We start from the raw sequence: 144,179 nt of genomic DNA on the forward strand, positions 1-144,179 counted from the left end.
CAATGATAAAATTTTCAACCTATATAACTCAAAAGCACTAACTAGTAGAGTTGTGTGTCCTTGTGATAGATAAAATCGATAGACGTGAACCTTTAACTACAAAAAACTAGGTCCACTCTTTCTCAGTAATGACCTTGTCAATGAAGCTTTATTATGGGTCATTTGCACGAAAAGCAAAACCGTTTAAAAATTTTTCCTGACTTTTTAAAAATCTCTTGAAAGAGAGGAATCAAACATTTGTAGTGAGCAATCACTGAAATAAAATATTGCTTCTAAGATTACAAAATTCCTCTGTCGTAAAGAAAATTTAATCATCTTTTTACAGGTTTGAAAATTTACTATCCAATGGATTACGCAATACGGGCTTCGTACAATCGGCCCCAGTTTTGAAAGTTGTGTTAACTCTCACCTTATTAATTACTGGTGGAAGCTCGCCATGAATTCTCAACTATGCTTAAGACCTTATTCCAAAGCCATCATCAGAGAATACATATAATATATTAATCTTAACACGGTTTTAATATGCACATGAAAAACATGTGACTTGGACGAGACTTGAAGTCCCACCTTCGGGATACTTGTCCGCCGCTCTACCTGTTGAGCTACCAAGCCCGCAGGGATAGGAGATGAGTCAAATCTCTTAAAAATGCGTATGGACGAAAGACCTTACACTAACAACAAAATATCACAATTTATTTTTTAAAGCAGAGCGTTTTAAGAGCTCGTATTTCCCGACAATAGTTTTATATAAATAGCATATTTAATTTTGAATGACGACGAGAAACATGCTTCAATTCACCTGATCGACAACTTGAAATTGCAGCGTTTGTTCGAGGTCATCAGAAGTCCAGTCTCTCAAGCTACCATCATCGGAGCAAGTCGCAAAGAATTTGTCATCAGGACCGCTGGCCACCAGTGAATTTATCTAAAACAATCACGTGGTTGAAGATGGTTTAAAATCCAATATTTTCACATGGAGATTAACACGGTAAGTTTCCTTGTCTGTATGACTGCTGACAAGACGAATAGACGTCCTCTCTGTCCAGTTAATGTACCATAACGTACTTCCAACTGTACCAACAATACCCTAAAATACACACCACACACCTGGAGGCAAGCAATTCACAGGGAAAGCATATTTTAGAAAATATCGAAAACCTAGTTTTCAAAATAAACAGATTCTTCAATTTCTTCCCTTTTATTCGCCATTCTTTAATCTTCCCACTGACGAAGTCTTACCATTCCAAGGATGTGTCGAATGAAGCAGAAATCACTCCAGCGTCCAAAGACATTTCGTCTTCGATGACCAAACCATTTTGATTCAATCTGATAAAATATGGGATCAACTTTCGCAAAAAATGAAATCTAGAACGCGCTTTCTCGTGAGATCAAAAACTTCATTAACCCCGCTAACGCAAAGTTATCACAACACAATTGAACTATTTCGGCAATTCTAAGTTGAAAACTTTCCCCTTAGTGTCTGGGTGATAATTATCATTAAAAAAAAAAACTGAAACGAAACATACACATCATTCTCTCCGAGCAATCTCATCTCTCCAACGCCTACAAAAGACCAAAGACGAAGATGCCTTGATGAGCTTCCGGTAATCAGCGAGCCACGATGACAAACAATTACATCTACGAAGAAAGCAAATAACGAATGTAGAACATAAATACAAAATGAATTTCATAAAATTTATATCAGCATGACAAACTGAGTTGAAACCATGAATAATATGACAAAGAAAACAGATAATATAAATACATTTTCTTACCGATTTCAGAATCGTCAGAAAACCAGTGCATAAAACAATTGTTTTGTCTTGTATCCCAAGCGAATATAATTCCTAGAAAATCAAAAAAATTAGAAAAAAGAAAAATGATTTTCAAAACAGAGACACGTAAAGTCAACAAATATTTTCAATCATTAAAAACATGATCGTCTACTTCATGTAATATTAATGAAATACAATAGTGAGTTTTGGCAAAGATTGGTGCGAGTTACCACACAATACACAATCAAAAAGAAACAAAACCTCCTGTGATTTTGTATTAACATTTTAGTCAAGCTAAAAGAACAAGGAAAATCTTTGGTAGCTACAGACTTTTATAGTCTCCTTAAGAACAAAACATCAAAACCAAAGTATAAGCCATTTCACGCGTGAAAACAAATCTATTGGGTCCATAGAAGATGGAATGGACTGGAAATTTGCAATAAATCAAACCATTATCGTTTCAAACATACAAGACTTATTGCCTATATATAGCACATTATCACCAGCATAGCGGACACTTGTAAAATTTACCATGGAGTCATTCTGTCGACGAAAAAACAGCAAAATATCACAAGACTCAGAAATTATAACGAAGCAAATTTCAGATAAAAAGCGAAAAAAACCTGCTTTGAAGTGTATAAGAAATCTTGGGGAACTTTCCCTTCGCAAACCTAAAAAACGAAGGGTCATCCTTCATAAATCTGAATAAAAAATGCGGAGTCCTAAATCTGAAGATCAAATTATGAAATCATTAAAGTATTTTCGAAAATCTGGAGTCTTGAAATTTAGTACTAAAATCCTAAATCTTAACTGTAATGTAGAAAACGCATATCAAAAATTATAATCATTCAAACTTTTATAAATTGAAACGTCAATTGATAAATTACATATAAATATACGTACCAAGACATACACTATCCACCCTATGTTACCTCATGAGTACTCACATTCAAGTTGAAAGATCCACGAGATTCTTCCAGTAACCAAAACAGCACGTGACCATCTTTTCCGACCAACGCAAACTCGTTCATCGTATTTGGATCCCATGCAATGTCATGGATTGGAGTTTTAGTATAGGACGATGTGAGTACATTGTGGTCCTTAGTACCCCATATTACCACGAAACATTCCCTGTAATCTCCAATTGAGATCAGAAAACGATCATCTCTTGAGAAATAAAGGACAACAATCTCATAGGAGTGATGTGTCAGCATCTGAATATAAATATAAATGCTGTGATTTATGTCTCAATTTAAAGATTAGAGACCAACAGATCGTTTAAAAGAAATTGACAGGTCGTTTGATTTAAGGTAGTCCGAAGAAATCTGAAGATGTGTCTGATTTCGTTAATCTCTACAGATTTAGAATATTTTTCATCTACGGCAGTAAAAATCTGCATGTAAAAAAAAACGACACCACGAACTTCATCGAAAATTACAAGAGTCCAGATCTTACAAACAACTCCATCCCAACACAAACGAATTTGTCTCGTACGTAGCCGACATGGAATCCGCTTTAAAGTACAACAACTTAACAGACCAAACGAAAGAAGACATTCGTCACAAAATCACAAATAACCTCTGCCACAAACCACCTGTCACCCTAAACTACGAAGAACTACGAGTAATTAAAAACCTACAAAACGACGACCAAATAATCATATTACGAGCTGACAAAGGACGCAAAACAGTTATCATGGACAGATCAGAATACATCGACAAAGCCAAAACCCTCCTACAAGACACCACCACCTACGAACTTCTCCACACAGACCCCAGCAAAACGACCACCAACCGCATCAACCAGAAACTGAAACAACTAAAAGACAAAAAGAAACTAAACGAAAACGACTACAGAAGAATCCGACCCAATGACGCATCCACCGCCAAATTCTACTAACTGACAAAAATCCATAAAGAAAACAACCCACTTCGACCTATCGTATCGCTTCCAGGATCACCTACGTATGACCTTTCAAAATATCTTTATAACATTCTGTATCCATTAGTCAAAAAATTCACCTCACACCATCAGAAATGCCACCACTTTCCTCGCCAGTATTGAAAACATTAAACTACGACCAGACGAAATCATGATATCCTACGACGTGACATCACTCTTCACATCCATACCACTAGTCATTGCCAAACAAATTACAAACGAACTACTCACAAACGACAAAACTTGGCAAGCTACAACACAACTAGAGAAAAATGACATCTTGACTTACTCAACCTTTGCCTCTCCACTGAATTCACCTTCCAAAACACATACTACAGACAAATTTCAGGCACACCGATGGGATCACCACTATCCACCTTCCTCGCAGAAGCTGTCATGCAACACCTCGAAACACAATCAGTCACAAACAACACAAACATCAACACAAACACAATAAGCTTTTTCGTTAGACAACGAATTATAACGTCAAAACTTTAAGTTACGCAGAGCTTTTACAGTTGTGCAATCATCGAAAAAAAATCACAGCCACAGAGTAAAAATAAAAAATTTCCATTTTTTTGTCTACAAGACTTAATGTTAGACGAAAGCCTGTTCGGATGTCAGAAATAGAAAAAGAAATATAGGATACATAGTCATTTGTAGAGGAAAATTAATTTTTCGTTTTTTGTTTTTTTTTGATAAGGCTTTGACTATTAGAAATGTTTAAAGCAAGACTTTTTTAAGTTTTTTTGATACACTCTTTATAACTTAATAACATCGTAATAAAGTGAATGTTTAATCTCTGGAGTTATATGTTTTGACAGTCAACGCAAACACCAACAGTCCTTCTCTGATCTCCACATACCCGAACGATCTACAACTGCAATTATTTATAAACATCAATACTTTGTATTTTTGTAATTGTCAATAAAGTTTTACCATTGTTAATCGATGTTTTATGACGAAACTCGTTGATGAGACAATTATTTGAAATCTACGGAATATTGCAAGTTGTCCTTGTCTACTACACTCACGTTCTAAAAAGTCTTATAATGAAGCATTCCTTTCGAACTAATGTTAGAGAGAGCAGATCCCTTTTCTTCCTTTAAACAAAAATTGCAGCTCAAAATGATTGATAAAATAAAATTAAACATTAGAAAAGAAATATTACATTTCTGTTAATGAATTAATCATATATACACTACGCTTTCGTTGACAAACGACGAGTTACAACGTAAAAAATTAATTTATACGCAGTACTCAAAGCAGTTGTTCAATCATCGAAATGAAAACTACAACTCAAAGAATAAAGATGACAAGTTTGAAATTTTTTGTCTACAAGACTATTAAAGGAAAGTCTTTTATGATGCGACAACTAAGAGAGAAATATAGGAAATAGGGACATTAGAAAGAAAAATTATTTTTTCTTCCCATCTTTTCTTTCATTATGCTATATGACTATTAGAAAGTAGTAAAGCAAGCTTTGTTTTAGAATTTTGTTTGAAATAATCTTGATGACATTATAAATACCGCAATTAAGTGAATGGCTTGAATTATCATTACACGTTTGACAGTGAACACTAACACCAACAGTCTTTCTCATATCTTCACGAACATGGCGATTGTTTTGAACACTGGAGTTTTATCGTTGCATATTTTGACAGTCAACACCAACACCAATAGTCTATCTCTGATCCCCACTAACATAAAGTATGTAGAAATGCAATTATTTATAAACATCAAAATATGATATTTTGCCATAGTATAACGGGACTTTTATGTGAAATTGACCTATCTGGTCGGCACTAGAACATGGTGACTTTACGTACACATTTGCTTCTGAACTAGAAACCATTAACGGTAGTTATAAATATAAAGTTTAGGTTAAACAATGGTTAAATAGCCCGGGAATATCAACATTGCTCAAAATATAAAGTTCAGAAATGGCTTCTTTGGTGAAAAGCAATGTTGGCAATGTCACTTGATGTGCTTTGCGAGACGAAATGCTTGAAAATTTCGAAGAATATAAAAGAACTGCGCAAAGCAGATGTAGAGGTTAAGAGAGTTTGAGGAACGAAAATCAAAGCTGAGTAGAATCTTTTGGTGATGCTAAGTGACAAAACTCGTGAGCGTGCCCCTTAGTACAAATCTACCTACGCACAAAACCATAAAATTTCCATAAAAGCAACTATTAAAACAAAAGATATACTTAAAAGAAAAGTTGTCATTTCAAAACTTAGTGATTGAGTCAATTTCAAAAAAAGCCAGAAATAAATTAAACATTAAACTAAGAAATGAAACATAAGATAAATTTTTCAAAAAGATTGCTGACCTTGTATCTAAATCTAAAGAGGCATGGAAGAGTATAATTAGTTTATTAGGAAGGCAAAACAAGCAAACTAAGAAAAGTGAACCAATTCTTGGTAGAAAAAATTTAACTGTATTAAGGCCAAATCATGCCCTAATTTTTTATGAGAACTACTAAAATTTGTTCTCGTCTTAGAAATAACTTTATCATAGGATGCTTTGTAGTAACTTCAGCATGGAAACTCAAATTCTGATCTACTTTGAAGAAGTACATGGTTTATGATAATTTATACAAAGTTTTGTCGAAAAATTGTCCTGCTCACTTATGTTTGATCGTCAAAGCAATAAAATTTTAAAGGAGAAAAAGTAAAAAAAAATTAAGTAATGAAATAGCATTATATTTGTTTCACAATGGTTGGTTTATTTCGCACGATATTAGAGTTCAAACACTTCCGGTACAATCATTTTCAATGACACGTTGTAGCCTCGACGTGACAGAGACCAGTCTAAATTGTCTAACTTGTCTTGCGTTATGAATGACTTGCCTGTGAACAAGTAGCAAGGCTTCACGTGCCGTCCCTGATTTCGACTGATTGCTACAACACGCGCAACACTTCCAAACTTCCAGCCCGAGTTTGGATCGCCCTGGCGCGAAAAGATACGATGATGATGAATGACTTGCCTTGTTCATATTTTTCTGACAGATAGATAAATCCCAATGGAGGTTAACCATTATCGCTTGTTTTGTTTAAAACCACTCGACCAAATCTACCTGCCAGATAAACGTGAACAAGGAAAGCCATTTATTTAGTATTCATGTTCAGAAATCATTAAGAGCGTATAAAGGGTGAGTTCACATAGGCCCGGGAGCTGGGATTCAGCGAAGCATTAAATCTTTTTGGTAAATGGAAAAGATGAAATACTTTACAACAAAAAAACTTATCTGAGCAATTTCTTTATGCTCTGAATTTCCAAGTTCACCAACCCCTTAAAATGAACCTTAGTGAAATCAGAAACCTTAATGAACTGTTTCCACTAAAAATAAATATATACAATAATGCCAAACATATAACTGTTTTTGTGGGAAATTATCTAAATCAAGATGTATTTCTCTCGGGCATGTGTTCAATAATTATCGATCAAATTTCATGCGTTTAATAAACATCTCCAAATTCCTTTAGCCCCTGAAGCTGGATTTAAACAATTTTATATTTAACAGCATTTCATCAGGAAGTAAAGCGGTATTTCTACCAGTACATTCCAATGAGCTAAAACCATTGCAAAAAGTTTCTGACTATAATTTTCTGATTTCCTTTATTTAAGTGTAAGTTTGGTGTATATAAATTAGCTTGAATGAAGTAACTCACACATGTAAATGAAGTAAATACGAACACATGATAGGGATATACAATAAATGCACTTCGTGTGCAATTGGCTGCTGTATATTTAATTAGATTACTGGCTGCCTTTAGTAATTTCATCATTCCTATTGGTCAAAAAAAGCAATTGATTGGCTGCCATCATGGTAATTACATGCGTAATAAGATATGAGTGGCAGGAAAAAAATCAATGGAGTGGCTCTACTGTATATTCTCTATACTATGAGACAAATGTTTTGCTCATCATCGTCAAAACAAATTTAATGGTGTGTCGTTGACTTACCGTAATTCATGATCAGAAATCATTAAAAGAGCACCCTTATTCACTCAAGTAAACAAAAGCTCAAAATCTGGATTTGGCCCCCATATTTCTGACCTACAATTCAGCCATGTTGGTGGTCTGATACAAACGAATGTTTCATCACTAATATATTGGCACCAGCCGCATGGGCGAGAAACATTGTTTGGTAAATCTCAAGAGAATGGTTGCAAATCAAGAATTTTAAATAATATTTTATCAATGTTAATGTGGGCACCAACGGACGTGGGCAAAGGACATTGTTTGTAAATCTGCATGGAATGATCGCAAGTCAAAAATAGGCTGAATTAATTAGATCGATGACGAGAGCGTCAATCAGTAGTCAATTTTACCAAGCAGTGGTCCTAGACTCGATAAACTCAATATATACTCATGCGTGTAGCTACATATGCATTCCTAATCTGAAACCTTTGAAATCCTCCGAAGTTTAAAAATTATAAACTTGAATTGAAGCTCATGGAAGGATTAAAACAAAGTGCAATTTTGCGCTTTGTGCAGTTTAATAGTTTATTACATAAAAGGTTTAAATATAACTGATTTAAAATTGAACTTTAAGCCCGTTTTAAACGTCAAACCAAACACATTTAAGACAAAAATGAATGAGATGAAATTCCTAATTATTTTTTGTTTTAAATGCACTCGGCTCGTTAAAAGTTCAACGTTTGAAATGGGCATAAATCTCTCAAGATTTGTACATCTGCTTACTTCTGAGTCAATGTAGACAAATTTTTATACAGCCACTTTGAAAATGAATATTAAAGCAAATAACAACGCCATGCTAATCATGACGAAAAAAGGTGCCAAGGATCTCCTGATTACTTCTGATGTCTAAACTTGGCAAAGACTCTTGAAGATGATGGGAGAAGTCCTAGATATACAAATGGTTTCAGTTTCTAAGTCGGCCGAGAAATAAGTGAAAGGATAACGATGAAAGTCGTAGAATGCTTCCTATTGGCGCTCCAATGGAGATGGGAGACCTCGTAGGTCTTTTAACATCTACTACAACTCGATCTCAATTAAATAATCCATGAACCAACATGGAAGAGATCCAGTTTAGCCATGCCAAGCACTTTTCAATTAAGAATCGCATAGTGAACGGAGTCATAGGCCTTTGAAAAGTTGAGGTACATGATCTCTGAGAAATATGAAGGAGAGATAATGACATGAGCATTGTGAAGAAACAAAATTTGGAAGAGCTAAAGAGGTTAGTTGTATAATCATGAAATCATGATAAGACGGAGCAATGAAAAATGGGTCTATTTTTCTCTGCTGGTTCCCATGAATCGTTATTGTGGATGGAAGTCACATATTCTGATTTCTCCATGGAGAGAACGCTAGTGAGTGATTCAAGATTATTTGTTGACTATTCAATGTGTATGTAAAGTACCTGCTGTATATGTTATATCTGAAAGTAGTTCTTAACTGGGTGGTGTTGAAAATTGATGGTTGTTGTAAAGTGGTTGTTAAGAATGCTAAGGTTGTTTTGGTAGTATTTGACTACAAACGACTCGAACGATAATAAAAAATTTGAAAAAAAATTCATGATCCCTTGCACCTTGATACCTTTGCTTTTCATGTTTTTTTTAATCCTCTGTATTGTTGATGAGCTATTTAATTGTATTTCGTCACTGTTTACAACACCAAAGATTGCTGTGGGGTGGGGGTGGGGTAAGGTAATAAAGCAGCCTATTGTCTGTGTGGAGGATCTTGGTGAGGATGTTGACCAACGCATTTAACCCTGTAATTGAACAAAATACCTAATTTCCAGTGGAATATCTAAGTCTGAATTTACACAATTTCATAGCTTGTTAATGAAAGTGTTACTGCATATCGACATTGCCAAATGATGAAACCCTCTTATAACTTTCACTGTCGTGTGCAGATATTTTAATAATGGCTTATAAAATGACTAAAAAAACTTATAACCTCCTTTTTTATAAACTATTTACGTGTAAAGTTGCAAGATTTAAAGAGCTTATACTTAGAAATCAAAATGAAAACTTTTTAACGGAAAACAATACAATTACCCAGCACCTTACTCACATAAGGGAGCTTGTTACAAGATTACACAAAATATGATACCACCATGAAACTTTTGGAAAATAGGTTATTTATAAGGCTGAACATGGTAAGATATGGAAAGAAGCTGGAAACATCCCTTTTCAGCAATTTTGTGGCTGGTTGTCAGAACTCAGGCTTCTTTGACCTATCTTGCTTGAAACTGAATACAAATTGTAAATGGTACACTCTACATGTGATTAGCTACTATAAAAGGCAGGAAGATAACTGCCCTTGTTTGTATTTAATTTACACTTTTCGAGATTACTTTTAAGACAACTTCATCCCAATTTTTTATTGAACCTTCCAACTTCACATTCAAAGATGTTTTGGCTGGCTATAAAATATAATTGTATTTAAAAGAAGCTGTTAAATGACGGAATGTAACAGTGGTATTTCATTGAACTGCACCATGTCAGTGTGATAGGTCCGTTTCTTAAGTTGAAAATTTGGCTATACCTGTAAAAACTTGGAATTCATAACATAAGCGTTCAAGCAAGAACTTGCACACTCTGTGTGTGTCTGCAGATCCATACACTCATAGCTTCCAATTCCACTATGTGATATGTTCATGTTAAAATCCGTTAAAACAATATATTTGAAAAGACTTTATCCTTTGAAGTCAGCCCTTTTCAGATTGACTTTTCTTGGCTTTGGGATTGTGCCTTATATGTCGCCGTGGCCAATGGCCAATCATGCTTAAAAGAATATTTCGTCATCTCAAAAAATATGATCAAAATTTTTATATTGTGTAAACGACATTGTCCTTTATGACTTTTATAGCAATGTACTAGTTCAATACTAGGAAATATATATAAAGAATAGCTAGTAGCAACACTAGCCCACACATTTACTCCTACAATGTAAACTTTCAGTAAAATTAAAAGTCAATTCTTAAGAAAATTCATGCTTTCTTTAATTTCCCAGTGACTAACCTTACAAGTATTTCCATTGTAGGAGACAAAACGGACTTGCTTTGCTATTGAGTACTGCAAAGACATGACATGAAGCAATTTAGCGAGAAATCGTAAAACTAATCAATATGTTGATACTATAACTAAAATGTTTTTATTGTGTTGATACGATTATATAAATTTGTTCACATAGCTACATATTGTGCAATACACGGTGCTAATTTTACTATGAACTTAGTCTCTCAATGTTCTCATTAAAACATTTGAGTTTTTACACTTAAAAGAAAAATCTTCACTTGCACTGCAGCTTTTTAAACTCGTAATTCTCAATGGAATCAGCCAAATAAAGTTCGTTCATGCTTTTTAAGGTTTCCACAAGTTTGCTCCGAAATCCAGTTTTCCACTTGTTGGACAGTATTGACAGAATCTTCTCTGCCTTTATTTGTTCATTTCCATAATTCGTGTTTAATTGCACGTTCTCAATTTCATAACTTTCCAAATTCATGAAGGCAGCCATTTTATACCAGCTACTTGCTATACGTCGACTCAGTTGAAATACTTCAAGTGTAGTTAAAACATCGTCATTTCTGCTATTCTATAAAATGTTTGAATGGAAAGGATTGCAAATTTTCATATACTATTCTGACTTAGTTCGTATTTTAGCTACTGAATTAAAATGACGAGTCGCGGATAAAACAAGTTCAAAAACGTACATTTATAGAACACTTGCAAGCTGGAATGTTTTGGTACATAGGACAGTTGAGTATGTAAAATACCAGACCACAATACTCGCAAAGGCAAACACAAAAATGACAATTATCGTACGATAATTTTTAGTTCTTAGCCTGAAAATTTCTCTTTAAACAGAAAGAATGCTAAATTGAAGTAAAATCACTTTCGTACAATCGCACAACGGCTTAGTTTGGCAAGAGGTCGAACTATCGAACAGACTATGAATCAACTGTTAAAAGTATGTCAACAATAAAACTACAGTGAAAGCGGAAGTTGCGTTATAAAAAATTCCGGTCAATTCTTTATTTCATAACTCGTTTTAGCTACAATCTAGCTACTGCATTATAAGTTTTATGACTATAAAAGTAAGTGTGGAGAAATTCTTGGCAAAAAACAAGATGTATGTTCCGAAATATTGAAAAAATACCTGTTTTGTGAGAGACAAAATTTCATCCAAATCAAGATTTATTTCTCCAAGATATTTCTTCAATAAATGTCGATCGAAATTTGTTCGTTCATTAAAGATCTCCAGAATCTTTTTAGCCTTTGCGGAGGAATTTGGATAACTATTGTGGTTAACAGTAATTTCATCACGTAGTTTAAAAGGTATTTCAAAAAGACCACCCAGTTCATTCCAATCAGTTGCAACTTTCTGACTAATTTTTTCAATTTCCTCTGATGATAGTTTAGTGTAACGAAGATCAACTGAAATGGATCAACAATCAACATACATATATAAACACAAACCTTTTACATATTATCACCACAAAAACTTAAGCGTAGAGTTGTATGTAATAAGATGCATAGTTAATCTTGCAACAACAAAAATTTGGAATTGCAAATGTGAACTTAACACCTAGAAGCAACACCTACAACTAATAAAATATTAAATATTGCTGGCATATTCTCAATCCTTAAATGGCTAAAAATTCCAATCATTTTAAACGTTATTTTGTCATGTGTTATATCATATGTTACAAAACATTAATATCATATGTCAAAAACTTCTACAGACTAATAATGTCTTATTAATGAACAAAACTCTACGAAAGTTCTAAACCGTGTCACTCAAAAATTGATTATTTCTCTTTTCTCATACCTTTATTAGGTTTTTTACCAGAAAAGCATGTTGAACATTATGTTACATTGTGTTAGGAACAAAAAATGAAATCTCTTTTACCTTTTAAATTCCCAATCTGCTGGCCTTCATGAACCTGAAGAGTCCATAGTATTTTATCATTACCACAGAGTAGTTCATCAGCTTCAGTTATTTTCATCCATCCATTGGCTGGGTATGGTATTTTACATCCCATAAAATGATGAATTACGTGACCTTCGTTGTCAAGATCTTTCTCGTTAAATTCAATCCTAAAAGGTGAGAACTTTTTAGGAAAATCTCCGAAAAATTCCAAATTTAAATTATGTTTTCGATCTGTCTTAATAATCTCCAAATTTCCTTCGACTCCTTTAGTGTAGCCCCCTTCCAAATGATCAGTAAACTGTCTATCGTTTCTCGTGTATTCACTGATGAATACGACAGATAGATCAAATACTTTGTTTTCTAACTGTGGCAACCTTCGATGAAATACAAAAACACGGCACTTGAAAGAATGATTCAAATGACTGAGGACTCGATGTTCGTCCAAAGACTTTCCAGTAAGGTAAATGTAGAGAGCACTTTCTGGAATATTTATGATGATCAAGTTTCTTACGACATCAAAGTTGACATCACTTGTTATGTTCCAAGTAATGGACTCTACCTCGTCCATGTACGAGCCACAAAAAACGTAAGTTTTCTCCACAACCAATGCGGTCTCATGAACACGTACGCTCAAAATAGCAGGACTGTGAAATATTATGCCCTTTGGAAGACATTTCAGAGAACAAAGAACTTTCAGGTATTTTTCGTTGTTCAAATGCAGCGGCATATTCCAGAAAGAAACACCACCTTTCTCTTTAATCAACTTTATCATCGTTGGTTCAGCTACACAATTTGTATCAATAGTCAGCTCAATGTCATCCAATTGTACAACACCACCATCTGCAGTTATAAATTTCTCCACAGCATTTCTACGAAAGCTACTTAGATCACCTAAAAATCAGAAAATACATACTAATTCTGTAAAACAATCACAAATAATATAAAAAAAGCAATTTGAAATATTAAATTCTCACAAACAAGTACCAGCTGTGTCGTGAGTAATGAACCACATGAATTATTTACAAAACTACTTTTCTTGTAACAGTTTGAGAACTCTGGTTACTCTACAATGCAGTTCCAAAACTGTATAACCGTATGCGACTTGTTCTCACAAATTGAAACAAGTCAATGCGAACCAAACAGAGTCAAGAACACTACAACACTCAAAGAATTTTGTCTTACCTTGCTTTAGCTTATCCACATCCTTATGTGAAATATCAAAAACAAACTTGTTTTGCTCTGAGAAATTTGCCGTTTCATTCCCCTTTGTTTTACTTTCGTCGTTATGATGGTTATTATTATCTACAATTTTTAAAACTGGACTGTGAAATATTGCTAAAATTGTAAAAGATAGACTATTTTCAAGATACCGAACATTTCGCAAATCAATAACGTTAAAAAATACGCTAAATATTTTGTCACACTAAATTGTACATTTCAATTTAAATCCAAAAAATCATCCGCTAATTTTATAAGTTAAAAATATTTCAGAATTGAAAGACAGTTACAGTTTTAAATGTTTTCAGTTTGTTTGTAGCTATTATAAATTTATTACACAATGTCCGTGTTGAAACTGTCCTTCGTTATAGCTATTTATTGTTCAAACTCTCTGTAGAAAAAGAAAAAATGGTAAATATTAAAAATGTAAGTTGCTATCACAAAAAATTAGAACATAAGCCCTTTAACTTTTTCTTTACCGTTACAAAATCAAATACGCGAAAGGGGATAACATTAAAAGTGAAGACAAAAAAACGTGGAAAGTATGAAAACTTCGCACTTTTGCAAGAAGTCAATCAATTCGAAGTAAATCGTTATGTAACAAAAAAATTGAAGGAATCTTCCATTAAGAGAAAGTCTAGGCATTTGAACTCTGCAGAATGCAAATCCAAATGCAAGTTTTGCAGCTAATTCATACAAGAAGGAAATTGTCCAGCTTTTATAAAACTTTGCAGAAAATAAAATTGCTAAAGTAATGTCGTTGCTATCTGTTCCCAGAAATCTGCGAAGCATTGGTTTATAACCAGGGGCGAAACTAGCACCTTTTTAATGGGGGGGGCTGGGGATGAAATTTCCTGCAAGGACACAAGATGCTCTGCAGATCATATGGGACAGTACTTACACTACATATTTTTTAGCGTACTATTAAATCTTTAATGGCAGTTTTCGCATCTTTGCAGTTGCCCAATTTTTTAAAATAATATTTAAGTCAACATTGTCCGTAAGATCTTTTTCACATGCAGGAACGATTAAGTCATTTAATCGCGTATCTTTCATTGTGGATCTCAGGCAGTTTTTGACAACTTAAGCTTGCTGAAACACATTTCATCAATTGCCACGGACACTGGAGCGGTCAGCAATAGTTGATACGCCTTGCACACCGTTGGAAAGACGTTTTTGTGTTTTAAAATAAATAACGCAACGTCTTGAAGGGATTTGGGTTCTGATTTAAGTTGTGATGACACAATAATATTGAAAATTTCCAACACAGACAGCAGTATTTCTGCATCAACATCTTTTACCGCCGGTGGAAAAAGACGACACATTTCATTAACTGTTTCAGCCATCGACCTTTCTAGCGGCAGCTGTAAGCTCTCTCCAAGAGGTTTTATTTTGTGGATGCAATCTTTAATGTTATTGGTATACTCGGTAATAAGTGAGTCTAGAACCAAGTACATTTCCTTTCGGTAGAAATCTTTAAATGATATTTCTGCTGTTATTTCGGAATGCTCGCCATTTCGTTTGGGTGGCTCTCTTGATCGATGATGACGAGTGTATTCTGCCATTACGTCTATTCCTACTTTGGCTCCAAATGCAACCATTGCCTCTATCTCCTAGTCTAATCTGTTCTCGTCACTTTGAGTTTGTCTAAGGTTTTTTACTGTAGCATCAATCAGGTTAAGTGCATCTATTATATTTAGCTCCTCCTCCTGCAGTTGTTTGGTTAGGATTTTGGTTTTTGTCATTATGATTCGCATGAACATAAGAGCAAAAAGTAGAAACTAAGAAATTTCTTTTTATTCCATCGCCTTTAGCTTTTACTTTTGATTCTACATCTCGAGCATTAATAACTTTCACAATAGCATTTGGTATTACCTCATAACTTCTCCAGACAGCATTAATGGACTCAGAATTGTAAACCCATCTCGTCATTAACAAGTTTCGAAACTTTAAATTGTTTTCAAAATCTTTGCAACTTTCTTCTTTAATTTTATTTCTTTTTGTGCTTTTGCTAAAAAACATATATACGTCTTCTAGAACGTCGTGCATTGATGTAATTATTGAGCTATGTTTTCAACAATGCTCGTTGAATGTATTAGACCGATGTCCTTGGCAAGGGATGTAAGGCACTTGTCGTTTTAAAATTTCTTGCAACACTTTTTCAGCACCATTTAGTCGTCCAGACATTGATGTTGTGAAATCGTATGTTTGAAATGCAAGCATATCTATATCGATTTCATTTCCATTAAAGATTTTATGATATCTTTAGCCGTTTCAGCACCAGTTTTATCAAGGGTCTCTTTCATTTGAACCAGTCTCTCGCATGGAATGCTCATCTGGTTGACATATCTTACAGCAACGATAAGCTTGTTTTGATTCGATGTATCAGGTGTAGTGTCTGTATACACCGGCTGACTTAATTTCAGTTCGAATTTCATCCCTCACAGATTGAGCCAGCAAATGAAGCATCTCATTTTGTGCCTCTGAGCTTGTATATGTTCTACTGTATGGCCTGAGGTGCTGATCATCCAGCCACAGCTTGAGAACAGGACAATGTCTTGAGAGAAGATTTACAATCTGAATGAAATTTCCGTCCTTTTCATCGCTTCCTCCTCTGAATGCCAATGACTGCCTTGCCAGAGTGCGAGCCACATCAAGTAGAATCAACATAGTTTCCTTGTTCTTTCCTTCATCTGCTTTCTCTTGATCAATACTTCCTTCATTTTCGCATTCATCATCACATCAATATGGCCAGATGTTATTTAGAAACGAACAAAATCAGCCAGAGCAGCTTCATGGGACTTGCTACTGAAGTGTTTATGAAGTTTTTCTTTCTTGTTTGCACCAACGCTCCTCATTTTCTTCCATGATCTTACACCATTTATCTATGCTGGATCACTTTTTTCTCGTCCTGGCCAACTTGGAAATAATGAGCATACAAAGCAATATGCTTTATTTTCCTTCTGGCTGTACTCAAGATGAGGGAAAGAGTCGTACCAGGATGCATTAAATTTGTTAGTTTTATTTTTGGCTTTTGTTTGATACAGGAAAAGACTTCAATCTAGGTTGACAGGGTCCTTGTTGCATGAGAAACTTTCTTTGATCGTAATTCATATCTCGTGGCCTTTCGCTTGGATCACGAGAAGTAATTTTGTGCTTTCCTCTAAAACTAGGCAACCAATTTCAATTTCATCTCGCTGTGCTTTGTTGATGACAATTGAACAATTTTTTACCAGTTTCACAGACAAATCTTCTATTTTTGCTATGTGCTTCACTTTTTCTAAAAAGCACTTCGCGTTTACGTGTCTATCATCATCTATTATCACTTCATTAAGAATATTCTCACACTGATGAAAAAGTTGTGATAGAACTCTTAACTGTCCTGCACAAGTGATCCATGTAATATCTTCTTGGTTATCTGAATCACAGTTTGATGACTTTTCACTTTGTGCAGCCTAAACGTATAAAGACATTGTAAAAAGGACACATCCAGTAAATTAAATACAAAAATCTGCTTTTAACAGATGAATAAATGACAATTGAAAGATTCGTATTAAAAAAGATTTGTATTTTTTATTCTGAACAATCAAAAGTCCAATGAAATAAGTATTACATGATTTAATCTTAACGTCTACCTCTTCATTTGAACTATCATCACTCAGCAAACAACTATTTTCTACTGCTCCACATCTCGCTGCGTGAATGTTAACAGAAATGTCGTCGTCAACAAATAATGGCTCTTCAATAGCCACACAAAGTTCAACTTCTTCGTTTATATTATTATCTACCATTGCCTCAAATTCTGCTATTTCATGTGTACCAGACGACTTGTCTTCAATAGTAAACGGATTTTCTGAAACAGCACATAACTCCAACTCCTCTTTGTTTTTTTCTTCATACACAACGACAGCTGTTTCATTTATCTCGTTAAGGCTGGTGCTGCTTGACTCTAAAGACGTCGTACTTTTCTAAACATTATTTTAAAACAAACTTTATAAAACAAGTCCTTTGTTACTGTACTTTTATGAATTTCAAAACAAATTTTAACTTACATTGCACGACGCAAATGCGAGTCTTTTTTGTGACGGATCAACGATGTTGATAATTTTGCCCTTTCCTTTGCAAGTGGAATTATTATGTTTAGAAAAATTATAATTGAACATTTCTTTATTACATGCAGAACACTTAATTTTTTACCGATACGGCCGTTTTCTCTTGTTCTTAATAACTTTAGAATTTTCTGTTATAATCACAATAAATACCTATCACATTTACACATTTGTTGATTTCGGGTTTTTTGTTTAAATAATTGCTATTACTTACCATTCATCCTTGACTTTCCTTGTTCGTAAAATAAACTATACAAACATTAACTACTAAAAAGCTTCAATCAATTTAAATCAACAAAAGTTTACCTTAGTGTTTGTGTTTACTGATGTAAAAATATAGTATAGTGTTTACACTTAAGATATAAAAACTTCAATAATATTACTTACAAACACTTCTTAAAAGCAAACAAAAGAGCGATGGTAATTCACTACACTTGGTAATTTTTGGAGCAACAAGCTGTAAAAGTTCTTCGAATTGCGATACGGACAACCTGAAGTATTTGATATAGTATTCCCTGTCTATTAGTCTCGTTTCTTCTACAAGAAGGTATAACTCTCCTTTTTACTTTGTTTCCTGCTTTTGCGGTTGCATTCGTCTCAACAGCAAAAGCATCATTAATGTTTTTGTTCTAAGTTTAGGGATGATGATGCATATCTGCTTTTAAAATGTCCGCCAAAACAAGAGGAAATTTATAAACGGAAAGTTTCCTTGATGCGCACCGTTTACCGTTTACCGTTTTCCGTTCTTACCCATGAAGTGCAAATCCAGCTTAAATAAAACTGAACTATATTTTCAAATTATGTGGATAACTGTTCGCACGTATCCTAGTGTTTAGTTTTGTAATTAGCCCTGCAAATTCAATCGTTGCCCTGCAACGTTAACATTTTGGGGTTAGTTCCCCATAAATTTCGTCCCTGTTTATATCGAACTCAAAAGACTAAAAAGTAAATATACTATTATAAAAACTAAAAATACGGCTATGATTTTAAACACACTTCAGGCAAAACCAGGGACATCTGAAATAAAATCAGAAGGGCTTACTTCAGAAATATATCGACAAAAATTGACTTTTTGATCTGTCATCACATGTTCAGCGCACGATGACAAGCTCGCCAAAAATACCCAGTGTCTATGGTAATACTACCAAGCTATTTAGGAGAAGCTATTTAGTCAAATATTCAGTTCTGTTCGCCTGGTTTATTTTGAAAGCGATTGTATATTTTTGAAAGAAATAAGTCGGGCAGAGCTGAAAATATGAATGTTCACCTTCGCAGCCAGAAAAAAATGCGATCGTGTTGTGTTACAACTCGTTGTAAAAAAAGCACATTTCAAAAGTCATATTTAAGGAGATGCCTTAGAATCAGGAATGCATTACCAAACTACTTAAGAGGCAACAATATGAGCCTTAGTCAGTTCAAGAAAACTCCTTGGCAATATTATGAATTATCATTAGAAACGATTTTTATGAAATTTATAATCAAAGAACATGGTAGTGTATAAGTCTGTCTTGTAACAAGTCACGTGAACTGTCTAGTGAAATGTCGTGTTGTTTTAAATTTTTGTAACATTAAGGTTTCAGAAATCGACGAAAGCTGTAGCATTTCGCCTGTCATTGAATATATATGTTCCTTGGCATTTACAGTATAGCAAACACTTAAGATCGTACGAAAAAATTTTGTTCTCACCTTCTCTTGCTTCATCCGCATCCATATGTGAAACATCAAAAGCAGACGCTTTTGTTCTGACAAATCTGACGTTTCATTTCCTTTCTTTTACTGTTTTTTGTCATCATCATCCTTATCTATAATAATTAACACTTGAGCGTGTAATTGTAATTAAAAATTTAGGATGTATTCCTAATGAAAAGCATCTAGCAGTATTAGATATATAACAAATACAAGTCAAGTTTTTAATTTTTATTTGAAATTTGAATTTTCTACCAATGTAGATTGCGAACCCGTCATCAGAAAATCAGTACATAAATTCTGACGCGGTTATACGTACATAAAAAACATGTGATCACACGAGATTTAAGCTTGCACCATTGGGAGCTGTATTTTTGGAAGGCTAACTATGCTGCCTTCTTTATGAAAGCAAAAAGCGAAGCCGAAAGAAAAAGTGTTGCAAAACATTGTTTTTCTCAGTGTTCAGGACAAAAATTCACTCAACATATGAATTGTGAAAACTTTTCCATGAACATAACACAAACGTGTTTTATATTAACAAAATTAGGCTTTATAGCTGCCAAATCGGCTTTATTCAATCATATGGCTTTTGTATTAGAGCTATCATTCCAATTTTTTTATAATATTCACTGGCTCGACTTTTTGTGCTACCAAGGACACAGGGATTGGAGACAAGTCAAATCTCTTATAAACTGCATATGGACAAGACACTCTTGCCACAATATCCGTCTCTTAATGGCAACGTATTTCGTCTTTATAATAAAGCTATTTGTAAAGTTTGATTGAACACAAAAATAATAAATCCAGAAATGTCAGATTACAAGTTGTACATGGCCATATGAAAACTTTTAGTGCATGCAAGGGCTTATTAAGTGCACGGAGAAGACAAATATTATACAAGACAAGTTCTCATACCGTTATTAATCATCGATTCAGTTGAGTTCTTTTCTTCGACATTCAGTTTCCACTTCAAAACTTTTTCTCTTTTTTGGGAGTCAAGTTCAGTCACGTCCAAATATCCTTTAGCAGGAAAATTTACTTGAATTCCACTAAAGTGATCAACAACAAAACCATCGTTATCAAGCTTTGAAATATCTATTTTAAAAGTGTATGAGCCAAGCTCCTTTCCATCAAATTTTAGCTGTATTTTATAATATCGATCAGTGTTGATTTTATTCGTGTTTTTATCATAATCATTATTTTCATGGAAGTCTTCACAATCATTGGCCAATTTCAACACTGGAAATCCCACAAACTTTTTACGCACGAAAGAGCTGACAAAGACTACTTTAATATCTAATTTTCCAGTTTTTGATGATCTTCGATGGAGTACATAGGCATAGACTTGAAAAAAATGGTTGAGATGACATAAAATACGAGGAATACGTGAAAGAGAAGCGGTAATGAAGCTGTACCAAGAAAACTTGTAAATGTTCAACAAAATCCTTGATTTATTCAAATCAATGTCTTCCACCTGTTGCCATTCAACTTTTTGCTTATCATTCGAATAGGATCCATAAAGAGCAACAACCTTTTCCAACGCTAATTCTGAGAATCCTCTCTCCCCATTGATATTAAGTTGCAATTGAGCAGGTTTTAAGAAACGTAGGCCGTTAGGAAAACATTGCAGATGACATATGTTACTTTGAAAAAGTTCCAAGTCGAGCAAGCTTTTGATGTAGCTTGGATTGCTAACCTTGACCAACTTAATCATTGTACTGTCTTCCAAACAGCCAGGACCAATATCAAAGATAACGTCCTCCATCATTAAATTGCCACCACCAGAAGTGACCAGTTTTTCCAGTTCACAGGACACTGCCTTTGTATCTAAAAAATTTATAACACTAACATTCTTCAACTCCTTCGATTCCATTTCACTGTTTCCAGAATATGCTCACCTTTACGCAGTAGGCTTAAATTCAATGAATGCGCTTTTTGACTCACTTGCTTTTTTAGTTCAGTGAAGTTACATTTTACGAAATGGCCGGGTCACACATAAACACACATATCTCAATACAATAAAATATCAATTGTTGTTTCGTTAGCTGCAATAAATGCGGGTGGGAATGTCAGCACATATTCACGTATGAATGCCATAATTCGCATAAAACAAATTATTTCATAGGATATAAACACAACAAAGCATGCATACATGAATATCGCCGCAGTAAATTACTGCGCTAGTGGTGACACTAAAACTCTTATGTACCATAACTTTTTATAGATTTTAAAAATTTTATTAAGCCCACATGATTTTTTACCACTGTAGAAATGAGAACCACTATTTTAATTACCATTAATTCCGCTTTTTTAATGAATAAAACAGTGTGCTTTCTATCATGTTTTATGCATGTCAAGCACAGACTTTTACTATACGTGAGGTTAGCAAAGGACATAACGTTATAAGCAACAATAATTGTTAATTTCATACCTTTATTCAAAGATGAAAATGACTTTATTCTTTTAAAAGCTTGACTTTTACCATCAAACTAAAACATCGATCATTGAAATGTAGCTACATTCACAATTCACCAGATAAATGAAATAAATTTATAACTAATACTAACTTTATTAATATCAAACTACTACTAAGTAAATTTCTTACTACTATACTAACACGTGAGGTGTTGATATTCAACACGTGAGGTGTTGATATTCACGTGAGGTGATGAACTTCCAGTGAGGTGTTGATATTTTTAATGTCGCGCCGTTTAAATTGCCTTAAAGAAACAACGTTTTCCGTGCATACATTATCTGGAATACATTATCTGATCATAACTATTTTTCAAGTTCGTACGTGTCTGAATCAGATTTTAGGAGCGTATTTTTAACTGTTTGAAGAACGTTGATTGCTTTGACTGCTGTGTAGGAGCTTTATCCTTTTTTTTGGTGTCCTATTTTATCCAGATTGAGCTTGTTTCTATTTTTTCGAGGTAATATAAGTTGTTAGCAGTATATGCTGCTCGCTACTCAACACATTTCATGGAATTGCCTTCCGTTATGTTTGAGAAAAATTTTAATGATATTAACAATGAAACTCAAAAGCATTGTACAAGTATGCATAGTGATTGTCATATCTGCTCCAAATGAAAATCATATGATCATAATGCAACCAATCAGAGGGTACAAACGATGATAGCCACATAATGGATATTAAAATAGATATTTAAAAATGTAGACTACTTAACTTCCAACTTATATTATATTACCACATCTGAATTTGCGTGTAATTTTTAAAATTGCGAATTTGGTAACATTTTTCGTTTAAGTAGTCTACTATTTTATTGTTGACCATCCCAAATTAAGAAAAATTCAATGAAAAGTTTTTAGAAATTCTTTAGCATAACCGTTTCACGGTTCTCGAGTTCATACTCACTAAACTTCCGTTGTTTTCGAGAAAATCTTTCTAAAAGTCTACTGTTAGAAGTACAGTAGACTTAAGACAGATTTTCCAGAAAAGAACGGTAACTGGTCTAAAAACAAGAAGCGAGTAAATAAATAATATTAATTAAATATACCTGATTGGTGGGAGACAAAATTTCATCCAAATCAAGCTTTATTTCTTTAAGGCATATCTTCAATACATATCGATCAAATTTCTTTCCTTCATTAAAAATGACTAAAATCGCTTTAGCTCTTGCGGAGGGATTTGGATAAATTGTGTCGTCAACAGTAATTTCATCACGTTGCTCAAAAGGTATTTCTAGAAGACCACCCAGTATATTCCAATCAGTTCCAACTTTCTGACCAATTTTCTCGATTTCCTCTGTTGTTAGTTCCGTGTATCTAAGATCAGCTAAATGTAGTAAAAAACATGTAAAGAAACACCGATTTAGTACACATCATCAGAAGAAAAATGCAAACGTAAAGTCAATACACATCGCACCGGACGAGGATGCAGGGAGTGATACAGAGCCTGGGAAACTCTTACCCTATATAAATATTTTACGATAACACAGACCGTATGATTTTTGCAATGTTTTCATTGGTAGAAATGAGCTCTTTCTCACGAAAAACGCGAAGTCTCGTCATCAATTATGATCAAACCGTAATAACATCTTGGCTGTGGAAAATTACCCAACAATCAAAAAGTAACCCCACGAGAGAAGTAAGCGATTTAAATTCTTATCATATCTTTTAGTCTATTTGATAAAATTCTTGTCTGTTTTCGAAACATGTAAAAGAAATCATGATGTTGTAGCGTTAAAGTATACTATATTGACAAGATAAGCAACACGAAAGATGCAAGCAATTGATCGAATTTCTGGCTTCAAATGCTGTAACATCGTTTTTGTATTTGGATGCATTTTATATATGATGCAGAACGTTTTAATTATCTTTGGCTACCACAATCACCTTTTAATGATTTAAACAACTTTCTTGTACAATACAAGGCTCCTTTGGAGCTCTATTATAAATAGAACTAAAGAGAGGAATTGAGCAAATCATTTTCATGCTTTCACATAAAATTTTCAGATTAATTTTATATCTATCTATCTGCCTGTCTATTTATTGATCAATTTGTCTATTTGAATTATGTTTAATGTAGACTACGTTGCCTTTACAAGGAATCAGTCGACCACAACTGAAGATATAAAAACACCCCTCCTCCACCCAACTAAGCGTTATAGTTTCGGCCCTCTGTACAGTGGTCAGTGCTACAATATCTGAGAAAACATGATACAGCTATTGAGTTCTGTAAGCGATATTTCAGTAGCGGCGTTATTAAACACCCCTCCCCCACCCCACGAAAAGTTTTAGTTTCGGCCCTCACTTCAGGGTCCGTGCTAAAATCTCTTAGAAAGCATGATACAGCCATTGAGTACTGTAAGTGATATTTCAGCAGCAGCGTTAATGAACACCCCCTCCCCCACCTCACTAAAAGTTCTAGTTTCGGACCTCTATTTAGTGGTCCGTGCTACAATATCTGAGAAAACATGATACAGCCATTGAGTACTGTAAGCGATATTTCAGCAGCAGCGTTAATGAACACCTTCCCCCCAACCCCACTAAAAGTTCAAGTTTCGGCCATCTATTCAGTGGTCCGTGCTACAATATCTGAGAAAGCAAGATACAGCCGTTGAGTTCTGTAAGCGATATTTCAGCAGCAGCGTTATTGAACACCCCCTCCCCCACCCCAATAAAAGTTCTAGTTTCGGACCTCTATTCAGTGGTCCGTGCTATAATATCTGAGAAAGCATGATACAGCCATTGAATACTGTAAGCGATATTTCAGTAGCAGCGTGATTGAACACCCCCTCCCCCACCCTACTAAAAGTTCTAGTTTCGGCCCTCTATTCAGTGGTCCGTGCTACAATATCTGAGAAAGCATGATACAGCCATTGAGTTCTGTAAGCGATATTTCAGTACCAGCGTTATTGAACACCCCCTCCCCCACCAAACTAAAAGTTCTAGTTTCGGCCCTCTATACATTGGTCCGTGCTACAATATCTGAGAAAGCATGATACAGCCATTGAGTTCTGTAAGCGATATTTCAGTACCAGCGTTATTGAACACCCTCCCCCACCAAACTAAAAGTTCTAGTTTCGGCCCTCTATACATTGGTCCGTGCTACAATATCTGAGAAAACATGATACAGCCATAGAGTTATGTAAGCGATATTTTAGCAGCAGCGTTATTCTTGCTCAATCTGGTGGCTTAAGTCGTAAGTGGCTCGAACTGATTCACGTGCACTTTTTAATGAAGGTCATCAAGCCATTTGACAATAATCAATTAAGACACAGTTTGACTCATAAATGAGATTTTTGGACTCACTTGGTCTTCTAATATAGTTCTTCAAGTAATTACACTTATTTATTTAAGATCAGTGGGAGTAATTTATTGAAATCAATGAATAAAGTCGTTGTTTTATGTTTTGCCATTTTGGTAAATTTTCTCGTAGAAAAAACAGATATACAAACTTTTATGCTCCATGCAACTTTCAACAATTCTAAGTAAAAAGTATTCAAAATTTAATTCTAAGCGAGAAAATGATCTTTGTGGACATTTGAACGGTGTTTACACTGAAGAGTTAATCTCCAGTATACTTAGCAAGGAGAGAGCTCAAAAAAAATTGTAATTTTCTCTAAATTTAGAATGTAGAAGATCGTTTAATAAATGTGAAATTTAATGCTACATTTGTTATAATGAAAACTGTAAATAGCCTTCTTTTTTATTGTGGAACTTTGAGAATTCGCATCGTTAAATTTGCTAATTTTCTATATGATTTTGAGGTATTTTACTTACAATGAACAGGAATTCTTATTTATTGAAGTGTATTGAGAAAGTCGATTTGATGGTGGCCGTTTTTGCATAATTTTCAATGTCATTAGCTAGGTAGTTTATGCATGTTGGTGCAAACGTGAAGCATGACAATATATCAAAAGGATAGTTTGCTGAGAAGTTTTTATGATTAAACAACCAGAATACAAATAAAGGTTACTTTAAAAAAAATAGATTGCATGATGTCATTATCACCTCATGTCTCATCTTAATTTCAACTGACTGATAATGTGCTTCAAGTAAAAATTGTGAAGTGAAAAGATTAACTGTCATCGTTAAAACAGATTAAACCAGCAGCAAATGTTACCATTAAGTGTTGCTTAGACATGTGTAGAAAAAAACTCATATATGTCATAACATTTGTTAATATAAAAGGTTGATTGAAGACTGTATTTGAAGGAAACTTTTATCAGAACTAGGACTTGGTGATGTTTTTTAATTGTGTCAACTTGCTGTAAGCCAGGAGCAAAAAACATAAGTTATAACTAGAAAAAAGTTATACTCAGACTAATCTCCTGTACTCTAACAAAGAAAATAGTAATTAATGTAATCAAACACGAGCAATTTTAAAACAGATGGTCTAACCTGGACAGGGTCTGATCTGTATGGTGTACATTATGTCAACATTTGTTTAAAAGGTTTTAGTTAATTTATTATAATCCTTTTTCTTCAATGGAACTTATGAAATGTAGTCAATTTAAGTACTTTATAAAAAGAGTGGCGCCACTTTGCTGTTACGCAGGATTTATTGAGATTAATAAAGACTTGTCAAGTTGTGCTGAGCACTGCCGCCTGGTATACAGTACATTTAAATCATTTGTCGTTCGCAAAAGGAAAATTTAAGTCACTGATACAGTATTGAACATACGTAACAAACGAACGTTTAGAGTCCGAAAGTGCAACACTGTATAACTACATCTTGCATATTATGAAATAATGTAAATCTTCATAAAAACACATAAATATCAATCAAATGACTTGAATTGTGATACAATACAAAAAAATATGCTTAGGTTATGCAATATATATAAAATAAAATCGAATTGAAAGGCATACCTTGTTTTGCATTTTCAACACCAGGAGAATCTTTAGCATTAGCATCATCACCACTTGTGACTTCTACGAACAATATTTTAAACAGCGTTATCCACAAAAGCTGAGTATTTCTATTTTGACAACAAGTAAAAATGAATATACAGCTAGCACTCGAAAAGAAATAACACAAATAAATTGGAAAGTTTTGGAAAGTAGCTTTTTAAATCTATAAATTTCATTTAGTTTTGCTCCAAAGTGTCATATACATATAGCTAATTGACTTTTTATTAACCTCGCCTGCTCGGTCTTTATTGAGAAATCTCGGACCTCTGTTTTTAACACAAACCTCGCCTTAAGGGTCTTGGTCAGTACAAATAACTTCAGTCCGATATTTCTCCGTAAAGACCTCACATTTGGTTAAGGGCGTTGTAATGAATTCAGATATTGATAAGTGTTAACGAACTATTGTCGCCAATCTCTGTCGAGTATCTTAGAAATTATAAGAAAAAGCTGTTAAAGTCCGTTGCTGTTGACTGTCTGTTTTGAGGACAAAGAAACTATTACAACATTATGCAATTTTATACAACCTGTCAATAAACGAAATTAACACATTTTTTAGCGTTGTTGTTTAATTACTGGTGGAGTTAAAAGAAAAGTTTGGAATTATTTTAATCATACATTATCGTCATACACAGTATTTATATATATTCAAAAGTTTTCTAAAGAATATGCAAGCACCCAAAAGCATAGAAAATCGAATTCCTAAACAGAGCAAATGAATGGTTGCTTAAGTTAATAGCTACTTCGAAGTTCGAATTCATTTCTCGCTGACGATTCTTTCCTTTAATGTATATGAAATCTTTGCCGAATCACTCAATTTGTGGAGAAGGCTGCCTTTCCATGCGGAGTCGAGGCAATTAAGAAAGATCGGTCAAACATAGAAATTTTATCGCGATATGTGTCTTGTTTACTTCTATCTCGGGCTATATATTCATTAAACAATCAACTCGTCGTCGTAAGTTTTTCAGTTATGAAATAATGAGCGCGAGGAATAAAAAGAAGTGATCGCTATAATATTTTGAATTAGTAAAAACAAATGCAAATGATGAATTGAAAATCATGCAACACCTTTATAAAGTTAGGGAAAAATCCTGCAGGAAACATAATGACTGGAATTGCTATAATAATGTTTGGTATCAATGTCAGTCACGCTATGTCAATGTAGTTTCAATAATTTATTAGTAGCAAAATAGCAAATAAATATTTCATACAGACCACGATTTGACAATATGTAGACACATGTTTTGCCGAGCTTTTGTTATCTTTATGGCTTAAACCATATATTTATGCTTTATACTAAGCAAACTTGATAAAACTAGATCTCAGCAAACAAATACATTATAGGTCGAATTTTAACTTGTAATAAAATTTCTACTTTCACTCCTGTAATATAATATCTGCGAGATGTATAAATGACATAATATTTTCTTACTGTAAAGAGTAATACACTGAAAATGGCATAAGCATGCTGAAATATGTCTGTTTTAAAATCATCCTAATTTATTTCCATCTCACTGTTCTTTAGAGTGGGTTTTATGTATATGTTTTAAGTTTATATGTAGATTTTTGAATTATTCTTTTGGTTGATTAATGTAAATATGAATCCCAACTGCGTTTTGATTATTGCTTTGGCTCTTTTGTTTGTCTACAACCAAAATGAATAACCCAGTCCTCACATGAAACAATTTGTATGTCAATGAACCACTTAACTCTGGGATTTAAATTTATAGCAACGTGTCGAAAGCTCAATAAAAATCACTTAAATCCGGAGAAACTTTTATCTTTTATGTATCATGAAATTTGTATATATTCTTACCTAAAGATTGTTTTTGATTTTCCAGAACTTTTTCGTGAAGCTCTTTAGCTTTGTCGTAGTTTCCAGTTTTTTCAAGCACATTACCAACATTGTTTAAAGACGCAGCGACATAAACATTATTTGGACCTAGCGATTGTTTTCGAATTTCTAGAGCTTTTCTGTGAACCTCTTTAGCTTTGTCGTAGTTTCCAATTTTATTAAACACCAAACCAAGATTGTTTAAAGACTGAGCAACAGCGACATGATTTGGACCTAACAATTGTTTTCGAATTTCTAGAGCTTTTTCGTGAACCTCTATAGCTTTGTCGTAGTTTCCAGTTTTATAAAACATCAAACCAAGATTGTTTAAAGAATTAGCAACATCAACATGATTTGGACCTAACGATTGTTTTCGAATTTCTAGAGCTTTTCTGTGAACCTCTTTAGCTTTGTCGTAGTTTCCAATTTTATAAAACACCAAACCAAGATTGTTTAAAGACTGAGCAACAGCGACATGATTTGGACCTAACAATTGTTTTCGAATTTCTAGAGCTTTTTCGTGAGCCTCTATAGCTTTGTCGTAGTTTCCAGTTTTATAAAACACCAAACCAAGATTGTTTAAAGACTCAGCGACATCAACATGATTTGGACCTAACGATTGTTTTCGAATTTCTAAAGATTTTTCGTGAACCTCTTTAGCTTTGTCGTAGTTTCCAGTCTTATAAAACACCAAACCAACATTGTTTAAAGACTCGGCAACAAAATAATTATTTGGACCTAACGATTGTTTTCGAATTTCTAGAGCTTTTTCGTGAACCTCTATAGCTTTGACGTAGTTTCCAGTTTTTTCAAACACCAAACCAAGATTGTTTAAAGAATTAGCAACATAAACATGATTAGGACCTAACGATTGTTTTTGAATTTCTAGAACTTTTTCCTGAACCTCTATAGCTTTGTCATAGTTTCCAGTTATTTCAAACACCAAACCAAGATTGTTTAAAGACGAAGCGACATGAGCATGATTTGGACCTAACGATTGTTTTCGAATTTCTAGAGCTTTTTCGTGAACCTCTATAGCTTTGTCGTAGTTTCCAGTTTTATAAAACACCAAACCAAGATTGTTTAAAGACTCAGCGACATCAACATGATTTGGACCTAACCATTGTTTTCGAATTTCTAAAGATTTTTCGTGAACCTCTTTAGCTTTGTCGTAGTTTCCAGTCTTATAAAACACCAAACCAAGATTGTTTAAAGACTCGGCAACAAAATAATTATTTGGACCTAACGATTGTTTTCGAATTTCTAGAGCTTTTTCGTGAACCTCTATAGCTTTGTCGTAGTTTCCAGTTTTTTCAAACATCAAACCAAGATTGTTCAAAGAATTAGCAACATAAACATGATTTGGACCTAACGATTGTTTTCGACTTTCTAGAGCTTTTTCCTGAACCTCTATAGCTTTGTTGTAGTTTCCAGTTTTTTCAAGCATGTTACCAAGATTGTTTAAAGAAACAACAACATCAACATTATTTGCACCTAACGATTCTTTTCGAATTTCTAGAGCTTTTTCGTAAAACTTTATAGCTTTGCCGTAGTTTCCAGTTTTTTCAAGCATGTTACCAAGATTGTTTAAAGAAACAGCAACATCAACATGATTTGCACCTAACGATTGTTTTCGAATTTCTAGAGCTTTTTCGTAAAACTTTATAGCTTTGTCGTAGTTTCCAATATTATGATACACATTACCAAGATTGTATAAAGACGAAGCGACATGGACATGATTTGGACCTAACGATTGTTTTCGAATTTCTAGAGCTTTTTCGTGAACCTCTATAGCTTTGTCGTAGTTTCCAGTTTCATAAAACAAATCACCAAGATTGTTTAAAGACTGAGCGACATCAACATGATTTGGACCTAACGATAGTTTTCGAATTTCTAGAGCTTTTCCGTGAACCTCTTTAGCTTTGTCGTAGTTTCCAATTTTATAAAACACCAAACCAAGATTGTTTAAAGACTGAGCAACAGCGACATGATTTGGATCTAACGACTGTTTTCGAATTTCTAGAGCTTTTTCGTGAACCTCTAAAGCTTTGTCGTAGTTTCCAGTTTTTTCAAACACCAAGCCAAGATTGTTTAAAGACTGAGCGACATCAACATAATTTGGACCTAACGATTGTTTTCGAATTTCTAGAGCTTTTCCGTGAACCTCTTTAGCTTTGTCGTAGTTTCCAATTTTATAAAACACCAAACCAAGATTGTTTAAAGACTGAGCAACAGCGACATGATTTGGACCTAACGATTGTTTTCGAAATTCTAGAGCTTTTTCGTGAACCTCTAAAGCTTTGTCGTAGTTTCCAGTTATTTCAAACACCAAACCAAGATTGTTTAAAGAATCAGCAACATAAACATGATTTGGACCTAACAAATGTTTTTGAATTTACAGTGCTTTTTTGTGAACTAAAGACTTAAAAAGGATCATACTGTTATTGACATGCAACAATATTCGTTCATTTCTTACCTTTATATGAATATTCAGATGACTTTATTCTTGAAAAAGGTGGACTTTTACGATCAAACTAAAACATTATTGAAATGTACATTCTACTAGCGATAAAACAAATTAATATTATCACAACAAGTACAATTAATTAAAATCATAAACTTCGTGCGTTGTTACATTTATAAACATTCATCTTTTTCTACGCCTTAATACACATCATCTCAAAATAAATAAATAAACTACGGCTGTCGTACATATTTTTATCAGTGCTTTTCACGTCATTGCTATTGAAGTGCTGGTGCTAGTCAAAATTGTGCATGTCCGTATAAGACTTTCTGATGGTACTTCTTTTTTTGGTTTTAAAAAGTAAATTTCCTTTCACTGTTAGGACCTTTCTTTCACTTTTGCCGTGCTAACACAAGACGTAAGGAATATGCTTCTCAGCACTTAGTACTTACTTTTAAATTGCTTTTCCCAAACTCAAAAATCTGGTACAAGTATACACGCAAATTGTAATGGCATAGGTCTAAAATTCCGCTGGAGTTTCAAAACTACATACCATGTACGCGACTTTTAGCCTAGCTATAGCACTACAAAACTGATTTCATATATTGATTTTATATATTATCGGTTTGGTAGCATCAGTGATTTAGTTTTGGAATGCATTAATCTGTTTCTTTGTTTCTTATATCAAATTGACAAAAAAATGAAAGAAACTTAAGAAGCTTTTACGGTTTTCAAATCCGTATCTTGACAATTCAGCCTACTGTTATTTTATTTGAGATATTTTTTTATAATCTACCGAGTATGACACGTAACTACATGCAGGTGCGTAGCCAGAACTCTGATACATTTTTTTAGGGGGGGGGGGTATGGCAAACTGCAAACATAATTAATAATAGATCGCATTCCTTATGTGAGAAATTTATGATTTGTTTATTATAAAAAAGGGTTTCTATCATTAACGACTTTTTAAAGGAGTTAACAGACACTCAAGCTTATTAAATTAAAAACATTTATTTTAGAAATTTCACATAAGTCCTGAACTGGTCAAGAATGCCAGAGTTTTTTCAATAAATTGCAAATTTAATTGCTATTTTTGTATGTTTAGCTAAGTTTTTGTATGTGTCGTTCTGCTATAACTGTATATAAACAGCAAGTAGCAGCCTGGTAAATCTACATCCATTTGGCATAATTGCTAAATCTTAAAGAGACTTTCTTAATTTATGGTAAGAATTTATGGGTTAGTCGTCCTAAAGATTTCAAAATAACATGTTGAGTATATTAAGTGTCTACTGCAATTTAAATGAAGTTTTTAATAACACTCGCCCCTGAGAACATATTAGAATTATTCACAGGATGTATACTTAAAAGAAAGTATGTAAATAAATACCTAATGGTTACCTGTTTTGGTGGAGACAAAATTTTATCCAAATCAAGATATATTTTTTCAAGGCAATTATTCAATACATGTCGATCGAAGTTCGTTTGCTCATTAAAGATCTCCAAAATCTTTTTAGACTTTGCGGAGGGATCTGGATACTTTACGTGGTTTGAAGAAATTTCTTTAAATTGGACTGGAGGTATTTCTAGAAGTAAACCTAGTTCAATCCATTCAGTTGCAACTTCCTGACTAACTTTTTCGATTTCCTCTGGTGTAAATTTGGTGTATCTAAGATCATCTAAAGTGGAGTAACAAAAACATGTAACACCAATTTTGTTACACCACATGAGAACATAAACTTGGCGTCAGAATAGGAAAAGAAGAAGTGCAATTACCCACCGTAGCATGGAAACATTTGTCCTATGGTTAATTTACACTAACCTAAACCACATGATAAGATAGTGTTTGTAAGAAAATTGCTAAAAATGAGCACTTTCCTAACTAAAGCTAAGACTTCGTCATTCACGATGATAAACAAGTAGAGGTTCCTCTTGTCTTCCTTCAGAGTATTCATACACCTCCTATTTTTTGTTTTTTCTCTACACTTCTTACGGTGTACATAACTGATCATTGCCTTTACCCTGTCTACGTAGAATGACAAGAATGACATTCTTGTAATCATAAAAAAACAGATAGGATTTTTAGATTTGTCTATTTGTAAAAAATACTACACATCGATCAATTTGTGATCAATGTGAGATGACACACCGAAAACTGTAGTTTAGTACATCAATTTTCGGAGCATAGTTGAGACCAAGTAATTGTTAAGTGTCAGTCGTCTGAATTAAAAATAAAGTTGTTCGTAAAGAGGTAGATTCAAAACTAGAGGATGTACAATAGATCGCTAGATGCAATCGAAGCTACTGACTTTCAAGAAAAAACCATTAAAATGCCTTTTAAATACATCACATTCCCATTCAATGTAAACAATTTATTCAAATCGTATCTACCCATATTGTTTCATCCTTTGTAACACTAATCATTTCGTACTGAAGATGCCATTTTATTAATGCAGAAGCATGTTCGATTATAAAAAATCATCGTTTTTATAATTGTTTTTTAAACTTACTGCTAGTCAGAAATTCTGGTTAAAGTTTCATACTTATGCCATTGCATCCATTTCGTATAAAAACAGTTTAAAATTCGATATTTCATTATTAACATTATTGTCTGACTTCCGTTGTCATGTATGCTCATTGCTCCATGTCATTTTCAAATTTGAAAGCTATACGTAAAAAATATATAATATGAAACAAAATGTTTTCTAGTGTGGACACATTGCTTCTATAACAAGCAAGAAATACAAATGCTTTATTTCTTAAATCATGCATTTTTTAGTCCCAATGTTTAAAAGCCAATAGTCAAATAACCATTTCTATTTCTCATAAAAATGCAGAATATACGACTTCCTCGCACACAAGCGTAAAATTTCAACAGTAAATGTTTACATGTTTCTCTTTCTGTTGCTTTGCCGTAAATCATCTCGAGAAAATATGCAACAACACATCAAAGCATAAAGGTTCCACTTGTCCTCTTTCAGTGCATCTCCTTGGTTTTCCTCTGTACACATCACTCACTGATACCTCCCTCTGCCTTCTACTAACATACTCTACTTTACCTTCACTTATGCATCAGTATGTTGTGTCATAGCAGTTAAACACTCGTCATTTTTGCTTATATTGAATAGTTTACACAAGGTTTGCATTTAATTACTTATGATTTGTAAGTAACAAGGCATGAGTTTTACTTGCCGTCAATATTAGGTTTGCGACGCTCTTTCCTGTCTTCACTTGTTCCTTCATAAAGTCTTGAAGAAGACGATTCCACTTTATGCAAAATCTGTCAATCAAAAAATGGCAAATAAAGAAACAATAAATATTAAAATATCGCTTGTCAAGCGTCAAAGACCTTGTGAAAATTTTCTCGAATTTTGCATGATAGTAAAAGCTGTTTCACGTGAATCACATTCAATGATTTGTTATATAAATATGAGCATGCACCACTCTTATTGACCTTCAAAATCACGTTTTTTACCGTCACTATAGTCTTTTTCGTCACTGGTTATCCACAGTTTCAACTGCAATTCTTTGAAGGACATTAAGTCAGTACATTTAGTGATGAGTTAAATTAAAACAATTAAATTCATAAGACTTGCTCCGATTTCCCCAATGTACAATGAGTTTCGATAGTAAATATGAATCTTGGACGAAAAGGCGAGCAACAAAAATTAATGAATTAAAATTTTACTCATTTATACAAACATATCTGATACGATTAGAGGCAAGCTGACCTGAAGTTAATCAAAAGTTCTGCTTATTGTGAGCTGTGTATAAAACCTTTCATGTATGATTTGAGTGTATTAAAGTTAAAGTTTTCAGAAAATATTTCTATTGTCTAAATTATTTTTTGTTTTATAGCGAAAGATAAAGTAGGTGCCATTGGTGTAAGTCCAGTTCAGAAATACAATGTCATTGTTAAGTGTCAAAGAAGGTGTTTATTTGAATTTACTATAAACGCATAAAATATTTTACATAATGTAATCAACACCTAAATATTCATCATAATGTAATCAACAAATGATTTTTAGAACAATTTGTAGAACAATATTTAAGAAAGCGGATGAATATCATGAAGTTGCTTTCCTTGTCACAAGATGTCACTAAAGTTTTAAAACGAGTGAAGAAAAAACCAGTTAGACCACGAAGATTTTAGACAACTTTGCCAGTGAAATAGTCGTACCCGAGGAATCGAGGAAGAACTTTAGAATGAGCAGAGAATCGCTAAACTCTTTGGCGGAAGATTTAATTTCATACATTGAAGGGAAAAACACTATAATGAGGAAAGCAGTCGACGTTGTGAAGCAAGTAGCCGTCAAATTATATTATTTGAGCGACGAGGGTTGTATGCGGAAAACAGCTAACGCTTTTGGACTGTCACGGCAATCTGTGTCAAAAGTCGTCCGGAAAGTTTGTAAAGCCATAACAATTTATTTTGGTCCAAACTATATTAAACTTCCAAGGACAGAGGAAGAAGTAAATTGTCTGGTAAAATAGTTCCATTGAGCGCACGGTTTCCCTCAATGTTCGGGAGCAATTGACGGAACCGACATAAAAAACAGGCAGCCGAATACAAACTTAACAGATTACATCAATCGTAAGGGTCATTATAGCCTTAATGTTAAGGCTGCTTGTGATTATAATTATTTTTTCGTGGATGTTGTTGTCAAATGACCTGGGAGTGTGCATGATGCTAGAGTATTTTCAAACTCTAGGAGAAGAGAAGGATTCCTTCGCCATTGATTACAATAGAGAGTTTCAACCAGCTGTTATTGCTAACAAGTTCAATACTGATTGCAATGAAAGTGATGGTAAAAAAACAAGAAGGATTTTGAAAAAGTACTTTGATCCTTGAGAATCTGATGTGTTTGAAAAATGTAGAACAATTTGCACAAAAACTTCCTTCTAAATGTACTTATAATACATTGAACATGATAGCTTTTCCAAGATTGACCTTGACACAACATTGATATATTGATTTTTAATTTAATTATGTAGGAAAAGTTTTATTTGAACATAACATCAATCTACTTCGGGTAGTAAAAATTGATGCCCAACATAAAGTTCTGTTTAGAGCCATAGAAAAAGACCAAAAAACAAATTGTAAAATTAAATTTATTGTAACGTTTAGTCTTTAGTCAAGACATCTTCAGACAAATAAAAATAGGATGTTAAGACAAGAAATTATATTTACAAAACGGTGTTAAATTGCTACTAAAGGAGGCGGTGTCAGATGGAAATATGATAAGGAAGTTAAGAAGTAAAATAAAGAGAAATTAAAAAAGCTGTAGACGGAAGTGGTGAATTTTCCATTAGTGCGAGAGATATCAATGTCAAGAAATGAGAGCTTTCTGTTTTGTTCGACTTCAGCTGTGAATGTGATGTTAGGGTGTTGTCGGTTCAGATAGTCAAGAAAGAGAGGGACGTGATCGGAGGAATGAGAAAGTAAAAAACAGAAGTCAACGTAGCGTCGGTAAAGTAGAGGTTTGAATGAAGAAGGACATTTATTAAGCCAGGATTGTTCGTGAAAGGACATGAATATATCAGCAAAGAGAGGGCCAATGGACTGCCCAAAGCCACACCATCAATTTGCTGGTACATTTTCCCGTTAAAAATAAAGTGACAGTTCTTAACAGATAGAGAGAGTAGTTTTTCAAATTCTGTTGCAGTGAGTCCGTTGAAGTACTGGTGGTTGTTAAAAATGCTTTGGATACTATGCGGATGGTTTCGTCAACAGGTATGTTAGTAAATAGGCCTCCTTTAGTAGTAATTTAACACCTTTTTGTAAATATAATATCATGTCTTAACATCCTATTTATTATTTGTCTGAAGATGTCTTGAGTAAAGATGAAGCGTTACAATAGATTTAATTTTACAATTTGTTTTTTGGTCTATTTCTATGGCTCTAATCAGAACTTTATGCTTGGCATTATATTTTATTACACGAATTCGATTTCCGCTCGGCAAGTCTCTCGCTACTATTAATCTACTTAATTATAGGGTTGACTTAATGCTATACATTGTTTCAGATTGTGCTATTAATGCTGTCTTTATGAAAAATAAACTGTGCAAATAGATTTTTGTTCTTTTTATGAATAATTGGATAACACACCTGATTGATCAGGGTATCTTGGCTGTAAAGTGGTCAAGTTGTATTTATCATGACCACTAACTGCGACTTGTGTGCATTGTGCATAACTATTTGAATGTGGATGTGTAAAAGGTAAAGAATTATGTTGAGGGACATATTGTATTGCAAATGAAATATGCTGCATCATTGAATTCAGCATTGCAAATCCGTCAGCAATAAACCCTGTCAGCTGCTCTATGCTGGTAGGTAGTCGTGCCAAGTGTTGTGAATGCTCATGATCCATTTCATCAATTTTTTTTAACATTCTTTTCTTCATTTGCACCTCTTCTCGTGCCAATATTATAAGTTCATTTTCTGATCAGATTTTTCTTTTTAATTTTTCTTGTTTGTAGCCCCTCAGCTTTGCATCAAGCAAATTTTCTTTTCTTTATTTCAGACTCCTGCAGTTCATTAGATGTCTCCATTTTGTCTGTTTCTTGTGAGACATCGCTCTCAAGGATTGTTGATGATATAGGACTCAAAGAAGTTGAAGATGAATTTATTGAGTCAACTGTTATGTCTGCAGACTCAAATCCAGCATTTATTTTGGATGTAGCAAGGGATCCTCCCCATAGCGCTTCACAAACTTCGAAATACAAAAGAACTACCCTTCCATGTCCATTTTTCTTTCCATTATCGACGGCTGCTCTGAATTTGGACTGTATTGCCTTGAGTTTGGTGGTTATTAATACTTTGGTAATATCTTCTTTCTTGTGTGGGAAAATCCTTTCCGATATCCTTGGCGTTTTGTGCGGATGGATATTGCGATTTAAATAAATCAAGTATATCAGAGTACTTGCTCTGACAAGATTCCCAGTCGATGTTCTCAGGGTTTGTTTAACCTTGTACTCCTCCGTAAATATAAGGAGAAGCTCGATATCACCATCCGTCCAAATATAACAATCGACTTTACCTTCTCCTTTTGGTGAAGCCTTTATTTGACTTGGCCATTCTAAATTTTTATTCAAACTCACGAAATCAAACAAACAGAGAGCCCCACGATGCCAAAGGTAAACAGATGTTGCTAAATAGCGCCAAAATTTGGATGCTGCAACAGCTTTATGAATCTCTTGTTACAAGTAAATGCGCATGCTCGGTGCTTATTTTCCTCTGTTTATGCGTATACGTGTGGACAGGTGCAGTATGAAAATTATTGACTAAAACAACTAAAGCTAAGTTTTTCTGGATGCAATGAGGACAACCAATTAAAATTGAATTATAGAAAGCTATTACCAAAATGGAATTAGTTGTTATAAAGCATTATACTTGTTTGTCAGTAGCGTAGCTAGCCCGCATGTTTTAGTCATGCTATGTAAATTTTAGAATAGTAACATTATTTTCATTTCTTTAGAAATCTATTGTTTTTCAGTAAGTGAACACAGAAAAATTAACTTAGCAGGAGCAAAGTTGCGGGCTGGCAACTGTTGTTTATACAATTTTTGTTTTGTCGAAAAAAGCGTTTGATAATGGTTGCAACCACTTTTACTTTAAGCCAGTATTAATCTCAACATGAACATGTTCAATTTCTCACTTAGGTCCACGACCATGCTATTCTTACAACCTAACAACATTCATACTCCTGATCTTGGCAATACACCTCTAGAAAACCTAATTTTAAACCATTCTCACATACCACATGCTATTAAAATTACAAATTACAACGCGCTTGCCCTTCCATAGTCTTATACAAATCTAAAAAGTCTTGACAAGTAAAAAAAGTAATCTTGATAGTTAACATATTCGAAACTTGCGAAATGCTCCTGTAATTAACTAAGAACGTTGACGACAAATGTAAACTAAATTCATATACCGGAAGACTGGGATCACGATAAATAAACATTAAAACAAGGCTGTTCAAGTCTAGAGATTATTGTATGCGACATATATGTACAAAATCAGTATTTCTTTATTTTCAAAAAATCTATTTAGACCATATCATCCCATAGTTTTCAAACTAGATTGGACGCTTTGAAAATATGATTTCTGAATATTGAATGAAGGGGTGTGTAAGGGGTGGGTTAATTGTCTCAAAGCTTTTAAAATAACATGTTGAGTATGTTAAATGTCTATTGCATCGTGTTTTATGTGTAAACGTTAAGTCAATCAGTATTGTTATTAACTCTTGCGAGAAAAATTTAACTGCAATTTAGATGAAGTTCTTCGCTAACACTCATGGCACTCACCCCTGAGAACATATTAAAATTATTTACAGGATGTATCCTTCAAAAAAGTATGTAAATAAATACCTAATGGTTACCTGTTTTGGTGAAGACAAAATTTTATCCAAATCAAGATGTAGTTGTTTAAGGCAATTATTCAATATACGTCGATCGAATTTCTTTTGCTCATTGTTGATCTCCAAAATCTTTTTAGACTTTGCGAAGGGATCTGGATATTTTACGTGGTTTAAATAAATTTCTTTCAATTGGACTGAAGGTATTTCTAGAAGAAAACCAAGTCGAATCCATTCAGTTGCAATTTTCTGACTAATTTTTTCGATTTCCTCAGGTGTAAGTTTGGTGTATCTAGGATCATCTAAAGTGGAGAAACAAAAACATGTAACACCAATTTTGTTACACCACATGAGAACAAAAACTTGGCGTAAGAATGGGAAAAGAAGAGGTGCAATTACCCACCGTTGTATGGAAACATTTGTCCTATGGTTAATTTACACTAAGCCAAACCGTATGAATAGATAGTGTTTGTAAGAAAATTGCTAAAAATGAGCACTTTCCTAACCAAAGCTAAGACTTCGTCATTCATGACAAGGCAGTAGAGGTTCCCCTTGTCTTCCTTCAGTGTATTCATACACCTCCTATTTTTGGTTTTTCTCTACGCTTTTTACCATGTACATAACTGATAATTGACTTCACTCTGTCTACGAAGGCCCTGTTTACATAAGACCGGAAAGAAGTCAAACCGGAATGAAAATTAGAATTTGTTGCATGTTTACATGAGACCGGCACGAAACCTCGAAAAATCCTCATTCGCGGAATGCCATTTTGCAGGCTAATTTTACGCTTGCTAGCCATTTTTACTTTTGTAATTTTCTTTTGTGCGCATGCGTTGATGCCGTTTCAGACCAGTGTGAACATTAATTTGAGTTTACATTGATGCCGGTTCCAATTCATACCGTTCTCAACTCAGTCGGATCAGATTAGCAGGCTTTACTACTTCAGACTGCTCTGAGTCATTTTCGTAACGCTCCCATTTAAACATTTACTATAAATAATATTATGAAAGAGACACGAGCTGGTACCCCGATTTGACTTCGATCCGGTCTTATATAAACAGGGCCATACTCTATTCTATGTCTACCTCTTATTCTTGAAACGTGCTCCTCTTGTGTCTTTTTTATTTACATACATACATGCATTCTGCAAATAATATTCATTCCTTATTTCTATGGATCAATGTCAACAACATTTAAGACAATCTTGCTGCAAATTACAAGGAAGTTCTGCTTAGAAAACACGAGTAATATTTTGCATGTCACGTGGTACCTAAAAACTGTGAACATTGCCTGCATAATCACAGCCACAGTGTAGTGAATATACAGTAGAGCGACTCCATTGATTTTTTTCGTGCAACGCATATCTTATTACGCATGTGATTACAATAGTGGCAGCCAGTCAATTGCTTTTTATGACCAATAGGAATGATAAAATGGCTAACAGCAGCCAATAATATAAATAAATATACAGCAGCAAGTTGCACACGGTAAGCACCTACTGTATATTCCCTATACTGTTCACAGCTCTATCATTTATTTTCACACGGCAAAGACTGTTTTGACTTCAGCAATTTTCGACTATTGATGTGTTCTTAGGGCAGTTTCGTCACACAACTATCTTTTTCAGCCGCTTAGAAATAACAGTCAAAAGGTAAATGATAAAAATTGCTTCTAGTTAATGATCTTGGGGTCACATAAAAAGAATTGGGTAAGCTAAGGCGTAGCTAATTTAAACATTCAATATGACATAAAGTTGAATATGGTGCAAAATTTCACTTCTACTGTGCACGAACCTTTAAAAATATACTTTACTACCAGTTTCATTTTTTTTCATCAATTTTGTATGGCGAGAATTGTTGTTAGAAATACAAAAAGCACATAACGTTTTAAAGATCGTTTCCAACCACACTATTCAGTATTCACATTTTCTAAAGTCGATTGTGATTGACTATAGAAGCTAGCTACTATATAACTAACAGAACCACTGCCATTTATAACATAATTAAAAAAGATATTTGTACCATAAAATTGCCAAAAGAATACTTTAAATTTTTCAAGATAAAACAGTCAACGCTGTATAAGAACATATGATAGAGCTGTCACAATGTACGCAATCTTTACAGTTCGTACCACGTGTCATACGAAAATATAAGTTGCGAAAGTGGTGGATTCCAATCAAACCCATAAAAAACATGTAATATAGATTGCAAAAATACCCTTTGAGATACTTCTCGATTGTAATTAGTCGATTGCAGTGCAGTTTATCTGTAATGATAATATAACAGATTGGATTTTTAGATTTGTCTATATGTAAATAATACTACACATCGATCAATTTGTGATCAAGCTGAGACGACACACAGAAAATTGTAGTTTTGTAGATCAATTTTTGCAGCATAGTTGAGACCAAGTAATTTTAATTAAATGTCAGTTGTCTGAATTAAGAATGAAGTTGCTCGAAAGGAGTTAGATTCAAAACTAGAGGATGTACAACAGATTGCTACATGCAATGGAAGCTGTCGACTTTCAAGATAAAACCATTAAAACGCCTTTTATTTATATCACATTCCCATTTAGTGTGAACAACTTATTCATACCGTATATTTTTATACTGTATCATATTTCGCAATATGAATAATTTCGTACTGAAGATAGCATTTTGTAAATGAAGAAACATGTTTGCTTATAAAAAATCATCATTTTTTTAAATGTACTTTAAACTTGCTGCTACTCAGAAACTATAGTAAAAGTTTCATAAGTATGCCATTGCATAAATTTCGTACAAAAACAGTTTAAAACTCGATATTTCATTATTGTTATTGTTGTCTGACCTCTGTTGTGATGTATGCTCATTGCTCCACTTTATTTTCAAATTTGAAAACTGTGCGTAAAATGTACATAATATAAAACAAAATGTCTTTCTAGTTTGGAAACATTACTTTTATAACAAGCAACAAATACAAATACTTTAATTTATAAATCGTGCATTTTCTTTAGTCCGAATGTTTAAAAGCCATTTGTCATATAGCCATATCTATTTCTCATAAAAATGCAGAATATATGACTTCCTCACACACAAGCGTAAAATTTCAAAAGTAAGTGATTACATGTTTCTCTTTCTGTTGCTTTGCCATAAATCATCTCGAGAAAATAGGCAACAACACATCAAAGCATTAAGTTTTCACTTGTCCTCTTCCAGTGCATCTCCTTGGTTTTTTCCCTGTACACATCACTCACTGACACCTCCCTCTGCCCTCAATTAACATACTCTGCTCTACCTTCACCTATGCATCTGTATATTGTGTTTTGTCATATAACTCAAAAACTAGTCATTTTGCTTATGTTGAATAGTTTACCCGAGGTTTGCATTGAATTAATTGTGATTTAAGAGTAACAAGGCATGAGTTTTACTTGCCTTTAATAAAAGGGTTGCGACGTATATTCCTGGCGGCTCTACTTTCTCTTAGATATAATTCTGAAGGTAAAGGTTTCCATATGGTAATTTTGGTGTCACTATTATCATCTAAAATAGAGTAACAAAAACATGTAAAACCAATTTTGTTACACCACATGAGAACAAAAATTTGGTGTCAGAATGGGAAAAGAAGAGGTACAATTACCCACCGTTGTATGGAAACATTTGGCCTATGGTTAATTTACACTAACCCAAACCGTATGAAAAGATAGTGTTAGTAAGAAAATTGCTAAAAATGAGCACTTTCCTAACTAAAGCTAAGACTTCGTCATTCAAGATGATAAACAAGTTGAGATTCCCCTTGTCTTCCTCAGTGTATTCATACACCTCTTATTTTTGGTTTTTCTCTACGCTTTTTACCATGTACATAACTGATAATTGACTTCACTCTGTCTACGAAGGCACTGTTTACATAAGACCGGAAAGAAGTCAAACCGGAATGAAAATTAGAATTTGTTGCATGTTTACATGGGACCGGCACGAAACCTCGAAAAATCCTCATTCGCGGAATGCCATTTTGCAGGCTAATTTTACGCTTGCTAGCCATTTTTGCTTTTGTAATTTTCTTTTGTGCGCATGCGTTGATGCCGTTTCAGACCAGTGTGAACATTAATTTGAGTTTACATTGATGCCGGTTCCAATTCATACCGTTCTCAACTCAGTCGGATCAGATTAGCAGGCTTTACTACTTCAGACTGCTCTGAGTCATTTTCGTAACGCTCCCATTTAAACATTTACTATAAATAATATTATGAAAGAGACACGAGCTGGTACCCCGATTTGACTTCGATCCGGTCTTATATAAACAGGGCCATACTCTATTCTATGTCTACCTCTTATTCTTGAAACGTGCTCCTCTTGTGTCTTTTTTATTTACATACATACATGCATTCTGCAAATAATATTCATTCCTTATTTCTATGGATCAATGTCAACAACATTTAAGACAATCTTGTTGCAAATTACAAGGAAGTTCTGCTTAGAAAACACGAGTAATATTTTGCATGTCACGTGGTACCTAAAAACTGTGAACATTGCCTGCATAATCACAGCCACAGTGTAGTGAATATACAGTAGAGCGACTCCATTGATTTTTTTCGTGCAACGCATATCTTATTACGCATGTGATTACAATAGTGGCAGCCAGTCAATTGCTTTTTATGACCAATAGGAATGATAAAATGGCTAACAGCAGCCAATAATATAAATAAATATACAGCAGCAAGTTGCACACGGTAAGCACCTACTGTATATTCCCTATACTGTTCACAGCTCTATCATTTATTTTCACACGGCAAAGACTGTTTTGACTTCAGCAATTTTCGACTATTGATGTGTTCTTAGGGCAGTTTCGTCAAACAACTATCTTTTTCAGCCGCTTAGAAATAACAGTCAAAAGGTAAATGATAAAAATTGCTTCTAGTTAATGATCTTGGGGTCACATAAAAAGAATTGGGTAAGCTAAGGCGTAGCTAATTTAAACATTCAATATGACATAAAGTTGAATATGGTGCAAAATTTCACTTCTACTGTGCACGAACCTTTAAAAATATACTTTACTACCAGTTTCATTTTTTTTCATCAATTTTGTATGGCGAGAATTGTTGTTAGAAATACAAAAAGCACATAACGTTTTAAAGATCGTTTCCAACCACACTATTCAGTATTCACATTTTCTAAAGTCGATTGTGATTGACTATAGAAGCTAGCTACTATATAACTAACAGAACCACTGCCATTTATAACATAATTAAAAAAGATATTTGTACCATAAAATTGCCAAAAGAATACTTTAAATTTTTCAAGATAAAACAGTCAACGCTGTATAAGAACATATGATAGAGCTGTCACAATGTACGCAATCTTTACAGTTCGTACCACGTGTCATACGAAAATATAAGTTGCGAAAGTGGTGGATTCCAATCAAACCCATAAAAAACATGTAATATAGATTGCAAAAATACCCTTTGAGATACTTCTCGATTGTAATTAGTCGATTGCAGTGCAGTTTATCTGTAATGATAATATAACAGATTGGATTTTTAGATTTGTCTATATGTAAATAATACTACACATCGATCAATTTGTGATCAAGCTGAGACGACACACAGAAAATTGTAGTTTTGTAGATCAATTTTTGCAGCATAGTTGAGACCAAGTAATTTTAATTAAATGTCAGTTGTCTGAATTAAGAATGAAGTTGCTCGAAAGGAGTTAGATTCAAAACTAGAGGATGTACAACAGATTGCTACATGCAATGGAAGCTGTCGACTTTCAAGATAAAACCATTAAAACGCCTTTTATTTATATCACATTCCCATTTAGTGTGAACAACTTATTCATACCGTATATTTTTATACTGTATCATATTTCGCAATATGAATAATTTCGTACTGAAGATAGCATTTTGTAAATGAAGAAACATGTTTGCTTATAAAAAATCATCATTTTTTTAAATGTACTTTAAACTTGCTGCTACTCAGAAACTATAGTAAAAGTTTCATAAGTATGCCATTGCATAAATTTCGTACAAAAACAGTTTAAAACTCGATATTTCATTATTGTTATTGTTGTCTGACCTCTGTTGTGATGTATGCTCATTGCTCCACTTTATTTTCAAATTTGAAAACTGTGCGTAAAATGTACATAATATAAAACAAAATGTCTTTCTAGTTTGGAAACATTACTTTTATAACAAGCAACAAATACAAATACTTTAATTTATAAATCGTGCATTTTCTTTAGTCCGAATGTTTAAAAGCCATTTGTCATATAGCCATATCTATTTCTCATAAAAATGCAGAATATATGACTTCCTCACACACAAGCGTAAAATTTCAAAAGTAAGTGATTACATGTTTCTCTTTCTGTTGCTTTGCCATAAATCATCTCGAGAAAATAGGCAACAACACATCAAAGCATTAAGTTTTCACTTGTCCTCTTCCAGTGCATCTCCTTGGTTTTTTCCCTGTACACATCACTCACTGACACCTCCCTCTGCCCTCAATTAACATACTCTGCTCTACCTTCACCTATGCATCTGTATATTGTGTTTTGTCATATAACTCAAAAACTAGTCATTTTGCTTATGTTGAATAGTTTACCCGAGGTTTGCATTGAATTAATTGTGATTTAAGAGTAACAAGGCATGAGTTTTACTTGCCTTTAATAAAAGGGTTGCGACGTATATTCCTGGCGGCTCTACTTTCTCTTAGATATAATTCTGAAGGTAAAGGTTTCCATATGGTAATTTTGGTGTCACTATTATCATCTAAAATAGAGTAACAAAAACATGTAAAACCAATTTTGTTACACCACATGAGAACAAAAATTTGGTGTCAGAATGGGAAAAGAAGAGGTACAATTACCCACCGTTGTATGGAAACATTTGGCCTATGGTTAATTTACACTAACCCAAACCGTATGAAAAGATAGTGTTAGTAAGAAAATTGCTAAAAATGAGCACTTTCCTAACTAAAGCTAAGACTTCGTCATTCAAGATGATAAACAAGTTGAGATTCCCCTTGTCTTCCTCAGTGTATTCATACACCTCTTATTTTTGGTTTTTCTCTACGCTTTTTACCATGTACATAACTGATAATTGACTTCACTCTGTCTACGAAGGCACTGTTTACATAAGACCGGAAAGAAGTCAAACCGGAATGAAAATTAGAATTTGTTGCATGTTTACATGGGACCGGCACGAAACCTCGAAAAATCCTCATTCGCGGAATGCCATTTTGCAGGCTAATTTTACGCTTGCTAGCCATTTTTGCTTTTGTAATTTTCTTTTGTGCGCATGCGTTGATGCCGTTTCAGACCAGTGTGAACATTAATTTGAGTTTACATTGATGCCGGTTCCAATTCATACCGTTCTCAACTCAGTCGGATCAGATTAGCAGGCGGTACGACTTCAGACTGCTCTGAGTCATTTTCGTAACGCTCCCATGTAAACGTTTACTATAAATAATATTATGAAAAAGACACGAGCTGGTACCCCGATTTGACTTCGTTCCGGTCTTATATAAACAGGGCCATACTCTATTCTATGTCTACCTCTTATTCTTGAAACGTGCTCTTCTTGTGTCTTTTTTATTTACATACATACATGCATTCTGCAAATAATATTCATTCCTTATTTCTATGGATCAATGTCAACAACATTTAAGACAATCTTGTTGCAAATTACAAGGAAGTTCTGCTTAGAAAACACGAGTAATATTTTGCATGTCACGTGGTACCTAAAAACTGTGAACATTGCCTGCATAGTCACAGCCACAGTGTAGTGAATATACAGTAGAGCGACTCCATTGATTTTTTTCGTGCAACGCATATCTTATTACGCATGTGATTACAATAGTGGCAGCCAGTCAATTGCTTTTTATGACCAATAGGAATGATAAAATGGTTAACAGCAGCCAATAATATAAATATATATACAGCAGCAAGTTGCACACGGTAAGCACCTACTGTATATTCCCTATACTGTTCACAGCTCTATCATTTATTTTCACACGGCAACGACTGTTTTGACTTCAGCAATTTTCGACTATTGATGTGTTCTTAGGGCAGTTTCGTCAAACAACTATCTTTTTCAGCCGCTTAGAAATAACAGTCAAAAGGTAAATGATAAAAATTGCTTCTAGTTAATGATCTTGGGGTCACATAAAAAGAATTGGGTAAGCTAAGGCGTAGCTAATTTAAACATTCAATAAGACATAAAGTTGAAAATGGTGCAAAATTTCACTTCTACTGTGCACGAACCTTTAAAAAATATACTTTACTACCAGTTTCATTTTTTTTCATCAATTTTGTATGGCGAGAATCGTTGTTAGAAATACAAAAAGCACATAACGTTTTAAAGATCGTTTCCAACCACACTATTCAGTATTCACATTTTCTAAAGTCGATTGTGATTGACTATAGAAGCTAGCTACTATATAACTAACAGAACCACTGCCATTTATAACATAATTAAAAAAGATATTTGTACCATAAAATTGCCAAAAGAATACTTTAAATTTTTCAAGATAAAACAGTCAACGCTGTATAAGAACATATGATAGAGCTGTCACAATGTACGCAATCTTTACAGTTCGTACCGCGTGACATACGAAAATATAAGTTGCGAAAGTGGTGGATTCCAATCAAACCCATAAAAAAACATGTAATATAGATTGCAAAAATACCCTTTGAGATACTTCTCGATTGTAATTAGTCGATTGCAGTGCAGTTTATCTGTATTGATAATATAACAGATTGGATTTTTAGATTTGTCTATATGTAAATAATACTACACATCGATCAATTTGTGATCAAGCTGAGACGACACACAGAAAATTGTAGTTTTGTAGATCAAATTTTTTGCAGCATAGTTGAGACCAAGTAATTTTAATTAAATGTCAGTTGTCTAAATTAAGAATGAAGTTGCTCGAAAGGAGTTAGATTCAAAACTAGAGGATGTACAACAGATTGCTACATGCAATGGAAGCTGTCGACTTTCAAGATAAAACCATTAAAACGCCTTTTATTTATATCACATTCCCATTTAGTGTGAACAACTTATTCATACCGTATATTTTTATACTGTATCATATTTCGCAATATGAATAATTTCGTACTGAAGATGGCATTTTGTAAATGAAGAAACATGTTTGCTTATAAAAAATCATCATTTTTAAATGTACTTTAAACTTGCTGCTACTCAGAAACTATAGTAAAAGTTTCATAAGTATGCCATTGCATAAATTTCGTACAAAAACAGTTTAAAACTCGATATTTCATTATTGTTATTGTTGTCTGACCTCTGTTGTGATGTATGCTCATTGCTCCACTTCATTTTCAAATTTGAAAACTGTGCGTAAAATGTACATAATATAAAACAAAATGCCTTTCTAGTGTGGAAACATTGCTTTTATAACAAGCAACAAAAAGAAATACTTTAATTCTTAAATCGTGCATTTTTTTAGTCCGAATGTTTAAAAGCCGTTTGTCATATAGCCATATCTATTTGTCATAAAAATGCAGAATATATGACTTCCTCGCACACAAGCGTAAAATTTCAAAAGTAGATGATTACATGTTTCTCTTTCTGTTGCTTTGCAATAAATCATCTCGAGAAAATACGCAACAACACATCAAAGCATTAAGGTTTACTTGTCCTCTTTTAGTGCATCTTCTTGGTTTTTCTCTGTACACATCACTCACTGCCACCTCCCTTAACCCTCTATTAACATACTCTACTTTAGCTTCACCTATGAATCAGTATGTTGTGTTTTTTTTATACCACTCAAACTCTCGTCATTTGGCTTATGTTGAATAGTTTACCTGAAGTTTGCATTCAATTACTTATTATTTGTGAGTAACATGAGTTTTACTTGCCGTCAATATTAGGGTTGCGACGTTCCTTCCTGGCTTCAATTTTTCCTTCATAAAGTCTTGCAGAAGACGCTTCCAATGGCTTCAAGATCTGTCAAATCAAAAAATGGTAAATAAAGCAATAATAAATATTAAAATATCACTTGTCAAGCGTCAAAGACCTTGTGAAAATTTTTGTGACTTATGCATGATACGAAAAAGCTGTTTCACGTGAATCACATTCAATGATTTGTTAGCACCACTCTTATTGACCTTAAAAATCAGGTTTTTCACCGTCTCTAAAGTCACTGTTTATCCCCAGTTTCAACTGCAATTCTTTGATAGACATAAAGTCAGTACATTTAGGAATGAGTTAAACTAAAACAATTGAGTGCATAAGAGTTGCTCCGATTTCCCTAATGTAGAATGAATTTCGATAGTAAATGTGCATTTTGGACGAAAAGGAGAGTAACAAAAATTAATGAATTATGATTTTACTCATTTATCCAAACATATCTGATAAAATTAGAGGCAAGCTGACCTGTATTTAATCAAAAATTCTGCTTATTGTTAGCTGTGTATAAAGTCTTGTACGCATGATTTGAGCGTATTAAAGTTAAAGTTTTGAGAAAATATTTCTCTTGTCCAATTAAATTATTTTTTATTTTATAGCGAAAGATTTAGTAGGTTCCATTGGTATAAGTCCAGTTCAGAAATACAATGTCATTTTTAAGTTTCAAAGAAGGCGTCAATTGATTTCACTATAGATGCATAAAAATTTTATATAACCTCATCAACATCTAAGTATTCATCATAATGTAATCAACAAATGATTTTTAGAACAATTTGTAGAACAATATTTAAGAAAGCGGATGAATATCATGAAGTTGCTTTCCGTGTTTTAAGATGTCACTAAAGTGTTAAAACGAGTGAAGAAAAAACCAGTTAGACCACGAAGATTTTGGACAACTTTGCCAGTGAAATAGTCATACCAGAGGAATCGAGGGAGAACTTTGGGATGAGCAGAGAATCGCTAAACTCTTTGGCGGAAGAATTAAGAAGGGAAAAACACTATAATGAGGAAAGCAGTCGACGTTGTGAAGCAAGTAGCCGTCACATTATATTATTTGAGCGACGAGGGTTGTATGCGGAAAACAGCTAACGCTTTTGGACTTTCACGGCAATCTGTGTCAAATGTCGTCCGGAAAGTGTGTAAAGCCATAACAATTTATCTCGGTTCAAACTATATTAAACTTCCAAGGACAGAGGAAGAAGTGAATTGTCTGGTAAAAAAATACCATTGAGCGCACGGTTTCCCTCAATGTTTGGGAGCAATTGACGGAGCCCACATAAAAAATAGGCAGCCGAATGCAAACTTAACAGATTACATCAATCGTAAGGGTCGTTATAGCCTTAATGTTCAATAATCTGCTTGTGATTATAATTATTGTTTCGTGGATGTTGTTGTCAAATGGCCTGGGAGTGTGGAAGATACTAGAGTATTTTCAAACTCTAGGAGAAGAGAAGTATTCCTTCGCCATTGATTACGATAGAGAGTTTCAACCAGCTGTTGTTGCTAACAATTTCACCACTGATTGCAATGAAAGTGATGGTAAAAAAACAAGAAGGATTTTGACCAAGCAAAGAGAAATTAAAAGAGGTTAAGTGGAATGGCGTTTCCTTGCACATTAAGTGATGGCTTGTACTTATTGATTAGAAGGCTTTCATGAATGGAGAGTTCATAAGAATCGTTAGAAGAGGAGATTATTTTAAAGTCGTCTAAGTTGGGGGTGTGTCCAGTTGCGTTAATGTGAGCAAAAATGCTTGATAACACATGGTGGGAAACTTGGTTGCCCGTAAGGGGGGATATATTCCCAAGTGCTCCGAAAATCTGGTGTGTAGATGACGTGTGATTTGACCCACATACGAGGCGTTGCAGCTTCGACACCTGAATAAATAGACTACACCAGATCTCAGAGGTTTGGGAATTTTGTCTTTAAAGGGGAAGTAAGAAGAGATACGTTGGGTAAGGGCGGAAAACAAATTTAATAGATATATGTGGGAAAGCTGCAGCACAAAGGCTATTGATTTGTGTGCGAATTTGGAGGGAGTGTATGCCGGTGAAAGGAACACAAAAATGGATGGGTATTTTGTGAGCAGTCAAGACAGGTGTTTTAGGGGAAAGGTGTTGTTAAGGAAGCGACGTGTGATTTGGTCAATTATACGTGAAGGAAAACCGTTTTTGGTCAGTGACTTTCTGGTAAATTCGAGTTGTGTATGAAAATTTTCGTAAGTAGAACAAAGGTTGAAAATGCGGTGAAGTAAGCACGAGACTAGTGCAAGTTTGTAAGTAAGTGGGATGAAGCTGTGGAAGTTGGTGAAGAGGCCAGTGAAAGTAGGTTTGCGGTAGACGGAAGTGGTAAATTTTCCATAAGTGCGAGACATATCAATGTCAAGAAATGAGAACTTTCTGTTTTGTTTGACTTCAGCTGTGAATGTGATGTTAGGGTGTTGTCGGTTCAGATAGTCAAGAAAGAGAGGGACGTGATCAGAAGAATGAAAAAGTAAAAGACAGTCGTCAACGTAGCGTCGGTAAAGTAGTGGTTTGAATGAAGAAGGGGATTTATTAAGCCAGGATTGTTTGTGAAAGGACATGAATATATGAGCAAAGAGAAGGCCCAATGGACTGCTCAAAGCCACACCATCAATTTGCTGGTACATTTTCCCGTTAAAGATAAAGTGACAGTTCTTAACAGTTAGAGAGAGTAGTTTTTCAAATTCTGTTGCAGTGAGTCCGTTGAAGTACTGGTGGTTGTTAAAAATGTTTTAGGATATTATGCGGATGATTTCGTCAACAGGTATGTTAGTAAATAGGGATACATCACAACTAGCAAGGACAACATTACTGAAGTTGATATCGCAATTTAGGATTTCTTCAACAAAAGAGAAAGAGTCTTTGATGATGAGGTTGCTTGTAGTAAAGGGTTTTAGGAGTGGGATGAAAAACTTTGCTAGTTTATACGAATAGTGATTAATGGAGGAAAGAATGGGCCTGATAGAGATGTTATATTTATGTATTTTAGGAAGATCATACAATATACCTATTCGTGAACCAGTGTGGGTAAAGTTCTTTGTAAGTTTCTTTGCCGAAAGATTTAGCATCTTTCAACATTTCTTAATAAAGACTTCACTTGATGTTCTCGTTGTAAAGTGACTTTAACTGGATCTCCATTAAGAGGTTGAAACTTTGTAGTGTCAAATAAGAGTGTGTGCATTTTCTTTATGTAGTCGTCTTTGTTAAGTATAACGATGCCATTTCCTTTGTCAGGTTTAGTGATGAGGATACTTCTATCGTTTTTTAAATTATTTAAAATGTTGAAGTCTTATTGTGAATATAGGAAAGGTGGTGGGCTGTATCTTCGGAAACCTGAGTGGGCAATGTCTTTTAATTTGCATTTGAAATTCAAGAAAACAAACGCAACATCAACATATCCAAGATCTCAAACTTTTCCGTCTCACATCCAAACATGACAACAACATCCCAATCGACCCTGATAAAGTGGTGTTCAACTTCTCAAACCGCCTCATTACTGACAGAGAGAAAGAAATCCTTTCAAAAGGCTTAAACCTTTTCATCCCACTGAAAAAGTTAAACATTTGCACCTTGCTTACGCCCTTTGAAAAACTCTACAACCGTCTCAAACGAGAACCTGTTAATGAATCATCCGGATTTTTTCCTCTCTTTGCTGATATATTCATGTCCTTTCACGAACAATCCTGGCTTAATAAATGTCCTTCTTCATTCAAATCACAACTTTACCGACGCTACGTTGACGACTGTTATTTTTACTTTTTCATTCGTCCGATCACGTCCCTCTCTTTCTTGACTATTTGAACCGACAACACCCTAACATCACATTCACAGCTGAAGTCAAACAAAACAGTAAGTTCTCATTTTTTGACATTGATATGTCTCGCACTTATATTCCACTTCCGTCTACCGCAAACCTACTTTCACTGGCCTCTTCATCCACCTTCCACAAACTTTCACTTCTCTTCACATCTTCAACCTTTGTTCTACTTACGAAAATTTTCATACACAACTCGAATTTACCAGAAAGTCACTGACCAAAAACGGTTTTCCTTCACGTATAATTGACCAAATCACACGTCGCTTCCTTAACAACACCTTCGCCCCCAAACCACCTGTCTTGACTGCTCACAAAATGCCCATCTATTTTTGTGTTCCTTTCACCGGCATACACTCCCTCCAAATTCGCACACAAATCAATAGCCTTTGTGCTGCAGCTTTCCCACATATATCTATTACATTTGTTTTCCGCCCTTCCCAACGTATCTCTTCTTTTTTCCCCTTTAAGGACAAAATTCCCAAACCTCTGAGATCTGGTGTAGTCTATTTATTCAGGTGTCGAAGCTGCAACGCCTCGTATGTGGGTCAAATCACACGTCATCTACACACCAGATTTTCGGAGCACTTGGGAATATCCCCCCATACAGGCAACTAAGTTTCTCATCATGTGTTATCAAGCATTTTTGCTAACATTAACGCAACTGGACACACCCCCAACTTAGACGACTTTAAAATAATCTCCTCTTCTAACGATTCTTACGAACTCTCCATTCATGAAAGCCTTCTAATCAATAAATGCAAGCCTTCACTTAATGTGCAAGGAAACTCCGTTCCACTTAATCTCTTTTAATTTCTCTTTATTTTACTTTCTAACTTCCTTATCATATATTCATCTGTCACGGCCTCCTTTAGTAGTAATTTAACACCTTTTTGTAAATATAATATCATGTCTTAACGTCCTATTTATATTTGTCTGAAGATGTCTTGAGTAAAGACGAAACGTTACAATAAATTTAATTTCACAATTTGTTTTTTGGTCTATTTCTATGGCTCTAATCAGAACTTTATGTTGGGCATTCACTTTTATTACACGAATTCGATTTTCGCTCGGCAAGTCTCTCGCTACTATTAATCTACTTAATTATGGGGTTGATTTAATGATATACATTGTTTCAAATTGTGCTATTAATGCTGTCTTTATGAAAAATAAACTGTGCAAATAGATTTTTGTTCTTTTTATTAATAATTGGGGAACACACCAGATTGTTCGGGGTATCTTGGCTGTAAAGTTTTCAAGTTGTATTTATCATGACCACTAACTCTGGCTTGTGTGCATTGTGCATAACTATTTGAATGTGGATGTGTAAAAGGTAAAGAATTATGTTGAGAGACATGTTGTATTGGAAATGAAGTACGCTGCATCATTGACTTCAGCATTGCTAATCCGTTAGCAATAAAGCCTGTCAGCTGCTCTATGCTGGTAGGTAGTCGTGCCAAGTGTTGTGAATGCTCCTGATCCATTTCATCAATTTTTCTAGCATTCTTTTCTTCATTTGCACCTCTTCTCGTGCCAATATTATTAGTTTTGCATAAAGCAAATTTTCTTTTCTTTAGTTCAGACTCCTGCACTTCTTTAGAGGTCTCCATTTTGTCTCTTTCTTGTGAGATATCGCTCTCAAAGATTGTTGATGATATACAACTCAAATAAGTGAAGATGAATTTATTGAGTCAACTGTTATGCTTGCAGACTCAAATCCAGCATTTATTGTGGATGTGGCAGGGGATCTTCCCCACAGAGCTTCACAAACTTTGAAATACAAAAGAACTACCCTTCCATGTCCATTTTTCGTTCCAATATCGATGGCTGCTCTGAATTTGGACTGTATTGCCTTGAGTTTGGTGGTTATTATTACTCTGGTAATATCTTCTTTGTTGTGTGGAAAATCCTTTCCGATATCCTTGGCGTTTTCTTCAGATGGATATTGCGATTTAAATAAATAAAGTATATCAGAGTACTTGCTCTGACAAGATTCCCAGTCGATGTTCTCAGGGTTTGTTTAACCTTGTACTCCTCCGTAAATTTAAGGAGAAGCTCGACCTCATCATCAGTCCAATTATAACATTCGACTTTACCTTTTCCTTTGGTGGAGCATTTATTTGACTTGGCAATTCTAATTTTTATTCAAACTCACGAAATCAAACAAACAGAGAGCCCCACGATGCCAAAGGTAAACAGATGTTTCTAAATAGCGCCAAAATTTGGATGCTGCAAAAGCTTGATGAATCTATTGTTACAAGTAAATGCGCATGCTCGGTGCTTATTTTCCTCCGTTTTTGCGTATACGTGTGGACAGGTGCAGTATGAAAATTACTGACTAAAACAACTAAAGCTAAGTTTTTCTGGATGCAATGAGGACAACCAAATAAAATTGAATTATTGAAAGGTATTACCAAAATGGGATTAGTTGTTATAAAACATTATACTTGTTTATCAGTAGCGTAGCTAGCCCGCATGTTTTGGTCCGCTATGTAAATTTTAGAATATTAACATTATATTAATTTATTTAGAAATCAACTGTTTTTACAGTAAGTGAACACAGAAAAATTAACATAGCAGGACCAAATTTGCGAGCTGGCAACAATCTTTTTAGACCATATCTTCCCTTAGTTTTCAAATTAGATTGGACGCTTTGAAAATATGATTTCTGAATAATGAATGAAGGGGTGTGTGTGTGTGTGTAGGGAGGGAGGGGGGGTTAATCGTCTCAAAGCTTTTAAAATAACATGTTAAATATGTTAAGTGTCTATTGCATCGTGTTTTATGTGTAAACGTTAAGTCAATCAGTATTGTTATTAACTCCTGCAAGAACAATTCAACTGCAATTTAGATGAAGTTCTTCCCTAACACTCATGGCACTCGCCCCTGACAACATATTAGAATTATTCACAGGGTGTATCCTTAAAAAGTGTATGTAAATAAATACCTAATGGTTACCTGTTTTGGTGGAGACAAAATTTTATCCAAATCAAGATATAGTTTTTTAAGGCATTTATTCAATAGATGTCGATCGAAGTTCGTTTGCTCATTGAAGATCTCCAAAATCTTTTTAGACTTTGCGAAGGGATCTGGATATTTTACGTGGTTTGAAGAAATTTTTTTTAATTCGAATGAAGGTATTTCTAGAAGACAACCCAGTCCATTCCATTCAGTTGCAACTTTCTGACTAATTTTTTCGATTTCCTCAGGTGTAAGTTTGGTGTATCTATGCTCATCTAAAGTGGAGTAACAAAAACATGTAACACCAATTTTGTTACACCACATGAGAACAAAAATTTGGCGTCAGAATGAGAAAAGAAAAGGTGCAATAACCCACCGTTGCATGGAAACGTTTGCCCTATGGTTAATTTACACTAACCCAAACCGTATGAATAGATAGTGTTTGTAAGAAAATTGCTAAAACTGAGCACTTTCCTAACTAAAGCTAAGACTTCGTCATTCATAATGATAAACAAGTAGATGTTTCCCTTGTCTTCCTTCAGTGTTTTCATACACCTCCTATTCTTTAGTTTTTCTCAACGCTTCTTACTATGTACATAACTGATAGTTGCCTTAACCCTATCTACGTAGGCCCTGTTAAAATGAGATAGGAACGAAGTCAAACCGGGATAAAATTCAGAATTTGTTGCATGTTTCCATGGGACCGTCACGAAATCACGAAAAATCCTCATTCGCGTTAATGCCTCCTTTGCAGGCTAATTTTACGCTTGCTAGCCATTTTGCTTTAGTAATTTGCTTTTGTGCGCATGCGTTTAGGCCATTTCAGACCGGTCAAACATTAATTTGAGTATACATTGATGCCGGTTTCAATTCATACCGTTCTGAACTCAGTTGGATCGGTTCAGCAGGCGGTACGACTTCAGACAGCTCAGAGTCATTTTCGTAACGGTCCCATGTAAACATCTACTATAAATAATACTATGACAAACACAAGGAGGTACCGCGGTTTGACGTCGTTCCGGTCTCATGTAAACAGGGCCTTACTCTATGCTATGTCTACCTTTTATTTTTGAAACTTGTTCTTCTTGTGTGTTTTTCATTTACATACATACATGCATTCTGTGAATAATATTCACTCCTTATTTCTATGGAGCAATGTCAACAGCATTTAAGACAATCTTGCTGCTTAGAAAACACGAGTAATATTTTGCATATCACGTGGTATCTAGAAACTATGAACATTGTGTACATAGTCACAGCCACAGTGTGGTAGATATACAGTAGAGCCACTCCATTGATTTTTCGTGCAACGCATATCTTATCACGCATGTGATTACCATAGTGGCAGCCAATCAATTGCTTTTTTTGACCAATAGGAATGATAAAATGGCTAACAGCAGCAAATAATCTAATTAAATATACAGCAGCAAGTTGCACACGGTATGAAACTACTGTATATTCCCCATACTGTTCACATCTCTATCATATATTTTCATACGGCAATGACTGTTTTGACTTCAAAAATTTTCGAGTATTGATGTGTTTTTAGGGCAGTTTCGTCACACGACTATCTTTTTAAGTCGCTTAGAAATAACAGTCAATAGGTAAATGATAAAAGTTACTTCTAGTTAATGATTTTGGAGTCACTTAAAAAGAATTGGCTTAGCTATATCACGGGGTAGCTAATTTAAACATTCAATCAGATACAAAGTTGAATATGGTGCGAAATTTCACTTTTATTGTGCACGAATCTTGAAAAAATACACTTTGTTACCAGTTTCATTATTTTTCATCAACTTTGTATAGCGAGAATCGTTGTTAGAAATACACAAAGAACATAACGTTTTAATGATTGTTTCATCCACATTATTCAGTATTCACATTTTCTAAAGTCGATTATAATTGGCTATAGAAGCTAGCAACTATGTAACTAACAGAACCACTCCCATTTATAACAAAATGAAAAAAGATATTTTATCATAAAATTGCCAAAAGTATACTCGAAATTTTTCAGGCAAAAACAGTCAACGCTATATAAGAATATATAATAGAGCTTTGACAATGTACGCATTGTTTACAGTTTGTGCCGCATGACATACGAAAATATAACTGGCGAAGGTGGTGGATTCTAATCAAATTCATAAAAACCATGTATTATAGATTGTAAAAATACACTTTGAGATACTTCTCGATTGTAATTAGTCGTTTGCAGTGCACTTTATCTATGATCATAAAATAACAGATAGGATTTTTAGATTTGTCTATATGTAAGTAATGCTACATATCGATCAATTTGTGATCAAGCTGAGACGACACAAAGAAAATTGTAGTTTTGTAGATCAATTTTCGGAGCATAGTCGAGACCAAGTAGTTGTTAAGTGTCAGTCATCTGAATTAAGAATAAAGTTGCTCAAAAGAAGTTAGCTTCAAAACTAGAGGATGTACAACAGATCGCTATATGCAATGGAAGCTAGCGACTTTCAAGAAAAAACCATTAAAACGCCTTTTAATTATATCACATTCCCATTCAATGTAAACAAATTATTCATATCGTACCTTCCTATATTGTATCATATTTCGTAACACTAATCATTTCGTACTTAAGACAGCATTTTCTTAATGTAGAAACATGTTTGCTTATAAAAAATCATCATTTTTTTCAAATGTTTTTAAAATTTGCTGCTACTCAGAAACTTTGGTAAAAGTTTCATACTTATGCTATTGCATACATTTTGTACAAAAACAGTTTAAAATTCGATATTTCATTATTGACATTATTGTCTGTCCTCTGTTCTGTTGTATGCTCATTGCTCCACGTCATTTTCAAATTTGAAAACTATGTGTAAAATGTATGTAATATCAAACGAAATGTCTTTCTAGTGTGGAAACATTGCTTCTATAAAAAACTTTTCTGCTAGATGCTTCATCCAGTCTTAATTTGAGATCAGTGCATGAAACCCACACAAAGAAAATTACAGTAACATAGTGGTTAGCCACAAATGCGCAGCAGCTACCCACAAAACCCATTTTGCATTCTGAGTTTCAGACATTGCACCGCATGCAGGATAAGTACAAACATTTATGTTGCCACGCAATATTACTGTGATTTTATTTGAATCAAAACTGTAAATCATGCAATTATTGTAATGAAACTAACATTGATACAAATAAAGAAAGACTTAGAAAGGATCATACTGTTATTGACATGCAATGATATTTGTTGATTTCTTACCTTTATATAAATATTCAGATGACTTTAATTTTGAAAAAGGTGGGCTTTCACGATCAAACTAAAACATTATTGAAATGTACATTCTACTATCGATAAAACAAATTAATATTATCATAACAAGTACAAGTATTTAAAATCATAAACTTCGTGTGTTGTTACATTTATAAACATTCATCAATTTTAACGCCTTAACTTTAAATCATCTGAAAATAAAGAAATAAACTACGGCTGTCGTACATCTTTTTATCAGTGCTTTTCACGTCAATGCTATTTAAGTGCTGGTGCTAGTTAAAATTGTGCATTTTCAAATTAGACTTACTCATGGTACTTCTTTTTTGGTTTTAAAAAGTTAATTTTTCTTTCACCGTTAGGAAGTTTCTTTCATTTTTGCTGTGATAACACAAGACGTTATACGTAAGGAGTATACTTAGTACTTATTTCCAATAGCTTTTCGCAAATTCAAAAGTTTTGGTACAAAAATTCAGACAAATTGTAATGGTAAAGGTCTGAAAATTCCGCTGGATTTTTAAAACTATATACCATGTACGCGACTTTTAGCCTAGCTATATAACACTACAAAACTGAGTTCATATATTGATTTTATATATTATCGAATTGGTGGCATCGGTGATTTAGTTTCGGAATGCATTAATCTGTTTCTTTGTTTCTTATATCAAATTGACAAAAACCATTCTCACATTTCACGAATAAAACAAGTTCAAAACGTATATTTATAGAACACTTGCAAGTTGGAATGTTTTGCTACATAGATCGGTTGAGTATGTGAAATACTATACCACAATACTCGCATTAAGGCAAACACAGAAATGACAATTATCGTACGATAATTTGTAGTTCTTTGCCTGAAAATTTCTCTTTAAACAGAAACAATGCTAAGTTGAAGTAAAATCACTATTTTACAATCGCATGACGGCTTAGTTTGGCAAGATGTCGAAATATCGAACAATCTATGAATCAACCGTTACAAGTACGTCAACTATAAAACTACAGTGAAAGCGGAAGTTGCGTCAAAGAACATTCCGATAGATTTTTTCTTTCATAACTTATTTTAGTTACAATCTAGCTACTGCATTATACGTTTTATGACGATAAATGCAAGTGTGGAGAAATTTTTGGCAAAAAAAACAAGATATATGTTCCCAAATGTTAAATAAATACCTGTTTTGTGGGAGCCAAAATTTCATCCAAATCAAGATATATTTCTCCAAGGTATTTCTTTAATAAATGTCGATCGAAATCTGTTCGTTCATTAAAGATCTTCAAAATCCTTTGAGCCTTTGCGGAGGGATTTGGAAAACTTTTGTGGTTAACAAAAATTTCATGACGTTGTTCTAAAGGTATTTCTAGAAGACGACCCAGTGTAGTCCAATCAGTTGCAACTTTCTGACTAATTTTTTCAATTTCCTCTGATGAAAGTTTAGTGTAACGAAGATCAACTGAAACGGATCAACAAACAACATATATAAACACAAACCTTTTACACATTATCACCACAAAAATTTAAACGTAGAGTTGTAAGTAATAAGATGCATAGTTAATCTTCCAACAGCAAAAATTTGAATTGCAAATGTGAACTTAACACCTAGAAGCAACACCTTCAATTAATAAAATCAGTAGAAGTAAAGAAGTAAAAGTTTCAATCATTTTAAACGTTATTTCGTCATGTGTTATATCATATGTTACAAAACATTAATATCATATGTTAAAACTTCTACAGATTAATGTTTTACTAATATACAAAACTCTACAAAAGTTCGAGAAATTTTGTTTCTCGTCTACACAAATGTCAATGCAAGCTAGCTAATGATCTTGTGGTCACCTACAAGAATTGGGTAAGCTATGTGACGGCGTAGCTAATTTAAACATTCAATCAGACATAAAGTTGAATATGGTGCAAAATTTCACTTTTATTGCGCAGGAATCTTTAAAAAATATACTATGTTACCAGTTTCATTATTTTTCATCAACTTTGTAGGGCGAGAATCGTTGTTAGAAATACACAAAGCACATAACGTTTCAACGATCTTTTCCGTCAACACTATTCAGTATTCACATTTTCTAAAGTCGATTATGATTGACTATAGAAGCTAGCAACTATATAGCTAAGAGAACCACTGCCATTTATTACAAAATGAAAAAAGATATTCGTATCATAAAATTGCCAAAAGAATACTCGAAATTTTTTAAGCAAAAACAGTCAACACTATATAAGAATATATGATAGAACTGTGACAATGTATGCAATGTTTACAGTTTGTACCACGTGACATACGAAAATATAAGTGGCGAAAGTGGTGGACTGTGTAATATAGATTGTAAAAATACAGTTTCAGATATTCCTCGATTGTAATTAGTCGATTGCAGTGCAGTTTATCTGTAATCATAAAATAACAGATAGGATCTTTAGAATTGTCTGTATGTAATAAGTACTACACATGGATCAATTTGTCAGTAAGCTAAGATGACACATGAAAGAATGTTATATGCAGTGCGGTGATTGAAATTAAATGAAGATATGATTTTCGTACTTTACTGGACAATTTAAGCAATTTTCTAAAAAAATTCAGGTGACTCAAATTCAAATTAATTTCAAATTAATTTCAAACACCGCACTGATATAACATTCTTTGATATGACATTCCTTTCACGGGAAAACATCAGCCCAACAAATTGACCTGCTCTCCACTGTGTGACTTCATAGATCAGTTGGTTAGAGCACTGTACCGGCATCGCAGTGGTCATGGGCTCGAATCCCGTTGAATTGTTTTAGGATTATGAGACAATTGCTTAAATTGTCTAGCAAAGTGCGAAGATCATATCTTCATTTAACTAAGATGACACAGTGAAAATTTTAGTTTTGTAGATCAATTTTCGGAGCAGAGTCGAGACCAAGTAATTGTTAAGTGTCAGTCTTCTGAATTAAGAATAAAGTTGCTCGTAAAGAGGTAGATTCAAAACTAGAGGATTAAAACAAATTGCTAGATGCAATGGAAGCTACCGCCTTTCAAGATAAAACCATTTAAAATTTAAAACCATTTAAAACCATTTAAAATTATATCACATTCCCAGTCAATGTAAACAATTTATTCTACGTACTTTCCTATACTGCATCATATTTCGTAACACTAATCATTTCGTACTGAAGATGGCATTTTTTTCATGTAGAAACATGTTTGCTTATAAAAAATCATCGTTTTCTTAAATGATTTTTAAACTTGCTGCTACTCAGAAACTATTGTAAAAGTTTCATACCTATGCCATTGCATACAGTTAGTACAAAAAAGTTTAAAATTCGATATTTCATTATTGACATTATTGTCTGTCCTCTGTTCTGTTGTATGCTCATTGCTCCACGTCATTTTCAAATTTGAAAACTATGTGTAAAATGTATGTAATATCAAACGAAATGTCTTTCTAGTGTGGAAACATTGCTTCTATAAAAAACTTTTCTGCTAGATGCTTGATCCAGTCTTAATTTGAGATCAGTGCATGAAACCCACACAAAGAATATTACAGTAACATAGTGGTTAGCCACAAATGCGCAGCAGCTACCCACAAAACCCATTTTGCATTCTGAGTTTCAGACATTGCACCGCATGCAGGATAAGTACAAACATTTATGTTGCCACGCAATATTACTGTGATTTTATTTGAATCAAAACTGTAAATCATGCAATTATTGTAATGAAACTAACATTGATACAAATAAAGAAAGACTTAGAAAGGATCATACTGTTATTGACATGCAATGATATTTGTTGATTTCTTACCTTTATATGAATATTCAGATGACTTTAATTTTGAAAAAGGTGGGCTTTCACGATCAAACTAAAACAATATTGAAATGTACGTTCTACTATCGATAAAACAAATTAATATTATCATAACAAGTACAAGTATTTAAAATCATAAACTTCGTGTGTTGTTACATTTATAAACATGCATCTTTTTTTACGTCTTGCCATTAAACCATCTCAAAATAAAGAAATAAACTACGGCTGTCGTACATCTTTTTATCAGTGCTTTTCACGTCAATACTAGTTAAGTGCTGGTGCTAGTTAAAATTGTGCATTTTCAAATTAGACTTACTCATGGTACTTCTTTTTTTGGTTTTAAAAATTTAATTTTTCTTTCACCGTTAGGAAGTTTCTTTCATTTTTGCTGTGATAACACAAGACGTTATACGTAAGGAGTATACTTAGTACTTATTTCCAATAGCTTTTCAAATTCAAAAGTTTTGGTACAAAATTCAGACAAATTGTAATGGTAAAGGTCTGAAAATTCCGCTGGATTTTTAAAACTATATACCATGTAAGCGACTTTTAGCCTAGCTATATAACACTACAAAACTGAGTTCATATATTGATTTTATATATTATCGAATTGGTGGCATCGGTGATTTAGTTTCGGAATGCATTAATCTGTTTCTTTGTTTCTTATATCAAATTGACAAAAACCATTCTCACATTTCACGAATAAAACAAGTTCAAAACGTATATTTATAGAACACTTGCAAGTTGGAATGTTTTGCTACATAGATCGGTTGAGTATGTGAAATACTATACCACAATACTCGCATTAAGGCAAACACAGAAATGACAATTATCGTACGATAATTTGTAGTTCTTTGCCTGAAAATTTCTCTTTAAACAGAAACAATGCTAAGTTGAAGTAAAATCACTATTTTACAATCGCATGACGGCTTAGTTTGGCAAGATGTCGAAATATCGAACAATCTATGAATCAACCGTTAAAAGTACGTCAACTATAAAACTACAGTGAAAGCGGAAGTTGCGTCACAGAACATTCCGATCGATTTTTTCTTTCATAACTTATTTTAGCTACAATCTAGCTACTGCATTATACGTTTTATGACGATAAATGCAAGTGTGGAGAAATTTTTGGCAAAAAAAACAAGATATATGTTCCCAAATATGAAATAAATACCAGTTTTGTGGGAGCCAAAATTTCATCCAAATCAAGATATATTTCTCCAAGGTATTTCTTTAATAAATGTCGATCGAAATCTGTTCGTTCATTAAAGATCTTCAAAATCCTTTTAGCCTTTGCGGAGGGATTTCGAAAACTTTTGTGGTTAACAAAAATTTCATGACGTTGTTCAAAAGGTATTTCTAGAAGAGCACCCAGTGTATTCCAATCAGTTGCAACTTTCTGACTAATTTTTTCAATTTCCTCTGATGAAAGTTTAGTGTAACGAAGATCAACTGAAACGGATCAACAAACAACATATATAAACACAAACCTTTTACACATTATCACCACAAAAATTTAAACGTAGAGTTGTAAGTAATAAGATGCATAGTTAATCTTCCAACAGCAAAAATTTGAATTGCAAATGTGAACTTAACACCTAGAAGCAACACCTTCAATTAATAAAATCAGTAGAAGTAAAGAAGTAAAAGTTTCAATCATTTTAAACGTTATTTCGTCATGTGTTATATCATATGTTACAAAACATTAATATCATATGTTAAAAACTTCTACAGATTAATGTTTTACTAATATACAAAACTCTACAAAAGTTCGAGAAATTTTGTTTCTCGTCTACACAAATGTCAATGCAAGCTAGCTAATGATCTTGTGGTCACCTACAAGAATTGGGTAAGCTATGTGACGGCGTAGCTAATTTAAACATTCAATCAGACATAAAGTTGAATATGGTGCAAAATTTCACTTTTATTGCGCAGGAATCTTTAAAAAATATACTATGTTACCAGTTTCATTATTTTTCATCAACTTTGTAGGGCGAGAATCGTTGTTAGAAATACACAAAGCACATAACGTTTCAACGATCTTTTCCGTCAACACTATTCAGTATTCACATTTTCTAAAGTCGATTATGATTGACTATAGAAGCTAGCAACTATATAGCTAAGAGAACCACTGCCATTTATTACAAAATGAAAAAAGATATTCGTATCATAAAATTGCCAAAAGAATACTCGAAATTTTTAAGCAAAACAGTCAACACTATATAAGAATATATGATAGAACTGTGACAATGTATGCAATGTTTACAGTTTGTACCACGTGACATACGAAAATATAAGTGGCGAAAGTGGTGGACTGTGTAATATAGATTGTAAAAATACAGTTTCAGATATTCCTCGATTGTAATTAGTCGATTGCAGTGCAGTTTATCTGTAATCATAAAATAACAGATAGGATTTTTAGAATTGTCTGTATGTAATAAGTACTACACATGGATCAATTTGTCAGTAAGCTAAGATGACACATGAAAGAATGTTATATGCAGTGCGGTGATTGAAATTAAATGAAGATATGATTTTCGTACTTTGCTGGACAATTTAAGCAATTTTCTAAAAAAATTCAGGTGACTCAAATACAAATTAATTTCAAATTAATTTCAAACACCGCACTGATATAACATTCTTTGATATGACATTCCTTTCACGGGAAAACATCAGCCCAACAAATTGACCTGCTCTCCACTGTGTGACTTCATAGATCAGTTGGTTAGAGCACTGTACCGGCATCGCAGTGGTCATGGGCTCGAATCCCGTTGAATTGTTTTAGGATTATGAGACAATTGCTTAAATTGTCTAGCAAAGTGCGAAGATCATATCTTCATTTAACTAAGATGACACAGTGAAAATTTTAGTTTTGTAGATCAATTTTCGGAGCAGAGTCGAGACCAAGTAATTGTTAAGTGTCAGTCTTCTGAATTAAGAATAAAGTTGCTCGTAAAGAGGTAGATTCAAAACTAGAGGATTAAAACAAATTGCTAGATGCAATGGAAGCTACCGCCTTTCAAGATAAAACCATTTAAAATTTAAAACCATTTAAAACCATTTAAAATTATATCACATTCCCAGTCAATGTAAACAATTTATTCTACGTACTTTCCTATACTGCATCATATTTCGTAACACTAATCATTTCGTACTGAAGATGGCATTTTTTTCATGTAGAAACATGTTTGCTTATAAAAAATCATCGTTTTCTTAAATGATTTTTAAACTTGCTGCTACTCAGAAACTATTGTAAAAGTTTCATACCTATGCCATTGCATACAGTTAGTACAAAAAAAGTTTAAAATTCGATATTTCATTATTGACATTATTGTCTGTCCTCTGTTCTGTTGTATGCTCATTGCTCCACGTCATTTTCAAATTTGAAAACTATGTGTAAAATGTATGTAATATCAAACGAAATGTCTTTCTAGTGTGGAAACATTGCTTCTATAAAAAACTTTTCTGCTAGATGCTTGATCCAGTCTTAATTTGAGATCAGTGCATGAAACCCACACAAAGAATATTACAGTAACATAGTGGTTAGCCACAAATGCGCAGCAGCTACCCACAAAACCCATTTTGCATTCTGAGTTTCAGACATTGCACCGCATGCAGGATAAGTACAAACATTTATGTTGCCACGCAATATTACTGTGATTTTATTTGAATCAAAACTGTAAATCATGCAATTATTGTAATGAAACTAACATTGATACAAATAAAGAAAGACTTAGAAAGGATCATACTGTTATTGACATGCAATGATATTTGTTGATTTCTTACCTTTATATGAATATTCAGATGACTTTAATTTTGAAAAAGGTGGGCTTTCACGATCAAACTAAAACAATATTGAAATGTACGTTCTACTATCGATAAAACAAATTAATATTATCATAACAAGTACAAGTATTTAAAATCATAAACTTCGTGTGTTGTTACATTTATAAACATGCATCTTTTTTTACGTCTTGCCATTAAACCATCTCAAAATAAAGAAATAAACTACGGCTGTCGTACATCTTTTTATCAGTGCTTTTCACGTCAATACAATTTAAGTGCTGGTGCTAGTTAAAATTGTGCATTTTCAAATTAGACTTACTCATGGTACTTCTTTTTTTGGTTTTAAAAATTTAATTTTTCTTTCACCGTTAGGAAGTTTCTTTCATTTTTGCTGTGATAACACAAGACGTTATACGTAAGGAGTATACTTAGTACTTATTTCCAATAGCTTTTCGCAAATTCAAAAGTTTTGGTACAAAAATTCAGACAAATTGTAATGGTAAAGGTCTGAAAATTCCGCTGGATTTTTAAAACTATATACCATGTACGCGACTTTTAGCCTAGCTATATAACACTACAAAACTGAGTTCATATATTGATTTTATATATTATCGAATTGGTGGCATCGGTGATTTAGTTTCGGAATGCATTAATCTGTTTCTTTGTTTCTTATATCAAATTGACAAAAACCATTCTCACATTTCACCAATAAAACAAGTTCAAAACGTATATTTATAGAACACTTGCAAGTTGGAATGTTTTGCTACATAGATCGGTTGAGTATGTGAAATACTATACCACAATACTCGCATTAAGGCAAACACAGAAATGACAATTATCGTACGATAATTTGTAGTTCTTTGCCTGAAAATTTCTCTTTAAACAGAAACAATGCTAAGTTGAAGTAAAATCACTATTTTACAATCGCATGACGGCTTAGTTTGGCAAGATGTCGAACTATCGAACAATCTATGAATCAACCGTTAAAAGTACGTCAACTATAAAACTACAGTGAAAGCGGAAGTTGCGTCAAAGAACATTCCGATCGATTTTTTCTTTCATAACTTATTTTAGCTACAATCTAGCTACTGCATTATACGTTTTATGACGATAAATGCAAGTGTGGAGAAATTTTTGGCAAAAAAAAACAAGATATATGTTCCCAAATATTAAATAAATACCTGTTTTGTGGGAGCCAAAATTTCATCCAAATCAAGATATATTTCTCCAAGGTATTTCTTTAATAAATGTCGATCGAAATCTGTTCGTTCATTAAAGATCTTCAAAATCCTTTTAGCCTTTGCGGAGGGATTTGGAAAACTTTCGTGGTTAACAAAAATTTCATGACGTTGTTTAAAAGGTATTTCAAGAAGATAAGCCAGTTCATACCAATCAGTTGCAACTTTCTGACTAATTTTTTCAATTTCCTCTGATGAAAGTTTAGTGTAACGAAGATCAACTGAAACGGATCAACAAACAACATATATAAACACAAACCTTTTACACATTATCACCACAAAAACTTAAACGTAGAGTTGTAAGTAATAAGATGCATAGTTAATCTTCCAACAGCAAAAATTTGAATTGCAAATGTGAACTTAACACCTAGAAGCAACACCTTCAATTAATAAAATCAGTAGAAGTAAAGAAGTAAAAGTTTCAATCATTTTAAACGTTATTTCGTCATGTGTTATATCATATGTTACAAAACATTAATATCATATGTTAAAAACTTCTACAGATTAATGTTTTACTAATATACAAAACTCTACAAAGTTCGAGATTTTGTTTCTCGTCTACACAAATGTCAATGCAAGCTAGCTAATGATCTTGTGGTCACCTACAAGAATTGGGTAAGCTATGTGACGGCGTAGCTAATTTAAACATTCAATCAGACATAAAGTTGAATATGGTGCAAAATTTCACTTTTATTGCGCAGGAATCTTTAAAAAATATACTATGTTACCAGTTTCATTATTTTTCATCAACTTTGTAGGGCGAGAATCGTTGTTAGAAATACACAAAGCACATAACGTTTCAACGATCTTTTCCGTCAACACTATTCAGTATTCACATTTTCTAAAGTCGATTATGATTGACTATAGAAGCTGGCAACTATATAGCTAAGAGAACCACTGCCATTTATTGCAAAATGAAAAAAGATATTCGTATCATAAAATTGCCAAAAGAATACTCGAAATTTTTTAAGCAAAAACAGTCAACACTATATAAGAATATATGATAGAACTGTGACAATGTATGCAATGTTTACAGTTTGTACCACGTGACATACGAAAATACAAGTGGCGAAAGTGGTGGACTGTGTAATATAGATTGTAAAAATACAGTTTCAGATATTCCTCGATTGTAATTAGTCGATTGCAGTGCAGTTTATCTGTAATCATAAAATAACAGATAGGATTTTTAGAATTGTCTGTATGTAATAAGTACTACACATGGATCAATTTGTCAGTAAGCTAAGATGACACATGAAAGAATGTTATATGCAGTGCGGTGATTGAAATTAAATGAAGATATGATTTTCGTACTTTACTGGACAATTTAAGCAATTTTCTAAAAAAATTCAGGTGACTCAAATTCAAATTAATTTCAAATTAATTTCAAACACCGCACTGATATAACATTCTTTGATATGACATTCCTTTCACGGGAAAACATCAGCCCAACAAATTGACCTGCTCTCCACTGTGTGACTTCATAGATCAGTTGGTTAGAGCACTGTACCGGCATCGCAGTGGTCATGGGCTCGAATCCCGTTGAATTGTTTTAGGATTATGAGACAATTGCTTAAATTGTCTAGCAAAGTGCGAAGATCATATCTTCATTTAACTAAGATGACACAGTGAAAATTTTAGTTTTGTAGATCAATTTTCGGAGCAGAGTCGAGACCAAGTAATTGTTAAGTGTCAGTCTTCTGAATTAAGAATAAAGTTGCTCGTAAAGAGGTAGATTCAAAACTAGAGGATTAAAACAAATTGCTAGATGCAATGGAAGCTACCGCCTTTCAAGATAAAACCATTTAAAATTTAAAACCATTTAAAACCATTTAAAATTATATCACATTCCCAGTCAATGTAAACAATTTATTCTACGTACTTTCCTATACTGCATCATATTTCGTAACACTAATCATTTCGTACTGAAGATGGCATTTTTTTTCATGTAGAAACATGTTTGCTTATAAAAAATCATCGTTTTCTTAAATGATTTTTAAACTTGCTGCTACTCAGAAACTATTGTAAAAGTTTCATACCTATGCCATTGCATACAGTTAGTACAAAAAAAGTTTAAAATTCGATATTTCATTATTGATATTATTGTCTGTCCTCTGTTCTGTTGTATGCTCATTGCTCCCCGTCATTTTCAAATTTGAAACTATATGTAAAATGTATATAATATGAAACGAAATTTTTTCTATTTTGGAAACATTGCTTCTATAACAAGCAACAAACACTTTATTTCTCAAATCATGCATTTTTTTATAGTCCGAATGTTTAAAAGCCATTCGTCATATTGCCATGTCTATTTCTTATAAAAATGCACAATGTATGATTTCCTCGCCCACATGCGTAAAATTTCAACAGTAAATGATTACATGTATCTCTTTTTGTTGCTTTGCCATAAATCATCTAGAGAAAATAGGCAACAAAAAATCCAAGCATAAATGTTCCACTTGTCCTCTTTTAGTGGATCTCCTTTGTTTTCCTCTGTACACATCACTCACTGACACTTCCCTCTGCCCTCTACTAACATACTCTACTTTATTTTCACCTATGCATCTGTATGTTGTGTCATAGCACTTAAACACTCGTCGCTTTGCTTATGTTGAATAGTTTATCCGATGTTTACATTCAAATACTTATGATTTATGAGTAACAAAGCGTGAGTTTTACTTGCCATCAATATTAGATGTGCGACGCTCGTTGCTGGCTTCACTTGTTCCCCCAGAAAAATATGAATACAACGTTCCCATTGCAAGATCTATCAAATCGAAAAATGGTAAATAAAGCAACAATAAATATTAAAACATCGCTTGTGAAGTGTCAAAGACCTTGTGAAAATTTTTACGACTTATGCTTAATAGTAAAAATATGTTTTACGTGAATCACATTCAATGATTTGTTATATAAAAATGAGCATGCACCACTCTTATTGACTTTCGAAATCAGGTTTTTCACCGTCTCTAAATTCCTTTTTGTCACTGTTTATCCCCAGGTTCAAATACAATTCTTTGAAAGACATAAAGTCAGTACATTTAAAGATGAGTTAAGCTAAAACAATCAAATGCATAAGAGTTGCTCCGATTTCCCCAATGTACAATGACTTTTGATAGTAAATGTGCATTTTACACAAAAAGGAGAGAAACAATAAATGAGTAAAATTAAAAAAGTATAATTTTACTCATTTATACAAACATATCTGATACGATTAGAGGCAAGCTCACCTGAAGTTAATCGAAAGTTCTGCTTATTGTGAGCTGTGTATAAGACTTTTTACGTATGATTTGAACGTATTAAAGTTAAAGTTTTGAGAAAATATTTCAATTGTCTAAATTATTTTTATTTTATAGCGAAAGATATAGTAGGTGCCATTGGTGTAAGTCCAGTTCGGAAATACAATGTCATTGTTAAGTGTCAAAGATGGCGTCATTTGATTTTACTATAAATGCATAAAATATTTTACATAATATAATCAACATCTAAATATTCATCATAATGTAATCAGCAAATGATTTTTAACCATGGTTTCAATACACAAAAAATAGGCACGCAGTGCTTAAATGTGTGTGGCCTGTCAAGTAAATGGACACAAAATGAAGTAGTTTCACAACCGTAGTTCAAATAATAACTCATACATAATATTATTAATATCAAACATTTTTGAGATTTAAAAATGTGTTTTGTGCTCGCTGTTTTACATCCCAATGATTTATACATAAACTTCTAGTCAATGTAGAAGAGATAAATGGGTCAGAAGCCTATGCATGATTATGGCGCATACAATAACTTTGAAGAAGATGACTGCCAAGCAAGCGCAGTTTGTTAAATTCATTTATGGTCCAAAAACTACATAAATCTTTAAAAATACGTGCACAATTAGCTATCAGCTTATAGTTGACAAATTGAACTAGTTATTTAGTTGAACAACAGTAAAATTCATTTCCGAAATTTTCTTTGCAGACGTTCGCTGGGAAATGACGTTTACGAAAATCATTAAAAATTTAGGCGAATCGGGAAAAGTAAAACTTTTTTATTTTTCTTAAACGCCTTCTTTACTAAATTGTTTTTTTCTTGATAAATTTAAACCTCTTACAACGTTAAAGTGTAAGTTTATTAGAAATAGCTATAATGCTAAAATCACGATTTGCGTGAAAACGAGGCTGAAGGCCCCAAAACTTGCCCATATAACATCAATTTTTGAAATCAATGCCTAAATATTGACCTATTTTAGTTCAATGGATTTACGGCATTATAAATTGTTTACATTCCTTTTTCCGAAGAAATGTATTTAAAGAAAAAAAATGCCCTTTTTCCTGTTGGACAACCTATTTTCAGCCTTTTAAACCGCCTTTTGGTGCTCCCTTTAAATACCCTTTTTTAATATATCCTTCTCGATACCTTTTCCATACCCTTTTTAATACTCCCTTTTCGCACTTAGTTCATTCATATATTGTAGATACTTTAAGCTAAGATCATGAAGTGGAACCTGCTGTTTGTACTTTTAAGTATATAACGAAACTATGAAGTGTGAATCTTGGAAACTGGCTTTGCTTTTAATTACAATACCGTAAAACATCGCAAAGTTAGTCAAAGGTTACACCAAGTGAGCTATGTCTCGGAAGAAGAGCGAGAACAAGATTGAACGTGTGAAGACCTTCTATGGCAGAATGGGTGATGGAAAGATTGATACCCAAAGAGAAAAAGACTTGGCAGTTCAAGATAGGCGATGTTATTATGGTTTTAGGTTACAGAAAGAATACAAACAAACCATCGTAGATTTGAGGAGTTGCATATGAAAAATTAAGATCAGTTACTAACACAGTTGAAGTTGGCAGTATTCAGTGGAAACAAAATGACATGTTGATCAAATGGCTAAATATAATAATACTATTATAATCATACAACATAATTTATATCTACAAATATCTATATACCTTTAGCATCCCCTTTTTACATATTAAATTCATTTGAACATTAAACATATGGACAAAATCAAAAAAGGGTATTGCACAAACAAAGTCGCTGCAAGTATGGTTGCCTAAACTACATACAGGAATACACATTTAGTTTTAAGGAGAGTACACAAGTCAGTCAGAATGGTAATAATCAAGAAATTAAATACTACAGATTTATTGCTTAACTGCTTTCAGTAGAATGTGAACCTCGTGACTTGAACATGTTTATCATCAATTGATCAAATTATGATCTAGCCTGCAATTGCATCGCCAAATATATGACCATCGGTAGACAAACATTCATAACTTAATCTACAAATAATAGCATATATATTCATAAATATAATTTAATTCATATTTACACAGTGGGAGTCTTATTATTGTCGTAAAGAGTGTGGTTTTCCACATTTACTTATTACTGTACTGGTAAAACTTCAGCATAGGTGGTATAAATAATACACAACAGCTGTCATAGAGATTGTTTAAACATACTAAATGATATCTTGCAAATGCAGATTGAGCAGTCACATAAATTTTATATACAATTTACTAACTTGCCTAAAATGCTAAACACAACAATTCTTAGTGACTATCATGATTCATTCATTTGACTTATCGCTTAAGTTAGGCAAAAAGTAGGCCAATGAACACACACAATTTATAAAACACATTGAATAAGTAAGCCTCCAGATGATGCCAATTGTGCAAAATTTGTCTAGGTCAGGCGAAATGAATATATACCTGTCAAATAGCTGGATCATCTAGTGAAGTTAAGCAAAAGTTGGCTTCTCTCGGTCTATCAACAGCAGAGCTATTACTAAATTAATAACTGACTGGTCTGTAAACCAAATAACAATTAACTTACAAGTTTTTTGTCTTGGCATCTTTATAGTATAAAAGCTAACTGAGATCAACTTAGGAATTTCACTATTGGCAAGTGCCTTAGTTGCCTACCCCTTGATCCGCCCATGACTTTGATTTTAAAAAAGTAAACAAAAATTGAGTTGGAAATTAACTATATAAGTATGCTCGCATTGAGGTCATTTAAATAAGAGAAATGTCCCAATTTGGCTTGTAAACAGATTAAATGGGACCCGCGAGTAGTTTATTATGATTCACTTTGTTTTGTCAAACAACTTAAAGCACTTAACATGTAAAATTTCGATCAATGAATCATCACAGAACTAGATCGATATGGTCGCGCAAATTGCGATTGTACTTATTTACATAAGCGTCCACAGCAAGCGATAAAAATTATGTTGGAGAATATTAAGGCTTTAAGCTATCTAGTCGTGCAATTTGTCGTACAATTACGAGGTATAACCAAAGTACGTGGTAATATATTTAATATTTGGGAATACGCTAACACTTCCGGCATTCTTTGAATTTTAGGCGAGTCGCCGACGCCAAACATTTATTGCATTTATACTTTCTAGTCCGTAATAATACATCCAGATTAATTATAATACAATCAAATAAATATGATTAAAATTCGACTTACATTGCAAACAATTTGTTGTAAACACTACACTGCGCTGTTGTTATAAAATGTTTCAAGAATAGTTCTGACCTTTTCCCTTGCTCTTTTCATTATAAAAACCATTTAAGTAAACTTACCCTAGTAAATGTTGTCAAAATTCATGTTTTATGACTAAATCACAGAACTTGCACATTCAAATTGACGACGAGAAGATCAACACAACGCTAATTCTATCCAGAGCCCTCAATATGTAAGAGTTGGGACCGCAGAGTTGGTGAATTATGAGTTCTGTGGTTGGTAGGGACACGTTTGTTCTCTGCATTCTGCATGATGATTGGGTAAATACGGTCACGTGGGTCTCTCGCCGCCATTTTTGTTCCGAGAGCGCAATAGAAAACTATAGTTTACAAAGAGTTAAATTACAAAATGTTCGGTTTTATGTTGTGCGTTTAATGGAAGCAACGAAGGATATAAAACGTACGGCCTGGTGGCAAACACAGTAGCGAAGTGGCTCTGTGCAATTAAGAGGAAAGATTTCAATCGCACTTACTCTACCAGATTGCATTCCAGTCGCGTATGTCAAAGTATTTTTCATGGAATTTTGATTTTTTTTTATATATTTATGATAAATATTAGTGTATCTATGCGTACAATCCACGTAGAATGCATATAGACCTTTCAGCTTCTCAGGAATGCCATATGTATTTTGTTCTGTTGTTACATTTTGAAAATAAAATTGAATTTTGTTTAATGCAATGATTGATTACTTTTTTCAATTTTATTTTTACTAAATAAGTTATTACATGCATGTAAAGAATACAAGGTCATCCTAAAGGGACACTATATATATTCTCTATGTTAACTCTTTACTGCAGTTTGCACACATAGAATTTCATATTGAAGTACAGTGAGATAATTTCTATTGTGTCAGATTAAAGCAGGTGTTAGCTTACTTCTTCATTAAAAACTTTTTTAGTGATATTAAGATCAAGCATATCAATATCATAAAACAGGCATATGAACAATCTGAAAGATAAGAATGTCACGAGGGATGTGTGAGGTGGTACACAGGCAGTTTTATGGGAGTATGGTGTATCTTCCAAACTTGTTTCCAATGAAGTGCCAGGCGGGAAACGGATTCTCAATATAAATATTAGAGCCCAACGAATAATTTTAAACAAATTCATAAGCAATTTGGTTTTATGAAATTTATTAAAAGAGTGACGTCTCGTCTTTACTCAAGACATCTTCAGACTAATTAGGAAGTTAACAAGAATATAGATATATATAGAGCTATTTACATAGTTTGAGGTATCATATTACTGTGAATGTGTAGGTGTGTTGTCATGTAAGTGTGATGTAAGTGTGATTTATTGTTAGGGTGAGGAGTTGAGACTAGAAAAGCTTAAGAGGGATGGAGCTGCCTTGGGTGTTAAGTAAAGGTTTTAGTTTGGAGATGAGGAGGCTTTTGTGTATCATGAGGTCAAATGTGTCGGAGCAGGATGAGATGATTTTAAAATTGTCTGGCGAAGCAGGGTGATTGGAGGAGTTACTATGAGAAAGAATACTTGACATTAATGTGTTAGTGTAGCGTTTTCCAGTCAAAGGAAAACTAACAAAACTTACCCTGACCTCAATGTTCAAGTTTTTAAATTCAATACAATATTTAGTTTATAATACGCTCGGACGCTCCTCATTAAATTATCTTATTTCCTTTTATTGTTGTAATTTATGTATCATATTACTTTTATATAAACCTTGTATCACCTATTATTTCACTCATACTGAAGATGGCATCATGAGATGTCGAAACATGTCTATTTTCAAAAAAGTTGTCGTTTATATTAAATGTGTATTGGCAATAGTGCTTTTACGAAATTATGGTAAATGATAATTGACCTTACCTGAGATTAAGTGTAACTGTAAATACAACGTATAAATCATCATTAGTCAAATGATGGAGACAGCAATGGCTCTCACATAATGATTTTTAAGAAAATAGTTTTCTTTGGACATTTATCTTATACCAGTATGCTTTTGTGTATAATGTAAGCATTAAATAGTAATTTTTGATTGCTCTTCGAAATTCTAATTTTTTACCATTCTTAGAAATTGTAATTTTTGATTGTTCCTAGAAATCATATGTAAAGCAAAAGTAGGGAAAATTGTATATTGGGCGGTTCATATTCATATATGCATGATTTGTTGTCTTGAATTCTTTTGAAATTCATTGTTTTTAACGAATTATATGACATGAATATGTGAAAATCATACGCACCTTTTGATTATCAATCTCTCTAAGCCCAAGTCTTTAGATGTATCATAATAAAATAATGAGAGTTTTACCCATAAATTTGCTTTGATGTAACCCTTTGTTGCATATTGTTTCCAATTGTAAACTTTATACCTCCCTGCATGCATTATAACCGTAAAAGGAGTAAATTATTTACAATTTGTTCAGGTCTAGTTGTGTTTGCGTTTATTGTGTAGATAGCTAACTTGTGCTAAGGGTATTTTCATCGTCTAAGATTGTCAAACACAAAGTGACTGTTGGAATTTTCAGTTAGTATTTTGTAGGTGTTTGTAAATGGGAGTATTTTTCGAGGGTTGTGGTAGCTGTAGCAGGCTAAAATGGTAAAAACACAGGCTAAAAACTTGTGTTCTACACTATACTAATTACAGGAACTAGCTTTATGATAAATTGGACAGTATATTTATGCTATGTTACAAGTGAAAATTCAGTGCAGTATTATAAACATACTTTAGGCATTCGATCTTGCCGAATACGAATGTTTTATCCCCACCTGCATGCACCCCATCTTTAATCTTACTTCCCCAAACTCATGCGTGAGAAACAGGAAATCCTACAAAAAACAGCTTTAGTTTAAATTGAAACGCTCAGCTCAGCAGGTGTCAAATAAAAACAAGCGTTGACAAAAGATTAAAAAATACAGTCACCAAAGTGAACGAACGATGTGAAATTAGACATAAATATACAGAAAGAGAAAAAAAGATTAAATTTCCAATCCTTAATTAGTCTTAGTAAACGGAAAAAAGTTTTGCTGTTCATGCTTATTTTTACAGAATGAACGTTAATACATAATCAACTTATTAGTGATTTTTTCATTGACATTTTCAAATGTTGAACTTTATATGCGCCGAATGCATTAAAGACAAAAGAAAATGAGATAAAATTTCTCTAAAAGACTGCAAAAACCATAATTTGTATACGCACAAGATCGTACATTAGTATTGCAATGACTTATATGCTAGCATTGGAGTAAAAAGAATGGAATACAATACTTCATTGGTATTCTCCATTTCTCAAAGTAAGTATTTTTTACGTTATTTTTGTCATTAATTTTGCCGGCAGTATATTGTAAGCTGACATTATCTTTTATTATCTTATTGTATAGAAATTCTTATCAAGAATAAATAATATACTTGAATAAAGTCCTCGGAAAAATGATGAGGAATGGACAATATTCTTGAATAAATTCCTCCGAACAATTAACAAGAATGGGCAATCAAGTCCTCAGAACAATGATCAAGGATGGGACAGTATATACTTTAATGACTTTAGAAAACACGAGACTTCTTTTGTCCATCAATCCGTCTACATCACATACTACGATCGCAATTAGAACATGTTGCTCTCAAGTAATGCTTCCATCAGCTCAACTTTTATGTCCATAAACAAGTCCCTGTCCTATTGGAATATGACCGAAGTTACTAGACTATTGGACTATGGCAGTTCAAAACGTTACTATCCTGGGTATTATATCTAACTAAGATACGATTCCAACTGGTTAATCCGCCAATCATAAAGACATGCGAACTATATACGACGATATATCAATAATATCATGGTAAGAATAATTATCTTAAACTATTTACAACAGCAAAAAACCCGCAAATCCTCAAAGTCACTATCAATAGTTTTTCTTGCTTTGCAGATGATTAAAACCACGTCATAATCGACCAGCCAAATTTCTACATTAATTAATTAGAAAATTTTCCTAATAAAAACATGGAAGTTTTCAGCATGCAAAACAAAACCAAAAGTCCTAATTTTCTGACCATCTGTCGATGTTTCCGCTTTCATGCCGTAGACGACATGCACAGCTGTAAGAAATGGCCAATCTGGCTTCTGTGCTTGCCGTCGTCCACACGAAACCGGGGATGTTTGTCAGGTAGCAAGAAAGTTGGATACGATGGATGTACCATCAACGACAAAAATTGTTTTTGGATTCTGAATGATTTCACGTGCTCAGCATCCGTTAACTTCATGGTAATAAAGGAAAGAAAGATTCATCGTCCTTTCCTTAAACTTGGCAACGAATTTCTCGAAAACCGTGAGTTTACATTATGCTTTGTACGTAGTTTAGCCTGCTAACAGGCCATGTCTTTTTACAGAAAGGGCAAAAGCCACAACAAATCCTGGTGCGCACTATATTCCACTATAGGGCTATTTTTTCAGTGCAGGTATAAAATTAAATACACATTTTCATAGTAGTTTTTTCCCTGCATTTAAAAAATAGCCTTCATTAAGAGGTTTTAAAAGTTTTCAGTTTAACTCGAAAAATTATTTGTGTTCGGTGCCCATTAGTAAAATTTGTGTCTTAATTAGTAAACGTGAAGTTGCATCAGCGGTTATTAGCCTGTTATTGACATGCATTTGTGTCGGTTCTACTCGATTTATCTTCGTTAACCTCTTTGTGAATATACTGCTTTAAGAAGCTACGTATGCTTTAGGTTTTATGCATAAGCAACTCACAAGAGCCCATAATATTCAAGACCAGACTTTCAAGCTGCGTGTTATATCGGATTCACTCTTCGTTTGCTGTAAGTAAAGACTTCATTTGTTTTTTTAATTGCCTTTGTTCAGTCTCTTCAGATAATTAATGTTTATTAAATTCAGAGCTTAAGTCTATTTAATTGTGCTTTTGGCATTGGCCATTATCACTGCACTTTGATACTTTAATAAACGGGACCTTGGTAATATTGTAATTCCAGAAATACAATTTACTATCGCATAAGAGTTTTATTATGTATTTTATAAAGTTGACTTTAAATGTCATACGTCTTCAACAAAAGCAATTGAGAATATAATTTAAATAATCAGATATTATATCATTCAATAATGTAAGCTACATGCAGAAATGTGACTATGCATCATCCAAATACGTCGTGAAAAGTGTTTTGCTACATTACATCTATGAAATAAATCCTTTAACTACCGTATCGTTGATTTCTTACTTGTTTTCCTGACAGTAAACTTTTCATTGTGGTTCACTTTCATTAAAAACTGAAAAAGTTTTTAAGTTCTGGAATGCTTTTTAATTCGCCATTTGACCAGACAGCCGCACGTACCCGAACTGGGATTTCAAAAAGTCTTTAGGATCATCGACTTTATAAAATGGATGGTTTTTGTGCTGGTCGCAATCAATCGATCTGTCAATGAAAGCCAACAATCAAAATAATCATATACGTAAAAATTCATTTGTCTTTTCCAATCTGAGTAAATTTTATTTTACACGGTATATTTCATGTTCACTTGCCTTTTCACAAACTGTTTTTACTGTTTAAAAACTGTTTATTCTTGATGTGGTTTCCTTTCACTGAAATTGAAAAAGTTCTTGAGATCTGGATTGTTTTTCAATTCTTCATCGGACCTCACAGTAGCATGCACTCGAACAGGGAGATTGGGGAATTTTTTGAGAATATACGCCTTGTGATCGCCAATCTTATAAAATGGTTCTGGTTGAGGTTTTAGCCGTGGTCGATCGTTCCAATGTTGGTTAATATTTCGAATAAGTCTTAAACATTCTGTCCATGAAGAGTCATATATAAAAATCTTTCCAGTCACCACATCCGTTCTAAAATAATCATAAACATCACTGTCTATTTTACTTTTCCAATCTGAGGATTCACTATTCAATTGTTGAACGACACTACACAGAGGATCATTTGTCTTAATCTGCTGAAGATTTCCAACTTTACATAATAAGTCAAATTTCTCTTCATCTGACATAAGAAATGGATGTTTTAACGCCACGGTAGCCGATGGTCTGTCTTCTGGTTGTCGATTTAACATCCACGACAGAAGGTCTTTTAGTGTTTCATCCTTGATTTCCTCCAAGCCAACAGGGTTTCCATTTAACATATTGTCCAATCTATGCCGTTTAGTTCCAAACGGGTGTTTTCCTTTTGTTGCAATATAATAAGCTACCATTCCGGCATTCTAAAAAGATTAACAATGTAATGTTACAAATTGACTTTATACATGCATGTCGTACAAATGGTTATATTCCTGCACCTACCATTACATCAGACTCTTTCTTGTACCGTCCTTTATCGACTGTATCTTTATCTTCACAATATGATTCAGGAGCAATCCAATACTCAGTTCCCATGTTAGGCTTGCTTTCATATGTCGTACAATCATTATTCAACATTCGACTAATGCCAAAATCAGCTATCAGAAATTTGCCTTGTGAATCTCGACGAACATTGGTGGGCTTTAAATCACGATGAAGAATAGGATTTGGGCCGCTATGAAGATCAGCTAATCCATGCAAAATTTGTCTGAGAATTTCGGGAAGAGCGTTTTGAAGATCATGTAAAGTAGAAGACTCTACGAAACTCTCCAATGATTCTTCACATAAGTCTAATATCAAATATACATATTCTTTTCCAGTCTCTTCCTCTAGGAAAGAATAATTGACAACATATTTCGACTTTCTTGCGTTGAATTCATCCAAAATTTTCTTTTCGTGCAGCGCAAGCTGGATGTAGTTATCTCGATGTATTCGTTTCACTGCTTTACCGTAACCATCCTTACCCAGTCCAAGATAAACACGGGTTGCATCATTTCCTTTGCCAATGCAAAACTCTTTTGAGAAAATTACTCGTACATTGCCCACCACTTTAACCTCGTCACTGGAATTGCGTCCATATTCAATCAATTTTAAAAATAATTCTCTATGTTTCGTTGATTCATCAATGTATTTCCACTCTTGCAACACCAATTCTAAAAAAATTGGATAAAATATTCCATTCAAGGGTAAAGGAAACGAAATTAATACGTCAAAATAGCTTGAGCTTTCCCAATCAGGAAAGGATATTATTAGCTACCGCACATTTTTGAAAAAACTTATCAGCAACCACTAGACAAATCATAAGTTCATTAATTGTACAATCAAATCTGGCAACATCTGAGGTTAGCTTATACCATACAATTAATCACAAAAACTTCTTTCTGCAGTAAATTCATATATTTTTTAAAGAAATAACCTTAAGTTTTTGGAAAATTTTAAATATAAAATTCTAGAGCATATTTTTTAGAGTCTAAAAATTTGTTTACAGCAGAAGATAACAAAACAGCTTCATTTCATTTTTCTTTCCATTCTCGACACTCATCTTTTAGATAGACTATCTAATGTTTGATGCCAAATATGAACATTGAAGTTCTATCAGCAGCGAAAACTCAACAATTATTCTCTCAAACCTTGTTTGAACATCATTAAAGTGCCAATGAAACGAAAACTTTGCTAGTTACATAATATTTACATTGACCAGAACTTTGAGATGAATGCTTTCTAAAATCTTTTATGTATGACTCTTTTATTAAAAAAATACTGAAGTGAAGTCCTTGCTATTACCAATTTATCTAACTTGTGACATCATATTGCATGCAAAATGAGTCGCTGCCATGTTTTAAATAAACTTCATTTTCTTGACAACTTTACGTTGATAATAGTAGGCAGTATTTTATATCATTAACACATCACAAAGAAAGACACTCTGCAAAGTTGAAGTAAAGTATTAGCAAATGCACCGAATAATTCTAGGTCTTATAATGCAATGTGACGTCACAAGTTAGATGAATCGAACATAATAAAAGCTTCAATACCTTGAGAACGATGGTTTTTGCATTTTTCATTTATTTTACTAAGCATATGATGGTTTATTTACAAGAAACAATTTGTCTGTCTTGTGTCTATCGTGTACGGGTTTTCGTTATCGAGAAAATTTCCTTTTTGATTAAATTTTTCTTCAGGTAGAAAAGGAATCATGCAATTTAATAAATATTTAACACCACAAAAAAAGTAAGCGATTAAAATTCTTATCATATCTTTCATCCCTTTCGATAAGATTCTTGTCTGTTTTAGAAACATGTGAAAGAAATCATGATTTTGTAATGCTAAAGTATAAAATAATTGACAAGATAAACACGAACGATGCAAGCAAATGATCGAACTTACGGCTTTAAGTTTTGTAACATCTTTTTTGTGTTTTATGTGGGATGCAGAACATTTCAATTGTCTTTGGCTACCACAATCACATTTTACTAATTTGAAAAATTTTCTCTAATAATAGAACGCTCATTTGGAGATCTCTTATAAGTAAAGTTAAAGAGAGCAATTGAGCAAATCATTTCCATGCTTTCACGTACGATTTTCAAATCAATATTCTATCTAGCCATCTAACTGTCTATTTATTGGTCTATTTGTTTAAATATATTTCCATTATGTTAAATGTAAAATACGTTGGTATTCACTAGAAATCAGTGGACCACAATTGAAAATATGAATACCCCCTTCTCCCACCCATTAAGCTCTGTAAGCAATATTTCATCAGCAGCGTTAAAGAATATCTTCTCCCCCACACCACTAAAAGTTATAGTTTCAGCCCTCTATAAAGTAATCCGTGCTACAGTATCTGAGGAAAAATGTCACAGCCATTAAATTCTGCAAGCGATATTTCAGCAGCAGCGTTATTAAACACCCCTTCCCCACCCCAATATAAATTATAGTTTCGGCCCTCTAAATAGTGGTCTGTCTACAATATCTGAGAAAACATGATACATCTATTGAGTTCCGTAAGCGATATTTCATCAGCAACATTATTAAACACCCCCTCCCCAACCCACCAAAAGTTATAGTTTCGGTCCTCTATACAGTGGTCAGTGCTACAATATCTTAGAAAACAAGATACAGCCATTAAGTTCTGTAAGCAATATTTCATCAGCAGCGTTAAAGTATATCTTCTCCCCCACACAACTAAAAGTTATAGTTTCGGCCCTCTATAAAGTAATCCGTGCTACAATATCTGAGAAAACATGATACATCTATTGAGTTCTGTAAGCGATATTTCATCAGCAACGTTATCCAACACCCCCTACCCCAACCCACCAAACGTTATAGTTTCGGCCCTCTATACAGTGGTCAGTGCTAAAATATCTGAGAAAACATGATACAGCCATTAAGTTTACATTTCATAGTGGAAGATATAACAAAACGGCTTTGTTTCAACAAACGATTTTTTCACTCTTTTGCCTTTTAGATAAAGTCTCTAATCTTTGCTACTAAACTTTTAAGGAAATGACCGATTAAAGAGTTTTTAATTGATCAACCTCCATGCTCTGCCATCTGTCTTATTCCCATTGCCACTATCTCAAAACCATACAACAATGTTGGATTTGTACTGTCTTGTAGACCTTTCTTTACATAGTAGTTGAAATTATTTTGTCATTTAACACAAAAGACTCTTTTCTCCACCCCCTCCACATACACTCTACATCAATCTGAACTTCTCCTTCGTGTAACCTCATTATTCATTCCTCTACATTCTATAGCATGATTCCTCTTCTCCGTTGCATGGAAACGTTTGGCTTATGGTTAATTTACACTAACCTAAACCGTATAAATAGATAATGTTTGTAAGAAAATTGCTAAAAATGATCACTTTCCTAACTAAAGCAAAGCTTCGTCATTCATAATAATAATAAAGTAGAGGTTCCCTTGTCTTCCTTCAGTGTATTCATACACCTCCTATTCGTTGGTTTTTCTCTACGCTTCTTACTGTGTACATAACTGATAGTTGCCTTTACCCTATCTACGTAGACCCTGTTTACATGAGACCGGGACGAAGTCAAACCAAAATGAAAATCAGAATTTGTTGCATGTTTACATGGGACCGGCACGAAATCACGAAAAATCCTCATTCGCGTAATGCCTCCTTTGCAGGCAAATTTTACACTTGCTAACCATTTTGCTTTTGTGTGCGTGCGTTGATGCCATTTCAGACCGGTCTAAACAGTAATTTGAGTTTACATTGATGACGGTTTCCATTCATACCGTTCTGAACTCAGTCGGATCAGTTCAGCAGGTGGTACGACTTCAGACCACTATGAGTCATTTTCGTAACGGTTGCATGTAAACATCTACTGTAAAAAATATTATGACCAACGGAAGGTGGTACCGCGGTTTGTCTTCGTTCCGGTCTCATGTAAACAGGGCCATACTCTACTCTATGTCTACCTCTTATTCTTGAAACGTGCTCTTGTTGTGTGTTTTTTATTTACATACATACATGCCTTCTCTGAATAATATTCATTCCTTATTTCTATAGAGCAATGTCAACAACATGTAAGACAATCTTGCTGCAAATTACAAGGAAGTTCGCTAAGAAAACACGAGTAATATTTTGCATGTCACGTGGTACCTAGAAACTGTGAACATTGCGTACATAGTCACAGCCACAGTGTAGTGAATATGCAGTAGGGCCAATTTATTGATTTTTCGTGAAACGCATATCTTATTACGCATGTGATTACCATAGTGGCAGCATGTCAATCGCTTTTTTTGACCAATAGGAATGATAAAATGGCTAACAGCAGCCAATAATCTAATTAAATATACAGCAGCAAGTTGCACACGATGTAGACCTACTGTATATTCCCGGTACTGTTCAAAGCTCTATCATATATTTTCATACGGCAATGACTGTTTTGACTTCAGAAATTTTCGATTATTGATGTGTTCTTAGGGCAGTTTCGTCACACAACTATCTTTTTAAATCGCTAAGAAATAACAGTCAATAGGTAAATGATAAAAGTTGCTGTTGTAAAATGACATGTCAAATTATGTAGTGTGTGACTGTGTCATATTATAGATTATAAGATGTAACCGATATTATTAAATTGATGTAAAATACTATAGTTATGTTAAGAGAACACTTTCTCACTGCAATGCGTCATTGCGGTAGAATGTAGGTAGAAACGGAATGGCAAAGTTGCACGTCATATCTAAACGCCCAAAACCACTTCCGAATAATTATACATAAATATAGCTTGCAAGCGTTGGTTCGAGTGTTCGGAAAAGTTAACGTTATTGGTGTATGAACTAGTCATACAAATTTGATGAATTAGAGTCGTATTGCAGAAGGCAATAAGTTTCGAAAACGCAGTTCTAGGATTGACGGTCGTCCGTAATCTTATCGAGATCAATTCAATCATTCCGTATCGCGAAGAACCAACTCTTGGAAAGTAAAATCGTGCACAACACTGTAAATACCTTATTGAAGTGTTAAAATATTATATTCAAAATACAGTCTGATCGTTACTGTGAAGTTTGCGACAGTGAACCAGCACTTCGCACAGATTGTGTGAAAGTTTCTTCTGGTTAATGATCTTGGAGTCACATAAAAAGAATTGGGTTAGCTATGTAACGACGTAGCTAATTTGAGCATCCGATCCGACATAAAGTTGAATATGGTGCAAAATTTCACTTTTAATGTGCACAAACGTTTAAAACATATACTTTATTAGCAGTTTCATTATTTTTCATCAATTTTGTATGGCGAGAATCGTTGTTAGAAATACACAAAGCCCATAACGTTTTAACGATTGTTTCTATCTACACTATTTAGTATTCACATTTTCTAAAGTCGATTATGATTGACTATAGAAGCTAGCAACTATATAACTAACAGAACCACCGCCATTTATAACAAAATTAAAAACGATATTTGTATCATAAAACTGCCAAAAGAATACTCAAAATTCTTAAAGCAAATACAGTCAACGCTATATAAAAATATATGATAGAGCTGTGACAATGTACGCAATCTTTACAGTTTGTACCACGTGACATACAAAACTATAAGTGGCGAAAGTGGTGGATTCCAATCAAACCCATAAAAACCATGTAATATAGATTGTAAAAATATACTTTGAGATATTTCTCGATTGTAATTAGTCGATTGCAGTACAGTTTATCTGTAATCATAACATAACAGATTGGATTTTTAGATTTGTAAATAATACTAAACATCGATCAATTTCTGATCAAGCTGAGACGACACACAGAAAATTGTAGTTTTATAGATCAATTTTCGGAGCATAGTCGAGACCAAGTAATTGTTAAGTGTCAGTCGTCTAAATTAAAAATAAAGTTGCTGAAAAGGAGTCAGATTCAAAACTAGAGGATGTACCAAAGATCGCTAGATGCAATGGAAGCTACCGACATTTAAGATAAAACCAATAAAACGCCTTTTTAGTATATCACAGTCCCATTCAGGGTAAACAATTTATTTATATCGTACCTTCCTATACTGTATCATATTTCGTAACACTAATCATTTCGTACTGAAGATGGTATTTTGTCAATGCAAAACCATCGTTTTTTAAATGTTTTTTAAACTTGTTGCTACTCAGAAACTATGGTAAAAGTTGCATACTTATGCCATTGCTTACATTTCATTCAAAAACAGTTTAAAATTCGATATTTTATTATTGTCATTATTGTCTGACCTCAGTTGTGATGTATGCTCATTGCTCCACGTTATTTTCAAATTTGAAAACTATGCGTGAAATGTATATAATATGAAACGAAATGTCTTTCTAGTGTGGAAACATTGCTTCTATAACAAGCAACAAATACTTTATTTCTCAAATCATGCATTTTCTTAGTCCCAATGCTTAAAAGCCATTCGTCATATAGCCATGTCTATTTCTCATAAAATTACAGAATAAATGATTTCCTCGCACACAAGCGTAAAATTTCAACAGTAAATGATTACATGTTTCTCTTCCTGTTGCTTTGCCATAAATCATCTCGAGAAAATAGGCAACAACACATCAAAGCAAAAAGGTTCCACTTGTCCTCTTTCAGTGCATCTCCTTGGTTTTCCTCTGTACACATCACTCACTGACACCTGCCTCTGCCCTCTATTAACATACTCTGCTTTACATTCACCTTTGCATCGGTATGTTGTGTTTTGTCATATCACTTAAACAGTAGTCATTTGGCTTATGTTGAATAGTTTACCCAAGGTTTGCATTCAATTAATTGTGATTTAAGAGTAACAAGGCATGAGTTTTACTTGCCGTCAATATTAGGTTTGCGACGCTCTTTCCAGGCTTCACTTGTCCTTTCATAAGGTGTTGAAGGAAACGCTTCCATTGCAAGATCTGCCAAATCGAAAAATGGTAAATAAAGCAACAATAAATATTAAAATATGACTTATCAAGCGTCAAACACCTTGTGAAAATTTTTGTGACTTATCCATGATAGTAAAAACCTGTTCTACGTGAATCACATTCCATGATTTGTTTTATAAAAATGAGCATGCACCACTCTCATTGACTTTCAAAATACGATTTTTCACCGTCTCTAAATTATTTTTCGTCATTGTTTATCCCCAGTTTGTACTGAAATTCTTTGAAGGACATAAAGTAAGTACAATTAAGGATAAGTTAAACTAAAACAATTTAATGCGTAAGGGTTGCTCCGATTTCCCCAATGTACAATGAATTTCGATAGTAAATGTGCATTTTGGACGAAAAGGAGAGCAACAAAAATTAAAGAGTTATAATTTTGCTCATTTATCCAAACATATCTGATACGATTAGAGGCAAGCTGACGTGAAGTTAATCAAAAGTTCTACTTATTGTGCATAAAACCTTGTACGTATGATTTGAGCGTGTTAAAGTTAAAGTTTTGAGGAAAATATTTCTATTGTCTAAATTATTTCTTATTTTATACGAATGATATAGTAGGTTCCATTGGTGTAAGTCCAATACAAAAGTACAATGTCCTTGTTAAGTGTCAAAGAAGGCGTCATTTGATTTTACTATAAATGCATAAAATATTTTACATAATGTAATCAACATATAAATATTCATCCTAATGTAATCAACAAATGATTTTTAACCATGGTGCCATACACAAAAAATAGGCACGCAGTGCTTAAATGTGTGCGGCCTGTCAATTAAATGGCCACAAAATGAAGTAGTTTCACAACGATAGTTCAAATAATAACGCACATTTAATATTATTTAAATCAAACATGTTTCTCCAATCGCTTTGCCAAGGATTGACCATCGCATGGCAACCTGATAGTTCGTTGGCAATTCTGGGTGATTATCCCTCCATGGAGGTGAATTTTCATACTGACCATTTTTTTCGCATCGTCAACTGTTCTTTAAACTCATGATACAAACTTCCTTGATCCCCTTGTGCACTGACGTCTAAGCCTAACACATCCAAACTATCAAGTTGCTTGTAATCCTCATGAGAGGTTTTTGTAATTAAGTATAATGGGTTTGTCTCTCGTCCCGGTGACACTATCGTCCATCCTAACATCGTCCTCTAACCAACTGGCGTCCCATCATCTCCAACTCTGGTGTCTTGATTCTGGAGATTGCACTCGTCCCCAAAAATGAGGTGAACAGGCAAAAGCAGCTTTTCATCATAATCGTGCATGTCTACACCTCTTAAGTGCTCATAATGCTCAATCCGCTGTTTATACTTGGGGTTTCGTAAAGTCCACAATACATTCTTTTCGAGTTCATTCACTTCACATGTCCATTTGAATTTTCCCTCCACATCTGCTATTTTGACTTGATAAATACTGATCTTTTTAGAAGCTGTTTGAAACATCATCTTGATGAATTTATATTCTTGCCTTATTGATTTTTCTTTGATTGTATTTACCCACTTCCTTGATGCAAAGGAACTACTAGATCTACTGTCTAAAAGTGCTCGACATTTATTCCTTTGATTGTTACTACCATAGGTGAATAAACAACATTCTTCAAATTAGGATAACATACCAATTTTTGATTCTTCTCCTGCTGATCACATATAGAAGTATGGTGCTTCCTTTTACAGATATAGCAGTGAATCTTACTCTTGCAATTACTTGTTCTATGGTTTTCCCCTGTGCATATAAAAGAGCGTCGTTTTGCCATTAAGTTCTTTTCACGCTCACTGACATTCTAGACTTTGTAAGAATCTATGGATCTGTGGTCTTTGTTGTCACAGTACACACATTGTCTTCTTTGAACTTTGGTTAATAGTAGTTTTCTTTCTTCTCTTTCAATACACTCTCTCTCTTTTCTTCTTTATCAGTTTGTGATAGTGGATTTCGTTATATCCAGGCTCGCAAAGCTTTAACTAGATCTGTAAAGGTGAACTTTTCACTTTTCCCAATCCGGTGATGCCCTTGTTAAGTCAGCTCAAATCTCCTCCAACTTGTTGTAGTTATTTTCACGTTTCCTGCAACATCTATCGAGTTCCCAAATATTTCAAGCGCTCGAACATGCCCAAGTATAGTATTATAAAAGTTATTTATCTTATGTTTTGAAACACCGGTATTAGTTGGCAGAGCTAATATTTCGTGTATGTGTGCATTAGCAACTTCACTCGGATCAACATATCTCTCTTTTAACAGCGAAGTTACAGTTTGATCAGAAAAGGAAGCATCATAAAGAAGAAATTCAGCGCATATAGACTTTGATGAAATCACGTTCTAAAAAGCTACAACGCCAAGTCCTAGCAAAAATTATGAAGTATATAGGTAGGAAAGCGAGAGGATGTAGCATGTAAATAGATATAATTTAATTGTTGCATATATAAATACCATTTTGCATCGTGAGTCTTTGATATTACAGCAAGCCGCACAAACACAGATATTGTTGCTAAGCAATAATACTATAAATTTACTTCAGGGGTCTCCAAACTACAGCCCGCGTGCCAGATGCGGCCCGTTGGGCCTCTCAATCCGGCCTGCGGAGACACTTAAGAAAGTCAATTTCACCTCTCATATTGAGACAACTGAACAGACTAATTGTGATTTTCTTATGATACTACTCTTGGCTGAAATTTAACCTTTAAATTTTGAATAAATATTTTCTTAACTAATGAAGCTTGTGTAATGTACTTCGTTTTATTAAAATATTCGCTATTTGACCAGCGGTATACGGTTTGTCGGCCCTCAACATGCTGGATGAAAGTTAATGTGGCCCTCTGGCTGTAAAGTTTGGAGACCGCTGATTTACTTGGATAAAAACTGTAAACCATGTACTTATTGTAATCAAGCTGACATTGATACAAATAAGTGACGATGGCAGTTATATAATTGACGTGCATCGATATTTCTTGATTTCTTACCTGATACAGATGACTTTGATCTTTGAAAAGGTGGACTTTTACGACCTAACTAAAAATGTATTGAAATAAATTTTTGTTATTGATAAAATAAATTAATATTATCATCACACGTACAAGTAATTAAGAACATAAACTTGCTGTGATGTTACATTTATATACATTTGCCTTTAACTGTTAGGAACTGTCCTTCATTTTTGATGAGTATTCAGACAAAGTGTAATGGTTACATTTATAAAAATTAATCTTTTATATCTGACGTGCCATTAACTTACCTCGAAATAAATAAAGAAAGAAACTACGGCTTTCGTACATATTTTTAACTGTGGCTTTACCATCTATGCTATTTAAGTGCTTATGAAGTTCGTGCATGTCTAAATTGGATTTTAATTTTGATTGCTCTTCTTGCTATTGTAATTTCAAAAAGTTAATTAGTTTTTAATTTTTAGTGTCTTTTCCAATCTCGTATAAGTCTGTTAAAATACACGCATGATAATAAATAACATTAGGAGTATGGTCGTCAGCCTCAGTACTAAATTTTAGTAGCCTTTTGCAAACTTAAATATTAGATACAGTTAAGTATTCAGACAGATTCTCACAAAAAATATCCAAAGTAAGCTTGAGTGTTAAAACAATACACACCGTTTGCAATGGCATCGAACGTAAATCTTCTTGACCTATTGACGGGATATCGTAATTGGCGATTGTAAGATCATCTAAAATGGAGTAAAAAAAAGAAACATGTGACACCAACTTTATTACGCACTATCGGAACAAAAATTTGGCGTCTGAAGGATATTATGGGAGGTGCAATAACCCACTGTCGGGAAACTTTTGGGCTACAGTTAATTTACAATAACCAATGGAAACCGTATGAACAGACATTGTTTATAAGAAAAATGCTGTAGAATTGAGAACTTTCCCATTAATTACTAAGTCATTCATGATGATGAACAAAGAGGTTCCTCTTTCAGTGCATCTATTTATTTCCTACTCCTTGGTTTTACTCCAGGCTTTTCACATACTGACACTTTCCTCTTTCCTATTCCATACTGTATTATTTTAAGTCCATCTAATTTTAATTCTTGTAGCTTCACAGTTTCTCTTGTGTCTATTTCATACACATACATACATGCATTCTGTCTTCTTTCGGCAAAAATTCATTCTTCAGTAATTCTAGAGAATTAAATGTCTCCCATACTCTTGCTGTAAGTTACAATGCTATCTGCAAGTATTTACCTACTTAATGTCAATGCTGGACAACTCAACCATTAAACTAACAGTAATCTTTTGCTTTGACATGTTAACTTTTATTAATTGACTTTCAAAACGTAGAAATGATTTGAAAACAATATATATCCTCCACTTCGCTAATGCAAAGCACGTGTAATATTTTTGCATGTTAAGTCGTAGCTACAAACTGTAAACTAATATTATCTACATTGTCACAGCTCTATCATATATTTTTAAACGGCGTTGACTGTTTTGACTAGGAAAGTTTCGAATATTGATGTGCTCTTTTGGAGATTTTATGATACAAATATTTTTTTAAATAAGTAAAAATAACAGTAATTCCGTAAGTGATAAAAAAAAAGTTGCTTGTAGTGAATGATCTTAATAAAAGAGTAGTGAATTTAGTGAAAAATTTCACTTTTATTGTGCCAAAACTTTGAAACTACTTGAAAATGTAGCTCCATCTTTGGCACAAAATTTGAACCCAAATCATCCCTTACCAAAAATTATAAACATAGAAAAAGGTAAGCGACCCATATTGTAAACACATCATCAAACTTGAAAGTCAGTTGTCTTTTAAGCATAAAAAAGCTATTATTGCTCTGTAAAAATGCAGTAGTTCCACCGTAAAAATATGTGATTGGACTAAAAACATTTTTACTAGGTCTCAAAGCCATACGAGGCCGAAATGGATTATTTAGCTTCATGTTAAGACTAAATACATTTTCCTTTCTTGTTGAAGAAGGCGCATAGCTTTAAATCATTTTTAAAAATTTAAATTTCATTTTGTAAGCAAATCATTGTGAAAAATATCACTTTTAGATCACGGTCATAATATTTAAGATAAGAAGCTGCCTGCTTCTGCAGCCAATCAGATTTGAGGAAAAAAACAATATCACTTCGCATATATAAACAAAAAGATACTAGTTGCTAAATTATAAATTTAAAGTTTACGATATTTATCACATGGATTTTGCTGGCTCTGTAAGTGTTTTATAACAGGCAATATAAGTTACATAAAAATTGCTTCAATTCTTTTGCATGTATCGTATCGTAAATCTTAGACACAATAATTGGCGACTGAATTAGAGATTGAGAGCAGAACATTCATATTTTGTCGAGAATTTGTTTTTTAAATGGTACTACATCGATAAGTACGGATATTAGCGGCCTACAACTGTTCTATTGTCAATCGATATTACGTGTGTATCTCTGAGGTGGAAAAGATTGGGAATAAGTTTTCAATTCTTTCTCGAAACTCGAAGTTAAAGAAAATTAAAGATAAAAGCAAAAGAAATCTCTACAACCGCATTGTGCATAGATAGACGTTCAGGTGATCTTTGAAATGCTACTTCCCATACCTGATGACATGAATGGGAGATAAATGGATGAGTACGAATTTGCTTTTAAATTGTTTGACGAATATTTTATCTTCGACAGTTAATATCCCTTATAAAAGACAAAATTTTGCCCCATGAAACAAGAAAACGGAAAACTATCGACCAGTTAGTAATAAAACTAAGAAGACTAGCTGAGAACAGTAGTTTTGGTGATCAATTATCTAAACAGATTGGACACCAAGTAAGTGATACATGTCATCAAGATTAAAAAAGAAGCGACCATAAAAAGAGTCACGATATGAAACTAAAAGATGTACAACAGATCGCTCAAGCTATGGAAACCGTCGGCTTTAAAGCTAAAACCATTGAAACGCATAAAAACGAAAAAGTTAATCATATTCGAAAAATCCAAAATCAGAGATTTTATAGTCTGATTAGTTGTCCTACAAAATTAAAACGTTTCCAATGTGCATGCGTGGTGGTAAAAGTACGCAGGAGATGTGTGAACGTTGGTCCTTCCGCAGCTGTATGTAGGTCAAAGATAAATTTCTAACCAGAAGCCAAAATTAAAAGTCAAATGAAGATAAAAAGCAAAGAAATGTAAATAAAGGAGTTATAATAAACTACACCATGAAGAGGAATACGCTTTTATTTTATACAAAAAAAAATGAAAATGGAATTGAGCATAAAAATCTCAAGATTAAGGTGTTGACGTTCAGGTTCAGAGCATCATGATTGACTGTGAATCTATTTGTAATATCATAGATAAAAAACCTGGGAGGCTCTTAAGAAGAGTGGGGTCAAGTACACACAAAAAAATCAAGTGGAAACATATATGCATTCTGGTCAATCTCATCGCTTAAACCCAATTTTAAGCCCTATATGGAAATTTCAGACAAAAGTCGATTATGGCAATGCAGAGATTGAGCTACAATTTATAGTTTTACACGTGGACATTAAAAGATTTTCAGTTAAAGATCCACATGGACCTTGACGTGAAATCTGTGGCTTTGAATCCAAAAAGAACTCTGTTTAATTTGAGGAAGAAAGTAGAAAACAAAAATTGACCGAGATGTTTGAAGGAGATAATATTTAAAGAGCAGAAGAGCAAACTCCATGGGTAAGTTATGTTTAAAATGGGGGTTTTCCTTAAATAAATAATATTTGTTGAAGAATCGAGGGGATAACAACATTTGTAAGTCATAGTGGTTTATTTTTTTACAAACTACTTATGTTTGGAATAACATAAACAGCAGATGTGTATCAGTATATTACCAAACAGGTACTACAGTGATGTGAGGGAGTACAAAATATTATGGATGACAATATTGGTCTTGGTCAATTAGTTATAGTGCTTGATAAAAGATTGAATGAAGTTATTGAGAAACAAATAGAGAAGAGACTTACTCTTAACTTGGATAAATGTAGATTTCTACATCTAAAACTAACTTTATAGGACATTTGTAACCTGAAAGATGTATTGGCGCAGAGATAAGAAGGTCAAAGCTATGGCGGAAGCTAAAGAACTGAAAACAACAATTAAATTTCGATGTTTGCTTGTTCTAGAAAATTTTCGTAGTCATTATATCCCGAAATAGAAGACTCGCAAACCTTTTGCAACAAATGACTCGGACAACAGTATCTTTTTTTTGGGGTAAAAATAGAGTAAAGCGCTTAAAAAACAACAAAAAATACGTCTTTCTGGATGTAGTGAGGACAATCAGTTAAAATTGGGTTATGAAGGCTTTTACCAAAAATTAATTGGTTATTATAACAGTTTATACTTGTTTATGCGATGTTTATATGGACAAAATAACCATTTGATAATGGTTGCAACCACTTTTAATATAGGCCATTATTTTTCTCAAAGTGAACATGCTCAATTTCTTACTAACGTCCACGACCGTGAAATTCTTACAACCTGACAACATTCATACTCATTCTGAGCCTAACAATTTTCCTCGGAATTCCTAATTTTAAACCATTTTTGCATTTCACATGCTACTTAAATTACTAATTATAACGTGCTTTCCTTCCCATACAGCATGATACAAATTTAAAAAGTCTTGACAAGTAAACAAGTTGATGATGACAGTTAACATATTTGAAAGTTGCGAAATGTTCCGGCAATTAACTAAAAACGTTGACGAGAAATGTAAACTACATTCATCTTCTAGGAGACTAGGATCACGATCAATAAACATTAAAACAAGTCAAGTGTATAGAATCACGTACGGCATACATATAAAAAAATTAGTAATAAATTCCATTTTAAAAATATCTTATTAGATCATATCATTCCCTAATTATTAAAACCTCTTATCTGCAAATGCTAAGTCGATCAGTTTTGTTATTAACTTTTACAAAAATATGCAACTGTAATTCAGATGGAATTGAGAACAAAGTAGAAATATTTATAGAATGTATACTAAAACAAAGAAAGTATGTAAATAAATACAAAATGATACCTGTTTTGAGTGAGACAAAATTTCCTTAAAATCAAGGTATATTTCTTCAAGGGAATTCTTCAATAAAGGTCGATCGAATTTCATTTGTTTATTAAAGGATCTTTTTTGCCTTTGCAGAGAAGTTTGGATATTTTTTCATGGCTAAAATAAATTTCTCTTTGTTGCCTGTATGGTATTTTTAGAAGTGCACCCACTAGGGCCATACAGTTAAAACTTTCAGATTATTTTTTTCTATTTCTTCTTAAGTAAGTCTGGTGTGCCTAACCAACCTTACAACACATCATCAAAACAAAAATGAAGGGGAATAGAGAAAATGCAATAAGCCAATGTCGGGAAATTTTGAGCCCCATACTATGCGCAATTTCGCAAAAACTTCGTCATTCCATATTAATAATAAACAAGTGGAAATTTCCATTGTCCTCTTTAGTGCATTATACACTTTCTACTTTTTGGTTTTCATAGAGGCTCCTTATACGACACATACAGACACTTTTCTCAGCACTATTCCGTATTCTATTTTACGTCCATCTCTAATTTTTGTAACATCACAGTTCTTATTGTGTCTCTTTGTCATTCACGTACATACATGTATTCTTTCTACAATCAGCTAAAATTCATTCCTTATGTTTGAAGCAATGCCTCCAACATTTTAAAAAATCTTCCTACAAATTACAAGGATATTCTGCTTAGAAAACACGAGTACTATATTGCATGTCACGTGATACCTAAAAACTGTGAACATTGCGTACATAGTCACAGCCCCAATGTAATGAATATACAGTAGAGCCACTGCAATGATTTTTTCGTGCAACACATATCGCAATTCGGGCAACACATTTTCGTAACCACATATTACGCATGTGATTACCATAGTGGCAGCCAGTCAAATGCTTTTTTTGATTAATAGGAATGATGAAATGGCTAACAGCAGCCAATAATCTAACTAAATGTACAGAAGCAAGCTGCACATAATATGGACCTACTGTATATTCCCTATACTGTTCACATCTCTATCATATATTTTCATACAACAATGATTGTTTTGTCATCAGAAATTTTCGAGTATTGGTATGTTTTTAGGGCAGTTTCGCCACACGACTATCTTTTTAAGTCACTTAGAAAAAACAGTCAATAGGTAAATGATAAAAGTTACTTCTAGTTAATGATCTTGGAGTCACATAAAAAATTGGGTTAGCTATGTGACGGCGTAGCTAATTTAAACATTCAATCAGACATAAAGTTGAATACGATGCAAAATTTCACTTTTATTGTGCACGAACCTTTTGCACGTCGAGAATCGTTGTTAGAAATACAAAATGGACATAACGTTTTAAGGATTGTTTCCATCCACATTATTCAGTATTCACATTTTCTAAAGTCGATTATAATTGGCTATAGAAGCTAGCAACTATGTAACTAACAGAACCACTGCCATTTATAACAAAATTAAAAAAGATATTTTACCTTAAAATTGCCAAAAGTATACTCGAAATTTTTCAGGCAAAAACAGTCAACGCTATATAAGAATATATAATAGAGCTTTGACAATGTACGCATTGTTTACAGTTTGTACCACGTGACATACGAATATATAATTGGCGAAAGTGGTGAATTCCAATCAAATTCATAAAAACTATGTATTATAGATTGTAAAAATACACTTTCAGATATTTTTGAAAGTCAATTAGTCGATTGCAGTGCAGTTTATCTGTAATCATAAAATAACAGATAGGATTTTTAGATTTGTCTATATGTTAATATTACTACACATCGATCAATTTGTGATCAAGCTGAGACGACACACAGAAAATTGTAGTTTTGTACATCAATTTTCGGAGCATAGTAAAGACCAAGTAGTTGTTAAGTGTCAGTAGTCTAAATTAAGAATAAAGTTGCTCGAAAGGAGTTAGATTCAAAACTAGAGGATGTACAACAGAACGCTAGATGTAATGGAAACTACCGACTTTCAAGAAAACACCATTAAAACGCCTTTTAATTATATCACATTCCCATTAAATGTAAACAATTTATTCATATCGTACCTACCTATACTGTATCATAGTTCCTCACAATAATCATTTCGTACTGACGATGGCCTTTTGTTAATGTAGAAACATGTTTGCTTATAAAAAAATCGTCGTTTTTTAAATGTTTTTTTTAAAATTGGTAAGAGTTTCTTACTTATGTCATTGCATACATTTCGATATTTCATTATTGACATTATTGTCTGACCTCTGTTGTGATGTATGCTCACTGCTCCACGTTATTTTCAAATTTGAAAACTATGTGTAAAATGATTTTAATATGAAACAAAATGCCTTTCTAGTTTGAAAATATTGCTTCAATAACAAACTTTTGTGCTGGATGCTTGATCTAGTCTTATTTCGAGATCAGTGCACGAAACCTACACACGGAATATTACAGTAACATAGTGGTTAACCGCACATGCGCAGCGGCTACCCACAAAACTCATTTTGCATTCATAGTCACAAACACTACACAGCATGCAGAAGCACAAACATTTATGTTGCCACGAAAAAATAACTATGTTTTTATTTGAATCAAAACAGTAAGTCATGCAATTATTGTAATGAAACTAACATTGATACAAATAAAGAAAGATTTAGAAAGGATCATACTGTAATTGACATGCAATGATATTCATTGGTTTCTTACCTTTATATAAAGTTTCAGATGACTTTAATCTTGAAAAAGGTGGACTTTCATGATCAAACTAAAACATTATTGAAATGTACATTCTACTATCGATAAAACAAATTAATATTATCACAACAAGTACAAGTAATTAAAATCATAAACTTCGTGTGTTGTTACATTTTTCAACATTCATCTTTTTTTTACGTCTTGCCATTAAACCATCTCGGAAAAAAAATGAACAACGGCTGTCGTACATATTGTTACCAGTGCTTTTCCCGTCAATGCTATTTAAGTGCTGGTGCTAGTCAAAATAGTGCATGTCCGGATTAGACTATCTGATGGTACTTCTTTTTTTTTTGTTTTTTTTTAAGTTAATTTTGCTTTCACTGTTAAGACCTTTCTTTCATTCTTGCTGTGATAACACAAGACGTAACTGTCTAACATCACAATCACGTCTTCTTGGGCTCTTGTCTAACTCCTGTTTTAGCAAACGTAATTCTTACTGAATTTGGATGTTTGATTGACTCAGAACTTATTCAAGACTACACAATTATATCTTATCTGAGATACGTTGATAACATACTTTTCGTAATCAGACCTTCTCCATTTCGAATGTTCTTAACAAATTTTTTATGTCTTATCCCCATCTAAAATTTGATTACTGTTGACACTTTAGAAGATGATGATCTGACAACTATGGCAAAACTACTAAAACTGGCCTATACTATCGTTTCACTAGCTTTGAACCTTTCACTATAAAGAGATGTCTTTCAATTGCCTCCAAAAACAAGACACACGAATCACATAAAGTGCAGTAAAAAAATTACTGGCTAAAACAACCAGAGCTAAGTTTTCCTGGAAAAAACGTTGACAACCAATTAAAGTTGCATTGCAGAAAGCTATTACCAAAATGTAATTGGTTATTTTAAAACTTTACACTTGTTTATCGGTAGCGTAGCTAGCTCGCTTGTTTTGGTCCTGCTATGTAAATTTTAGAATATTAATATTATTCATTTCTTTAGAAATCTATTGTTTTTACAGTAAGTGAACACAGAGAAATTAACAAAGCAGGACTAAATGTGCGGGCTGCAACGCTACTGTTAATTATACGATTTTTGTTTGGTCGAAAAAAGCGTTCGTGTGGGTGTCAATTATGTATTGTCATTGTGAATCAGTGTGAAGTGTAATGTTTATAGTTGATCGTTTGTTTGTATTGTGAACAAGTCGTTTGTAAGGTGCCGGTAGTTGCTATGATCTGCTAAGGGGGGTTCGTTCCAAGTTGGTATACAAACTTTCTAATGTAAGCCGTTGTCTATAGTCTGTACTGTAAGTAATGCATTTTGCTGAGTCCCAGTCAATGTTGTGCTTTGTGATTCGGTGATTTTCGGCAATGTGATTAATTTTGTCTTGTTTCTTAGTAGCTTGTTTGTGTTCAGTAAGTCGTATGTTTAAGCTCCTGCCAGTTTCCCCGATATAGGAGGCGTGAATGTCGGAGCAGTTTACAGCAGTTTATTAAACGTCTCAAAGCTCTTAAAAAACGTTTTGAGTATGTTAAGTGTCTATTGCATCGCGTTTTATGTGTAAACGTTAAGTCGATCAGTATTGTTATTAACTCTTGCAAGAAAAATTCAACTACAATTTAGATGAAGTTCTTCGCTAACACTCATGAGCACTCGCCCTGAGAACATATTAGATTATTCACAGGGTGTATACTTAAAAAAGTATGTAAATAGATATGTAATGGTTACCTGTTTTGGTGGAGACAAAATTTTATCCAAATCAAGGAAACGACTTTTAAGGAAATTGTTCAATATAACTCGATCGAAGTTTTCATGCTCATTGAATATCTCCAAAATCATTTTAGACTTTGCCAAGGGATCTAGATCGTTTACGCAGTTTGAATACATTTCATAAGGTATATTTAGAACCACACTCAGTTCATCATAAAAGCAACTTTCCGACTAATTTTTCGATTTCCTCTAGTGTAAACTTGGTGTATCTACGTTCATCTAAAATAGAGTAACAAAACATGTAACACCAATATACACTTAAAATATTTCTCGATTGTAATTAGTCGATTGCAGTGCAGTTAATCTGTAATCATAAAATAACAGTTAGGATTTTCAGATTTGTCTATATGTAAATAATGCTACACATCGATCAATTTGTGATCAAGCTCAGACGACACACAGAAATTGTAGTTTTGTATATCAATTTCGGAGCAGAGTCGAGACCAAGTAATAGTAAAGTGTCAGTCGTCTAAATTAAGACTAAAATTGCTGGAAAGGAGTTAGATTCAAAACTGGAGGATGTACAACAGATCGCTAAATGCAATGGAAGCTACCGACTTTCCAGATAAAACCATTAAAACGCCTTTTAATTATATCACATTCCCATTTAATGTAAACAATTTATTCATCGTAAATTTATAATATCGTTTAAATCAAACATGTTTGAGATATAAAAATGTGTTTTGTGCTCAATGTTTTACATTCCAATGATTCATACATAAACTTCTCGTCTATGTAGAAGAGATAAATGGGTCAGAAACCTATGCATGATTATGGCGCATACGATAACTTCAAAGAAGATGACTGAGAAGCAAGTGCAGTTTGTTAAATTCATTTAGTGTCCAAAAACTACATAAATCTTTAAAAATACGTACACCATTAGCCATAAGTTTATAGTTGACAAATAGAACTAGTTATTTAGTTGAACAACAGTAAAATTCGTTTCCAAAAATTTCTTTGCGGACGCATGCTAGGAAATAACGTTTAGCAAAAATCAAAAAAAATTTAGGCGAATAGGGAAAAGTAAAACTTTTTTACTTTTCTTGTACACCTTCTTTCTAAATTGTCTTTTTCTTGATAAATTTAACCCTCTTACAACGTTAAAGTGTAAGTTTATTGGAAATAGCTATAATGCTAAAATCACGATTTTTGTGAAAACGAGGCTGAAGCCCCCAAAACTTGCCCATATAACATCAATCTTTAAAATCAGTGCCTCAATATTGACCTATTTTAGTTCAATGGACTTTACGGCCATTATAAACTTTTTACATTCCTTTCTCCAAAGAAATGTATTTAAAGAAAAAAATGCCCTTTTCCTGTTGGACTACCCTTTTTTTAGCCTTTTAAAACCGCCTTTTGGTGCCCCCTTCAAATACCCTTTTATAATATATCCTTCTCAATATATCCATCGTAAATTTGGGGAGTTGCACTTAAAAAATTAGAATCAGTCAATAACATATTTCAAGTTGACTTTTTGCATGTGTCGTTCTGTTACATATACAATAAGCAGCAGCAGCCTGGTAGTTCTACATTCATTAGGCGTAATTGCTAAGTCTAAAAAAGATTTTCTTTCACTGTAAGAAATGTTCTAGTACATTAAAAGGTGTGCGGTGTTGTTGAGGTAACAGTCTATAATAAACAATCACGTCTTCTTAGGCTATTCTCTAACACCTATAGTAGCTGATATAATTCTCACTGAATTTGAATGTTTGATCGACTCAGAACTTATTCAAGATAACACGATTATATTTCATCGGAAATACGTTGATGACATACTTCTCCTAATCAAACCTTCTACCATTTTCAAGGTTTTTGACAAATTTTTTTTTGTTTCGTCCCCATGTAAAATTCCACTACTGTTGATACTTTTAAAGATGATGATCTGAAATCTATCGCAAATACTAACCAGGGGCAAAACTAGAACAAAAAGTGTGGGGGTGTACATTCATATATTCATAACTGCTGGACTGATTTGTTTTGTTAGGGATTATAATTTCAAAAGAAATCAACAAGGGCAGAGCTGAATATAGAAATATTCACCCACCCCAACCCCCAACTAACGTTCTAGTTTCGCCTGGCTACTAACACTGGCCAATACTCTCGTTTCACTAGCTTTGAGCCTTTCACTTTAATAAGACGTCTTTAAATTGGGCTCCAAACACAAGACACACGTATCACCTCAAGTGCAGTATAAAAATTACTGGCTAAAACAACCAAAGCTATATTTTTCTGGATGCAACAAAGACAACCAATGAAAAGTGAATTATAAAAAGCTACTACCAAAATGTAATTGGTTGTTATAAAACTTTATACTTGTTTATCAGTAGTGTAGCTAGCCCGCATGTTTCGGTCCTGCTATGTAAATTTTAGAACATTAATATTGTTCATTTCTTTAGAAATCAATTGTTTTTACAGTAAGTGAAAACAGAAAAATTAACATAGCAGGAGCAAAGTTGCGAGCTGGCAACACCACTGTTGTTTATACGATTTTTGTTTGGTCAAAACAAGCGTTTGATAATGGTTGCAACCACTTTTACTTTAAGCCAGTATTTATCTCAAGATGAGCACGCCCAATTTCTCACTTACGTCCACGACCATGCAATTTTTACAACCTAACAACATTATTTATACTCGTGATCTTGGCAATACTCTTCTAGTAAACCTAATTTAAACAATTTTCACGTTTCACATAATACTAAACTTAATAATTACAACGTGCTTGCCTTTCCATACAGTCTAATACAAATCTAAAAAGTCTTGACAAGTAAAAAAATTAATGTTACATGTTTGTAAATGTAGATCGTCCAGGTTGGTATACTCCTGAGAAGGACTGTTTTTCTTGTTGTTGACTGACGTTTCGACAACCTTAGTGGTAGCCATCTTCAGAGTCAAATGAGGAATAAACGTCAGGTTAGCCGTATTTGCTATCTGGTACTTACGTCATTTTATTGTGTGTACAGGAGATGTGTGGGTGTGAACTGTGTATCATCATTGTGAATTAGTGCGAAGTTAACTGTTTTTAGTTGTGATGTGTGATTTAGGTGTAACGATTTTTAGTTGTAATGTGTGGGTGTCAATTATGTATTGTCATTGTGAATCAGTGTGAAGTGTAATGTTTATAGTTGATCGTTTGTTTGTATTGTGAACAAGTCGTTTGTAAGGTGCCGGTAGTTGCTATCATCTGTTAAGGGGGGTTCGTTCCAAGTTGGTATACAAACTTTCTAATGTAAGCCGTTGTCTATAGTCTGTACTGTAAGTAATGCATTTTGCTGAGTCCCAGTCAATGTTGTGCTTTGTGATTCGGTGATTTTCGGCAATGTGATTAATTTTGTCTTGTTTCTTAGTAGCTTGTTTGTGTTCAGTAAGTCGTATGTTTAAGCTCCTGCCAGTTTCCCCGATATAGGACGCGTGAATGTCGGAGCAGTTTACAGCAGTTTATTAAACGTCTCAAAGCTCTTAAAAAACGTTTTGAGTATGTTAAGTGTTTATTGCATCGCGTTTTATGTGTAAATGTTAAGTCGATCAGTATTGTTATTAACTCTTGGAAGAAAAATTCAACTACAATTTAGATGAAGTTCTTCGCTAACACTCATGAGCACTCGCCCTGAGAACATATTAGATTATTCACAAGGTGTATACTTAAAAAAGTATGTAAATAAATATCTAATGGTTACCTGTTTTGGTGGAGACAAAATTTTATCCAAATCAAGGAAACGACTTTTAAGGAAATTGTTCAATATAACTCGATCGAATTTTTCATGCTCATTGAATATCTTCAAAATCATTTTAGACTTTGCCAAGGGATGTGGATAGTTTACGCAGTTTGAATATATTTCATAATGTTTCGCATAAGGTATATTTAGAACCACACTCAGTTCATCATAATGAAATGCAACTTTCCGACTAATTTTTTCGATTTCCTCTTGTGTAAACTTGGTGTATCTACGTTCATCTAAAATAGAGTAACAAAAACATGTAACACCAATATACACTTAGAAATATTTCTCGATTGCAATTAGTCGATTGCAGTGCAGTTAATCTGTAATCATAAAATAACAGTTAGGATTTTCAGATTTGTCTATATGTAAATAATGCTACACATCGATCAATTTGTGATCAAGCTCAGACGACACACAGAAAATTGTAGTTTTGTATATCAATTTCGGAGCAGAGTCGAGACCAAGTAATAGTAAAGTGTCAGTCGTCTAAATTGGAATAAAGTTGCTTGAAAGGAGTTAGATTCAAAACTGGAGGATGTACAACAGATCGCTAGATGCAATGGAAGCTACCGACTTTCCAGATAAAACCGTTAAAACGCCTTTTAATTATATCACATTCCCAGTCAGTGTAAACAATTTATTCATATCGTATCTTCCTATACTGTATCTTATTTTGTAACACTAATCATTTCGTACTGAAGATGGTATTTTGTTAATGTAGAAACATATTTTCTTATAAAAAATCATCGTTTTTTCAAATGTTTTTTAAACTTGCTGCTACTCAGAAACTATGGCAAATATTTCATACTTATGCCATTGCATACATTTCGTACAAAAACAGTTTAAGATTTGATATTTCATTATTGACATTATTGTCTGACTTCTGTTGTGATGTATGCTCATTGCTCCACATCATTTTCAAATTTCACACTATGCGCAAAATGTTTATAATATGGAACGAAATGTCTTTCTAGTGTGGAAACAATGCTTCTATAACAAGCAACAAATACAAAACATTATTGCTCAAATTATGCATTTTTTTTTATTTTGAATGTTTAAAAGCCATTTGTCATATAGCCATATGTATTTCTCATAAAAATGCAGAATATATGACTTCCTGGCACACAAGCGTAAATTTTCAACAGTAAATGATTACATGTTTCTCTTTCTTTTGCTTTGCCATAAATCATCTCGAGAAAATAGCCAACAACACATCAAAGCATTAAGGTTCCACTTGTCCTCTTTAAGTGCATCTCCTTGGTTTTCCTCTGTACACATCACTCACTGACACATCCCTCTGCCCTCTGCTAACACACACTACTTTAACTTCACATATAAATCGGTATGTTGTGTTTTGTCATACCACTTAGACACTTGTCATTTTGCTTACGTTGAATACTTTACCCGAGGTTTGCATTCAATTACTTATGATTTGTGAGTAACAAGGCATGAGTTTTACTTGCCGTCAATATTAGGTTTGCGACGCTTACTCCTGGCTTCACTTGTTCTTTGATAAATTCTTGAAGAACGCGCTTCCATTTCATTCAAGATCTGCCAAATCAAAAAATCGTCAATAAAGCAAAAAAGCGTCAAAGACCTTGTGAAAATTTTTGCGACTTACTCATGATAATAAAAAAGTAAGTATGATTTGAGCGTATTAAAGTTAAAGCTGTGAGAAAATATTTCTATTGTCCAAATTATTTTTTATTTTATAGCGAAAGATATAGTAGGTTTCATTGGTGTAAGTCCAATACAAAAGTACACTGTCATTGTTAAGTGTCAAAGAAGGCGTCATTTGATTTTACTATAAATGCATACATATTTTACATAATGTAATCAACACCTAAATATTCATAATAATGTGACAACAAATGATTTTTAACCATGGTGTCGATACACAAAAAACAGGCACGCAGTGCTTAAATGTGTGCGGCCTATCAAGTAAATGGCCACAAAATGAAGTAGTTTCACAACCATAGTTGAAATAATGATGCATATTTAATATCGTTTAAATCAAACATGTTTGAGATTTAAAAATGTGTTTTGTGCTCAATGTTTTACATCCCAATGATTCATACATAAACTTCTCGTCCATGTAGAAGAGATAAATGGGTCAGAAACCTAGGCATGATTATGGCGCATACGATAACTTCAAAGAAGATGACTGAGAAGCAAGTGCAGTTTGTTAAATTCATTTAGTGTCCAAAAACTACATAAATCTTTAACAATACGTACACCATTAGCCATTAGTTTATAGTTGACAAATAGAACTAGTTATTTAGTTGAACAACAGTAAAATTCGTTTCCAAAAATTTCTTTGCGGACGTATGCTAGGAAATAACGTTTAGCAAAAATCATAAAAAATTTAGGCGAATTGGGAAAAGTAAAACTTTTTTACTTTTCTTGTACACATTCTTTCTAAATTGTCTTTTTCTTGATAAATTTAACCCTCTTACAACGTTAAAGTGTAAGTTTATTGGAAATAGCTATAATGCTAAAATCACGATTTTTGTGAAAACGAGGCTGAAGCCCCCAAAACTTGCCCATATAACATCAATCTTTGAAATCAGTGCCTCAATATTGACCTATTTTAGTTCAATGGACTTTACGGCCATTATAAACTTTTTACATTCCTTTCTCCAAAGAAATGTATTTAAAGAAAAAAATGCCCTTTTCCTGTTGGACTACCCTTTTTTTAGCCTTTGAAAACCGCCTTTTGGTGCCCCCTTCAAATACCCTTTTATAATATATCCTTCTCAATATATCCATCGTAAATTTGGGGAGTTGCACTTAAAAAATTAGGATCAGTCAATAACATATTTCAAGTTGACTTTTTGCATGTGTCGTTCTGTTACATATACAATAAGCAGCAGCAGCCTGGTAGTTCTACATTCATTAGGCGTAATTGCTAAGTCTAAAAAAGATTTTCTTTCACTGTAAGAAATGTTCTAGTACATTAAAAGGTGCGCGGTGTTGTTGAGGTAACAGTCTATATTAAACAATCACGTCTTCTTAGGCTATTCTCTAACACCTATAGTAGCTGATATAATTCTCACTGAATTTGAATGCTTGATCCACTCAGAACTTATTCAAGATAACACGATTAGATTTCATCGGAGATACAATGATGACATACTTATCCTAATCAAAATGATAAATTTTTTTTTGTTTCGTCCCCATGTAAAATTCCACTACTGTTGATACTTTTGAAGATGATGATCTGAAATCTATCGCAAATACTAACCAGGGGCAAAACTAGAACAAAAAGTGTGGGGGTGTACATTCATATATTCATAACTGCTGGACTGATTCGTTTTGTTAGGGATTATAATTTCAAAAGAAATCAACAAGGGCAGAGCTGAATATAGAAATATTCACCCACCCCAACCCCCAACTAACGTTCTAGTTTCGCCTGTGCTACTAACACTGGCCAATACTCTCGTTTCACTAGCTTTGAGCCTTTCACTTTAATAAGACGTCTTTAAATTGGGCTCCAAACACAAGACACACGTATCACCTCAAGTGCAGTATAAAAATTACAGGCTAAAACAACCAAAGCTATATTTTTCTGGATGCAACAAAGACAGCCAATGAAAAGTGAATTATAGAAAGGTACTACCAAAATGTAATTGGTTGTTATAAAACTTTATACTTGTTTATCAGTAGTGTAGCTAGCCCGCTTGTTTCGGTCCTGCTATGTAAATTTTAGAACATTAACATTATTCATTTCTTTAGAAATCTATTGTTTTTACAGTAAGAGAAAACAAAAAAATTAACATAGCAGGAGCAAAGTTGCGAGCTGGCAACACCACTGTTGTTTATACGATTTTTGTTTGGTCAAAACAAGCGTTTGATAATGGTTGCAACCACTTTTACTTTAAGCCAGTATTTATCTCAAGGTGAACATGCTCAATTTCTCACGTAGGTCCACAACCATGCAATTCTTACAACATAACAAAATTCATACGAAAAGGATACGCGTATGATGCGAGAGCGATACGCTTATGATACGAGAACGATACGCTTATCATACGAGAATGATACATGTATGATACGAAAACGATACGCGTATGATGCGAGAACGATACGCGTATGATACGAGAACGATACGCTTATCATACGAGAATGATACATGTATGATACGAAAAGGATACGCGTATGATACGAGAGCGATACGCTTATCATACGAGAATGATACATGTATGATACGAGAACGATACGCGTATGATACGAAAATGATACGCGTATGATGCGAGAGCGATACGCTTATCATACGAGAACGATACGCGTATGATACGAAAATGATACGCGTATGATGCGAGAGCGATACGCTTATCATACGAGAATGATACATGTATGATACGAAAACGATACGCGTATGATGCGAGAACGATACGCGTATGATACGAGAACGATACGCTTATCATACGAGAATGATACATGTATGATACGAGAACGATACGCGTATGATACGAAAAGGATACGCGTATGATACGAGAGCGATACGCTTATCATACGAGAATGATACATGTATGATACGAGAACGATACGCGTATGATACGAAAAGGATACGCGTATGATACGCGTATGTTTTTCGTATCATACGCGTTTCATACTCGTACCGTATGTTAACAAATACGCCAGCGGTATTGTACGCCTAGCCAACGTTTATTGCGAATGTGCCATAGCTTGTTAACGTTAGAGTCATAACAGCTTAGATTATAAATACGCGAGCGGTACTTTATATATTTAGCTCTGCGCGCTGTGTTAGTTTTTTGTAATTTCAAAAGAAGTTAGTTGGACAATGTTAAATATATACTTTTGCCCTTGCACTGTACAGTTACCATTCAATAGTTCATACTTAAAATGCCGATGTCAGGGAAATAACTTTTTCAAATAATTAAATCGAATTTACAACATTTACAACATATTTCATGGGACGAAGATTTTATTTTCATGATCTTTTTAAGGCTAGAAGTAGTTGACTCCTCACCTGATGTGACGTAAAAAGGAGAATACGTGCATTCAGTTATAGCAAATCTTCTAAAAAAAAGCAATGCAAATTTAAGATGCCGCATTGTTGTATAGTTTGACTACATCGTTTGAGAGATTAATAAAAAAAAGTAGAAATGCGTTTTCTCCTTTTTACGTCACTTCCGGCGAAGAGTCGCCTTCTACGCAAAAAAAAACACCATGAAGATAAAATTTCCGAATCATCAAATGTTCTTAAAATTTATATAATTATCAAATGAAGTCATTTTCCAGACCCTGATATGGGCACTTAAAATTAATAATTTTATACTTTATTCTTACTACACTGAATGACAATGTAGCTATGTAATAAAAACTAAACAAGCGTAATGTTTGTTCGTAAAATTTTTTGCGTGAACTGTATCGTGATAGCTTGTTTTCAACTCTCTACACTACCTTCGCTGACTGCGCTATTCGAATGTCACGTCCCTGAAATCTAGACTCTTACTTTGTCTTACGTCACTTCCTTACCAACTCACCCTAAAAATTTGTTAGCACGAACGCTATGAAAATATGTGAAAATCTGTCCATGTTTCACATTATCCAAAGTGACAAGAACAAAAGAACATGATTGCACTAAAACAGACTTGATCTTCAGCATACCATATACTGAAATAGTATTAGTTTGCGATATTTTGACGTGTTAAAATGGCCAATAATTTAAGACCCCAAAACTAATTCATTTGGTGACTACTCGTGCACAAGTACAACCCACATTCATTTCCATTCACAGAAAGTGGTGTAAGCTGAAATTGAACTAATGCAACAGCATAAAGGTGAATATCTTTGTTTCAAGAAGTTGAAATTAAAGATAGCCTTTTTGCCAAACTTGTTAGTCAGGGGACATATGTAATAACCATGGACATGTAACTAAGGTGATTTGCCATAGGTGGCATTGAATATTCTGAAAACATGCTCATCCTTAGCAGTCTGAAGTTGAAAGCAGGCATAATATTCTCAAAGATAGAATCAATACATCAAAGACAGCAGTCAAATCAGGTAACATGTATGACGCACATTCATGTTCTTCAAGCACACATTTTCTCAACATGCAAATTATTCAAAATAACAAAGTCAACCAGACTAACTAGAAGTGGTAGCAATCAATAGAAACTCCAAGCTGATTGACTTGTGTCCAAAAGCCTCTGAAATGAAATGATCTGCTTTAGAAGGACAACTCAATTAATGTATTACTGCCTTGATATTCACACGTTGTGTTATTGTACTGGTAGGTTTAGGCTTGCATAATTTACAATGCACAGAACAAGAATACAGTCATCGGGCAGATTAATTTTGCACAAATACTCAGGATCTAACGATTATTTGTCATTTCAACCCAAAGTTGAAATAATTCAAACAATCGAATACAATAGATTGAAAATAAACTCTGCCTGTTTTAAGACACCAACTACTTTTGTTCTACTTTGGATAGTATAGAAAAATGAGATTTCTGGTCCTTTACATTTACTGGAATAAAAACAATTCTGAAAAACATTGAATTTTTACAACATAACATTTATGTATTTTTAAAGAAGATAATTAAATTTAAAACCGATGATTTGCATATCCCAAGGCTAGAGTACAAGAAACATTATATATACTGTCTATAATTCTATAGCTCTAAAGTCCTACGGTTTTACAGTTCTTGAGCTCTATGTTCTAAAGTTCTACAGTTTTTAGTTCAATGTTGGTTCCATAGTCCTAAGAGTACTGTTTAATATTCAAAGTTCTATAGTTCTACAATTTTTAGTTCAATGTTGGTTCCATAGTTCTAAGAGTACTGTTTAATATTTCAAGGTTCTATAGTTCTACAATTCCATAGCTTTAGCTCCTGTAGTTCTACAGTTTTAAGTTCTATGTTTTAGAGTTCGACAAAGTTTGTACTTCTTATTTCTATGTAGGTCTGGGTTCTAAGTTCTAGGTTTACTATAGTTTCACACTCTACAGTAGTACAAGCCCAAATTCTGTCGTTCTATAGCTCTAAGTTCGTTCGTTTTAAAGTTCTGTTCTTTTGCCTGCTTAAGTTTAAAATGCTAAGATAAAATTAAAACAATCATAACACAATAAAAGTCATATAAACCATAAATAACGTAAAATAAACATTAATTACATAACGAAATAACTACAGAATAAATAACGATTGCCGTAGTTTGAGATGCACGAAAAAAATTCGCCATAAACGTATCGTTTGATAACTAACATATTATAGTTACGTAGTAATTTTTTGTATGGCTTACCTTAACCAGAGAAATTCGATAAATTCGTATTTTATAATTTAGTAATTTGGCAAACACTACATTTCGTCAAGTTTTCGTGAAAATGGCGTGGTAATTTGACCTCCACACCTGTGCTGCCATTCTGAGTATGCACATTTCACCTACCAAAACTTTATTTTCCCCTTACCTCCCCTACGATGATTTTCCTTGTTTTCCCCTAATTTTCCCCTACACAAAAACATATCCCCCTTTTATATACCTACGTCGGGTCAGACCATTGAATTTTTTAGTCTGTTTTAAAAAAATGCATACAAAAAAAGTTTCATTGAAAACTAATAACATCTAGACGACAAAGTTAGAATTTCGCGTAGGAAGTAATGACATGCAGGTGGCGCAAATGACACACTGAGTTTTTGTTAAGGTGCTGATCTTCTATTGCCATATATGGTCACAAATTTTGCCTAAAGAAAGATTCTGTTACAATCACTTGCTAAATGGTGAGAACCCTGAAAGAAAAGAGTATTTTGGGCAAAAATGAGGCTCATTTTTAAATGATTTTCTTTTCTCCCTACAACCCCCTACAATTTATAGTTTTCCCCGTAGGTTTCCCTTAACACGTACAAACCACTAAATTCCCCTACTACGCGTTCTGGAGGTCAAATTTATCAATCATAACAATCAATCAATTAAAGAGAATTTGCAAATCGATCATGAACACATTTTAGCGGAAAAATTAAAATGTTTGCCTGTTTCGCATCGCTGTTATTTTATAAAAAAAATAAAAGATGTTTTTCGTGTTTGCGCTGTCCTATGCAAGCACCGGAGACGTTTGTGAGAACTCTCGAGAAGGTGCAACCCTCGACCTTTGGTATCGGGCTTGCACTGATCTGTTCTCGATTTTTCTCAAAGGTCTCCTCGGTTTGCATAAGCCCGTGCAAACACATTAAACATCTTTTATTTCTTAAATAACCAGAAGAATGTGAGCATTTTCATTGGTCCAGAGCCGTGATCTATAAGAGGACATACACACATAATTGACGTCACAGAAAATTTCATGTTTATAAAAACAGACAAATGTCGGATATATTTGAAAATTTATGGCATTCTGAATGGAAAAATAAAGATATTTACAAAGACCTAGTTGAGGAAGTTAACGCATTTGAGCAAAAAGAAAAGAAAAAACCCGGTTTTCAAACAATGATTTGTATTGCGTCCTCGATAACAAAATTTCGCCAAAATTGATAAGCCATTGCTTGTTTATTTTGTTAGCCAATCACATTTTATCGCGTGATTAAGCTAGCCAATAGCGATTCTTCAATCCTATATATCACGTAAGCGTGATATTTGCAAAAAAGTGTTGGGGAACAAAGAAAACAAACAACAAACGGTTTGACCGTTTGATTTGACATTTTTTTTAAATCTCATGGCGGCTCGTGGCTTCTTTTTTAGTTTTTATCACAATTAACGTCATACCTGTGTGTCTATAACTGTATAGACAACGTTTAAATATTATTTATTTGTTAATCATATAATAACCAGAAGAATTTTAGCAGTTTCATTGGTCAAAAGCTATGATCTATATAAGGACAGACGCACAGAATTGGCGTCCCGGAAAATTTCTTGTTTTAAATGGCAACCGAACGCGAATTTATTTGTTTATTTACCTGAATTTATCGCTGAATGGGGAAATAAAGAAATTAAGATAGCTTAGTTGAAGCAGTGCATGGACGTATTTAAGTAAAAAGAAACGGATAAATCCGGTTTTTAAACAGTGATTTGTACTTCGTCTTCGATAACAAAATTTCAACAAAATAGATTAGCCATTGCTTCTTTATTTTGCCAGCCAATCGCATTTTATCCCGTGATCAAGCTAGCCAATAGCATTTCTTCAATCCTATAGATCCTCACAAGCAAGTGCAATCAGGGGCGGATCTAGAGTATGTCAAATCCGTCGCGCGACTGATGTTTGAAATTCAAAAATTACCTATTCATATTAATTAAAAATTCATTAATTATTCTTATTTTCTTATCGCATTTACTTCGTGATAAAAATCCCGCATTATTTATTACTGAAAACTAATGATTAATCCAATGAATATCTCGTTGGTAACCAGATCAGTTGAATTTTAATTGACCTGGAATAACCGACTGATAAGCGGGGTGGCTTGACTGGTTCGACGGATAAAGGAGTCTATGAACGACAAAAACGCTTATTTATTGGTCAATAGCCAGATCAGTGGACAGTCTGGAATGGTCTCGACTGATAATAAGGGTGGCCGGACGTATAAGGGAGTCCAATTGCTATCTTACAATTGGTTCATTTGAATTTTTGCTTTATTGTGATTGGTCTGACGGATTTCGACTGATAGCCAACTGAACTAACATAGTCAAGCTCACTGTCTGAATTGAATGTTTGATCGTTTTATAGTAATTTTTATAAGCATGATAGAAACTAAACTACAATCAGATGGAATTTATGGAAATCTTTTACAAATTCATATATTGACATGAATGCTGCTGTCCAAAATGTGAATTATTTCAAGAGGGTGGAAATTTGTGGATAAATTTTAAATGCTTGGCAAAGACGATCTCGCGAGCGACATTTCAGTCATTGATGTTCAAAAGAAAGCCAACATTGTTTTGAGTTTTATCAGCAGAAATTTACATCGAAAATCGTAAGTAAAGGACAAGTGAAAAGTATGCATGAATGTAATATATCAAAGTCAATTATGCGAGTATGTGATGCGATTTATGTCAATATGGCGTATGGTATTAAACCTTAAAATTGTTGTTGACGAAGGACTTTTAGCTATGATTTCTTTAGTGCTTGGGGAATCGTGGCCGTTATACGGCAGCGAAATCCTACATTCCTGCAAATATATTTCAATGGACAAAAAATCTGTAGCCATAAGGCGCCATACTATTATTTACTTTATCATTAACAAATGTTTGGGGTTTTTCAGTTTATGATCATTGATCATTCAATCATTGGACAGTTATACTACATATTGTTTGAGATTTGAGAAAACTAACATTGATTACATGAGAAGCTGTTTACTATAACCTGTGATTTTGAGTCTTCTGATCCATGAAGCTTTTTATTTTGACAATTTGACTGGAATGGTATTAAACATGAGTATTTCACATACATGGAATGTTGTCCCATGTCACATATTGTCCCCTTTTCTAACTGAACACCTCATGTAGAGATGTAAAGGTCTGTCAATCTACAGCTCATTCCAGATTGCTTGCCATAAATTCCAAACGGCTATTGATGTATGAAAAGCATTTTCTATAAAGTAAAAATGCCTTTCTATGTATGCAGATAAACCTTGAAATTTGGCAAAACAGCAAAGTATTTTTCATGATCACTAGGTAATTTTTCTGATGATCATTATAATTTCTAAACTAAATTATTTCTGATTTACATTTAAACAAGCTTTGATTATATGAAAAGATATTTATTATAACCAGTAAGCATGACACATGAACCAATTTTAACATTCATGTAATTATATAATTAAAGACATATTCGTTACATTCTGTTTGTATTTGCAAATACAATGCTACTAGTGATTGCTATATAGCAAACCTTGCATATACTTGCAGGAGATAATAGTCTAGTGAAATGCCTAATAAACATTTATGGCATTAAGCTGTCCTTAACTGCAAATTTTCACTCTGATAATTTTTGCTTAACCTTTGGCAGAAAAATTTTGAGTTTTTTCTCAAAAGGTGAATTTGCTGGCACTGATGTGGAGATGGGTAAAGGGTTACAATAAACTTGCATGGTTTGAAGTCTGAGCTTTTCTATATCTATGAACTGTCACTTGTTGTACCAAATTTCTAACTTAACTAAATTCATTACATAGAGGTTTGAGTGGGGGTCGCTAGGGGGGTCTATGCCTGACAACTTGGTAGAAATTTTTAAAGACTATATCTGTTTTTGAATAGCATTATTGTAAAATAAATTTTACGTTCCTAGACATGCTAATGAGCTATATATTTGGCATGATAATGAGCCTAAATATTTGGCAAAACATTCAAGTATTGTTCACTTCATTTTTTTTTTTTTTGAAAAAAACGTAAGCAAAATGTGTTGTTTTTACGCAAAAACGATGCCCACAAATACATTTTGTATTGCTCTGAAACGCTGAAAATGGCATTTTCAAGGCTCTGAAATTCAAAATTTCTCAGGGGAGAATACCTCAGACCCCCCCAGGTGCGGAGCGCCTTCGACGTTTTATGACTGATGTTTGAAAAATCCTAGATCCGCCCCTGAGTGCAATCCTCGGTTTTCCGTCTCGGGTTCGCAATGATCTGCTCTTGAGTTGTCCCAAAGGTCTCTACGGTTTGCACAAAGCTAAATTGACAGAAATTTATGTAATGGGTAAAATTATTCGATACCTATTAAATGAAAGGATTGATGATGATTTCTTTTGCTACTGCATCAATTTATGTAACATGTGACGGGTATTATCTAATTTATCTTTTAAAACAAATATCATCTAAGTTTTAAATAAAAATAGTGCTTTTGAGTAAATTTGTACGTCCACAGGAGGTACACTAAGAGTAATTGTTTTGGGTAAAAATACATTTCCAACATTGATGTTTATTGAAAACTTTGAGCAAACAAAAATTAAAGCTTTCAAAATACATTTTTAGTGTATAAAGTTCATCTTTTGTAAAGCAAGATATAACTGAACGACTTTATTTCAACAACAGAACTTTTTTTCACTCTATGACCCTTTATCACCAAATATTGATATGTGACTTTAGTTGTCCTTTGTTGAAATGGGACTGTTGATAAAACAACATGCACAAGATGAAAAATAACATAATGTCAATTTTACAGAATCGGAACAAAAATAATGTTCAAGTTAAAAATCAGATAGTTTCTGCAGTTTAATTTTGTTGCCCAATAATAACTAAGTACTAAATTGTATTTCTGGAATCTTCACTTTTTCCAGCTTGTTTATAGCTGATTTGCAAATTTGCTAAGGTTTAATATTAAAAAATGTTCATTAGTAAAACATAAGGTTAAAAGAATATAATGTCGCAAATTTTACTATATGTATAATATGCAAATGTTAACATTCCTACACCTACATATACATCAGATTCTTTTTTTAGCGTGCTGTATCAATTGAATCTTTACCTTCACAATATGACCCGGGAGCAGCCCAATCTTCAGTTCCTCAGTCGAAACGTCAGTCAAGAACAACAAAAACAGTCTTTCTCAGGACAATTTGCAACTGCAATTAATTACAAACATCAATACTTTGTATGTTCATCATATAAACATCAATAATTTGTATGAAAATTCAAACTCCAACATGATGGAGCAAAGCTTTTGCAAACTCATGTTGTAAAAAAATACGTTATAGTTTATACATAAATAATGTACGTTACAGGTAGAATTCAGAAATACGTTTTTAATAATATAATTCTACGAGAATTCCAAAGTTTCCAGATCATTATTTCAAAACAAACACAGGCTCTTCATGATTCCTTGACTTTTTGTCCGAATTAAAATATTGTAAAACCGTAAAGTTGTAAGAAATAGTTTTTTCGTTAATCCTCTTTTTTTTGCTATTGACAACGAGGCATTTTAAGTAAAATTAACAGCAAACATGGTTAATGAAACTATTTTCTAATGCTTCAGTGATAAAATTTTTCAATGTAGTAAAGTTGTCTTTTTATAACTGCGATTTAAATTTGGCTTTCAAAATATCTTGTCCTTCGTGACATAAAAGCTGCGTCGAGCCACATTCTGATGTCATTCAAACTAGGTGGCGTATATGGGTTTGTTGAATGACGTCACAAAAATAACTCGTTTCACTTTTTCTTGAGACAGACAAGGTCTATCAAAAAAGGCAATTTCAGTCACTTTCAAACTACAATAAACATGAAAAAATTTGACCATACTGAAAAGATTTTCCATTGATATGCTGGAAATATGACCTAGTTTTATGAACTGCTTAAATTCATTCCGAACTCTGGAATTTCTTGCAGCAGAACCGAAAGGAATAGGGATCAAATAAGGATACTCATCTCCATCATAACAGTTATTTTGATTTCTCCCTCAATCTTTTTCAGCGTCAAGCTAATCTGATGTAATGTTTTTTGCTTAAGCCGTGTGACATGGGAATTGGAGAGATATATGGATGTCCAAGAAGCTGCTGTGCTAAGCATTGGTTACCGTTCTCCAGATATAGACATCTATCTATAGAAAGTACATGACATTAAAAAACAGAAGCTATAAATTTTTCGTCACTTTAATGCTTGTTTTTTTCACGATCTTTGATTGGAAATTTTTAAGCATGGCTATCATTGTATTGACAAATGCTTATTTTGAGAAAGGTAACTTTCTTTACGAAACTACGATTCAATAAAAACGTACTTAGAAGTCCAAAAGTTTCAATGTATCTAAAGACCAAACTCTTTTTCCTTATATATTCCTTTATATTTACTGAGCTTAAAGAAATTCTTCACATGTTTTTCTACTTGTGAATGAACGTGAACTAATCTCTCAACAATCTCACGAAGAAGCCTCCACATTCTCTGTTGGTCCTTGTACTATTCCTCCTCCATAGCATTCCCTAGAGTACTCTTTTCACAACACTCCATCTGTGTATACAAAGTTTGCAGAATACACTTTAAATCAGATTTCTCGTCCTAAAGGAAAGACGTTTCTAGTTATTTTTCACATATTTTCAAAAACATCATGAACAATTCGCACTAATATATACCACGTGAAACAACAAGCTTCCAAACTGTATATGTGATACTGCAATATTTCTTTTCAAAATGTCTTCAGTAGACTCGGTGTGATAACTGAATTGTTTCTGTGTTGGAACTTCGTCCTCGCTAGAGCTTTTATCGTCGTCAAGATTGTGTTTGAATCATTCGTGTTTCCATTGGTCCATGAGCCCTCATCCAAAACTCTCGAGCGTACGCTGGGAGCTTTGTTGTCAAATGTGGTTTTAGGAACAAGAAGCCATGCTGAGTACAATCATTTGGTCATCAATGTTCTGTGACAAAACTCGTGAGCGTGCTCTGTGGTACAATTCTATACCTGCGCACAAATCGAATTCATCATAGAAAAATTAGATCAAAAGGAGTCTCTCGAATTACAATTCCCACAAAAAGAACTTATTGATAACATTACTTAATTAGTTTTTTTGGCTAAAGAAAACACTTCCTCAGTTATTTTTGGCTAACTAGATAACAAAAAAATTAGAGCTCTATCGTATAAAACGCAATGCTTTGTCGCTCTTTAATTCTTATTTTTAAATCATACACAGAGTTGTCAAAAAATACATTTTTTGTCAGAAAAATTTATTAAGTGTGGAGTGACACAATTAAGATTCTATTTTTAGGGCCATTGATTTTTTTGCCATACATCAAGGATTTGTCTCAATGCCTATTAAAAACAAAAATTCGATTTTTTGCAGATAGTGGTACTGACGACTCCATACTCGTCTGGCAATTTCCGTGCAATCTGATTTCGAAAACCTTAGAAAATGGCTGATTTCTTATAAGCTTAGTCTTAACGCCACCTAAGATGAGTTTATTTAATTGACTAAAAAGAAATGTAATAATATATTTCGAATCTTAAAGTAAATGTTAAATTATTGAACACCATCGTGTCCAAAGAATACGTGAGTCTAAAACTTTTGGGGCTCCACTTGACAAAAATTTATTGTGGAAATGCATAACACTGATAATATTTGCAAAAAAGTCACATCAACGATTTCTGTTATAAAGAGGTTACAAGGTTTTGATGATAAACAATTCTGTCTAAACTCTATAAACAATTCAGTCTATAAAACGCTATAGTTTGCCCTTACTTTTGATTGCTGTAAAGAATTATGGGATGTGTTCATTAAAAAACAATCGTCCAGACTCAAAAATTAAAAAATAAATGTTTCGAATTATCATGAATATGAGCAAGGCTAAAATTATGTACAAGTTGCTGAATTATACGGCATTAAGCCACTCTATTTTTTTTACTATTAAAGATGAGGCAACTACCTATATAATCTATAGAATATTTCAGCTGTCTTTGTCTATCACAATCACGATATAAAAAGTCTTATGTATGATGATCTCTACTCAATGAAGTTAGAGAGAGAAATCTCTTACTTTCTGTGGCTAATAATGGATTTCTCTCTAACGTAAATTTGTCCGGATAAATTTTGTAGTGGTAGCTTCTCCCATCTTCTCGTATTCCTCTTGTAATCCTATGATCTTAAATCTTGGCTGGATCGATTTTTTGGAATGACAAGAGAAACTTTGCTCCCTTACCAATTTACTTTCTTGCAAGCAAATCGTGTCTATTCATCAATACATTGCTTATATTAGAATTCACACAGTACTGGAATTCACGCACTATTAAAGGCGCCATATTTAATTCTGCACCAAATAATTTCCAGGCAAAATGATTTCAGAGTAATGATTAACGATAATGTGCTGCAATATGCTACTACAAATGATGTGAATACTTTAATTGTTATGTTAGTTTTTCTGTATTGATAAAAGTAGTACTTTTCTTTATATCAAACACAGGAAACTTAAATGTATACGTAAACACCTTTATTAATTAATCTTTATTTTAAAGTATAACTAAGAATTAAAAATTAAATAATCAGTTTATTGCGATATTAATTAAATTCACAAGAAAAGTGAGTATGTATAATACAACTGGGTCAGGAAAAATATTTTTAATTGCATTCAAATAAAAGAAGATTTTTAAAAACGATAGCTTTGATTTCTTCCGGGCTACTAACATTTTACTGACTGTTTTTGCAGTTAAAAACTGTTTATTGATTTGGCTTTCTTTCACTGAAATTGAAGAAGCTCTTGAGTTTGGGAATGTTTTTATTTCGTCATTTGATCTGACAGCAGCATTCACCCGAACAGGGAGATTGTGGAATGTTTTGAGGAAATACGCCTTGTGATCACCAATCTTATAAAATGGTTCTGGTTGTCGCCTTGGCCGTGGTTGATCGTACCAATGTTGGCCAATATTTCGAGTAAGCCTCAAGCATTCTGTCCATGAAGGCTTATAACTATAAACCTTTTCATTTACCAAATAATCATATATATCACTATCCATTTGACTTTTCCAATCTGAGGAATAACAATTTAATTGTTCAACGACATTTGAATGGAATCATTTATCTTAATCGACTGACAGTTACCTACTTTACAAAACATTTTAAACTTCTCATCATTCGACATAAGAAACGGTTGTTTCATCGTCTCTTTGGCATATGGTCCATCTAAGGGTCGTAGATTTGAAATCCACGACAAAAGCTCCTTCAATGCCTCATTTTTGATGTCGTTCAAGCCTACAGGTTTTCCATTCAACGTGTTGATTTGTCTATGTAGTGTAGTTCGAAAGGGATGTTTCCCTTTTGTTGCAACATAATACATTACCATTCCTGAATTCTAAAAAACAAACGTAATAACAACAACATAATTTCATATGTCTTAGAACCATTCTTCAATTTTCGACTAATGCCAAAGTCATCAATCAGAAATTTGCCTTGGTAACCTCTGTGCAATATTTCTCTGTAAAGACCTCACTCTCGGTTATTAAGATCTTGATAATTTAGTTATTACGTGTTTACGTATTTCAGTGTTTTATAAATTACTTTAATGTACTTTATACTTTTCTGCAAATTTTATTTCACATGCCCTTGGTGAAAATTAACATAACTCGATGTGGTAAACGTGTTCAATGAATATTTCATTCTATGTAAATTTACAGAATTTAAAGAAAAGAAGTCCAGTATTCCAAGCCAACCGCGTGGTATAATTATAATGAATCAACCAAAATGCTCTGGTATACGAATAATTGTCAATTGAAGCTAGTTATCGAATTTACTCAAGTGTTATGAATTAGCCAACATAGATTCAAGTGCACATGTTTACGAGATATAACCAATAGAAGTCCAGTTTTAAACATTACTGCTGTGATAGAACGCCCAACGGACGATAGTTATTAAATGTCTTTCTCAAGTACAGTAAGAATAAATATACTTCAACTCTTTTTTTAAACAAGAAGGTATGTTGAGTTTCTCAACGTTATTATAAGAGACAAACGCTTTGATTTTGAGTAAGCACAATGTTTGTAAATCGTAGACAACAGGTAACTTCCAGAAAAAAACGCGAGAATGAACACCTGTGACTGAAGCAACTTGACACAAATTACCAAAGAACGAGGTCAGACATTCAACGTTCGGACACTGTCGATCAGGTTCATCAACGCAATCCAACGTATAACAAATTTCACCAGAACGTGAGCCAATAATGAATGTCTTAACAATGTAATCAATCGGACAAGCTATGGTAACAGCAATACGTTTTCCGTCAGGAGAATAACTGATATCATTAAGCAAAGCAAAGTAATTGTGATGTTTTGGGTGAACAGCCAACCTTTTTCGGTGGGCTAATTGGAAATTTTCAGAATTGTCAGAAAGATTTAAAACGCGCCACACACAAAACAGCCCGTAACGATCACATATTGCAAATTCCCAACGGCCAAATGCAGGATTGTAGCAGCATTTTTTAACTGCTGTATAATAATCGTAAACACGAACGCGTTGTAGTAGTTTTAAACTGTCCGCATCAAAATAGAACAGTTCACCATCAGTGCTTCCTGCCAAAAGACGGCTGCCATCAGGAGACAGAGCCAAGCAATTAAAGCCATCAGCACGATACTGCGCCCGCAAATCTAAATAATCTTCAACACCACTTTCATTCCCACTTTCACGTCTTTCTTTTGACACTTGCTCGTCACGCTCATTTGCCTCAAGATCCGCATTAAGAATAGGGCAACCTATTTGAATGCAATCAACTCCATTAATTTCAACTTTAAGATCAATCCATTGGTCGGGTCCGTCTTTTATAGATTCTTCTAAGTTCCACAAACCGTCTGGCAGTTTATAAACACGGCACCAAAAACGATCCAAGTCATGGGGAAAACCAGGATTCAAAAGAATAGTGACGGCAATTCTCTTTCCATCTGGGAAGAACTTAATTTGAGAAGTGTGAGCATGAAAACAGTTTATGCAATATACCGGTTTAGGTAACTTGCCGACCTCAATATCTGGGATGGCAAAATAATCAAAACAAAATTGATAATATTATATCTGTGACGATGATTGAGTGTTGCACTTGCAGCGATTAAAGAACCGTCCCAAGATACGGCCCATTTTGTATCTGGGTTAAAAGCCAACAAACAATTTTTCGAGTTCTTTTCAAATTTTATATCCATGAATTTCTTCACATCAGATTTAAAATCTTCACTTATAAGTCCTAGTGCATCGCTCCTATAACTGTACAAGAAACTTTTCAAGGATGAAAAATAACACAAACAGCGTGTAGCCATATTTGTTTCAATGTTGACGACATGCGATGGCAAAATACCGTCTAATTTCTAAATAAAAAAAGAGATTTTTTAATCTTAATGGGAAAAGCTCACCAGAAGATCAATATTTCAAATATTTCATAGTTTATACCTCGCTCATACATATCTCATATTCAGGAAAGTTCGGAGATGACGAACGTTCAGATTCATCATCAGTGGAATCGGAAGACATCTAACAACTCTCTTTGCTTCCTGGAACAAGCCCTTTTTATAAGAAAACCTAAAAAAATCGATTATATTTCGAAGTTGCTTTCATTCGCCTCTGGGAAGCATGATTTTGTTTGTATCCCTTGTTTTGTTTGTAAAATAACATCTTTAGTGGTAATGCATTCATGTGTATCTCGACTCTATAGATTCGATCTGCATAAGATATTCCTATAGACTAACATACGAAAGAGTTGTGGCAGAGGAAGTATAATTGCCTAGTGTCCACTATTTTTGTTTTGAAACCAGCAAATGTCTGGCAAATATAGAGAATTGAATGGTGAAAAAACAAATTTTCCGTTTTGTTTTCTTATTCATGAATAAATGGCAATATGGCTTACTTCAAACTCGGAAAATCATCAAGCAATGTTCTTAGATATCTGACGCTCGACATTTTAATCTCAACCATTTAACTGAAGCTAATTTTCTAGTGTTGTGGAGATGAAAGAAATTTATAAGCGAAAACTTTTATTGCAAATTGTTCCTCCGTTCAACGATACGCAAGTCGGTCATTACACATTAAAATAAAAGCGTTTGAAATGGCAAATACAAACGGCAAATTGGGCGCAAAATTTTTGGTTCATCCTGCATTTATAAACAGCAAAAAATAATATAGTTACGTGGAACAGACCAAACGACCATTCCGCAAATCATAGTGAACGCATCTTTTATGTAATCATGTAGTGAAGTACATAACGTTCGTATATTATTTATCTAGATTTATGTAATAGCATTAGAGAAAATAGCAAATCCTACTTTTACACAAACCAGCTACTTAAACTTAAACTCCACTCTTGGATACACAACTAATTTTTTCTTCTATATACTGCCTTTTTCCATCTCTTCAGATTTTTAAAGGCGAAATTGCTACCAAACAATACACTTTAGTGCTATATTTTTGCATGCAATTCCCTTTGTCATTTAAGACTTCTATTGACTAAGGCGTGATGAGTTACAATTTGAACATTGTTTGAACATAAAAAAAGTCTGCAATCAAGTGAAGGCTCTTTTAAACATATCCGGTGAATTAAAATGCACTTATTTTGGCAAAAAATTGGTTCAGGAACCTCTGTTCTGACTTTATCAGTGCGCGAGCTTTAATTATGGAAATCTGATTTTACTGCAAGCGAGATCTGTTCATTTCACGGTTTTTAATCCAATAAATGAAAATTGACATTTGTATTTGTTTTTAATTATGTAGTTGCTGCAATTACTTAAAAGCGTTTGAAATGGCAAATACCTTAAAATCCCTTTGGTAAAATATTCTATGGAAATTTCCAACGAACAAGCGTTGTTTTTAAGTTATCCTGAAAATAAAATAAGCTACTGTTATGTATTGATTGTTTTGGCTTTGCTACTTCTCTTTAACATGATAAAAACAGCTAAAATTGATAAATTAATGACCTCCAATAAAGGACAATCGACATTTGCATTTTTTTTAATTATGTAGTTGCTGCAATTATTATGCATAATGAAGTAATTAACATTCACAAAAGCTTAATAAACCAGACAATTTTACACTTCTGAGACTTTATAGTTTTTAAAGGTTTCGACAGTTTTAAAGCAAAACAAGTTAAAAGTATTATCATTCACTGATTTATATCTCAAATTTATTCCGTCACTGCTCTGTAAAGATAAAGCAACATTAAATAAGTTATAACAGCCGTAAAAACGTCAACATATTTTTCATAACTTGCAAATAAAGATAGACAAGCATGTGTAACTTTAACCAGGCGGAACAAATGGCTAGAGAAGGCTAAATCATCTCATGCAGATTTCATTTTATGCATACATAATCATTTGTGCGAAATCTGTTTTTCTTTGGAACACATTGCATAATTCTGCTTTTCCAATAATGTTAATACCATCATTGAAACATATTTCTACGGACTATGGTAGAAGCTGGCTTATATTTTCGCTCGGCCGCAGAATAAAAACATCTGTATACCTAACCGCCTGCTCTACGTACACAGTGTCTATTTCATAAGCGTTCACTATGTAACATTACGAAAAGTTAGTTTACTCCAGAAAAGGGAAAATTACAAACGGACAATTAAGCAACGAACTTTCATGCCTGATACTTGACTTTTACCTCGACACTCGACCATTACATCTGAAGATAGTTTCCCCGCTTTATAAAGTTGAAATAAGTCGATAAGCGGAAAATTTTGTGCAAAACATTCCACTATTCAACGCAATTAACTCATTATACACATTAAAGCGCCAAATACAAATCCTATTGAATATCTTCTTTAGAAATTTCTGACGAGCAAAACGATTTTTTTAAGGTGTCTCGAATATAAAATGAGCTGGTGTTATTTAGTGATTATTTAGGCTTCTCCATTTTTCTTTAAAATGATAAACTGAACAACAAAAATTCACACTTACCAGAAAAAATGTTGTCAGAGCACGTTTCAATGCAGGCACATTCAACCACAATGGTTCACAGGCAACTGAATTTAAAGTTTAGTCAACGACCACGAGGGTGAAGAACAGAGGAAGTGATCAGAGTCTATTCCCTCCCATAATTCATTGCTATTCAGGGAAAATATTCTTATATTTCCTGTTATCAGTTAAAGGATTTCTTTTACAACCATTTTGCAAGATACTGTAGTAGTAATATACATGGGGGTACGAATCCATAAAAAGTTTACTTTTTATGTATTCGAATCCCACATGTATATTACTACTACAGCCGTGGGTAAAAACTATCTTTATAACAGCGTAAAATAAGACCATGGTTCAAAAGGCGTCCCTCAATAAAAGGTCATGTAAAAAAGCTGTGTAAAAATCGTTATTTCAAAACAGTGTAAAAAAGGCCATGTTTTAAAGGCGTCCCTCAATAAAAGGCCATGTAAAAAGATTATTGTTTCAAAGGGGGTAAAAATCTCGAGTTTACAATCTATCGTTTAAAAATATGGAATCTATATGTTTTTGAAATATATAGGTGCGTTTAAAATTTAAAAACGGTCTTTACAAACAAATGTTAAGAAAGCATCGGTTCGGAGGGGGATCGGCAGCGCAGAGCACAAAGTGCTCGAGCAGGGGAATGGATCCCCCGAGAATTCTGGAACCCAGGTGGGGAAAATTTTTCACGAAGTGAAAAATTCGGGGTTCCCCCATAGATTCGAAGAATATTCGAAGAATATTCGAGAATAACAGAGGTTTAAGAAATGCTCTTCAAAAAACCGTCTTTAATAATCAAGTGTTATTAAAATATCAGTAGCAGCGCGCGTGTCTTAGTGCATGTTTTTAACAATGGTTGTTTAATGTAACCAGCACATTTCATCAGCGCATGTATAATAATACAATGTTGTACAAAATATGGAATCTATATGTTTTTTTAATTTGTCTGTCAAGCGAGTGTCATATAATTGTTTCAGGATTTTGAATTCTTTTGTATATCGCTTTTGTATTAATTACTTATTACAAACAGTTATGTGATATGTAGTCAAACATGAGGAGCAGGTATGTATGATTTTACTCTAACAGAGGCCCACACTACATGCTTACTACACATTATAACTGTATATTAAAATAAGTTTTAATTATCATTTAAATAATGACCATAAGCTCTAGTAGTTATACCATCATCTAATATATACCGTTTATCATCAAAACAGCTGAGTGATACTTTATTAATTTCATAGCTACTAAGTTGATGGTTTACACTTCTAATTGTTTTCATTGTATGATGCATTTGTTTGTTTTCAAATAGTGCTGTTTTATAGTCTTCATGTTTTATTTTGTTTTTAATAATATTTTTCTTAATTCCTTTAGCTTTCTTATCTCCTTTATTATTGTCTTTAATATAACTATACATCTTACTTCTTAAACCAACAAATTCTTTAACTACTATTCCAGCAGCTTCATCTTTCATTTTACCAATAACTTTTTTATTAGTTTTATCATTATATTTATGGTATTCCGGGTAATCACTAAAATCAAATTTATCTTTATCAACCCAAAAATCTTTATAAGCATCTTCAGTTTCTATTTCATAACAGAGAGAATCAGTATCAGTAAATAATAATTTAGCTTTATCACCATATTTATTCTTGATATAATTGTAATTAAAATCGTACATTAATACTTTAGATAAATCTAAGATACACATTCCCACATATGCTGGCCTATTAAGGGTTAGTGTTTCTTTGATCTTATGCACAGCAACAAGGTTCTCATTGAAGATTTTACTACTTACATAAGTAGGTTTCGAAGATAATTTTAATAATTTATCTTTATTAGTTACTAGTCTAACATCTACTCTTTTACGTAAATTTTCCATCGTCTTACCAAATACCGAATTATTCATGAGTTTGAAGAAGTCTTTTTCAAAAGAATTTTTTGAATTAGTTCTTTTTTGAGTATTAAAGTCTATGTATTTTTTTAACCATGGAGATTGATTAAATTCAAGTACTCTATGTACTTTAGTTAATTTTAACCCAAGATCTAAGTATAATTGAAGATTTCTATAATGAAGTACATACTTGTATTTATTTTGTAATGTAGGTATTAACTTATTAACTAAACCTGTTGATATTTTGTAATTAGAAGCAATTGTCTTACAATATTTTGACAGCATGTTGCTAGTGACCTTAATTTTTTCAGGTGCTAGTGGATAATCGTTATGTAAAGTATGTAGTTCTTCAGGGTATTCTAAATCAACTCCTAAAATTAGACCTTTTTTATTATCTTCTTTATATGTGGCTAAATTTATGTTGTTAATCTGTTTCTCAGTTAACCATTTGAAACCACCAGTAGGTAGGTATTGTGACATAGCCCAGCCATAAAGATTATTAGCATCTAAATACATTATATATTTTGAGGGTTTATTCTTATCAAATGTTTTCATATACTTGTTATTAGCCTTACCATATCGGTTAGAAATATAAGAAACACCTCCTCTCATACCCTTTTCAATGAATTGAAACATATCAATATCAGTCATTAGTTCTAATTTAATATTTGTCATTTTCAACATAGCATCTCAAGACAACCCGGGTGATGTAAAATAATGACATGGGTCTAAGTTATAGTATTCAAGACATGTTTTTCGAAAGTTTTCAAATACATCAGATAATAATAAAACATCAGATTTCAGATACAAATCGTGGTAATCACCCATGTTTTTGAGATTGAATGTATTCCAAACATTTTGAGCATGCTTATAAGAATCATCTGATATATTCTCATCAATAAGAATACTATAAAAGTCTTTTTTTAAAGGCAACCCCTTATCAAATTTTTCAAAGCTATCCATGAAGTCGTATGGATATATTCCTTTTTTAGTCATTAAATTAAGTTTTTCACCTTTAAACTGATTAGAGGTATATTTAAATGATTCTTTAGGTAAATTACTAACAAGCTTTTCAAGACTAGAGCTCATAAATTGAAAACTATCAAGAAATGTTAAATGGTTTCCTAACATAAAAGCCATATACTTTTCCATGTTATTAGGTATAGCATTTATATTCATTTCAATTTCTTCTCCTTTTTTGTTTTTGTATGTATGCTTCTTAACAATAGCTCCGATTTCTTGCATTATGAAGTGACTGTCATACCCACGCAGATTGTGAAATATTACTGGGATCTTTAATTTATCAGAGTCTATTCTAAGTTTTAAATTACAATCTTGATGTGCTGAGCCTCTATATTTTCCAGTGATATGACAATGGTCTCGAACTCGAATATCTTTGTTAGTATATTTTTTGTTACAGATATGACATTCATCAGCTTTTTTAAATTCTTCTTCATCATCAGAGGTCATTTTTAATGGTTTATTAAAGTGGGTTTTCATAATATTTTTACAATATTTAACTTCTTTTAACATAGCTTCCATAAATTTGTAAACAGCTTTTTCACCTCTATATAGTTGAATTTTTTTCGTAAATTTATCATCATAACAACAAACGACTTTATATCCATAGCCGCAGTCTATGTGCTTTTGATAGGCTTCGGTGAATGATTTTTTATTATTCTGATTACAACCAGATATCTTTTCTGTAATAGCCTCAAAGTCTGCATATATAACAAATGGTACTGGTTGTTGCTTATGATAGTTGTTGAATTTAAGTATGTTGTTATTTTTATCAGGCATTCTTATTGATTGTATACCATTTATTAATATACAGTTTTCTATATGGTTATTTAATATTTTTTCAGAACTAAAACATTGAAGACAGCGCATACAAAAGTGTTTTCTTTCTTTATGCTTTGTTTGATTGTACATAAATGCATTAAAATTTTTTATTAGAATATAATGTTTGTTTTCATTATCAGTTATTAATAGTAGTTCCATATGGTCTTTAAATTTTTCTTTTGATATATAAATGGGGTAGGGTTGCTTATTTTCATAACCGAATACATTAATGTTAATTTTGTTTTGCTTTTCGATTTTATTATATTGTTTAACAGTCACTGGAAATTCAATCCCAGAGTAGTCTAATTTGTTAATATATTCCTTATCAGATTTTTTTATTCGGTATGGGTGTTTATTTTGTGAGTTTAAATAACGAATATGACACCACCTAAAACATTCATTATCTGTATTTTTGATATTAATTAATCCTTTTTTAGAGTTTTTAAGTTCTTGTGGTAAATTAATATATGAAGATCCTTGTAATGGTTTGTATTTAACAACATTAAGATAATGATTATCTATAGATTTAATAACCCAGGACGAACCTTCTTGATTAAATTTACTAATTTTATCTAATATATTTTGTTTTGAAATTTGTAAGGATTCATTAATATTTTCATTATTTGTAATTGTTAAAGCTTGACTGTTGAAATAAGCTGTTTCTATTATATGATCAACATCACCACTATTTTTAATTTTGATTTTTTCAAATGTTATCTTAAGCGTTTCAACAAATTTCAATCCTTTCATTACTTCTAATATTTGTTTAATATAATATGTAAGATACTTTCTAGTTTTCTGTAATTGTTCTAATGGATCTTTATTGTTAATAATATCTATTGTATAAGATTTAGTAAATCCTTTAAGAGAATTATTTGTTTCTAATATTTTAACTCTTTTTGTTGGTATTGGTTTTTTATTTTTATCTGATAGCATATGTGTATTGTTCTCATAATCTTTAACCATCTCTTTTACACTCTTTCTTGGTTTTGGGACTGGTGTTAATACTTTGATTAATTCGTTTTTTCTAAGTTTATAATAACCTTTAACCTTTTTTTCCTTAGCAATATTTTTTAACTGTTTCACAGTCATTTGTTTAATATTGGATTGTGATAGTACTTTTTGTACTGGTTTGGAAATTGAAGTATTATTACCTTCAACCCATGGCTTTTGATTTAATATTAAATTAATTAAATCGTCTTTAGTCAACTTTTGAAGTTCATCTTTTTTCATATTAGGCATACTATATAAAATACTCATGTCTTTAAGTACTTTATGTTTTGTTTTATCTTTATTCATCTTATGCATATTATATAATATAGGTTTGTCTTTAAGTACCTTTCGATTTAAATAATCTCTATTCATATATATACTATATATTTTATTTTATTTTTTTTTAAACGCACTAATTTTAATTATAGAAATAAATCTATATTTAAAACTTTTTATAAAAATAATTAAATTAATCTATTTAACATTTTTTAGTTTTATTTTTTTTTAAATATTCTTTTAATTCAGATTTTTTATGTAATAAATTTGGTAACATATTTGGCATTAAACCATATTCATAATAAGGATTGAACCCTTTCATATGTAACCATATACATTGATTTAATTGTGCACGAATAACAGGATCATCTAAACTTTCTTGTACAGTAGTATCATAATAATACAATAGTTCTTTTTTATGATTATCAGTTTTAAATCTCAATAACCTTAAATTTTTATTATGTTCAACTAATTTTAGACCATATTCAATTGCTTCAGATATTAAGGTATGTTTAAATGTTTCAAAATCTTTACATTTTTTATATCCTGTAGAATCAGGTGGATAATGTAATAATTTTGTCGGTAAAGCATCAACTAGTATATATAAATCAAATTTACATAATAAATAATGGTCTAAAAGTCAAAACCCATCCAGGCCCGAAATGACATAATGATATTTTATTATTACTCATTTCAATGTTATTAATATAATCTTTTGTTTTTAAGTCTTTTAAGTTTTTTCTATTTTCTATCATATATAATTACTATATATTTAAATTTTTGTAAAAACTGTATTATTTTTAATTTTTTGAATTTATTAAATGTTTTCTAGTTTTAAGATGTAAAGTTTTATATGCTAAACTATATGTTTTATTACATAAATCACAATGCCATGGTTTTGAGAGCATATATAATGTCCTATGTTGTTTGATTTGTTCTTTAGTATAAATTTTTGGTCTTCCTCGTATTGGTTTATCTGAACACATATATACTAATACTATATATTTTATTTTTTAAATAGTTATTTAATGCGTTTAAGATAGATTCTAATAATACCAAAAGCAGTTATATAAGGACCATATTCATATAAATCAAATTTTATAACATAAACATCTGTATCTATATTGTTGATTTCATACTTAAAATAACAATCATCCCATCCATGATCTTTATTAAACAAATCTTCAGTGATATGTGTAAACTGTGGTATATAAAAATCACTACTAATACTATATATATTAGGTATATAAAAATCACTACTAAGAGTATAAATATTAGATGGTTTAAATGTATTCAATATAACAGGTTCATAATCAATATTCATACTACACATCACATGTAATATTTTTTATATTTTCAACATTATATCTATCTTTTGAAAAGATAACCAGTCTTTTGTATGTAATTCATAATATTTAGTTATATATCTATCAATATCGTCTTTATAATAAAGTTCGTACGTTAATGATTTAATATACATGTTTTTATCTTTCATAATTTCATCTAATAAATCTAAATTAATTTCATGTCCTTTAAATTTATATACATCTTTGTTTTTTATAACTTTTACCATTCTATATAATTACTATATATTTTATTTTTTTTAAGGTGCGTTTAAATTATCTTTTGATTTATACAATGTTTTTTCAAAATCCTTCAAAACAACTTCTATATTAGAACTAGTTTTTTTACAACATAGAATAAAATTTCTAAATTTTTTTAATAGATCTTTAAGATTCATATATAATTATAAAGGTTTTATTTCTTTGACTCTATCCAATTTTTATAATAAGTACAGTTAATGTTTTTATCCCATTCAAGAATCTTATATACTTTATTGAATAATCTATTATCAAAAATCAGTTTTGTTTTACTATTTTTCATATCTTTAATAGGGTATTTTAATGGTATACCCCTACGGCTGGCTAGGCGTATTATATAATAATTATACATACTAACATTTTTTTTCTGAATCAACTTATACTTAATCATTGTACTAACAACCGTTATAAAATCATTTGTAATCATCTCAACATATTCAAAAGGTACACACAATCTAATTTTATTATAAAACCATTTCTTTCTTGAATGAACTGATCGTTGACATTTCCAAATTTCAGGTATCCATTCATTAACTATCTTATATCCAAAAACAGTACCGCAGTGTATACAAACATTCATTTTATTATCATCTAAAATAATTTTTTGATTTTCGCAACATAAGTATGTCTTAGCAGATTTATTAATATAATTATCACATATCTTTTTATCACAAAAGCAACAATTTACGTAACCAAAAAACTCTTCTAACTCTTTATGAATAACTTTATTACAATACATATACTAATACTATATATTTTTATTTTTTTAAGTAATTTTATATATTAAATATCCAGATATAATACCAATTACAACCATTGTACCAGATTGATAATTTTTCATATTCTTAGATGGTTTATAAAAGTCATTTAATTGTGGTTCTCTATGAAATGTTAACCCATTGTAATGTATTGTTTGTACTTTTCTAAGTGTATCTAAAGCTTTGTTTGTCAATTCTATATCATTATCAGCATATTGAAGTTCTTGTCTTAGCTGTTGAATTTTATCATGCTGCTTGACTTCATTTTCATAGAATGCTTCTTTAGCTTTAGATAGGTTTTCTAGAGCCTTATTGTGACGTTTAATTTCCTCTTCATAACCGTTTTTATCAAGTTTATGAAATATCCAGCCTGCTAGAGAAAAACCTAATCCATTAACAACTGCCCCAAAAGCTGTTCCAATTCCACTAGTAATAACACTTGTCATATATATTTATACAGATTTAAATGGATTTTCAGGGACCCATTTTTTGTCTTGAGCATATTTAACTAGCATTGTTGATGCTGTAACAGCAATAGCTAATTTTGCAAAATCTTTGATACTGTTTGTGTCTGTTAATTTTTGACCAAATAGTTTTTAGAAGCCATAGAAAGACCTACAGCAGTTGTTGTCACAAGCACTGAATCAAAAGCTTCATTCATAAATTGTTTTTATTCATAGTATTACTCATATATAATAGGAAATATTTTATTCAAATGAGTCTAAATTATATTTTTATTTTTGTATCAAAACATGTTTTCACTAGTTGTTTCTTCTCTTGCTTTATCGTTTGTTAATTTTTCCTGCCTTTTATCATTTTTCCTTGTATAATAGAGACTAGCAATAGCAGTTAATACTCCAATAGTTCCAAATAAAATCCGTAATTAATATTCCAGCTATTATCCTCAATTTTCTTTTTATGTTCTAATTCAATCTTATCTCGCATCTTTTTTTCTTTAGCAGATTTAGAAATAGCAGCAAGGCGTTTGCCAGCTTCAACTCTAATAGGGTCTTTCTCTTTCTTAACTGTAGTAATTTTTAGATTTTCTTCAGACATATTATATAATACTGTAGATTTTATTTACAGATAACTCACAGATAATCTTATAGATAACCCACAGATAATCTTATAGATAACTCACAGATCTTTATATTTTTTGTTATATTTACTTATCATACAATCTATAGGAGGGCAAAAGTCAACTATAATATCATCTATAACTTTAATGTCTGATAGAAATATCACTGGATCATAAGCTAATCCTCTTAAATAAGATCTTATATCTGATAGTATTTTTTTATAAGTTGTATATGCAAATTTACACATTTCTAAGTTATTATTAATTTTACTCTTAACCATATAACCTTGAATTAAAGCCCCTAAGCCACTCAGGGTGGCTATAACTATAGGGTTGACTGTTATACTACCTACAATACCAGCAGTCGAGACTAGAACAATACTTCCCATATTTAATGATAGTTTAATTTTCTTTAATTTACTATACTTCCATTTATAACATGTATATAATTTGTGATAGTACAAATACAACTTTTTAAGCTTTTCAAATTCATCTTGACTCAACTCACTCGAAATATGATTAAAATCTAAAACTTTTTTCATATTATATTATAAAACATATTTAACTAATATGAATGATGATAGCATTGATATACCGAGTAAAGCAATCATATCTGTTTGATGAGGATTATTTACTATCATTTTTGTATGTGTATGTACTACTGGTTTTTTATTCACTTCATCTAGAGTATCTAGGTGTTGTGATGGTGTATTATCTTGATGTACTTTTTTAGGTTCTTCCTTAACTCCATAATAATTTATTCTAGAATTAATACCAAATTTCATAGTTTTATTAGCTAGTGTTAAAATATTATTATACCCATCAATCTTTTTATTTAATATAATCAAACGGCTGGGTATTAAAATCATACTAGGGCTGATCGCCATATTTAAAATAACATTTGTATCTTGTATACTCTTTCTCATGTTAGATATTAATACAGTCGTATTATTCTGTACTATAGTATCTTCTAATAATTTCCTAAAAACTTTTTGTGTTTGCATGCTCTTAGCTCCATGATTAACTATTGCCCATCTAGTATTGGCTTGGCTGCCTAGAATTGTATAAACAAAACTTTCAATGCTCTCTTGCAAAAGAATTTTTCCGACTAATGTAATACCTTCAGAATGATATGCAACGAAGCTCCTATAATCAGTAGTTGAATATTGAAAATTAACATAATACCCATCATTGTTTTTATCAAATTTTAAAATACCTTTATAAGGTATATGCTTTTTCAATTCTGTAAAGTCATATTTGTCTAATAACGATGGATGCTTCATAAATTTTCGGATCTGATAATACAAATGATATTTAACAAGGCTTTGTATAATTCTACTTTTATCATAATTTAAATGATTAAGCCCGATACCGCATAAAAAACTGGCAACATAAGCACCACAAATCATAGCGTAGTAAGCTTCTTGTTTATAATTTAAATGATTTTTAATATTGTATCTTATACCAATCGACTGTTCTTTTTTACTTTTCATTTCACTTGACCACGTGGCTGTTATAGGTGGTAAACTACTCATAAAATAATCATTCTCTGTGACATACAATTTGAAATTACAGATATCAACATTTACCGGTCTTTGAAATGTAGGCGTCACAATAAACCTTGCATTCCACCTATGAATTGATTTATCGAAAAAGTCCTGGTAATGACCTTCATCACCATTAACAGCTGCTATTAGATTTGAAAACGAAGGCGTTTTAGTTGTTTCTAAATATATCTTTGGCCATGCTTGTTTATTTTTTGAATCATAATCACCTAATTTTATAGCATTTTCTTCTATTTGCTTATCTGACATATAATATAAGCTATGTTATATATGAAAAAGTTCACTGTTTTTATAGACGGAGATAGTAAAAAAATTGACTTACAAGAAAGTATAGTAACAACTAACTATTCATATTTATATATCAAAAAAGCTTATGTGTATTGGGAATATAAAAATATTAAAATAGATAATACTTTAGCTTTTACATTAGGACCTATTAAATATAATATAGATGCTGGATACTGGACTTTTAAGATGCTTAAAACATTTCTTGAGTCTTTTGATTTAAAACTGGAGATGATAGAAAACAACGGAACTTGTAAAATAACTAATAATAGTGATGAAATATTAGTATTGTCTGATACTCTTATTAAAATGTTAGGTTTCAATAATACTATAAAAACTTTTAAAAGAAATGATGTAAAAAGTGGTGTTTCAAAAGTAGATATAAACATGGGGTTAAACTATATTCAAATTTCTTCTAATATTGTAAATTCAAGTTATAATTATAACCCTGAAGGAAAAAAAAGTAATATAGCTTTAACTTTACCAGTAATAACAATTCAGTCGTTATTTGGTACTGTATACGAATACAACGATATTGAATCTAAAGTTACAATTATAAAAGGAGCTTTTAACGAGCTAATATTTAATATATTAGATCAAGATGGTAACCCTGTTAATGTAGGTAGTATTCTACTGGAATGTTATCTTGAGTAAGTTAAATGGATGAAGACATTAAAATTGAGCAAAGTTTAAGAGATATTTATTATGATCCTAAAACAGGGTATCAATCAGCAGAACGGTTGTATCAGAAAGCATTAGAAGAAGGTATAGATGTTAGTAGAAAACAGGTTAAAGAATGGTTAATATCCCAAGACACATATACTAGATATAAACCTATTATTAGGAGACATAAATTCAGACAAACTAGGGTAAACTATCTTGGTGAACAAATACAAATGGATTTAGTTTATATGGGTTCTTATAAATATATAAAAACAATGGTTATTATTGGATATTAACAGCTATTGAAATATTAAGTAGATATGCATTTGCTATCCCTGTTTATAGGAAAGACACAAATAATATGACAAAAGCTGTTGCAAAACTATTAAGTCAATTTAAAGATAGATTTAATGATTACCCGAAACTAGCGCAATTTGATGATGGTAAAGAATTTTATAATGTAGGTGTTAAATCATTATTAGAGAAACATGAAATTAAGTACTTCTCTACTAAAAATGATAAAAAGGCTGCGATTGTCGAACGATTTAACAGAACGCTTAAAACATCTATGTGGAAATATTTTTACAGTAAAGGAACATATAAATGGATTGATATATTAGATGATTTAGTATATAATTATAACAATACAAAACACAGTACAATCTTGATGAAACCTAAAGATGTTAATAAAAATAATGAAGATGAAGTATGGAATACATTATACGGTCATGAAGTTGCTTATTTACCATTACCTAAGATTAAAATTGGTGATATGGTTAGAATATCAAAGTATAAATCTATATTTACGAAAGGCTATGAAGCAAATTTTACAGAAGAGCTTTTTAAAGTGACTAAAGTTATTAGAGGAGATCCTAATTTATATGAAATAGAAGATTTAGAAGGAGAGCCTATAATTGGTAAATTTTATGAAGAGGAACTATCAGTTGTTAATAAGAAAGATGATGTTTATAGAGTTGAAAAGATATTAAAACGTAAGAAGGTTAAAGGTAAAAAGATGGTTTTAGTTAAATGGTTAGGTTATGATAATAAACATAACAGTTGGATTCCTGAAAGTGAAATACAAAATATAGAGTAATCTATATAATGGCAGAAGGAGGTTTTGATTATATTGAATTAGAAGATAATAAACAAGAAGATAATAACGATGATAATGAAGATATTGCTGAAACATCATTTATTAATGATAATGATGATAAATTATTTATTACTGATAATGATGGTATAACAATAACAATACCTAATACTCTTCCTAATATCCCTATTTCAACTCCTGTTTATACAAATATTAATAGACCTGAAAATGAAGTTTCTTTTGCTGTTGAATCTTTTATTACAAAACATTATAAAACAGAGTTTAAATTTAATAACCTAAAAGGTATGGCAGCTTCTGAAGGTTTAAATTTTAGATTAAATTTAGGTAAGACTGATATAAATAATATTACTTACAAACCATTAAATACAAGAAATCAGCGAGGTGCTGAAAGAATTGTTTTAACACGTAATAGTAATGGAGTACTAAAATACAATAAAACAAAAAAATCAGAAAAAGCTGTTAAACAATTTAAAAACGAAATTAACAGAATTATTAATTTGCAAAATGAATTTATAAAAACTGAAGAAAGTATGCCTATTGTTGATTTAAATAATCAATATACAGATAATTTCAATCAAATAACTGATGAAGAACTTAGAGAACATAGATGGGTAATGACCCCCTCTGGAACTATTGATAAAAGAACACGCCCGCAATTCATAAAAGCACAAATAAATCACTTTGCTGAAGAGCTAAACAAAACTCAAGTTAGAATAGATGAAATAGAAAATGAAAATGAAAATGGTATTGACAACAATATTGATGAATTAACTAATTTACACGAAAGAGCCGAAGAATTAGAAACTATAATTAGAGAAGAAAAATATCAATTAGATAAAGAAGATGTACGAGAGAAACAGGAAGAAGACATTACTAGATTACAACAGTTTAAAGAATGGGTTAAGGAAAATATTCCAGGATTATCAGCTTTAGCTATATCTATTGCTGGTATAATTACAACCATTATCATTGCTGCAAGAAAAACAATCCTACAAGGTGCTCAAGCTACTAGTAAATTTTCTAAGGCTTTAGCAAATCTAGGTAAGAAATTATGGCCAGTATTAGGACCATTATTGAATATTATCGCTCAGACTATATCATGGGGAGCAAAAGGTTTAGCATGGTTAGCTTCTAATCTATGGGTTTTAGCTATTGCTGCTGCTTTGTTAATATATGATCAGTATAAACAAAGAAGAAAATAAAATATGTTTTAATATATATGAACAGATTACAAGAAGAGCTTTTACCTAATTTTAAAAGAATTAATATGACAAAAATTAAAGGTACCCGTACTTTTTATAGTATAACATTTAATCCTAATAGTGTTAAACCTAATGAACAAATCTATATTAATGTGCCTAAATTAAAATCAAATAGTTGTTTAGTTCCTGGTTCGCTTAATTTATCATTTGATCTTAAAATCAGTAATACAAAAAGTCACTTTCTAAATAATCTCAGTAAGATTTTACAGCATAGACTACAAATTAAATTGGCAGGAGAGACTCTTTACGATTGTTGTGAACATAATATTATAAGTGTATACAAAGACCTGTGGATGCCTAAAAGTGATCGACAAAGCCTTATTGAATATGGTATAGCTAACGAAAATTTAAGAAAACTTATTTCTAAGGATGATAGTGCTTCAACAAGTGGAAGTTCAGAAAAAGTATCAGATAAATTAATGTATGATATTTATAGTACAAGGCAAAAAATTAATATTGATAGTATACTTAAAGATCATGGTCTGTATTGCCCTTTTAATATGAATAATAACTTCCAATATATAATAACATTACCACCAAGTGATCAAATACTTATTCCTCAAAGTGGCCAAAGTATCGGTGATTATGAATTAGAAAATATTCAGCTAGAATATGAAACTATTGAAAATCAAGAAATTGCAGATGAGATAACAAATCTATATTCTATAGGAAGAAGCCTATTTTACCATCATATAACCCTCTTAAAAAGGAAAAATGGGATAAGTCAAGTACATTACAGAATATTAATGTCAATGTGCCTCGTAAAAGTATGAAAGGCATTGTACTACTATTCACAGAAAATTCAGTTAGTGATAGTGAAAATTTTATATATCCCAATATCGATTCAGTTAAAATCACTATTGAAGGTTTACCAAATTGTATTTTCGCTCAAGGTATGGATAAAAAAGTATTTTATGAAGAAGCAAAACGGTTTTTTGATAAAACTAACCCAATAGATTGCTTCATGACAATTGAAAAATTCTATAAGGATAAATTTGCATTAGTTATCGATCTACGCACCTTTCAAGAAAAAAATATTGCTGGTAATGGTAAAAAAATCGTTAATACACAAAACGGCATTCTGATCGAAATTAAAAAAAGAGCATATACAAAAGATTTAAACTGTTACATCTATGTTATTAGTGATGCTCTTGTTCAATTTGTTAATAATGATTTACAAAGTATTCAATACTAAATAACAAGTAATATATAAATGAACACACCCTTTAATATGATTATTGTAGGCATGACGAATTGTGGTAAGAGTCATTACCTTTTAAGAATGTTAGAAGAAAACTTTAATAGACATTTTGATTACATTATTTTATTATGTCCAACTCTCTCATATAATAAAACCTATCAAGAATGGAAATATATAAATGATTCTGATTTAATTAAAGTAGAATGTGACCAAGATCAGGTAGATATTGTTTTAAAATATGTTAGTGATGTATATACAGGTACAAATAGTCTTATTATACTTGATGATTGTGCTAGTGGCTTAGATGTTAAAAATAGGACATCAGAATTAGTAAGATTAGGGTACAGTGCTCGCCATTATGGGCTTTCTACTATTGTGTTTACACAGCAATTGACTAGTATTTCTAAACCTTATCGCGAAAATATAAGTTATTTAGTTACATTTTATAATCCAAACCGCAATGACATGAAAACAATATTTGATGATTATCTTTATGGTTTTCAGAAAGATGATATAGAAGAAATAACCAAAAAATTGAAAAATAATAAGTATGCACATTTAGAAATCCAACTTGTATACCCATACCAATGGAAAATTGTTATTTCGCAATAAAACATGTGTTAATATATATATGCCAAAGCGTAAAGAGCCTGAAACAATTGATGATATAATTAATGAGATTGATTTCGCAAATGATATTATCAAAGATGCTGTATGTGATGATAATATACAAGATAAACCGCAAGAAAGTTTTAATAAAAGAGATCAACTACTTAAACTAGCTGAAGATGGTGATTTAGACAAGTCAGTTGCTTACATTAAAAAAGCTAGCCAAAAAATTATTGATAAATTATACATTGAATATGAGAAAAAACGATTACAAAAAGCTAATGAGTTTTTAACAGATTTAGTTATATCAAAATTTTCAGATATATTAAAAGGGTTTGATGCTATTCAAAGCTCCAAAGAATTAACAAAACAGCTTAAATCAGACGACCTTTTAAAACGAGATGTGTACAGTTTAGTAGAAAAAATATCACCCCTATTACCATTTTTAGGAATTTTAAGTGGAGTTATAATAACAGGTAAACATGTTTACGAACATAAAAATAATAAACCTGATATAAAATCTGAGGAATAATGTAAATGAGCTTATTTTATGGACATGATAAAACAGATATTAATGTAAATATACAAGGATCTGTAGATAAAACACATCTATCAGATAATTATTATACTAAAACTCAAGCTGATGGTAAATTTAATGACTACTATACTAAAACTCAAGCTGATGGTAAGTATGCTTTGATTTCTAATCTATTAAAATATTATACTAAAATACAAGCTGATAATAAATATGTTTTTGTTTCAAGATTAGCTAACTATTATACAAAGAATGAAACAAATGGTAAGTATGCTTTAAGTTCTAATTTATCTAAATATTATACAAAGAATGAATCAGATGGTAAGTATGCTTTGACTTCTAATTTAATTAACTATTACACTAAAACACAAGCTGATGGTAAATTTAATGATTACTATAATAAAACTCAAGTTGATAATAAATTTAATGACCACTATTATACTAAAAAACAAGCTGATGGTAAATTTAATAACTACTATACTAAAACACAATCCGATGGCAAGTATGCTTTGACTTCTAATTTAAATCAATATTATACTAAAACTCAAACTGATGGTAAATTTAATGACTACTATACTAAAACACAAGCTGATGGTAAGTATGCTTTGACTTCTAATTTAAATAACTATTATAATAAAACTCAAGTTGATAATAAATTTAATGACCGCTATACTAAGACTGAAATAGATGATATAGTAAAAAGTAAATTAGTATACCATAGCAATCAATTAAATTACAACTCAAATGTTAGTAGCCAAAAAGATATTATAAATATTCTTTTTAACAATATTAAATTTATTGAATTCACACTTCTATTTATAAATACATCTGATAAATCTAAAACAATTCAATTAGATATTATGGTAGATAAGATTAATAAAAAATTTATCATTAAAATAACAAATGATAATGAAAAAAAGATAGCTGATGCACTACTAGATTTATATTACGTATACTGTGTTGATGATAATATAAACAATATTTCTATTATTATTTACCCAAAAAAATCTTCAGCTTCAATTGATTATAATGAATGGAAAAGAAAATGGCTGGCAGCATTTAATGGATTATCTAAAATACAAGTTTATTCACAACATACATCTACATTGTCTATGTTATATAATGGTTATTCATCAAATTTTGCGGCCACTATAGAAGACAATATTCTAGCAACTAAAAAATCTGTAAATGATGAAATCGAAAAATTAAAAAAATTTATTAAAGATAACTATCAAGCTAAGCCTAAAGATGAAGGTGAAGAATAAACTGTTTGTAATAAGTAATTAATACAAAAGCGATATACAAAAGAATTCAAAATCCTGAAACAATTATATGACACTCGCTTGACAGACAAATTAAAAAACATATAGATTCCATATTTTGTACAACATTGTATTATTATACATGCGCTGATGAAATGTGCTGGTTACATTAAACAACCATTGTTAAAAACATGCACTAAGACACGCGCGCTGCTACTGATATTTTAATAACACTTGATTATTAAAGACGGTTTTTTGAAGAGCATTTCTTAAACCTCTGTTATTCTCGAATATTCTTCGAATATTCTTCGAATCTATGGGAACCCGAATTTTCACTTCGTGAAAAATTTTCCCACCTGTTTCCAGAATTCTCGGGGATCCATTCCCTGCTCGAGCACTTTGTGCTCTGCGCTGCCGATCCAACCGATGCTTTCTTAACATTTGTTTGTAAAGACCGTTTTAAATTTTAAACGCACCTATATATTTCAAAACATATAGATTCCATATTTTTAAACGATAGATTGTAAACTCGAGATTTTTAACCCCTTTGAAACAATAATCTTTTTACATGGCCTTTTATTGAGGGACGCCTTTAAAACATGGCCTTTTTTACACTGTTTTGAAATAACGATTTTTACACAGCTTTTTTACATGACCTTTTATTGAGGGACGCCTTTTGAACCATGGTCTTATTTTACGCTGTTATAAAGATAGTTTTTACCCACGGCTGTAGTAGTAATATACATGTGGGATTCGAATACATAAAAAGTAAACTTTTTATGCATTCGTACCCCCATGTATATTACTACTTACTGTCCTCTCACGCCTTCGTTAACTGCGCATTTCAATCAACGTTTTGAAAAGTTATAATTAGTATGGATGTTTGTCTTTCAAAATTTTTATTACTTTGGGCTGACAGCTTTGAGTTTGACAAACTTATCTTTGGGAAGGCAAAACATGTAGTTTTATCGCCGAAACCGACACGCAAAAGAGAGGTGTCTTGTTTTTAAATTATCAAATTTTTGAGATCATTTCAACTTGCGACCCCTAATTGATACATTCAGGCACGTTTGCATGCTATGTTTATAATCAATAACTATGCATCTTCCATTCGTTTGATGTACACCGCGATAAGCTTTTTCGTCAGACAACGAATTATAACTTAAAAACTTTAAGTTACGCAGAGCTTTTACAGTTGTGCAATCATCGAAAAAAAATTACAGCCACAGAGTAAAAATAAAAAGTTTCCATTTTTTTTGTCTACAAGACTTAATGTTAGAAGAAAGCCTGTTCGGATGTCAGAAATAGAAAAAGAAATATAGGATACATAGGCATTAATTGAGGAAAATTAATTTTTCTTTTTTTGTTTTTTTGATAAGGCTTTGACTATTAGAAATGTTTAAAGCAAGACATTTTTAAGTTTTTGTTGATACACTTTTATAAATTAATAACATCGTAATAAAGTGAATTTTTTGAGCCATGTTTTGACAGTCAACGCAAACACCAGCAGTCTTTCTTTGATCTTCATATACGGGGATGATCTACAACTACAATTATTTATAAACATCAATACTTTGTATTTTTGTATTGTCAATAAAGTTTTACGATTGGTGATCGATGTTTTGTGATGAAACTCGT

The 144,179-nt window shown here is 32.7% G+C and overlaps 1 protein-coding gene and 2 long non-coding RNA genes across 7 annotated transcripts; 1 reads left to right on the forward strand and 2 right to left on the reverse strand.

Moving 5' to 3' along the window:
* Positions 1–13,858: 13,858 nt before the first annotated feature.
* On the reverse strand, positions 13,859–111,651 carry LOC124449811 (serine/threonine-protein kinase/endoribonuclease IRE1-like). 5 transcript variants are annotated; one of them, XM_047000716.1, is made up of 19 exons: positions 111,575–111,651; positions 105,770–105,857; positions 104,262–104,539; positions 98,816–98,873; positions 68,366–68,643; positions 67,185–67,242; positions 64,573–64,850; positions 63,396–63,453; positions 56,370–56,647; positions 49,528–49,615; positions 39,696–39,973; positions 34,504–34,591; positions 26,978–27,040; positions 23,158–23,435; positions 22,071–22,128; positions 21,336–21,466; positions 20,555–20,688; positions 19,640–19,755; positions 13,859–14,235 (listed from the first exon to the last, which is right to left on the reverse strand). In XM_047000716.1, the coding sequence occupies exons 2-17, from the start codon at positions 105,843–105,845 to the stop codon at positions 20,662–20,664; spliced, it is 2,373 nt and encodes a 790-aa protein (XP_046856672.1). In that variant the 5' UTR covers positions 105,846–105,857; positions 111,575–111,651; the 3' UTR covers positions 13,859–14,235; positions 19,640–19,755; positions 20,555–20,661. The 5 variants fall into 5 exon arrangements, with proteins under 5 accessions (XP_046856672.1, XP_046856673.1, XP_046856674.1 ...); XM_047000717.1 differs by lacking the exons at positions 13,859–14,235; positions 19,640–19,755; positions 98,816–98,873; ... (1 more) ...; positions 105,770–105,857; positions 111,575–111,651 and adding exons at positions 71,103–71,186; positions 73,567–73,692; positions 74,998–75,128 and having other exon boundaries at positions 20,650–20,688; XM_047000718.1 differs by lacking the exons at positions 13,859–14,235; positions 19,640–19,755; positions 98,816–98,873; ... (1 more) ...; positions 105,770–105,857; positions 111,575–111,651 and adding exons at positions 71,103–71,186; positions 74,998–75,128 and having other exon boundaries at positions 20,650–20,688.
* On the forward strand, positions 37,006–52,053 carry LOC124449813. Its single transcript, XR_006949609.1, has 2 exons — positions 37,006–37,045; positions 51,993–52,053. It is a non-coding gene; the product is annotated as an uncharacterized LOC124449813 (long non-coding RNA).
* Positions 74,176–76,900, reverse strand: LOC124449812. Its single transcript, XR_006949608.1, has 3 exons — positions 76,826–76,900; positions 74,907–74,910; positions 74,176–74,191 (listed from the first exon to the last, which is right to left on the reverse strand). It is a non-coding gene; the product is annotated as an uncharacterized LOC124449812 (long non-coding RNA).
* Positions 111,652–144,179: the final 32,528 nt, after the last annotated feature.

The sequence above is a fragment of the Xenia sp. Carnegie-2017 genome, unplaced genomic scaffold, assembly GCF_021976095.1.
Source record: "Xenia sp. Carnegie-2017 unplaced genomic scaffold, XeniaSp_v1 HiC_scaffold_23, whole genome shotgun sequence".
NCBI lineage: Eukaryota > Metazoa > Cnidaria > Anthozoa > Malacalcyonacea > Xeniidae > Xenia > Xenia sp. Carnegie-2017.

Coding starts and splice junctions, on each gene's coding strand:
- LOC124449811 (XM_047000716.1), bottom strand. CDS start 105,845: ATGGAAGCGCGTTCTTCAAGAATTTATCAAAGAACAAGTGAAGCCAGG. Junction 104,540..105,769: donor TCGCAAACCTAATATTGACG/GCAAGTAAAACT, acceptor ACTCTATTTTAG/ATGAACGTAGATACACCAAG. Junction 23,436..26,977: donor TGTTGAAAATGCAAAACAAG/GTATGCCTTTCA, acceptor TACTACATTTAG/CTGATCTTAGATACACGGAA.